We start from the raw sequence: 144,179 nt of genomic DNA, 5'->3' as shown, positions 1-144,179 counted from the left end.
GTTAGGTGCAGGAGACATAGAAGGAGTAGAAGAAGATACAGGCACACAAGGTGAAGAAGAGGGAATAGATATAGAAGGGGAAGGTTCAAGTTGAAGAAAAACAGAAGTATCATCATTAGGAAAAGACAAAAAAGGTTTGGTAGGAAATGTAAAAGGGAATATCGTTTCATGAAAGACAACATCTCGGTTAACAAAAAAATTTAGTTTCAAGACTGAACAATAAGTATCCTTTTTGCATAAGAGAATAACCCATGAACACAGACGGAATAGCCTTAGGAGAAAATTTATCGTGGTAGCTAGGAGTAGTAGCATAAGTGAGACAACCAAAGACCTTCAGTCGAGAAAAATCAGGAGACTTATGATACAAAAGTTCAAAAGGACATTTCCAGTTCAAGATAGGAGTGGGGAGACGATTAATCAAAAAACAAGCAGTTAAAACACATTCGCCCCAAAATTTACTAGGCATGTGGGACTGAAACTTTAATGACCGAGCCACTTCAAGTAGATGTCTGTGTTTCCATTCAGCAACTCCATTTTGCTGAGGAGTGTGAACACACGAACTCTGATGGACAATTCTAGAAATATTAAAAAAACTCAGTACATTCATTCTTAAAGAACTCATACCCATTATCACTACGAACAATTTTAATCATAGTAGAGAACTGATTTTTAACCAAAACAAAAAATTGTTTGAGTAATATAAGAGCATCACTTTTATATCGCAACAAATACACCCAAGTCATTCATGTGTAATCATCAACAATTGTTAAAAAAAAACTTATGACCACTGTGAGTAGAAACCCGATAGGGTCCCCACAAATCTATGTGAATAAGGGAAAAAGTAACATCAACACGAGATTTATGAATGGGAAATGGAAGCCTAGTTTGTTTAGCCATTGGACAAATAGAACATTTATGAATACTTTCAACATCAGACATTGTACAAGAAAAATTAGGAACCTTATTAAGTCTTGAAACTGACGCATGACCAAGTCTATTGTGCCAAAGAATAGATGAGCCTGTAGAAGTAACAGCAACAACAGAAAAAGGTGAAACCACAGAAGTCTGTTGAGACGGATCCAGGATGTAAAGACCACCTCGTGCTTTACCAATCCCCCTCATCTTTCCACTGGAGAGATCCTGTATGAGATAAAAATGAGGATAAAAGGAAACCATACAATGAAGATCAGTGGTAAGTCGGGAAACAGAAAGTAAATTATAACGAAAATTTGAAACACAAAGAACACTCGTCAATGAAAGGTTAGGCAAAACTGTACAAGTTCCAATATGAGTGACTGAGACCGAAGAACCGTTTGGAAGTCGAACACTTGGGGATCCTAATGCACATGCAACAGGAGATTCCAAGAAATGAAGATCCGACAATATATGGTCCGTAGCCCCAGTATCTATGATCCATTTATTACCAATATCCACCATACCTGCTATACTGGTAGCAGCTTCAATCGCAGCAGGTTCTTTGTTCAACAAATGCATAATCTGATCATATTGTTCCTGTGTAAATACTGGTGATTGTGAACGAGACCCACGGGAATCCACTGCTTCACTACGACAAGCAGAATCAGGAACAGCAACATTATTTACCACAGAAGCAGAGCTATTGGTCGCCTTCTTTTTTGTAAACTTAAAATCTATAGGATAACCAATTAATTTGTAACAAGTCTCTCTTTTATGTCCTTTAACCTTGCAATGATCACAAATGCCAGTAAATCATTTTTTCTGTACCATCTGAACTGAAGAGAAAGAAACCAAATCATCCCCAATATTACTAGAACTATGCTTTCTCTGCGACTCCTCTTGCATAATCATCGAATACGCATGATTAACAGACGGTAACGGACTCATCAATAAAATCTGACTACGCACAGCACTATATGATTCATTTAGTTCCATAAGAAACTGAAATAAATGTTGTTGTGCAACATGAGTACTGTTCTGCCTAGATTGAACACATCCACAAGAAGACATAGGTACAAGGGCTTCATACTCATCCCAAAGTAACCGCAAATTGGTAAAATAGGCAGATATGGAAACTGTACCTTGAGAATATGTAGTAATCTCACGATGCAAGAAATAGATTCTTGAACCATCAATTTTGTGAAACTGCTCACTAAGATCATTCCATACTGCCGCTGCACTGGACGCAAAAACAATCCCCGCAGAAAGCTCTTTACTAATGGTATTTAAAAATCAAGAGAGAATAATTGCATTACATCGCTCCCACTGATGACCCATTTCCTCCGGTACCATATCTTTAGAGCAGGTACCATCCACAAACCCTAATTTGTTCTTCGCCAGCAACGCAATTCTCATCGTCCGACTCCATACATTGTAATTCTCAACACCAAGCAACTGATGGGCTACTAACAAAGTGCCCGGAGTATCTGAAGGATGGAGGTAACATGGATGATTGAAGTCAATAATAGAATCAGAAAGATTCATCACCTCTATTGCTGAAAGAACAAAAAACCAAGAGACCACCAAACAAAACTGTCGTCGTAGATACAAAAAAATGAAACAAAAAAAATGCCCTTGATTGCCAGCCCAACTTTATTGAATCAACCAAATTTCGGCTACAAACACCAGCTCAATTAACTATTTTATGAGACTCAAAGAAAACTATTATGCAAAAGAAAAAACACTGTTTATACCAGCAAAACGAAGAAGAAAAACCAACCTGAACAGCAAGAATCACCGACTAGCAAAAAATATCAGGAAAAAACAACCTGGCTTTGATACCATGTTGAAATGATCACCATCATTCATTCATCAATACTGATAGTATGTTTACATTTATAGACTTGTGTTTAACAAACTAACTAACTTGCATATACCTAATTCTACTAACTACTAACTGTCTTAACTTCTTAACAGAATTGGTGTTGAACACCGAAAATCTTAGACTGTGTTACCAATTTGATACAAAACCCCCAACCTAAGTTCAAACTCAAACAAATGAGACGGACTCAGATTGCAATGATTGCACCTTGAGGAATTAGTTTGTAACAAACCCTTAGAAAAATCCAAATGAAATAATTAGTAATTATATAAGGAAACCAAATAAATAAAATGAGAAAGAAATTGGATATGAAAAGTAAAGGATCCTTGTAGAATTTGGTCTAAATAGTGTTGCTTGGAACACAAGTGAGGTATAGCCTTCCCTACAATTATGGCTTCAAATATTTTAAGCTTCTTGAGCATAAATCTAAGTTTGATGAGGTGAATTTATAGAATTGGGATTTAATTCTCAAGAACCTACTTTAAGTTAAATAATGAAAGAAACTTCATGGGGTATGCAGTTTGAAGTGTTTCTTGATGTTCAAGCAAGGTTGGTTTATCCCTCAAACAAGTAAGCCTCGAAAAATTTGGAACTTCAAGGACAAAACTATGTTTTTTAGAGCTATAAAATTCTAAAATAAAATATCAATAATAAGATGCAAGTTGGAGAAGAAAACTTGAAAGAAAAGTTGCTTGGGGGTTTAAGCTTTCTAAGGAACCAAGGTAGTGTCAATTTTTCCTTTATTTTTAAGGTCCCTTAAGCCCGGAGAATTCAACAAAAATTTTAGTATATAATGATAAAATTTTCAGATTTGGTGAAAGGAAAATAAAAGCTAGAATTAAGAAAACAAAGAAGATGGAAATCCTTAGATGAATTTTGTTGGCTAGGTTTCTTGGATTCCAAGCTAGAGTTTGCCAATTCTTGAAGACAGAACTTTGATAATTTTGTAAAATAAGATACAATTAAAATTATAAGCTAAATAAATTCCATAATTTATTAAATCAAGAAGATGGAATTAAATGGAATGAACGAACTGAACAGGATGAGGTTGATAGATTGTTACACAAGGGATGTGACCACTTGAAGAAACCAAATAGGATGAGGTTGATGGATTGTTGCACAAAGGATGTGACCACTTGAACCCTTTTGTAACACCCTACACCCAACCTGAACAAAGGACGTGTGGGCCCACACGGGCAGACCACATAGGCGTGTGAGCCTATTTTCACTGAATTGATTGCTAAGGTTGCACGGGTCGCCCAAGTCAACTGTGAACCTACTGTAGGGTCGGTAAGCATCACTTAGACCCCTAATCGTACGAACTGACGGTTTGATTTATATATGTGTTGAGCATGATGATAGTATGCTTGTATATTAAACTGGTTATATGTACTGATGTCCTGAGATAGCATGTCATGACTCGTATGTTGCATTGCATGGGGTTGGGTTGATTATATTTGGAGGAATTGTACTGAAAGGCTCTTAAGCCTAACATACTGGCAACTCAACTACAAATTACTATTTTGTGCCGCTTCCGGTACTACTTGGAGTGTAGGGATGGGTGGGTTGATTTGATCCCCACATGGAGTGTAAGGTTGGACGAAGATGGTGTGTAGAGGCTGGTTGGGTAGGACTTTGCTACCGAATACTGCATAACTGCTGCTGATACTGTGATGGGCTAAGGCCCTACTATATATTTGATACTGTACTGAGATGGGGTAAGTCCCAAACTATTACTGATACTGGAAAAGGGCTTGGCCCAGGACTGATTAAATTGTGCACTGTGATTTGCTATTGTTTATTTTCTGTGGGATTACACACTGAGTTTTCGTAAACTCACCCTTTTTTTTAATGTGCACAGGTAATCCCCAAATCTAGACGGATCGGTGCAGCGGAGGACCCAGCGGTGACCACAATTTTGGGCTTTCATGGTTTTTAACCCATATTTACGATAATTTGTTTTATATCTATTATGTTTATACTGGCTAAGTTTTTGGGTTGTAATTAGACTTTCGGACTTTGGTTTTGGGTTTTAATTATTTTTACCTTATGGATTACAACTATTAGTAGTAGGGAACCTCGGTTTTTCAAAAGAAACAAATGTTTTTTTTCCTAAACGCACGATTGTTTAATCTGTTTTAAAAGCTTCTGCAAGCGAATCACGTTTTGAAACTATCGGTTAAATGAGCAACACAATTTTGGAACTAATAAAATATTAAGATAAGGAATTCAATGGAAATGGTTTTAACGCAATGACACGGTTTTCAAACACCCTATCATGTGACATCACTAGATCCGGCCATAACATCTGGGCCGGGTTTGGGGTGTTACATATCATGTTGGTCAAATTTTGGGCAATTTAGGTAGTGTTTGGTATGATGGAAAGTAGTCACTTTTCTGAGAATTTAATTAGTTGGAAAGTGATTCCAACATTTGGTATGTCAAATTTTATATACTTTTCTTGGAATTTAACTTTTCTTCGAGAGTTATTTCCCCATGAATATGGCAATATGGTTCCCATGATAAAATGTGGGAAACTTACGTTACCATGTAGATCGGAAAGTTTAAAAAATATCAAGATAAAATTAATCTTATTTTATATTAGTTTAGGGTATTAGTCTATTAACAAATGTAATAAAAAAAGTTATTGCCTCCCTCCTTCCTACTACTTGATTTGCTCTACTACTTTAACCTATTCTTTGAAAGTAAGCTTTTTTCCTGATTTTATTCTTTATATTCATATTTAATCATCCATATATTATATCTGTAGTGGCCTAAATTCGTCCGGCCCAGACAAAACAAAAACCAAAAAATAATATTAATATCAAAGTCCATTTACAAAAAAAAAACATATTGGCCCAATTACAAGCCCAAACCTAAATTATCCTAACCCAAACCTGCTAAACCCAATAACCAGTAGCCTAAAGGCTCAAAACCTAAAAATTTTCAGAAACCCTAGCTCCCTCTCGTGCCGCAGCCTCACCACATCGGCAGGTGTGCTGTTTGACACCCCCTCTGCCACCACCACCTGCAAAACAACAGAGAAACAGAAGTAGAAGCAGAAGCTGAGAAGTAGAAAAAAGAAAACAAAAAGAAAAAATAATATACCTTGTAATATATCTGGCTATAAAAGCCGAAATCATCTTGTAATACAACGATCAAGAAAAATTGAATACAAAAAAGCCCAAAGTTTAACAAGAGGTAGTTCTTGCTCGCTTGTCTTTTAAATTTCAACATATAAAAAAAAGGGAAAAGCTACGTTTTTTACCTGTTTTACCACGCCTCTATCGTGAAAGCCCCCTTTTCCGGCTTGAGATGGCTCCGAATCTCTTGGGATTCGTCAAAAGCCCCATCGAAAGAGGGAGAAACCGAAAGGTTTCTTTGCCTTTGGTCAGATTTTGGTCGAGTTTTTGGGGATTCAAACCCTAGATTCACGTTTTACGCGTTTAAAAGATCAAAAAGGCCTTTTTTGGGGAATTTTTGGCCACCAGAGGCGGCGGTCGCTGTCGCCGATGACTGGTGGTCGCGGCGAACCGGCGACGCCCCACGGCCGAACAAGGAAAAGGGATTGAGAGAGAAGAGAGAGTTTTTTTTTTTAAAAAAGGATTACAAATGATTTTTTAAGATTTTTTTAGTTATATATGCCCCCAAAACGATGTCGTTTTGGGCTTGGCTTCAGATGCCCAAAACGGCGTCGTTTCAAAGGCAACCCGAATAATCCGACCCGACCCCCTTAGGATCCACATGTTTTTGCATGGAAGGACTAATTTCTATTTTGGTCCTTCCGCTTTTTTGCTCCTTTTTTAATTCCGTCCTATTCCTTCTTATTTTTTTAATTTTTACCCCATAATTTCTATTTATCTGCAAATCAGTCCCTTGACCCACTATTGACCTACCAAGGAAATGACACGTATGCTGGGTTGGGGAAAATAACACCCTGGGTCCCTGTACTTTTTATTTTGTTTTGATTTAATCCTTTGTTTACTTTTTTTTGTTTTTTTTTAATTTATGCTTAGAATTTCGTTTAGCTTTCAATTTAGTTCTTTGCCTACTTATTTTTTTATTTTTTATTTTTTTATTTTATTATTTCCAGCACTTTTATTTTATGATTATTTATATTTTCCCTCTCTAAATTATGCAATTTTATTAACATCCTTGAGTAGTTATTTTTATTTTATTTTATTTTGTCATTAGATATGATTATTATTACTATTATTATCATGTTATAGTCATTTACTATTTTACCCTCATTACCTTTACTATAATCATTTTATCCTTTTATTATTATTTAATTATAATGTTTTTTCGTTTGTACCTATGTAGCTATTTTGTTCTTTTGCCATTATTTTATTGTATATTATGCTTACATACACTTGTTTATTGGTACCAAACTCAAACAAATTAATTGCACATCACATTAAATGTTATATTCGCTTTTACCCGACACATAGGAAATAATTAGAACCAAGACGATGTTCTTTAATTAGGGGATTCGAGAAATCGTGCCCTAACTTACGGGGTACGGCTTTCTCCTTGAAATGAAATAATCGAACATCCTTTTAAAATTCAATACACATAGGACTTAGGTAATAATTAAATGGCAATTATTCTTATTTTTGAGGATTCTAGACATTGTGCCTTAACTTACGGGGCATGATTCTCTTCTTGATTAACTCGAAATATGAAGGTCTTTTCCATAAAATTTAATTTAGTTAGCAATACTTTAATCAAATAACATCATGCAAAAAAAGGGGATCGCACTTTAAATTTCCTTTGATTTCTCAATTCTCGACACTAAGATATCAAGTAATCAATTAGGTACCAATTTTGGGCGTTATGAGGGTGTTAATCCTTCCTTATGCGTAACCGACTCCCGAACCTACTTTCTGGATTTTGTAGACCAAAAACCATCATTTTAGTAAATCTAACCTTATATTAAAATGATCAAATTACGAGATGATCCGATCACACCTAATAAAGAGGATTGGTGGCGACTCCATCTTCATTTAAAAAAAAAATAAAAGTCGAGTTCCAAAAAGGTTTCGACAATATCATTTACATATTATATTTATTTCTATTGTTTTCTCTCTTTTCTTTTTGGTATATTAATTAAAAATTCAATTTTATTATAGTGTTATGAATCTTTACGAGCAAAAGAAAAAAATTTAAAGTTTAGGCTTAATTCAAGACTGATTTGATAATTTTTTTTGCATGATTTACCTTGAATTATGGTTTGTTGCATGTGATTGAAAATTCTACTGGAATGATTTTCAAGAATGAGCAAACGATCAGCCCATTTAGAAGTAAAATAGATAAGACAAAAGATCAATCAAATTTCAAAACAGATATGTATTATATTAAAGTGAATTATGTTTTTTTAATACCTAAAAAAATTATGTTACATTAAGGCTTTAAAAATAATGTAAAAATTATCAATTAAATTTTAATATTAAATATTTAATCCAAATAAATTTTATGATAAAAATTAAATACATAAATATTTTATTTTGTTTAATAAGAGTAAATTCGTAAATTATCATTACATAATTAAGAAAGTAGATAGTGAACCACATGTGATAATGTAAGTTTCCTAAAATTTTAGTCAATAACTTTCCTAACAATCAAATTATAACATCACCTTAAATTTCTAGAGAAAATAATTAAAGCCAACAAGTGCAGTGTCGTGCTAAAGATGGAATGTTGTGTTGTAACTTGTAAGGTAAGTCCAAAAAGGCCAATTCGACCATGACTCTATCACTGTTTATGTAACTAGTCAAAGGATTTCTTCTAAGGGAAGAAACTCTTTTACAATGTACAAAATAAAATAACTTCCCACAAGTAAATTTCCTAAAATTAATTTAACTTTCTTAATTAAAACAGATTTTCTAACTTGAAATTCCCACACTAAACTTATTCAAAAAATTATACTTGCAGATACTTTACTAAATTGGTCATGACTCGAATTTCCAAACTGCGTTTCAATGTGCATTTTAAAACTTATTGAAATATATACAAATAATCAACCAAGAGGATCCCATTCAAAGTAGGCCTCAAATTTTGCCTACAAAAATCACCTTTAAAATGGTGAAACATCAAAAACCATGAACCCAAGTAAAAAGTCTATTAAGAATTCTTTTTTTTTTCTTAGGCTTCATATGGCCCTGGCCTTTTTGTTGCTTGTGTTCTTTTCTTTTTCTTTTTTTTTTTTGGCAATTGAGGTATTGTTTTTATGAATGAATAGGGGTGTAAAAACCGGTTAATTCATTAAATTGAAATAAGTCGAATTAATTTAACCAAATTAAGTCATTTTTCAATTTATTTGGTCAAGTTAAAGGTGATTATGGGTCGGGTTGAGTTGAGTCATAACAAAATTCCAAGCCCGCTTTATAGGCATAGGCCTGACCCGGTCTAAAAAGTAGGCCTAAAATTTTGTCCAACTCCAGCCGAAATAAAAAAGCTAAAACCCGAGCGTGGTCTAGTCTGCCCGTATTGGTTTTTATATTATTTTTTATATAAAAATAAATTTAAAAAATATAATACATCAAAATACTAAAAACATTAAAATAAATGTTTCCCAACAAATTGAAAATATTTTTTTTAAAATAATCTTTATACTTAGATAACTCTAAGATAAGTACAACTTAACAAGCTAATGCCTTTAAAATAGTAGCAAAATTAACAATAAAACAATAATTATACAATAGCCAAATAACAACAACGAAATAGTAGCATTATTAGTGAAGTTACAGCAAAACAACAGCAGTTTCTTTTTGCAAAGTTTGACCAAATTTAACCTAGACCAAAAAAAAACTTACCCGAGACCCAACTTGTTTTCTAAACGAGTTTTATTTTTTTGCCCAAGTCTATATTTTCGAACCTAAATTTTTATTCAAACCTTCTCTTTTTTTAGACGGACTTTGAATGGCACAATCCATGATAAGTGTAGGTCAAACACACCATTTTTTGTGATTTCATCAATCGGTGTTGGGTTTTGAGTTTTCAAACAGTATAAACTGATCTTAAATAAATAAAACTTAAATGCCTAAAGCTCATATCCATACGATGGCAACGAAAACCCAAACAAATTTCCAGCCCAAAATTTACAATTTAATTTAATTAATTTAATTTAATTTAAATAAAAAAAGTCAATGCACAATCTCTCCTTTGAATTTACATCAGATCCAGGTGCTTTCAATTTCTTTTGAAACTGAAGGAATAATTAACGCAAATCATGTTGGGTTGAATTAGATGTTTCTTTTTAAAGAGATAATCATCATTTTTAATTAAATTGAAATTTATAATGAGAATATAAGATTGGAGTTTGTAATTTGATTCGATGTTTAGAATCATATTCTCAACCATCTCTGGGCGTTCCGCTCCCACCACCTTTGCACCAAGTCTAATATCCAAAGGATCAACTTAATAAAATCCACGCCAGATGCATTCACAACCATGTCAAAACCATTAGCACAACAAAGGAGCTATAATCCATATCTCAATATCCAAACAAAATAGAGCTGAGTACTATCCTTAAGACTACGAAAATCGATACCCAAATCCTTTGTTGCCATTCAACAATGCACTCAACTGATTGGCTGCTATTGAGTCTATTCCTGAAACAACAAATAAAATAAATAAATAATGAGACCATTTACCATATTAACCAAACATGGCACATGAACACATATTAGAAACATCAATACATTCATATACGTGAAACTTATTTCAAGATAAAACACATAAAATCATCTGTATATTGATCACACATGAAACTAACTTATCATGAATTAGAGAAACTCAATCTTCATAACAGTCTCAAATGAAAATTTGTCTATGAAGTCTTAAGAATCTGAGCTACTTCGCACTGAACTACAATCCCAGAAAAAATTTAATAAAATTTTCTCAACACTCAAACCATTTTTAGCTCAATCATCAAACTTAGAAATGGTCTAGCTGACCTTTTATTTTCAAGCTTTGTTATAAGTCAAATTTGAGCTCAAGGGTGCTTTGTATCTTTTAAGCTAGTTAATAGATAGATCATTTATAACTTTTTAGCAGTTTCCCTTTTTGTTTTTATTTTAATATATGGGGCAGAACTTACCCAAACCCCATTCCAGACTTGACACTTCAATTAACCGAAGTGGCCATTCTTAACATAATGCGTGTACCCAAACCCCATTCTACCTAACACTTAAATTAAGCCGGGCTGCCATTTTTAAAAATATGCATGCACACATACACAGGATGCAATACAGAAAAAGAAACTATATGACAGTGATTTTTACAAAATAAGGATACAGGCATCATGGAGATACATCAACAAAAAGTATATTCTCACCATCATGGAGATACAAAACTATTCGACTTTTGACTGATCAATTTTGTCTTAAACTATTTTGTATTTTAGCGATCAAATTCTATATAGTATATATATAAACTCCCTCACTCAAAAGTTCGGAAATTCTTTTCTTTTTTCATTTAATCACTCACAAGTTCAAACTAAAAGGAGCTTAAAATTTGATATACTTCATTAAAATCAATCAATAACAACTTTTATATCAAAGTAGTAGCAAATATATAGTCATTTAAACTAACTTCAACTAAGAAAATAATAAAGGATCGTTTAAAACAAGCATATATAAAAGAGTTCAAAGCTGGATATGCTTGACCATAAAAATTCAAGCAGCGACAATTTTAAGGAGATAAGAACTATTAAAAAATAAAGACATCTAAATTAATTTTAACCAAGTAATTAATAAAGGGTCCATTAAAACAAATAAAATACATAAAAATAGATTTGTTACCATAAGTCATTAAGTTAAATTTATTATCTTGAAAAAATCTTCGCGAGTATCTGTTGTAGCATTCAAGTTTCGGTTTAAGCTTTAAAACAGAATGCATATAAGGATGCATGTACCAAACCTTCCAATAAGCCAAAACAATTTAAAATATCTACACAAAAAGCTCATATGAGCACAAATAAAATTCAGAATCCTCATGGTAAATATCAACGTACCTGTTCCATGGGTGCAGGTTCTTCATTCTTGTCTTCATCCATATTATCTGGTTCAAGATTAGACTCATTTTGAATATCAGAAACCTTTTTTTCATCTCCGCCTTTAGCGGCATTGGTATCATCACCAGGAATCTTCAAATCTGCAGGAAGTTGACCTGTCTGCAATGCCTGCTCAAGCAAAGAGACATCCAGAATGTGAAGTTAGAATTAAGAAAGAAATCTAAACGACAACTGTCATTAAAAGCCACTCCTGAAATTAAGCAACCACCTTTTCAAGTCTTGCAACCTCTTCCAAAGTCTGAGAATTCACAATAGCCGCCTGCATACCAAATAAATCTAAACCATATCAGAAATTAGCCATAGTGATGCGCTACAAAAGATGCAGAAGTCATTTAAAACATGACAAGAATTACCAATGACCATTTATGTAGTTAAAGCCACAAAAAGATCACAAATATGCAGGCTTTAGACAAATTAAAAATTAGTGCACAAGTAAAATAATTTAGCAACATGGACCAGACATCAGTCCCATTTATTGACAAACACTGCTTTTACATTTTAAACCTTACTGCCAAATGTAACTAATGTCAGAAGGTTGCTCAAGCATTCTCAAAAGTACCACTCATTTAGACGCTTCGTATCATATATGTACGATTTCCTTCCCATTAATAATGCTGGTTAGATGAGGGCGGATTAAAGTGTGGGTGCCACTAGCCACAATCTTAAAATATATGTAAAATATGTAAGCTTTCACATAGACTGTCAGAGGGATGTGTCTAAGTATGCTCTTTCGCAATAACTCAACAAGCATCTTCTTGCTCAATATTTTTGCAGGATGTGCTTTTTGCGTTGGACAATATAACAGTATTTTGGAAACTAAAAGAGTATGAAAAAAATACATTAATTGACATGTTCACACTTCACAGAGTCCATCAAACAGAGGTGATTTTTGCATATTCATGCATCAGATCAGTAGACACCATTGCCAACCTCAACTGCAAGACTGAATCTGAAACTAATACAATCTACTAGAAATAGAAAAGAAAGTAAAGAGCACCTAAGACATTGTGTCAACAACTTTGTGAATTAATTTGGCAACTTTGTAAAACCCCTCCAAATCTTTGCGAATACAAATCAAACTCAATCATGTAATAAAATTTCTTAAATCAAGGCATAAAGCAATTATGCCTTAAGCAATAACTATGAAGAAAGGAAAACTACAGACTTATGTTACGGAAGTCAATATTACATTGGAACTTAAAAGTTGCCATGAATTGCTTTGAAATACAGAAGATTTCCTGATCCTGTGTTCTTTTCATTTCTTTTTTTGCTCAAATACCTGATCCTATGTTTGGTTAGAAGGAAAGGAAAAGGGAAGAGGGGGGTAGTGGAACCTCTCCCATGTTTGTAGATCAATCTGATAAAAAGGAAGGGAATTGAAAGGGGGGTGACACATCTTAAACCATAATATCTTTGAAACCCTTCTGATAAGAGAAGTATTTGTCACTAAAAATTTTAAATCATAGACAGATTTATCCCATGTCAAATTACATTTTGGCCTATCAAGGATATCATGGAAAAATAAATGATAATCCTTACATTTCAACCCATTACCCAGACTAGGTCAACATATAAGCCTCTCTACCCTTTCACACTTTGTTCTGGAGCAATAAACAAGGGGTACCTTACTCACTGCTTTCTACTCTTGTTAAATCCTTTCATTTTCTGCTTGTAGCTCCCAGACTCAAGATTAAGACATCTAATTTGTAGAACATACTATTATTTTTGGTCCTACAAGGAAAACTTCCCATACTTGGTTTCATAGCATAGGCTTACCTGGTAAAACCTAATCTATTTCCAGCATATTTCTCTAACATGATTTCAAGTTAATCATTTTCGAATTCATATTAATTTGATATACTGACCCCCTTCTTTATAAAGTAATAATGTAAAATGGGATCCAAATGTATGGTTAAGTCATTTACCATTCATTTCTATGGCATAACTAGGGGTATTTTGTCCTTAGAACCATTGATCTGACTTTACAGTACTTTAGTCTCAACTCCTTGGGAAGATAAGAAGATGGTCAATAGAACAGGTCATACTTGGGAGATACAAGAATACAAAGATACTGAGTTTGCTATATTTCTCATCAAACCAAACAAAGGAAGAAGACCTGCAATGAGGTTTCCAGTCATCAGTGATTTTCCAAGATCTCTTAATCCAAATGCACTCCTAATAACTTTGGTAGTTTATATCGTAAAAATGCAATTCCTATTTCCCAACTAAGCCTGTTATAGGCTTCAAACTGCCTAACAGGTTTTCCAAGAGATTCAGGGACATTTTAGAACTATTCAGTTTTAACGTTTTATGAATTATGACCGTGATTGACAGCAAACTGCCTAACAGGTTCTTTTGTGAGGTTCAAGGACATTTTAGTTCTACTTCATTAGATTTATAAGCTTTATTGTAATCACCAAGCCTAACAAGACTCCCTTTCATATTTGTAAACAGTTCCTGAAGCCACCACTCAGGATGGCAATGGATAGTAAAAAACCTAACTGTTTTAGTGGATTCGGATATTGCAGATTCAATTAAGCTTACTATTCACGGAAGATTCGGATATTAACTCTGCAATATTAATTTTCTGGATCTGATTTATTTTTGTTTGGATAGTGTTGGATATTCAAATCTATTTTGCTTATACGGATAACAGATTTGGACATCCAATATCCATTTAAATACAAAATTCTTATTTAATTTCTATTTTTATTTTTCTTAAATATTTTTAATGAATTTGAATATTTAACATATATGTATATTCCATCGATATTGCTCTTTAAAACGAATACAGAATCAGATAGTAATTTACAAAAAGGGAGCATATAATAAACGGATTAGGATAGGGTAGATTAAGCACACTTAGACTTCGGATATATTTAAAAAAGTTGCAGATACCCAATCCATTACCATCCTAATCCTAAACTCTTTTGAGATGCATCAAACATCAACCTTAAGCACTAAAACTGTTTAAGTAGATGTATTAGTAATCATAATTCTCATTTTATGACTCATGTCATCAAGATTGGAATCCAACATAATCTATTACTGAAGAAATTAAAAAGGAGGTTTCCCCTAAATACCATTATTAGTTACCAATTTTTGGCACCAAAAGGATACTTGAAACATGTATTGATTTGGTTCAGAAATCGAAATGGACATGTAACTTGCTACCAACCTAGAATGCGGTGCATGAAGGTAATGGCCATTGGCCTACTAAATCTTTTCCCCTGTTTAAGTTGAACTTTATTTAGTTAAGAGTGATTCAAAATAATAAGACAATTAAATTATTTAAATTTTAAAATTCATAGTGAGCAAATATCAAACCTAATGTGTATTTCTAAAATGAGAGCCTTTTTACCTTTTAGACCAAACCTCAAATGAGAGTCTAAATACTTTGTTACTTGGACTCAAGAGCATGTCGGATATGGGTATGTGTCTGACACGGGTATGGTAAGATCCATTTAAGTTTCTCCACATGGAGGATCCTTGCAGGACGTACCTCCATATCCAGGGTTAGGATATGAGTGTCAAACACAAATACCTCAAGAAAAATGAAGATTTGGAGCAACAAAGTATAAATATGCATCATAATATATAACAAAGTATGGTAAGATCTGTGTTTTTTCCATGTGGAGGATCCCTGCGGTCTTACCTCCATACCCAAGCATCAGATATGAGTGCCAAACACAAATACCTCAAGAAAAATGAAGATTCGGAGCAACAAAATCTAGATATGCATCATAACATATACCGAAGTTGGTTGAGATTCTTGTTAGCCAAAGTTCAATTATTATGCTCTTTTGAAGTTTCTAGCACATATGTAAATCCAAGCATACTTTTCAGTGAGCAACTGAGGTAGTTAGAAGGCAGGTTCTTCCATTTTACCCTTAATTACTATCATTTCTTTTATTTCATCCTGTCCCTGATAAAGTTCTCTCAAGTCCCTCTAAGATGCACAAGCCAAACACACTAATAAAAATAACCATTATGAAAACTAAAACATTATCAACTTTATTATACTAGATTCAAACTAGTATTATGAGGAAAAGGCAATACCTTGATAGCTAGAATTTGCTCAGGTGTCGGGGCAACCACTTTTGGCATCTGTTCTTCCTCCGCAACTTCTGAAACATTTGGTACCTCTTTTGGTGCAACTGTCTTTTTAGATTCTTTCTTTATTTCCTCTTCTGCTTCTTTAGATGCAAAGAGATTTTCAGCTTCTAGTCTCTCCTGTGACCCATGAAGCATAATTATGAGAAAAATAATTGATATAATAGTAATACTTGCATGAGAAATAGAAACTACGAAAATCAGAACATTTAGCCCCCCACCCCTACACCCACCCTTCTTCCCCACCGACCCAAAGATGAAGAGGAAAGAAAATGCTTAAGTAACATCAAATAAATACTTCAATCCTATAGTAGAGTGTTTATTTGAGAAATAAGTTAAAGATGAGCAATACTAGACCATTAGACTAAAAGAGAGATTTGTCATTTTGAACAAAAATCCAAATTCGGGATGTATTTTCCTAGTAATAAGAGCACCAATGATGAAGACTAGGCCAGAAAAGAAGAAGAAGGACTAAGATACCATTCTAACATCTAATAGTGTTCCATCGATTATCTAATTCTCAATCAGTCACCACATAACAGCATTACGTGAACCTACACGTGCTGCTGCAAAATATATATTCAAACCAAACCATGAAGTAATTAAACAATGTCAAAAAGGAAGTTCAGATTTACAAAGCTAAAGGCTCAGTCAGGCAAATACTATCAGGAGAATAAATACAGGTATGCCGCCAGAAGTTTCTCAATTAAACACAGCAATTTCACATAGGCAACAGCAAATGCATAACATAACAGATTAAAACCGTATAAAAGGACAAAATAATAGTTTAGCATATCCAATCACCTTAGCTTTGACTTTCTTGAAATCCAGAACACGAAGTGATTTGAGTTTGTGAATCACATATAACCTATAATTAGGTTTTTTTGTAATATTGTTATCCAACAGGCTAAGGAATTGCAGCTTAGGGAGTGATGAAAGAGGGTCAATCTCCACTAAGTTCACCAGCCGGTTATTTGTGAGAACCAAAGTATGTAAATTTGGCAAGAACTCTGCAAGAAAGGGAAATGTGAACAGCATAAGAGCCTTCCTACCAAGAGACAACATCAAAAGGCAAAGGGCACATGCTAAAGTACAAGGGAAATTGAAGTGTTGATTCAAAGCTTACCCCCAATATTGGGATTGATACGAGTAACTCGGTTGTTGTTTATAAGTAAAGTACCCAAGCGTTTAAGATAAGGGAAGTTGTCCAGCTTCACAATCTCATTGTCAGATAAATCTATGGTATCGAATTGGTCCTATCAATTCAGCAAATGTAACAAAAAAAAAAAAGGAACCCACCAGTAAATTAAAGCTACGAATGCACTAAAAATTGGCACAAACAAATTAATACACACCTCGGTAGCACCCAAGTTTTCGATTACAGCAATTTTGTTACCTGAAAGGGGAGAAAGGAAAGAAAGGGAATTTTGAGAACATTATTATGAGGGTTAGGGTTAGAGCGGAAGAAGGGAGAAGCAGCACCTCGAAGATCCAATTCTCGCTCTTTGAGGGCATTGAAGAAGTGAGGACACTTCCAAATCAAGTCGGCCGTGAGCTTCACCATGCCTACCTACTTCCTTCTTTTCTATGTTTTTGCTCTACTAAAACCCTAAACCACCGCCGCTTTCTTTGTTCAATGAGGCGTTGCGTTGCGTAAATGTGGGAGCGGCGAGTCGGAGTCGGCCACTTTGCGCCTTTTCTCTACTCCTTAAAATTCTTTCCTTTTGGTTCCGTTTTCATTTCACCCGCTCTTAAACAGCTGTTAAAACGACAACATTTTGTAGCCACTAAGAGGGCTTCGCTATCTTTTTCCTTTTTTCTTTTTCTTTTTTAACAGAAAACACCGTAAAAAGCCATTACATTAAAATATTCTATATCTGCCAATCTGAGTTTTTTTTTTTTTTTCCGAAATCGGGACTTCAATAAAAACATGTTGTAATTTTAACAATATGATTAGCAATTTTATTAGGGTTTCTAAGAATATGTCGGAAACGTAATCTCAAATCACGACTCAAGAAATGATGAATCAATCGCAACTCCGACATCCTACTATTTACCACAAGGCCAGTTAAAATAGTTTTCACTACTATGTTGTTTTTAGTCCTTCTAAAATGGCTCTTACCTCAACCTTGAACACTAGTTCCTTTCCAATTTGCATAGTAAAACTACAAATCCATTTAGCACAATGGTCCAGGAAAACCCCTCCAATTGAAGCAGACACATTAGAGAATGAGACTGTTCCATCAATATTTAGTTTAATCCACCTTCTTCTGGTATCATACAACGTTCACCTCCCATTCTTTAGACACGATAAACCTGACTTCAAATTCTCAAAGCTTGTAGCCCAAGACACATGTTCTAACAACACCATCAATATTGTTATGGTTGTTATTGAAAATAAAATTGTTGCGACTTTTCCTTATAAGCGACACATGATAGCAAACAGGGTTGGCCATCCTCATTATCCTCAATTCTCCCCTAATTTGTAAAGTTCCAAACTAATCAATCCTTTAAATTGGTAATTCTCTTTGGTTAAAAAGCATTTTTAACAGTAAAACTAATATTAAATAATTTACATTATAAATCACTTATGGCAATCCTTTTTGTCTCCTTTATTACAAATAGAAATAATACAATAATTTACATTATAAATCACTTAATTTAGCATTAATTTTTATTTAAGTCACAAATTTATACGTTTATTAAATTATATCACTAAACATTAATTATTAACAAATTAGGTCATTTATATTTAATGTTGTTTGAACTGGATCAATTGATTGGACCGGTTAGACCAGGAACCAATCGAAGCACCAATCCGATTATAGAAGTTAGATCAGTTGAACCATAAACTAATACGAACTTGTTGAATCGAACTAAAAAAATCAATTTAACTAATTTTTCACTGGTTTTAATTGTTTTTTATACATTTTCTATTAAATTATTTAATCAAGTATGACAAATCAATCAAACCGTTCAAACTGAAAATCAATGGTCTAAATAATTTGATTACTAATCTGATTCTAAAACCTTAAGTAATTCTAATGGAAAAGTTTACTCGGAATGCATAAGTGACTTAGTATAACATTCGATTATGTTTAAAATATTATCGCATGCATATTAAGGTAACTTTTACTCAATAAAATTAGCATAAGTTATATAATCTATTAATAATGGAAGTTCAATTATATAAATTGATCAAAATAAATATTTGTGACTTATATAAGAATTAATGATTAAGTTTAGTGACTCGAAAATGTAAATTACTTTAAATAATTTGTTTCATCGTTAAAAGCACTTTTTAATAAAATAGATTCGTTCAAATCATTTAAACTTGAAGATCCGTTTGAAATATAAGGTCTTAAAAGTTAGAAAGATTGACTTAAGCAAAAAAAAAGGCTCAGATACAATGTGACTCAAACTTGAGCTTTAACATCTTCAAGTCCAACCTTTTTTTACTTTTGTAATATCTTATTGTATTTTATTTTATATATTATGTAATTTATGTTAAACAAATTTAATTATATAACATAACAATACTGTAATACTATAATGTAGACATTAAAAATATATTAAGTTGCCTCTATTTAAATTTTCAATAAAAGAAAAATATTAAATTATTTAACATTAAATTAAAATTAATATAGTTTTAAAAATAATATTGAGGGTATACAACGAGCTTGGGTTAGCTATTTGTAAATATGGGTAAGTTTAATAAAATTTTAGGTCGAGATCTTAGGTTGTGCTATGTCAAGTTTGGATAAATATAAAATGTTTAAGTATCATACATAAGCCTAGTTCAAATTCGATCCAACTTGGCTCATAAACACTTCTATTTGGAACCAAACCAATAAAATTGTATATTTGTTGCTTTTCGCTTTTGCAAAAGTTAGCTTGAAAGTAAATAAGATAAATCAACATTTAGTTCAATACTTGACAATTTTTCTAAACGTTCCTAAACTATTTTCTAGTTCACATAAGTCCTTGAAATTGATTTTCATTAAATAAAAGTCCAAAAATCTAACTAGTTTATTTAAGTAATAATTCACAATAGTTGTAACGCCCTAAAATTTGAGTTTTTGATTTATTAAATTTTGCAAAGTGAAGTGATCTTTTTCAATGCATGGTTAAGTGTTGCTTGTGTGTGTGAGGTTCTGGGTTTGAATCTCTCTCTTTAAAATTGTTGCTATTTTTCCCTTATCTCTATCCCAGTACATCTGATTTAAATTTAATTCACGCACAAGTGTTGACAAGAATGAGTTTGCTAGTTCAGGTAAGGCTTTAGCTTACCCTTTGGTCCTTTGTTTGAATCCCTGCGTGAGCAAAACGAAACTATTTTTGAAATTTCCTACTTGTGCCATCCATATGTAGAATCGGGGTTGAATTTGAACTCTAAATCTAATAAGTGATTAGTAGTGGGGATAGGTGGATTTTATTTTTGAATTATCCTGAAGGAAATCCCAAAAAAAATCTCCCTCACTTTTCCCATTCAGTATTTCACGTTTCCTCTCCCTTCTTCCACGTTCAATTTCTTTGTTTCTTTTATTTTCTTTCTTTTCTTCTTTTTCCTCTAGTTTTTTTTCATCTTTCATCTTTTTATTTCTTTGTATTGCATTGGAAGTTCTATTGTTTTAATTTTTGGTTTGCCCTATTGTTTGCTTTCGTGTTATTTCATCGAATGCTATTGAATCTCTGTTTTTCTCCCGATAAGTGTGGTTGTTTGTTTATTTTGGAAAGATTATTTTTGGGTATATGTTATTTGAGTAATTTTTGGGAACTAGTAATTGTGTTTTAATGATTCAGTTGTGCGGGAATCTGTTAGGTGGTAATTGTAAAGCATTTAACCTACCTCCAGCGACCTAGGCACCGTTTAGGTTGTTGTTTCCTCAGGGGTAAGCGAACAATCTGTTGTTTAGGATTGAATTTCGTTATTAGGATGGTGTTGTTGGTGTTTGCGATCGAGTTAGGGACTCAGATTTTGGATTGTTGTTGTTGGTTCTCACGACTTTATTGCCAATTTTGGGTACTGGAATACTCGTTTTTGAACCTACATTAGAAAACATCCGGGTGTGTGACTCGATCTCGTAAAAATAGCAAACGATAGAAAGCTGAAAACCTCACTGTCGACATCACACGGTCATGTGGCAAACTGTGTGAGCCACACAACCGTGTGCTAGGTTGTGTGCCAGACCGTATGGGCCACACGGGCATATAGACCCATTTTTTGGAAATTGTCACCTAAGGTCGTTTTGATCTGTGATTCATATTGAAACTCTCTGTAAGGTCTATACTGATTAAATAAGTATTGAAAACATGATATTTGTTAATATGCTTCTATATGTGATATGATTAATGCATGTGAATTGTATATGTATGGTCTGTGTTCTGACAATTCTGAAACAATGATTACATACGAATAGCACGCATGACATCTGTTTATTGAATATCTATTAGTATGTACATGTACATTGGGTTGGTATATGATATGATGGAGTAAGTGTTGGCAGTTTAATTATCTGCCTTATCTGGTGGTTTAAAACCACATATATCTGTTTTGGTGGCTCAACCATGTATTGTAACATCCCAAAAATTAGGGGTTAGTTGAATCGGGTTTATAAACAGAGAGAGAGTGGTCATGCCCTAAAATTTGATATTATCTATTCGTCTTTAGGAAATAAATTAGGTATTGGGTTGTTAGTTAAGTGTTAGTGAAACGTTCCTTGAAACTCAAGTTCAAATCCCTTCTATCTCGCTATTTTTATTATTTTGCAAATTTTGCCTCAAACCTTAGTATGTGACATGCCTTGTTTTTAAAATAAATATTACAAAATTATTTCAAAAATAAGGAAACAACTTAATGGTTACTTGATAAATGGGGACGCATGAAAATTAAATTGAGGTCCCAAGTTCGAATTTTTCTCATGCAAAATAATTAATTTTTACAAAATCTCATGTTTTTAATGTGTGTGTCGTCCATGCCCTTGTAACCCTAGGTATAAATGTTAATTTTATACAAAATAATAAAAAAAAATTCTATTTTTACTCACCCTAACCGTTCCTCCCCTTTCCTCTCTTCCTTGATCTTCAATTTTTTTTTCCTTTCTCCATTGTTGTCATTGCCCATAATACCTAGTTTTATCATCTTTTTCTTTTCTTTTTGCCACAAGATTTTCATCACCATATTACTGCCATTTTTCTCTAATTAAATTATCCCCAAATCTAAAATCTTGAGTCTCCAAGATCGATGCCTATCGTTGCCAATAAGTGCCATTGCCACCCCTTTCAGTTAGCTTGTGTAAGTTCTTGGTTTCTTTCAATTTCTTGATTAATCTTGTCAATTAAAAACCTAAATTTCTTGATCTATAATTTTGGGGGAATTTTAAATATTTTAAAGGTATTTTTCCAGCTTTTAAATGGATCTCAAAATTATTCTTAAATTAGCCTCAAATTTGGCCACCATGGGTGTTTGTGCACGCGCCTAGGTGCAAGAAAGGGGCCTGTTTTGTTTCTAAATTCTTACCCATCTATTTCTAGCATCAATTTGAGTTCTTTAACCCTCCTAATAAGCCTTTAATCACATGTAAATTAGCGAAAAACATTCTTGATCAATTGGCCATTCGAATCTTACAAATCAGGAAGCGTAACTGCGATTACATGTAAACTAGTTTGTTGTTTCGACATAGTTGTTGGGTAAAGGTTATGGATTGATTAAATGAAGGATTTTAATCAATATTTGCTATTGACTTTCCAGTATGTAAATTTTTTAGGTGCTGACCCAAAAGCCTCAAATCAACCGTAAAGTCGAAAGACATTCGCGCATAAGATTCGCATCAAAACAGTGTAAGAAATCTAACTAGTTTGGATTCGTAAAATAGTTGTAATTGTGACGATTGGTTTGAAACCATAAGTGGGTTTTTATGGGGCTGTTTAAGAGGTGGATTAATTGAATTTATACTAATTTTTAATTTAGGTTCGTTTAAAGGTTTATTAAGGAAATCGAAAGGTTCGCTAGTGTGCTTCGAAAAAGCATAAAATAAGGGGTGGATCCTAAACTCAAAAACTTAATTAAAAATGTTAATTTTTGTGATATATTTGATTATTTAGATTTCTGATTGGATTGAATTAATAGCCAAATAATTATTTTTGTAAGTGGTCGAGCCAAGTACATTTCGAGCCCTAAAAGATTGATGTGTTAGCAAAGTTGCTAGTTTGACAGTATGATTATATGATTGTCATTGTGATGCATGATTGTGTTATTTGGTATGAGATTGGCTGTATATATAGCATGATTTGCTGAAATATGAGTTTATGCATGATATAATTGCATGGAAAATTTGCTATGTTATATTGAAAAGATTGCTATACATGCACATTAGAAATTCGTAAAAGTATGTGAAATTATGTAATGTTGAATGATACCATCTTAATGGTAATTTGAAAGTTAAAACATTTATTCCATTCATGGAAAGTATTCGGTTATTGAAGGCATGTTGAACATGTCAATTAAATGTGAAAAGTATTAAATTATGGCTATTTATAAGATTGTATGACATATTGCATGTGCATTGGGATGAGATATTTTGTGGTTGACGGAAGAGTTCCGTGGAGTACCGGTGGCATATTAAGTTCGTATTTATTCATAGTCAGTGCACTACATTTGGAGTACCGAGGGGGTTGGTGATTATATCGCATTATTTGTTATTAGGCAATTTTACTACATTATTGTTATTCGATGATTTTACCACATCGAGCTTTGCTCGCATTCGTTAAAGTTTGGTAGACAGATTCTGGGGAACTCGTGGTGTGTAGCGAATGGTTTGGGTATGAACCTTTTTGCATGGCATTATGCTCACGACATACTTGAATGTTATTTATTTATGCTATATATTGTATTATATTGTATTGAATTGAATTGTATCAAAATTAATGATTGTTACTCGAATGAATGATAACCCATGCTTACACATCGTTTAACATCAATTTGATAGTGGCTATGTAATGGTATGAAACTCCAATAATGGTTTTGTGTTCTTCTGTTAATGCTAACATGTTTCACTGTATTTGATATTTATGCCCGTTTAAATAACTGTTCAACTCACACTGAGCTTTCATAAGCTCACCCCCATAGTGCTTAACTTTTCAGGTAAACCTCGAAACTAGGATCGGACTTGGCATATAGAGAACCACCTTGGACCTCAGACTATTTTTAATAAGTATTAATCAGTCTCTATTGGTTTGGTTTGTAAAATTGTTATTATTTTTGGTCTGTGGCTTGGTAACTTTTCATTTGAGGATTTTTACATGCATGGATTACTCAAGCATAATAACCAGGAAATGCATTATATTGGGCTTAAGTAAAATTTTTCATTGTTCCCTAATTTTCGCTACATTGCAAAGGAACCGTTTTTGAAAAAACAAATTGATAAGGCAAATAGGTTTCCAAAATGACTTGAAAACTGGTTTTTTTTCTGTTGCATTAGTTTAACATAGAGTTTGTACAAAGAAGAGAGAGAAACAAACGATTTTTTCTAAAACAACACTGTCAACAATAAAATGAATCTTAAGTACAGTTGACCTAATAAATAAATGTTTTAAACTAACACAAAAGTACAACTACGATTTTTCTCTAAAATGAGTTTATTTAAGGTCTTCAAAAGTAACGTAAGTTAGCTTAGTCATTTCAGTGGCTAATGTAGCCTTCTCAATCTAGCTATAACATCTAGGTCGGGTTTGGGAGGTTACACGTATATTTGCTTCTGGTGGTTTACCGCATATAAATATTTGGCAGCTTCACTGTACTACTTCTAAAAGGTGACATGTGCTCACTTATTAGTGTGTGGGCTTGGATGGGTACTTGATACCCTAATTGGTGTGTATGGATGAACAGAGATGGTGTGTAGCGAATGGGGGTAGGTTCTGATTATGCTTCTGAATATGTATTTGCATTTGTTATTGAAATTGTATTTGATTTTGTATCTGAGCATAAATCTGAAATTCTATTTGTTAATTTATATGCGTCTGATTTGTTGTTTGAGATGTGTTATACACTAAGTCGTAAGCTCACTAACTGTTTGTTTTTTCTCTTAGGTAATCAACAAACTTAAGACGGATTGGTGTAGTGAGAGCTCGGTTAAAATTTGTTGTTTTTAAATTTTGTTCAATTTAAATGTTATTTTTGTTGGATTGTTTTTGGACTTTTGGGGACTGTTTCCTATTTTGGATTTTATTTTTCGTTTTAAAATTATTTAACATTTTAGATTATTTTAAATCAAATTGCAATATGTTGAATTCCAAAATCAAACTATGATTTTTCAAAACTGTGTTTTACTAAGATTTTCGCTGCAAAAAAAAAACAATCTTATAAGCGTATCTTTGCAATTAAAATGAATCAACCAAATAAAGTGACTTTCTCTAAAAGAAATAGAATTGTTTATTTTCCAAGTTTTGTGTTATGTTACGCTTTTGAGTTTTAAATTTCTGGTTTTAAAACAGTCGTACATAATTCCTCAGAATTTGGCCATAATGTCTAGGTCGGGTATGGGGTATTACTACAGCTTTATACTCGAACCATAACCTCTTACTTGCCTCTAATATGCCCTATCATTCGACAAGATCAGCAACAAAAATTATTTGGTTTCATTTGTTCCACAAGTTCCAACATGTCACTCCAAATAACATGCCCTAGTCCTCATCCTCTGAAAAATATGTAAGCTATGAAATGTTCTTCAGTACCCATTGATTTGTGTCTATTTCCAAGAACTCCCCTATTTTAGATCAGACTATAAGATTAATCCAAAGTCTTATGGCCATCGGGCACCATCGCAAGACATGATCAATGGATTCAACTTTATTTAAAATAAAATTGGCAACATCTATCATTAATCATTCTTCTCTTAAATCTCTAAACGTTAGTAAAAAGTTTACCTCCGCAAACAAACCAAAGGAAGTCTTCACTCTCTAAACAACCTGAACTTTCCATATCCTTAACCAAATATAATCTCATTCCGTATCCACTTATTGTTCAAAAGACTTGCAAGTCGATTGGACAAAAAATCGGCGTTTCTCATCTCATATCCATCCTGGCATTTCTTTTTTGTCCACCCCAAAGCAGGTATTTAAGCCTCAATTATTTAGAATATACAATTAAGCAGCACTCTAGCGAAGCTAATCCTAATTCCAACTCCCTTCATACGTGACCATAAAAACAACATAATAAAGCAATCATGGATACAATTAGCACAACAACATTAAGCAATTAATAGATACTAGCACCCAAGCTAGTTATCTCTCTAAAAATATACTTTTTTACCATCCTAAAGTATCCAAATTAAGCCATGCCAGATAGAATCTCAAATCTTGCTCAAACCACTCCAAAGACAAGAATAAGATGGTTTTGCAAATATGGAAGCACATCACCTTTCTATTTATATTTGGTTTTAAGAAATTGAATCCATAAATGATCGCCATTAAGATTTAACAAACCTATCTTCATGATAAAAGATTTATTAAAACTTACCAAATTTATAAAACCAAAACCACCAATACCAATAGGCTTACAATATCATTCCAATTCACAAGAGGCGTAGCTCTTTTATCATTCATATGGCCCTAAATAAAATTTCGTATTATTCATTCCATTTACATACAAACACTTACAGAGACCACCACTATCTATACGGTGTGGTTAGGGCTTGCTACAAGAATCGACTTTGATAGTGTTATTTGACCAACAGAAGATAAATAGTGTACCTTTTAACCAGTAAGATTATCTTTTATAATGTTAATCAAATAGGCATATGTCACTTTGGTATCCTAACGATGAAAGAGATGAATGCCCAAGTATGTTCCTTGATCATCCACATAAGCCACAACCAACCATCTACTAATCTAAGTTTGCAACTATATGAGAAAAAATTATGTTCTCTCGCAATTCATCTTGTGACTTAAGAACTGGAAAAAGTCCACTAATACATACCTTATTGATAATTCCCATTTGTTCCAAAGTTACATAAGCAAACATGATTAGATCATCTATGAAAAACAAATGAGAAATAATACATCCACTACAAATAAGTTTAAAAGGGCTTCAATGACCCTCAAGAACTACACAGTTAATGGCCTGCACAAGATACTCCATAAAAAGCATAAAAATGCAACGCAATAAAGAGTTACCTTAAAAAATTCCTTTTTCGGACAAAAAATACTAGCAAGCTTCCCATTAAAAGAAACCCGATACGTGCACGAATGAGGTGAAATGTATTAAATTCCATTCACCGAAGTTGCCAATTTTCAAAATTGAAAAACAGTCGAATTTCAATGAATTTTTGGATGGGATCCAAGCATTTATGGGTTGAGATGTCTTCATAGCTTTCAAATATCTATCTTTTAGCTTCTAAATGCACTTTGAATCACTCAATTTTGGGTTTAGGAGCTCAAGTTATGACTATTTTAGTGAAGACTGCATTAGTCAAATTTCTGGATGGGATTATTATGGAAATTACAAGTTTCAAGCTTTTAATTCAAGTTTAACTCATATTGGGTTCGAGTTTAAATCATATTTTCGATTTTTAGGTTTAATTTTTATTATATATAAGCCCAATATTATAACACCTCTCACCCGACTCGATGGTCGAGTCTAAGCTATAGGATGCCACATTCATTGTTGGAGAAACTACAGTTAATTATACAATAAAATAATCAGTCAAACATACAATTATGTGATGAACACATTTACATTATGTTAAGAAATCAAATACGAGCTTCAATTGAGCTTACAAAAGCTATTTTGTTGACTCAACCATGAAATATGATCAAATTGTAAAGTTTTAAAATTTCAAAGTCAACGTTGTGATGTCACTTCCTCCACATCATGATGTCACCAAACAGTTTGTCATACCATGACCTCAAACTACTCAACGTCGTGACGCGACTCACTATCGACCGACATTGTGGTGAGAAAGATTGCTCGTCGGGACGAGGACTCTATTTTTAGTAAAATTTGAGCCATTTGGTACCTATTTTCAAGCTTCCACACAATCTAATTAATTTGTGCATAAATGACCAACTTCACATGCACCAAAACACTACAAACACATACCATTCAAGTGCAAATAACCACAATAAACTTCATATCACTTATTCAACCATTAAACACATCATTCCAATACCATGGCTTACATATTAAGCAATTTTCCAAATACCAACTTTGTCTATGTCAAATCACATTCAAATATGTTATTTCAATTTCCACATACATAACTCAAACACATTTACCAAAACATAACATTTCAATTAGGCATTTACATTGCCAAAATCATGCATTAGGTAAGTTTCAAACTATGTTCAACATTCAAAGTTAACATATACAAAACATCTATATACATGTCACAATTTTGGACTTAAAACAATCGAAAAACTACCGATTTGAAAATAGGATAGTGTGAGCTTCAAAGAGATCTGCTTAACACGTTCTGTAAAGTGACAATCTATAAGGAAAGGGAAAAACAACGGGTAAACATATTGAATGCTTAGTAAGTTCATATGAAATTTACTTAACTTACCTTATCAATTCATCATGCTAAACATTTAACATGTTAAAAAATCAAATATGACATCTTTAGCATATCTTGAAATAGCTATTGCATAACACCATATATAACCAATAAGTTAGTAAATTTTCATAACAAGAACTTGTAACAAGGATCATATACAACAACTCAATTTAGAAGTATATACAATTTAATTCATATTCAAACCATTTTAATATTTCCATTTCCATTAGGTTAAAGTTTCGCTCGAGGGGACTATAGTAAATTAAACTCGGATACACGGGACTATTTTGCTCATACAAGCTGACAAAGATCAGGGTTGCTCTCACAAGCTGATATTTTTTATGAATTTGCTCACACAATACATTGTCTCAAGGTTATTAGTCCAAAATAAACCAATAATGAATATAATTTGAGGATCTGCAACAAATGCTAGATCTCATATAATCATGTAAATCCCTGATTGATTCCTTATTTAACCCTAATGGCACATCATACGTATCATAATCTTTTACTAAGATCACACGGGCATCATTGTCATAATCATATCATTTCAAATCTTGTATTAGTATGCAAATTTCATACAAATCCTGTAAACATTTAAAATTCATATTGGTACCTTGTACTGTAACACCCCTTACCCGTATTCAACTCCGGAATAGGGTATGAGGCATTACTAGAACACTTACACATGTAAATGTATTAAACTGAGTTATAAAATTTCATTCAAAATTCACTTTTCCATTTTCAAGTCAATATTCAATTCAATTCCACACATATATTCATTATTCAATTACACTTAATCGTTACATGATCTCATGTATTTTCACTTAGTCAATTTCCCGTTGAACACTCAGAATATACACGGATACGTAGAGAATAAGCACATAAGTGCCACACTTATATGTAGCCGAAGCTACCACTGAAATGTAGCCGAAACTACCACTGATCAATAACACTGGAAATGTCCACGGGCCCGCCACACAAGTCGTCAGTGTCCAAACACATGCTAGATCACCCAAAGACCGGACTCATCAGTAACATCGATCTCTAGTGACATGTCACTTGTATCCACTTCTATTCCTAAGTTTAACCGGGAATTTACACTTAACACTTTATTTTCAACACTTTATCACTTGAATAATTCATAAACAATTTTCCGTCCACATTCAACATTGATTCACATATCAAATAAAATTCACAATTTATAAAAGTATATTACTATTATTTACACATAACTTACTTTGATGCAACAATATAAAAATTTAGCAATTTAGTCTTGAATCTTTTCTTTTCTCCTGTCAATGTCGATTCTACTTCTTTCTTGATCGATAATAACACATTTGACTTATTTAGTACTCACATTAATCAAAATAGTCCTTGACTCAAACTTTGGCAAATTTACAATTTTGCCCCTAAACTTTTGCATATTTACACTTTTGCCCCAAAGCTCGTAAATTAAACTTCATCCCTTATTCTTATGTATTATGACATGCTGAACATTTTTCCCTTCTATGGCAACATCAAATTCCCACTCTAACACTTACTTATAAACATTTAGTATTTTTATCGATTATGTCGTTTTACTCGTTTTTACTCAAAATCGCTTAGCAAAAGTTGCTTAACATAATTTCTAGCTTCATATTCTACCATAAAACATCAAAATAAACACATTTCACATATAGGTATTTTTCCAAATATAAACCCTAGATTAAATTATTGCTAGAATAAGTAAAATCAAGTTACCGGGACTCTAAAAACGTAAAGAACATTTAAAACGGGGCTTAGAATCACTTACTATGGAGCTTGGAAGCTTGAAAACCCTAAAAATGGCTTCCCCCCTTGTTGATTTCGTCCAAATGAAGAAGATGAGCACAATTTGCCATCTTTTTCCCTTTTAATTCATTTTAATTACTAGATTACCAAATTGCCCCTAACTTAAAATTTTCCTATTTCACTTATCTCATGCTCATTTTTGTCTACCAACTTAACCAATGGTCTAATTACCATATAAGGACCTCCAATTTAAAGTTTCATAACAATTAAACACCTCTAACATGTAGAACTCAACTTTTGCACTTTTTACAATTTAGTCCTTTTGACTAAATTGAGTGCCCAAACGTCGAAATTTTCGAACGAAATTTTCACAAAATCATTCCGTGAAATCGTAGACCATAAAAATATAAGAAAAATAAATTTTTCCTTGTCGGATTTGTGATCCCGAATCTACTGTTCCGACTAGGCCCAAAATCGGGCTGTTACATGTACCCTTTAGTAATAGCCAATATTTTTATGTTTTTACAATTTAGTCCATAATAAGTCGAATATGCCAATTTCACTTAAATATAAACACACAATTGAAATAAATATGATTCAAAAAAATAATTTAGTAAGTTTTGTATGAACTTACCTGGAAAAACATCAAATGAACAAGTCTTTAAGGACAAATCGATAATTATTTACTTTTCCCGATTATTTTCGCTTGATTCAATTCGCAATCTAAACAATAATTCAATTCAATTTATCAATAACAAACATTTTATATTACTCCATGGTATGCATGAAACTATTTAATTTTATTTTTTCAAATGTCCTTTAATTTTTGGATTTTATTCAATTTAGTCCCTAAAATCGAAATAATAATATCTTTCAAATTTGAGCTTCAATTTCAAAATTGATCTCAATCACACCCTTTTAGGACACTCTAAAATCTATTATTATAGAAATTTCACATCAATTTTTCAATTTACACACTTTAGTCCTTTTTACAAAACTAACAATTAAACTTTACAATCTAGTCCTTTTCATATATATGCTTAAAATCTATCAATTTAACATCAATTTATTCATGAAATCAACAATGATATCTTTCAAAAACTTTAACAGCTTTTACAAATTAGTACATAGACTAGATAAATCAAACTCTCATGACCTCAAAAATATAAAAAAGTACAAAAAAGGGACCTAATTGGACATACCTAATAGTTGCTGAAAGTTTGAAGCTTTTGAAACCCTATTTTTCTTTTATTTTCGGTGAAGATTAAGATGGGGAGAGAATGGTTTGTTTTTCTTTTAGTTTTTTTCTTATATATCTTTAATTAACTTGATTAATCATAATTAATTAATTAAACCTTAAGTTTAACTAGCTAAAGTTAGTGGGTTTTAAATTTATCCACCACCATTCAAAGCAATTAAAATGGTCTATTTACCCTTTTGATCCTTTAGTTATTTAAAATTTATAGCAATAAGACTTTTACAGCTTTAATCCTTGTACCCTAATTAACTATCAATTTGGCAAAATTACTAGACTAAACTTTAATATATTTCTATACTAGTCTCGTAAATATTAAATATTAATATTTACAGAAATGGGGTTTTGAAATTTTCGCTTCGCACCACTAAAAATTGAGTTGTTACAAATATTGTATTTATTAGGTTTTATTATTTTATTATTAATTTATTCTAAATTTTGAATTTTTTCATTTTTATTTTTTATAATTTTGTTGAGAGAGACTAATTTGCTCATTTTTGAGAACTGATAGAGACCGAAGGAGTATTTACACCAATCTGTTATTCAAATTATTCGAATTGTAAAATTCAACTCAACTCGAACTCAAAACTCAAATTATTTATTCGAGTTAACTCAAAAAAATAGAATAACTTGATTCAATTAACTCAAAATACAATTTTTTTTTTGAATCAATTCAAATTTTGCTCACCCTAGATGTACTCACCTAGGAAGAAAAGGCTTAAGGCTATTCACAATGGTCTTGGTTAGAATCTTGTACAGGACGTGCACAAGCTAATTGGGCGAAATTGCTTTACCATTTTTGCGTTTGCCACCTTCGGAATAAGGATTAAGGTAGTAGAGTTGAACTTTACGATATCCAAATCTCTACTCATAATTTGCCGAACAAAAGTACGCACCAAATAGCCAACAATACTCAAATTCTTTTGATAGAATAAAACAGGTAAACCTTCTAGGCCCGATACCTTTAGCAATGGCATCTCAAACACCACTTGACAAATTTCATCATCAAACACAATGTTTATTAAATACATCATCTCCCCTTGATGAACCTTAGAGAACCGCTCTTTAATATTATATCTATGATATAAGTTATTATCCTTGGTGAACAAGTCTGAGTAATCCGCAGCCACAAACTCTTTCAATCTCCTAGGATCATCACGCCATTCCCTATTATCCAATTTAAGCCGTCAAACCTAATTCAACTGTTTATGATGGACAACACATAGATGATAAAATCTTGTGATTCTATCACCATCAACAAGCCGCTTAGTCCTTAACTTCTGCTTCTATAAGCTCTCCTCCTGAGTGAGGACTTCATCAAGTTTCATTTTCAAATCCTTCTCCAACTCAACAAGATATTGAGAAGGTACGGAATCCAGCGCCTTCAACAAAGTAGTCAGTGCTCTCCTGAATATTCACATTCTTCCTCCAAGTTTATTTCAAGAATTCTTGAAAAATAGGATGCATCTGCCATGCAACTACAAATCTAAACAATTGACTGCCACATGGAACTTCTTCGAAACACAATTTCAAAAGGAGTGGTCGATGATTTAAGCCCACCCTTGCTAGATGTTGAACCATAGTACTCGAATAGGCTAACAACCAATCGACATTACAAATGTAGCGATCTGACCTTCGGAACAAAATACAATTTTTTTAATCTATTAAAAATAACACAAAAGCTCGTAGTTTTCACAAATTGGCTTAAAATGAGTAGGGGCAGGGGAACAATATAATTGCCACTTATCACTTGTAGTAATGCACAGATTGATTCATAATATATTAGAATTTATATGTAATCATTAATGTGATATAATTAATTTTACTATTACTATAACTAGATTATGACACACCCGCGATATAGGTAAAACATTTATGTAACAAATTTATACAAAAATTGATATAAAATTCAAATGTAGATCTGATTGAAATGGTAAACTTGAGATAGTTGAGACTTTAATGTCTTGGGTTTAATATTATGATTCCCATTTGTATGCTCTCAAAATAATACTTGTTATTTTATAAAATGAAGGGGCATCTGGTAATTTCTTAATTGAGTTGGGACTAGATTGATGGGTGACATCTACTCAATCAACTCCTTGATTTATAATATAGGGTAAATTACACCATTAGTCACTAAATTATGGGAAAATTTTCGTTTTGGTCACATAACTAACAAAAATTACAATTTGATCACTGAACTATTAAAAAGTTTTCACTTAAGTCACTAAATTATTTAAAACTTTGTATTTATGTCACTAGGCCGTTAAGTTTTTTTTTTAAAGTTTCGCCGGCAAGCTCCAAGCGACGATTTGACGATTAGTACTGTGGATCAATACTCATCAATAAGTAGAAGAACATATTTTAGATCTAAGTCGATTTGATGATCAATGTTGGAGGTCAGTGAAAAAAAACTATTTGAATTTTGGTTCGTAGATTCGTAACGTACAAATTTGTTTCATGAAAATAAACTAAATTGTAGAAGAGAAGGGGAAATAGAGCTTTTGATCGGTGTAGATAATGCAAATAGAGAATGCCATAAAACATCGATTTTAACAATCAAGTGACTTAAATGAAAATTCTTGAATAATTTAGTGACCAAATTGTAACTTTTTTTTAGCTAAGTGACCAAAATGAAAACTTACACATAATTTAATGACTAATGGTGTAGTTTATCTTATAATATAGATAATTGTTGTTATCATAAATGATTATACATTAATACGTGCTAAACAAATTATAAATTAATTTATTGTAGTTAATTATTAAAATAAATTATTTGATGAAATTCTTTTATCTAATTTTATCTTTAAATCACAGTAAAAATTAATATTTAGTTAGAGTATAGGAAAAGCAAATATATTTTCAAAAGTTAGATCGTAAAATAAAAGTGTAACGATAAATTTTAATATTTATCTATAGGAGGTTGATTAATTTATTTTTTGAAAAGAAGATAAATTTTAAGAGTTTTAAACTTTTAATACATATTTTACTAATTTTTTTATTTTGCACGATGCATGAGTTTTAGTGTGTTTTATAGAATAGTTATTAATTTATGGATGAAACAATATTTGAAAGATATAAATAATTTAAAAATATATTTAAGTTTTATACTTTAATTACGAATATAGGAAAAGATAATATATTTGTAATATTATGAATATGGTTTATACTTTAATTATAAGGAAGAAAATTTGAAAGATAAAACTGTTATAATAAGTATATATATATAGTTAATGATTTAGAAAATTAAAATATATATTATATAGGTAAGTTTGGAAATAAAGTTAAAAATATTTTTTTATTTTTTATTTTAGGATTAAAGTTTTAAATAATTTTAAATTTTAAAATAATATATATCTAATACTTTTAAATTTTATAAATAAAATTTTAAATATTTATTTTTATTTTAGAAATAATATATATAATAATTTTAATTTTCTTAATATTTAAATGTGTTAATTTTAAATAATTTTTAGAATTAAGGTTTTATTTTTAATTTTAAAAATATATCTAATATTTTTAATAATAAAGGTTTAAGTAATTTAGTTTGGAACAAAATAAAGTTTTAAATAATTTAAAAGTATAAATTTTACTTATGAAAATATAAAAAAATGGTTCAATACAATTTTTGTGATATGGATAGTGTTGGAAAATATTTAAAATTATTACATAATATTTAAAAAATAAAAAACTCAATTTTGAAGAAAAGAAATAATTTATTATTAAAATTATTTTTATAGTAAACACAAGTTACACGCTATTACCGATGGGATCTTAGCAATACATATATAAATTGTAAAGAGAGAAACACACTAGTATGCAATAGAATAAAATGAAAATTTACATTATAATCCAACATGAAATTTTAAAGCATTTATATAAGTATATTGACACATCATATAATATATATAGTACTAACTCATAACATGAAAAAATTTGGAATATATCAAATTGGTAATGAAACACCAAAATCTATTTGAAGATGATTAGATCATCCATCTTTTCCCAAATATAAATTTAAAGAATAGCTTAAAATTAGAAGAATAAATAACAAATTCCACTTCTAGAAACCATCAAATGTGCAACATGATGAAAAAGGTCTCGTTTCGTTTGGGAGTTGTAGTCTATGTTTTTACATTTATTGTTTAGTCCATTAAAAGTTCAAGATTTCACCAAGGAGTTCAAAGAAGTAGCCATGCCTTGTGTAGTGCCAGAGACAGATCTTTTGTGGTGGAATCATGAAGTAACGGGACACCGATTAAAAAAAATTACAACTAATCAATGAAGATGCAAAATCATCTTTTTTACTTTACTTATGGGTTTTTAATATGAGTACGAGTGAGTGATGATTGTGTTTTTAATTAATTTGAGACTTTTCAGTTAAATTTATTAAAGTTATATCGCAAAATCAAAGTATAAAGTAGATGGATAAATTTAATGTTTCTTTTTAAAAGAGAATATTTTATAGAATTTTAAATCCTCAAACCACAATATATACTTTTATCCTACTTTTAAGAATTTTCAGTTTTATTTTTATTTTAAGATTTATCTTCGGATTTAAATATTTTTATATAATAATAAAAGTGGGGTTGGAGTAAAACGATAAGATTTCGTGTCAAATAAGTGATTGATACTGATAAGGATTTTAACCACTACTCAACAATAGAATTTAAATATGTTTTTAAACTCAGTTTTATAATTTATGTTTGATGTTATTAGACGTAAAACTTGTATATGATAAACGTATAAAAAGAGTTATTAAAAAAAAGTTAATTTTATCTATGGATTGCAGCTACAAAACCTTTTTCTTCTTTTAATGTACACGCCTAATCCGACTTATTTTTTTATTAAGGCAACTAATCCGACTTAAAATTTTGAATTTTCTGTTCATTTTTATATTAAAAACTTCAATTTTTTACTACGCCGGATCCTTTTAACCTAGAGGTGTCCATCCGGGCCGGGTTCAACTAAATATTTAGGTCCATTTGCTAGGCCGGCTCGGCCCAGCTCAAAAAATGAGCCTAAAATTTTACCCAAGCCTGACCCGGATAAAAATGCTAAAACTCATACTTGACCCGGCCCACCCATATTACTTTTTATATTAATTTTTATATAATTTTAAAATATATAATATATCAAAAATACTAAAAAATCAAAATAAATATTTCTCAACAAATTGAAAATAAATTTTTAAAAAAAATATGTATACTTAAATAACACTAAGATAGATGCAACTTAACAAGCAAATGTCTTTAAAATAATAACAAAATTAACAATAAAATAAGTTTTATACAATAACTAAACAATAACAACAAAATAGTAGCAATATAATAGTAAAATGGTAGCAAATTAGGGAGAAAACAACAAGAAAATAATATTTAAAAAAATAAATTTTTTTGTCCTTTAGTGAATTCGGGCCGAGCCAGGGCCAAAAATGCCTTACTCGAGGCCCGACCTATTTTTTAAACGAGCCTTATTTTTTGTCTAAGCCCATTTTTTGAGCCTATATTTTTACCCAAACCCTCCCACATTTCGGGCGAGCCTTCGGGCCGGGCTGGGTCGGGTGGCCCGACTCATGATCAAGTCTATTTTAACCTATATCTATTTGGAAAAATTACTTAAAAACACATCTACAATTCCTTTCGATTTCATATTCAGCAAATTGATTTTTCTAAAAATTTATGCAATTTAATTCTTGTCAGTTTCGAAAGTGAAAATTAAATATAGTTAAACACACTGTTAATTTTTTTCATCAATTATACAAATTTTGATTGGTATAATAACATATTTAGTTTGATGTTTGTATATTCTATGTAAATGTTGCAGGTTAAATTTGTTGAATCAAGACTAACTTGGTCTAATGCGTAAATATAACAGGCTAAATTTGTTAAATCAAGACCAAAATGACAGAATTTGTAAACCTTGAGGGCTAAGTTTGTTATTTTATCAATAAAAATATGTAGAATTTACAAAAATTTTAATATTGCGATTAATTGTGCTTAGTTACTCACTTTTGAAATTAACATGGATTACATTGCTATGACTTTTTTAAAAGAGACCAATTTGCTCAATATCAAAATTGAAAGAGACCAAAGAAGTCATTTTGTCGAAAGTTATTGTAACCTTAACACCGAGTCAAATAAGATTCATTATGGTTTATAAGTTTTCGTCTTATTTACTAGGTTAAAACATGCTATTATTCTTGTATTTCTATAAAGTTTAAGATTTAATCTTATACTTTATTTTCATTTTAAAACCCTAATTCAATCATTATCATTGTTAGTAGTTTCTATCAATTTTATCAATTCAATATATTTATTCCTATTATTCATATACGAATGCAGTTTAATCAACATATCAAGTTAACAAATTTTACAAGAAAATACTAACAATGATAATGATTGGATTGATATTTTATTCAATAAAATATATTTATCAAACAAATTAGTTGAATTAATACCGAGCCATTGGATAAGTTTGAAGGTCTCGTTCTGCGTTAAAAAGATAAGTTATAAAATTAGCTTTAATATCAAAATCGGAACATGATCCATTTTTTTAAAATATATATATTATATAAATTATACCACATGAAAATAAAATCTATTTTCTCAAAAAAACTATAATATTATATCAATTAAATAAAAATAGATAAAACTGTAAATAAAAAAATATATTTATTTTAATTATATATGTCCTTTTTCAGACGATACTTAAAATTATTGATATCGTTGTTCAATACACGTACTATTGTGCATAATTAAAAGGATTTGAACAACTTCAGTGGTAGGAATACTGGTATCTCAATTATAATAGTACCACTTGTTTGGGTTGGTTATTCTTTCACGTAAAAAACACGTGATGACGAGGATAATTATCCAAAAAATGGTGACGTGGCGGATGAAACTCATCTAAGAACTTAGGATGGTACCAAGTAAAAACTATCCACTGTCCCACTCCATTCCACTGCTCCGCTCGCCGATTGTCAACTTCCACCACTAGATCACAAGAATAATAATGGGTTTTCCATCAATTTTAAGTCGGATTGCCATCTCCAGGAACCTGCTTTCCTCTAAACCCACCAATCCTTCCATCTTATTGTCCTCTCGTTGGTTTTCGAATCTCGTTGCTAACAACACCGACAAGGCGGAGAGCAGCCTACCATCAACTTTGGCTGCTTATCATGTCAGCTCTGGTGGGTATATGCGAGGGACCATCTTCTGGGAACCCGATACCCCCCTCACTATTGAAGAATTTCATATGCCTCGTCCTAAAGCTGGAGAAGTTCTTATTAAAACCAAGGGTATTTTTCTTTTTTTCTTTTTTTTTTCTTGAGAAAGGAAACACCAAGATTTGAAATGGGTCAACTCCATTGGGTTCTTTTGTTACAGCCTGCGGAGTATGCCACTCTGATCTTCATGTTATAAAAGGCGAAATACCATTTTCTAGTCCTTGTGTTATCGGGCACGAGGTAACTGGGGAAATCGTTGAACATGGGCCACTTACCGATCGCAAAATCATCGAAAGGTTTTAGTTACATTCTTTACTTCTACTTTGTACAGAATGAAATCACTTCTTTTTCATTCATTCATTCATGTTCTTTGCACATTTTCATTAAGTTATGCCTGTCACAATTGTTTTTGGTGGAGATAGAGATTGGCGGCCGCATGGACTTTATAATTTTCATTTTGGTTGTTCTCAGATTTCCAATTGGATCTCAAGTGGTGGGAGCTTTTATCATGCCTTGTGGTAACTGTTTCTTCTGTTCTAAGGTACCCTGCTTTGAGATGCTATACTTGCATTTCAATTCAATTATCACGACAACTACAATCTTTTTATCATTTCGTTTTTGGGAGATAGGGCCATGATGATTTATGTGAAGACTTCTTTGCCTATAATCGGGCGAAGGGGACCCTTTATGATGGGGAAACACGGCTTTTCCTCCGCAACAGTGGTACTTTTATTATTAATTTTCCTATATTATGATGACCCTGCTACATTTTCTCTCTATGAAAGCATGGTTATCCGGAATTTTGTCTATGTGCTTGTTGATTCTTGAATGCCTTTTAACTGCAGCGGGTCAACCATCTTACGCATCAGTTTGCTCTTTTGCTGTAACTTTATCTGCATACTATTGACATCATTGTTGAATAACTGAAGTTATGCTATTTGTGTAGGAAAACCGGTATACATGTATAGCATGGGAGGCCTTGCTGAATACTGTGTCATTCCAGCACATGGTTTAGCTATTTTGCCAAAATCATTGCCATACACTGAGTCTGCAATTTTAGGATGTGCTGTATTTACTGCTTATGGTGCCATGAGACATGCGGCTGAGGTCTGCCCTGGGGATTCCATTGCTGTGATTGGAGTCGGAGGTGTTGGTTCAAGGTACTTGTATATTAAGCTGATTTTGAAACAAGATAATTGGTTTGACTAGTCATTTTGAAAAAGTCAGTGTGTTTGTCTTCAATGTACAAGGTGTAAAAGGCACCTAGGAGTCCTAAGAAAGCATATATGATAGCATAATTGTTAGAGGATAAAGATAGATGCACACTATGCACATGGATTTCAGGCTAACTTATATATTAAGTTGTACAGGAATAAAATGGTTGTTAAAGCTATTTCCAGTTCGCAAGAAGCTCAGCACAAAACAACGAGAGATTTTTAATTATGTTAAAAAATGTATTTTTAATCCGTATTGGTTGATATCAGATAAAAATTATTATAGCTTGATTGGCAACTAAGTCCCGGAAACGTTAAAGATTAAAGGTGACTACTAAAAGCAGCCTCCACATATTAAGATCTATGAATGATGTTATACTAATGTAGACGGCCAAAACAGAAAAGATTTTGTGCAAAAGCTAAATGGTTTTAGGTTTTATGATGGGTAACAGTTTAAGGCATGAGAATCTTGAGCTGGGATTAGGATATTGTGGTTCTGTTGCTGAAATTTGAAGAAAACAGGAAAAAGGTGGATTCGGAAAGTCATGATCAGTAGCATGAAATAGCTTTGAATATGACTCTAATCTAATTAGAGTTTCTAGTCTTGGAATCGCAAAGTATCTGTCATGTCAAATGTCTTACACCTAACAAAACCATTACTCAGTAAAAACCGTATGCCATATAATTTTCAAAATTGATAAGGCCAAAATATTTTAGTTTTTCATATCTTCACCTTTGTGTTATATGCATTGTTTGTGCTGGGTTTCGAAATGGATTTAATTTATTTGTTTGTTTCAGGGTTCCTTATTGATTTTTAGGGTTGTGCCAATGAATCTACCCTGTGAATTCTGCTGAAGTTGAACATCCCCTCTTGGTATGATGTTAGAATAACTAATGAGAACCATGAACTAGGCCTTTTCTCACCATGCTCAGTTCTCTATCATGTTGTGCCACTGTTTCCTGTTTATGACAATATCCTCAGTGAGCTCAGTGAAAACATGGTCTTTTCCTTTATAGTTTCCAGGAATGACTTCTGCTGTCTTCGTTTCTCATTAAACCACATGTTCTCATGAAGACATTTCCAAATTTTGTAATTGCTTGTCTAAACGACCTTAAACGTGTTTCCTTGTTTGTCCTCAATCTCTGCAACCCAAACAATAGTGGGTAAAGGTTACTGTCCAAAATCTGGACTGAATCTTAGTCATTTGTTTTTAATTCTATACTGGTAAATTTTTTATATCAAGGAATTGTATATTGGCCAAAAAGAAAAACTGACGTAGTAATGACAAGATTTTTGCTTCAGTTGTTTGCAGATAGCAAGAGCATTTGGCGCCTCTCTAGTTATTGCTGTGGATATTCAGAATGATAAACTGCAGAAAGCTAAGACTTTGGGTGCCACTCATACAGTAAATGCAATAGAAGAAGATGCCATTGAACGGATTAAAGTATGTACACGGTCCCTGGTTCTTGATTTCTGTTGTTTAGAAAGTTCTGAATTCAGTTATACGGGCAATAGGGCACTCTAAATGCACATGAACAAAACTAAGATTTTTAGCTAAATTTCCACTTTAGGACTACTAACTTTACCTAAATGAACTTTTCATGCTATGAAATTAATTCAGGCTACTTTCTCAATGCATGTTTGAAATTAATTCGATCTCTTTAGCTCTTCATTATTGTTGTTGTTATTTTATATTATAAATATTTTTACTTAAAGGCATTTATTGCTTGTTTTGATAAGGAAATTACTGGAGGACCAGGTGTTGACATTGCTGTGGAAGCCTTGGGGAAACCTCAAACATTTTTGCAGTGTTTACAAAGCGTAAGGGATGGTGGAAAAGCAGTGATGATTGGACTTTCAAAAGCTGGAGCTATAGGTGAAGTGGACATCAATCGACTTGTTCGTAGAAAGGTAAAACATATTTTTCTTGTCAATATACAAATAAATTTCATTTACAGCCCTCTGATCATCTCCCATTTCCCTAGACTACTACTTCATTATAGTTACTAGCTCCATATTCCAATACTTAGTTATTTCCATTGACTTGATATGGGCAATCTATATAATCTATAAAGCACATTGAAGGTGGACACAACCATCCTTCGAATCCAACGTGTTAGATTTTCTCTCCAGAATCTTGGTAGATCTTCTACCTTATCTTCCTAAAATATTATCTATATACCAGAGCTATGGCTGAGGTTTAGGGAGAAAAGAAAAGCAAATCAGTGGAATTAATGCTGGAAAACAAGTAAGATAGTAGTTGGAACTCCCGAAACGCAGGGTTATAAGAGCCTATAGTTCTGAAGTATAGTAATTCAAAGAAAATAAGGTGGCTGTAAATCTATTTTACAACTTATTTATGCTGGTTTACGAATAAAGATTTAATCCAAGCCCTAGATTAAAACTCCAGAAATAACTTATAGTCCTAGCCATCAATTCCTTTGCCCAATAATCAATAAATAAAACTGAAATAAAATAATATAAATAATTAATGGCTTTTTCTTCAGCTATGAGCTGATCTCAAGTATTCCTCAAAACCGTAATCAAACATAATCATCTGATGCCTGATACTCTGCATAGCTCTTCTGGTGCCATAAACTGTTGAGTAAAACCATACCATTCTTAGTTCTGTGATCCTGACTTTGGAGCCGAAAAATTCTTTTGAACTGCAACTACCAACCACTCTTTCAAACACTTATAAGTCATCATACTTGAGTTGATCTAAAACTATATCCTTAAAGTTGCACACCCTGATCAAAACATCACGAATCCCCAATAAGAAGACGAATCATAGCTAAGGGACTGCTTAAAAGTCCTAATCAAAGGCCGATTTCACAGCTAAATCAATACGCATTACTAGAACTAGAAGACCAAAGGATAACTAGAAGTGGTAATATCTAATTGAACTGGAAGCCTGCTCAAACTTTCCTAACCTTGTCTAACTTAGGTGGCGTTCGGTATGATGGAAAGTGATCACTTTCTAGAGAATTTAGTCAATAGGAATGTGATTCGAGTTTTGGTATGTTAATTTTTTTTTATTTTCTTTGAAATATAACGTTTGGTATGTTGAGATTTGGATTATTGAAATTTTAGCAAATTATGATTGATATTGTTAAATTATTATTTGAGACTATTTGCTTTTCTATCACATATTAACATTTTGTTTGAACAGTACAGTGTTGTAAAACTGGGTTAGAGTCAGAGAGAATAGGGCATTTGTTCACTGTAACTTTTTTCCCTTTATGTTGTTAACAGTTAACTAATGATGACTTTGTAGAGCACTATGTAAATCTTATATCTTCACACAATGCATTGAAAAATCTAATCAGTAACATTGCATTTGATTTAGTAAAGGGTTGTCCAAGTTTGAACCTGGACTTGAGTCCAATAAGAACGCAAGTTATTTATGTTAACAAACCCTTTTCGACTTAACCGTGATGTTTGGTAATGGGATGGCGCAGATAAGAGTGATAGGTTCGTATGGAGCGAGGGCAAGGCAGGATCTACCAAAGTTGGTAAAACTAGCAGAAACAGGAATCTTCAATCTAAACAATGCTGTTTCTCGAAAATACAAATTTGAAGAGGGAAATAAAGCATTTCAGGATCTTAACCAGGGAAGAATTGTCAGCCGAGGTGTAATTGAGATAATGTAAGTTGCTTTTCCTTTTCTCAACAATAATACAACTTTGACACATGCAATTCAGCAAAATCAAAGTAATATTGGGACATTATGGAGTTGTGGTTGTCACATTTCCCATTATGTTTGTTGTAATGTTTTCCTCTGTAATTGTCTGGTAGTATGTATTTTACTGTCACCATGATCCGAGGAATGTTCAATCAAGTATTAGAATTGGGGTTACATGTCAGTATTCTTTCTTCTTCTTTTTTTAAAACGTTATGGGTCTTATGTTTGAGGTTAATTCTGGATTAAACTTCAAAAAATTACAAGTATCACACGCATTCTTTTTCCCTTTGTCATTATCTTTTCTTCTCTTTTTAAAAAATAAACTATATTAAAATAAAAGTAATTTTTTTAGGTTTAATTTATTTTATTAATTTTATAGAAATGTTTTAATTTTCCCTTTCTTCTTTGTTTTCATTTTTCATTTTTAACTTTTATCATTTTTTCATAAATAAATACAAAAATAAATAATATTTTAAATCGATATTTTAATAAAACTAGTTTAGTAAATAAAATAAAAAAGATCATTTATATTTTAATTTTCTTTCTTTCTTTCTTCTCTTCCCATTCTCTCTTTAGAATATAAAGAAAAGAAACAGAACATATTGGGTCATAAAATACTCGTTACAAGTATTAGATATATTTGATTTTCCTTCTTAAGAATCTTGCCATTTCTCCCTTTTCTCTTGTTTATAAATAAATACAGAGAAAATGAGTGGTACTTTATATTAATTTAATTATAAAAGAAGGATATAGTTACGTAATCATTGTAAATAATGTTTTATATTTTATGAACAATTAATTTAGTTATAATAAAGAGAGCAAAAAGGAAAATGATTTATTAAAATTGTCTATAAATATTAATTTAAATGATTGTTTTGTATTTCATAAAAGAAAATTATTATTTTGGTATCAATTTATAAAAAAAGAACAAAGGAAAAAGAAAATAATTTATAATTAAATACAAAATACAAAATACAAAATATTATTCAATAAGCAAAAAAAGAAAAAGAAAAAGGGGATCAATAAATAAACCAAAATAGATGTTTAGGGTGTGAAAGGACTTGATTGGAATGATGGGAGGATTGAATTTAAAGTTGATAGAAAAGCATGTGTGTTGTGAAAAAGAAAGGTACGAGTGGATAAATTGTCCAAATATGGTTTCTGTGGGTTCCGTTTGGTATCATCATTGCCATTCAACTCATAAAATTAACATTTTTCATTTTATTTGTTGCGAGATAAAAAGAAGAGACTTCAAGCGTTATAATTCATAAGCATGTACAACAAGTCTACCTCCTGGTTATATTTGACGCTATAAAGTTTTAATTAAACCACTTGAGTAGCCCCTATTGAAGCCTTATTGTGAGAGGTATCATCTGAGTATTGCCCATGCCGAGTAGAATCGTACTTCTCCCCGTCACCCCATAGAGCGTACGCTTCTTCCCCGTGCACCGCGTCGTCTCCGATCATTAACTGTTCCTCCGTCATACGCAACGGGACGATCAAGTTTATAGCTACACAAATGATTGATGTGACGACCAAGTTCCACCCGATTATGAAAGCTCCGCCTGCTAATTGTTTCAGGATTTGGATCCCACCAGAACCGCCGTAGACGCCTCCCTTTGAGTTTACCACAGGTAAGAACATCGCACAGAGTTGAGGTTCGGCGAAGAGACCGGTCAGAACACCGCCAAGAATCCCGGCTATTGCATGGGTATGAAACACTCCTAGTGTGTCATCAATATGTTGGAGCAATGACCATCTCTTGTGTACGATCATCATGGTGAACCATGGAACGCTACCTGACAGAATTCCAAAGACTATGGCAGCCCACCCTTGCACCAGACCTACATAATCATGGAATTAGTCAATATCTGTCCGACGTGGCATGCAAGTTGAAGGGTGGTTAATACCTGCACCAGGAGTGATGCTAACAAGACCTGTAATCATGCCTTGGACGGCACCAATGACTGAGGGTTTCTTGAAGAAAATAACATCAAGCCAAGTCCAAACAAGTAGACTAGTGGCTGCACAAATGTTGGTATTTAGAACTGCCATGGATGAGTCAACATTGGCTGAATATGGATCTCCACCATTGAAACCTGCCCACCCCATCCACAACAATCCTGCCCCTGCCAACATCAGTAGAACATTGTTGGGAGGAAACCTCTCTCTGTCCTTCTTTGATCTTGGCCCCACCTGCATTGAACTAATTAATAGATGAGAAAGGCACACATCATGCATGAAATTAAGATTAGGAGCTAACCCAATAGGCGGCAGTGAAACCAGCGATCCCTGAAGAAAGGTGAATAACATAACCACCAGAATAGTCCATGACTCCCCAGTGAAACAAGAAACCTCCGCCCCACAAGCTGAATGCACCCACTGTGTAACAAAAAGTGAGCCAAAGAGGTACAAAAGCCATCCAGGCTTTAAAACTCATCCTTCCCAGCACTGATCCAGCGAGTATAACTAGCGTGATCCCCGCAAACACGCACTGAAACCAAACCATAGATGCCATAGGATAAAATGGAGTCACCATAGCTGTCTCCACCCGTCCGTCATCGTAGAACTGGGTCGTCGCGGGAAGAAGTGCTTGGTTTACTAGATACTTTTGGCCCAAGGCAGGCCCTGCTTTGCCCCAAAATGGCAAAAGCTTATGCCCAAAGGACATCTTGTACCCCCAAATCACCCAGCATAGAACTACGGCAGCAAAAGCATAGAGGGCCATGAAAGCTGAATTCACTGCCCATTTTTTCTTGACAATGCTACCATAGAGGATGACCAAGCCTGGCACACTTTGGAGGCCGACTAGCGTGGCGGATATCATCTGCCATGCGTTATCTCCTTTGTTTAGCCAAACTGGGACTGCTGGTGTGCCTCCTTGGTAGGCCACTGGCACTGGGTTGGGAGGAAGAGCGGCCATGCTTGTTAGCCCAAAAAAAAAAAGTGCAGGCTAGTTCAACGTTCCAAGTTCCAACAATAGCTTGGATTGTAGTATATAATAAGCTGATCGAAGGAAAAGGATGTTATCATTATTATACTATAGTATGAAGTATTAAGAAAGGCCTTTTTTGGATTAAATACAGTGTCATTATAGGAAGGCATGAGCAGGTTGCTTATGGTGATTATATATTGAAGATTAATCTAAGAGAACGGCAGTTTTGTCTTATTACATCCACCAATCTCTTTTATCTTTTACGGCTAAATTCTTATTTTCAAAAATAACTTGGGTTTTTTTTTTTTTTGTCATGAAATTGGAAACAGACTTGAAAAAAGAGGGAACATGGAAGAAAATTGGAAGCCATTGAATTCAGAAGAAATTAGGGATTTGGTGGAAATGAAGAAAGCGGGCTTTGAGTCAACAGATGAAAAGGAAAGCCAATAAATTGGTTCTATAAAAACCCAGATAATAAAATCATGTTTTTTTCTTTTTACCAAAAATAAACTAAAATTAATTCTAAAAATTAATAAGATAAAATGATGTTTATTGTAAAAATCCAAGTATTTCCCATAAAAATCGGTTTGATCCTCTTATTTTGATTTTTCAGACCGAGAGATCCATGAATCGGGATCCTAATGCATATAGATACAAATGGTCCAACGGGGAGCAAGAATTTTCAGGAGCATTTGGAACATTTCGTTTCTGAGCAGAAGAGCCGTTTTCAAGTAGTGTTGGATCGATTACGTATTAATCCATATTCGATTGATTGGTCTGAGGTTATTGACAAAAAAGATTTGTCGAAGTTACTTCGTTTCTTTTTGTCCAAGTTACTTCTCTTTTTGTCCAAGTTGCTTCTCTTTTTGTCTAACTCAGTTCCTTTTTTCTTTGTGAGTTTCGAGAATATCCCTATTTATAGCTCTGAGATCCACATCTATGAATTGAAAGGTCCGAATGATCAACTTTGCAATCAGTTGTTAGAATAAATAGGTTTTCAAATCATTCATTTGAAAATTTGAAACCTTTCTTATTGGATGATCATAATACTTCTCAAAAACTGAAATTCTTGATCAATGGAGAAACAATATCACCATTTTTGGTCAATAAAATACCAAATGATTGACTCATTCCATACTAGAAATAATCCCAGGAAATCTTTTGATAACATGGATTCCTATTTCTCAATGAAATCCCACGATCAAGACAATTGTTTAAATCCCGTGAAACCATTTCATAAAAGTTCATTGATATATTCTTTTTATAAAGCAAATCGACTTCGATTCTTGAATAATCCACATCACTTCTGCTTTTATTGTAACAAAAGATTCCCTTTTTATGTGGAAAAGGCCCGTATCAATAATTATAAATTTACGTATGAATAATTCCTCAATATCTTATTCATTCACAACAAAATATTTTCTTTGTGCGGTGGTAAAAAAAACATACTTTTTTGGGGAGAGATACTATTTCACCTTCACCAATCAAGTCGCAGGTATCTAACATATTCATATCTAATGATTTTCCACAAAGTGGTGACGAAAGGTATAACTTGTACAAATCTTTCCAATTTGCAATTCGATCCGATCCATTAGTTCGTAGAGCTATTTACTCGATTCCAGACATTTCTAGAACACCTCTAACAGAGGGACAAATAGTCAAATTTTGAAAGAACTTATTTTCAACCTCTTTCAAATATGAATCCATCTGATTCAAAAGAGAAGAACTTGGATCGGTATCTCAATTTCAATTCAAACATGGGTTTGATTCACACTCTATGTTCTAAGAAATATTTACCATTTGAAAAGCAGAAAAAACGGAGTCTTTGTTTAAAGAAATGCATTGAGAAAAGGTGGATGATAGAACCTTTCAACGAGATAGTGCTTTTTCAACTCTCTCAAAACGGAATCTATTCCAAACATATATGCCATAGTTCCTTACTTCGACAGGGTACAAATATCTAAATTTGATATTTTTAGATGCTTTTTCAGACCTATTGCGATACTAAGTAGTAGTAAAAAATTTGTATCCATTTTTCATGATATTATGCATGGATCAGATATATCATGGCAAATTCTTCAGAAAAAATTATGTCTTCCACAATAGAATCTGATAAGTGAGATTTCGAGTAAGTGTTTACATAATTTTCTTCTGTCCGAAGAAATGATTCGTCGAAATAATGAGTCACCATTGATATTGACACATCTGAGATCGCCAAATCTTCAGGAGTTTCTCTATTCAATCCTTTTCCTTCTTTTTGTTGCTGGATATCTCGTTCGTACGCATCTTCTCTTTGTTTCTTGAGCCTATAGTAAGTTACAAACAGAGTTCGAAAAGGTCAAATCTTTGATGATTTCATTATACATGATTGAATTGCGAAAACTTCTAGATAGGTATCCTACATCTGAACTAAATTCTTTCTGGTTAAAGAATCTCTTTCTAGTTGCTCTAGAACAATTAGGAGATTTTCTAGAAGAAATATGGGGTTCTGCTTTTGGCGGCAACATGCTATGGGGTGGTGGTCTTGCTTATGGGGTCAAATCAATACGATCTAAGAAGAAATATTTGAATATCAATCTCATCGATCTCATAAGTATCATACCAAATCCCATCAATCGAATCATTTTTTCGAGAAATACGAGACATTTAAGTTATACAAGTAAAGAGATCTATTCATTGATAAGAAAAAGAAAAAATGTGAGCGGTGATTGGATTGATGAGAAAATAAAATCCTGGGTCACGAACAGTGATTCGATTGATGATAAAGAAAGAAAATTGATATGGTTAAGTAGGGCGAAAAGGGTTTTCCACGAGACGGGAAATGAAAACTATTAGCCCCACACGAAATTTGTGAATAAGTGATTGTCTAATAATGAGCAAGGAATATCCACGTTTCTGCTAAACAGGATGTATTGAACTCATAATTCATTAGATATTTTTTATGAATCAAATGATTGAACAATAAGGACCAACTTACTTACGATACTCAGTTGACATTCATAAAAAATATCTAATGAATTATGAGTTCAATACATCCTGTTTAGCAAAAATGTAGATATTCCTTGCTCATTATCAGACAATCACTTATTCAAAAATTTCGTGTGGGGCTAATAGTTTTCATTTCCCGTATCGTGGAAAACCCTTTTCGCCCACTTAGCCCTATCTCCCTCTAGAGGTATTTTAGTGATAGGTTCTATAGGAACCGGACAATCCTATTTGTTTAAATACCTAGCGACAAACTCCTATGTTCCTTTTATTATAGTATTTCTGAACAAGTTCCTGCATAACAAGCTTAAGGGTTTTCTTATTGATGATATCGATATTGATGATAGTGACGATATTGATGCTAGTGACATTATTGATGATAGTGACGCTATTGATCGTGACCTTGATACGGAGCTGGAGCTTTTAACTATGATGAATGCGTTAACTATGGAAATGAGGTCGGAGATAGACCGATTTAATATCACCCTTCAATTCGAACTAGCAAAAGCAATATCTCCTTGCATAATATGGATTCCAAACATTCATGATTTGGATGTGAATGAGGCGAATTACTTATCCCTCATTCTATTAGTGAACTATCTCTCCAAGGATTGTGAAAAATGTTCCACTAGAAATATTCTTGTTATTGCTTCAACTCATATTCCCCAAAAAGTGGATACCACTCTAATAACCCCGAATAAATTAAATAAATGTATTAAGATATGAATGCTTCTTATTCCACAACAACAAAAGCACTTTTTCACTCTTTCATATACTAGGAGATTTCACTTGGAAAAGAAAATGTTCCATACTAATGGATTCGGGTCCATAACCGTGGGTTCTAATGCACAAGATCTTGTAGCACTTACCAATGAGGCTCTATCGATTAGTATTGCACAGAAGAAATCAATTATAGACACTAATACAATTAGATTTGCTCTTCATAGACTCTTCACCAATGAGGTAATTTCTTATAAGCCCTTAAGCCCTCAAGTGTTCCCTTTCTACTAGAAAGAAAATTAAAATCAATTCTAAGAAAAATGAAAAAAAATATTTAGAAAGGAAAGGTAAAATAAATGATCAAAATAAAAAATGTTTAAAGTTGAGTGATTCAAATAAAAATAATTTTACAATTTATAATTTTTTTCAAAAATTTGAGGCCAAAAATGAAAGCGTGAATATTACTATTAAAATAATGTTTTACTTTTAAATATAAAAAATATATATATTTTATTAGAGTAGAACATAATGTAAAAAGTAGTAGGAACAGATGACAAAGAGAGGAAGTTGTTCCAAGTAGTATTGTGGATGTCTTTATCCCGAAAAAAGGAGCGGCATGAAGCAGTGGGATTTGCCAAAAATGAAAGCGTGAATATTACCATTAAAATAATGTTTTACTTTTAAATATAAAAAATATATATATTTTATTAGAGTAGAACATAATGTAAAAAGTAGTACGAACAGATGGCAAAGAGAGGAAGTTGTTCCAAGTAGTATTGTGGATGTCTTTATCCCAAAAAAGGAGCGGCATGAAGCAGTGGGATTTGATGACGCAGGAGGGGTGTGAACATGGCACCTTTTAACAGCCCTTCATCTTACCGGGGAAAGGCTAAACCCTAAACCCACATAGGGGTAGAGGAATGCCAAGGAAAGTTGCAATTGTCTCAACCGCACTCCCATTTCTTAATTATTGAAGAACGTGCTTGGAATATTGCCAAACACTGGTGGTCGACTAACAAAATTAACACTAGGAAGGTAGGGCAGCAGAGAGGGATTGTTTTGGCCTGGGCCAGGAATGAGCAAGTTGGACATTCTCATTTGTACTGAAAAACACTAAACTATCACATAACAAACTTTGAATACTTTTCTTGGAGAAAAATAGACATAAAATGAAAACAAATAACATTATGTTTATCCGCGAATCTACCAAAATGTCGGTAACATCTTTGAAAAAAGATTTTTTGTTAAGTAAATCTTTTGAATTTGAATACTCTTTCAAGTGATGAGAATTTCTCTAAATCCCTATCAAAAGTATACAGCGACCTTTAGAAGAACAACAAATGATGCTCTAAACACAAATATACTAACATAGACAAATAGTAACGAGAAAAACATTAGTAAGATGGCTACCATCATCTGATTCCAACTCCCGCATAGCTTTTGTATTAGCAATACATACCAAAACAACACCAATGTGCCTTCATATGATATAATAGTTAATCTTGCCGCATATAACATCTACCATGCTTACAATTTCAATGGTTTCAAACCTAGGGATGCTCGAATCCTGTTGGCTTCAGCAATCTCTGGATCAGGGTGGTCCGTTCCATCATCCTTCTTTTCTTTCTTTTCTTTCTTTCCCTTCTTCTTTGACTCTTCTGGAGCATTACCATCCTCTGCTTCATGCCTTCTCGGACTCATACTACTGCGACCATGTCTCTTCCGCTCCCTACTCCTACTCCTTGAACGGCTCCTTCGTCTGCCACGCTCCCTGTCTCGCCTATCACGCTCCCTACCTTCCCTCTCTCTATCTCGCTCCCTCTCATACCCATACTCCTTTTCCTCTCTCAGGCGATACCGATCTCTATCCCTATCCCTATCCCTATCTCTGTCCCTCTCTCTGTCACGGCCACGTCCCCTTTCTCTATCATAGTCTCTATCTCTGTCATAATCCCGATCCCTGTGAAAAGGGAAAGAAACAATTGTAGACTGCTTAAGACTCAACATTAGTAGACACAACTTCATGATGAATCAATATCATGCATTATACATGCTTCAATTCTTTTCAATTTCAAATTGATGTTTGCAAAGACAAATCGATAACAAACACGTCAGAAAAGAATTGTAGAACCCATTATAACTTGAACATTCGATGCAAGTTCTACAAGGCTTCACCAAAGATTACAATCAGAAGTGACTAGCCATCCAAGATTTCGAAGTGCCATGCAAGTCAACAAATAACCTTTAAAAAATGTTTTAGTGTCTCTTAATGCTAGCTTACAAAAAAGTAATATTATTTCTCAAAAATATCATTCACAAACCAAAACGTTACCTTGTAAATGCAAGCCAAATTGGAAGTACATTTAGAAGGTTAAAAGAGAAAATCATCAGCCTAAATAAGAAGCTAATGCTGAATTGTATGATCCATCATACTTCTCGCTGCACACTGTCAGTGCAGAGAAACCTGGCAGGACCACAGGAAAGTTTGTATAGGAAGCTTTTCAGCCCATCTATGGCTTTAAATGCCGAGAGGGAAACACAACATTGGAGCAATTGTGCCTATGCAAATAGGGATTGTACTCAACTAACAGCTTCCATTCATGAAAATAAATAAGTACTTGTTGTTACTCGTCAAATGGTTAAAGGAAGCAGGGAGATTGTCAGCCGTCACAAAGCTAACCAAGCTGCAAAATGGTGACCAGAAAAAGCAACTCTAAAAATGAAACGATCCCATCCAAATTAGCCCCAAGGTAGGTGCATCTTAATGTTCATATGTGGAATAAATGCTAGGGCTCCCATTATGTTTTATCAGCCCTAAGCTAGGTGCATGGTAGATGCGTGTTCATAATCACGAGAAAACACTAGGACTCTCATATTCTTTTATTGTTTTATCCTCAAAAGTTCTGGAAAAAATATATATATACACACACACCAAAAATGACTATTATCTGGCCTCACATGAGATGCTTTCAAGAGAATGTACAATTTCTCCCCCTACCGTCAACCCAATACACAACACTCCTAGTTAATTCTCTCCGTATAGAATTATTTAGACAGGTTCTACACAACCTCCAATTTTACACAAAATAGAACTGCAGTTTATTTAAAGCATAAAACAATCAGCAGCACCAAAGAGGTTTCAAGCCATTCCATCTGATGACATCCTAAAGCTGGCTCCCAATGAACAGTGCAACTGTGCAGGAATTTCATAAAGAATGAACAAAGAAAAAGCAACCAATCAAACATACCTGTGTCTATGACTGTCACGTCTCCAATCCCTTTCTCTCTCTCTAGCAGGGCTTCTCGCTCGGTAATAATCCTGCTAAAAAGGTTGCATTAGAAAGGAGAAACCAGAATACCTAGCAAGGAATATAGAACTACACAAACCTTTTCATGAGCTACCTCCTCTTCTAAACCATCTTGCTCCATCTCATCCTTCTCTTCTTCTTCCTCAAAATCATCTTCCAGCACACTTTTTCTTGCATCCAGTACACCAAGCGATTCAAGAGTCCATCTGTCAAAAGATAGATAATGAACTTAATCTTCAACGAGGTGATATATAATGAAAACAAACATATTTGCGTTAACATATATGATTCCTACAGTATAAGAGAATCAAATATGATAACATTAATCAAACAACCAAAGTAAATAATAAACAAGTCTTACCTTTTCTTAATACGTGGTAGAGCAATATCACAGGAGTAATCTCTAGTGAGAAGTTCATCAATAACCTCATCAACATGAGTCAACATGAAATCTGATACATTAAAGATCACCCAAGATGACACCAATTAATAAATCCATCCAATGTTAAAACCAATACATACAACAATAGAAACAGAGTGAAATCAAAAAGGAGAAATTAGGGGGGAAAGAAATGAAAAAAAATAGAAGAACTTACTTCCATCAGGTGATTTTCGCCTTACTTTCCGATAATCGTTGTACAAAGGCTCTAAATAACGATAAATATCGGAATCGATCCCCGTAAGACGCAGATAAAAAGCTCCCAGAACTCGTACATACCTGAAATTAATTTCCCCATAATAGTTAATCATAGTTATTTTCATTTTAATGGTGGAATTGAAACAAGCAAATAAAAAAAAACTAACTTGTAATCGTCGTTTTTGATGAATTCGACGACAATATCCTTTTCGGGTTGGATTTGAAGCATTTTCATGACGAGGCACATGAAAGGAGTGGGCTTCCGATTTCCGCCGTAAGTTCCGCCGATGTGGTCGAGCTCCATTGCCTTGTCAACTAGTGTCTCCGCCGTCAGACCGAAACACTGCTCCTTCCAGTACGTATTCTGGTATATCTTCGAGCGCACGATCTTTTCGACCAGATTCTGAGGGTTGGTTCCCCTAATGCTCTTTGCCGCCGGGTCCGTACGGTTGGCCATGGTCGCTTTGGAAAAAGCGGATCCTTTAGATTGGACTAAAACCTAGCTCAGACAGAAAATAAGGAAAACGAAGAGTAGGATATGGGCGGTGATATAAAAAGTAGTGGGGCGAGACCCAAACCCGCTAGAGATAGAGGCGGTAAACGTCTGCTTTACTTTCAATCTCACTATTGGGCTTTCATTTAGGCCATGTTTGGTTGGAGTCTTGGATGAACAGTTAAGCTATAGTTTGTTTCACCATTTTCTTCATTCAGCGAATGGTTATTTCTAGGGGTGTGCATAATTCGGGTAAAACTGAAAAAATTCGGTTAACTGACCGAATTCGGTTAATCGGTCGGTTAACCGAATTTTTTCGGTCGGGGGTCGGTTAATTTTTTTATAATTTTTCGGTTAACGGTTAATTCGGTTCGAAACCGGTCGGTTAATCGAAAAAATTAATAAATAAAATTATCCAACCCAACCCAAACTCAATTACCCAACCCAATAAAACTAAAACTAAAGTTTACCCAATTACCCAATCCAATAAAACTAAAACTAAAAGACAACCCAATTTACTAAAGTCTAAAACCCAATTTACTTTAATAATTTATAAAATTTTTAAATTTTAAAATAAAAATAAAAAAATTCGGTAATTCGGTATTTTTCGTAATTCGTTAATTCGGTAATTCGTTAATTCGGTAATTCGGTAATTTTAACCAAAATAAAAATACATAATTTTGTTAATTCGGTTAACCGACCTTATTAACCGAAAAAATTTCGGTTCGGTTAAATTTTTTTAAAAAAAAAATCGGTTCGGTTAACGGTTAAAATTTTTGGAAAGTCGGTTAATTCGGTTATAGTAATTTCGGGTCGGTTAACCGAATGAACACCCATAGTTATTTCTCTTTTATTTGTCTGATTTACTGAATCATCATTTGGCGAAGGGGGGTAAGAATAGCCCATTCAACGACAAATGTAATAGCAAAATTTTCCCCCCAAACAATTTTACCCTGTATTTCTTCACCCATTGACTGTCAATTCAATCGTTGTTGTAAAAGTGGTGCCTCCCTCGATTCTGTCATTAAGAACCGTAGATTCATCTCCGACTCGTTCCCCACCTCCGCAAAGCTGCCTCCTTTCCTTTGTGAGAACCTCTGTAAGTTCCCCTTTTTTCTTCCCTTTTTGTTTTATAATTTCAATTATGTTTGTATTATTGGTTCCGTTTTTCCTCTTTCCTTTCGAATTTTTTTTTCAATTATCATTGTTATAAGAATTACCTAGAAGAATATTGAGAAATCCCGTTCAGTAATTATTTTTCCATAATTTTCTTGAATTTTGAAGAAAAATAGAAATTTTTTAGTTGCAAAGACTGCAGTTTGGGGATAGGGTTAGAAATTGTAGATTTTGGTATTGGGACCTTTTTCATTAACCAACTGGTTAAACCCAAATGATAGAACTGGTATTTTTGTGATGGATATGATGCGTATGATGTGATATTTTTTTTCTTGTATGTGTATGTACTTCTGTCTTGTATCTCTTTTTAAAAAGGCATTAATGTTCATTTTCCCCTCTGAATAGATTTGTTACTTCTATATATTACCGGCATCTTTATCCCTCTTGTTACGTTTTTAATTTGCATGTAGTTTAAATTGGATATAATAAGTTGCATTCTGTGTTATTTAGGGAACACTTCCCATTGCTTATCCTAAAATTTTGGGTAAAACTTATACTAATTAATTTTATTATTTCAGGAAATATCAGTGAAAGGGCTTGAACTACTAAACAATTACATTGGTGCTTCTGAGCAAGCTGTAAGAGAGTCTAATCAAGCATTTTCTCTTTTGCCATCTTTTATAGATGTGTTCCCCATTGATTTTTGTTTCTTGATATGCCAGTAATATTTATTATAATTCAAACCTAGTATGTAGAAAATAACAGATATAAACAATAATTTCTAGTGAGCCGTGTAAATGCATAATGTGTAAGTATTATTAGAAATTACCTTGCCTAAAATGAAATTTAGTAGCAAGTTTGTGTTACATGCATTTTAAGTATTGTATTGAAGGGTATAGGACTGACGTAATATATTACTGTCAATGTAAACTTTGCAAATTTGTAGATTTATTAACTTATTCTAGTGTCCATGCTGAGGCATGCATATCTTATTGACTATTAAGTTCAGCTCATCATATGTTATGGAAATATATTAATGTGTTTCTACTGTTGAAATATAATTCATGGTTCATGCTCAATATCATTTCAGGTTCAAGATATTTTCTAACTTTTTTGATGAATTTGATTCCATTACCCTTAAAAGATGACATGACAACACTGGAGTAACTGATCGAGTTGTCAACAAAGTTAGATTTTTTTTTTGCTGCATTTTATTATTTTGCCTTAACTTTTGATGTCTTTCTCACTGTTATTTTGCTTTCAAACAATTCCTAACTAAATAAGATGGTTTTGAAGTTTTGACTGGTGTATTTGTGTTTGTTGCAACAATGTTAGTTCTCATGGAATCCTATTGTATTATTTTGATAGTATCTATCCTTAATCTTCGGTTAATCTCCACAATGTTGAGTTTGTTTTGTTATTATATTCACGTGATCAATTTTGACATGAGATGCATACCCAAATAAGATAGCTTTTCAAGTAGCACAAAATTTTTAAAAGATAATATGTTTCTTGATTTCAAGGTTTTCCATAAATATATGAATTTTTTATTTCATGGTTTTCCTTATAAGTTGCATGGCTTTAATAAAAATTGACTTAAATTCTTCTCATAAGTAGTAGACCAGATTTGCTTGATGCTGCATTGCTGATACCAGGTAGGCTTGATCGCCTCCTTTTCTGTGATTTTCCATCTCCGCGTGAAAGGTTGGATATTTTGACCTTTCTTTCAAGAAAGGTTAGTGATATTGTTTTTATGCATCAGTTTTTTACGCTCTCTTTTATTTTTTGTTTCATCATAGAAACCGAAGGTATAAAACTCTTCTTCAAGTCTTGCTTCCTAGAATTACATGATTTTAACCGCATGTATCAGCTTTGTTACAAGGATTAAGTGGTCAGTGTTGGATTTTGATGTACTTCTGTCACTAATTTACTCAAAATTTTAAAAATTTTCGTATATTTGGAGGAACAACTTGTATACTCGTGTCCAAATATGTGTAGAACATAAATGAATAGTCCAAGCAACATAGTATAGTGTAATGTGATTTGCTATAAATATCGAACTAGAAACTACCTTGATCGAATGTTTTAGTGTTACTTTCCTTTGTAATACTTTGTTTTTGCACATGTAATGTAGTTTCCATTGCCCAGTGATGTCGATTTGGACACCATAGCATATATGACAGAAGGATTTAGCAGAGCTGATCTCCAAGCTCTTCTCTAAGATGCACGGCTCGCTGCGATTCATGAACATTTGAGCAGTGAGAATAACAATGAGCCTGGCAAAATTTTGGTCATAACTAATACTGTTTTGAAGTCTATTGCTTCCAAGGCAAGACCTTCAGTTTCAGAAGCCGAAATCAAAGACTGTATGGCATGTACAGTCAGTTTATGGATTCAAAGTGACCTGCCCATAGGTATTTGTCCCTTGCATGCTAAATTCCCTTATATTTGCAGCTTCTCACATTAGTCACTCGCTTAACTGAATAAAATTGAAAATTTTAGTGCTGTTGAGGGATGCAAAAGGCAAGTGGGCAACTCAGGTTCGAGATATTTTCTCTAAAGCAGCTGCTTTTGCACCTTGCCTCCTTTTTTTTTTTATGAATGTGATTCCATGGAACTAAGGGAAACAAGGTGGGAAATTCGGTTTATATATATACATATATTACATGGTAGAGATTAAGCATCGTGAAAATCTAATCAGCTAACCAATAAACAAAATCATGAATTATTGCAGACTTCTAATTGGTGGGAAGAGGACATTGAATTGGAGGTATCTTCGGCGTAGTTGAATAGTCGAATGACAGCTAAACACAATGATACATATTGTGCATAAATGGTGAAACTCGATGATGCACAAAACAAATTTTCCTTATAGATTTCTTTTAAACTTTTTCGTTCACATTTCCCTGTAACCAAACCCTTTCTTTACACGAATCAGAATAAGTAACATAGAATTTGTTTTTTTGCGTTTCTTGATATCTCTTTGATTCAGACAGTAATGAGGAAGAAAAGTAAAATTCAAGGTTGTTCGTATCGCTTGTCGATAAACCGCAATCTATTGTAATGTTAAATTTGAATTTTTTTAATGAAACAACATTTTATGTCACAAACTTGACCTCCTATTCTAGCAGACATAGTGCAAGTGGTTGTGGTTTGAATTTAAATATCATAATGAATCATGCAAATGCACTACTCTAACCATGTGTTTGTTATTTGTCAACTATAATGGAGATAACTTGAGAAGCAATGGATTTAAATAATAGTTTATTATTTTAAAATGTAGTAAATAAAATATTTAAAATATTTTAATATAAAAATAATTATATTAAGAATGTTATTAAATTATATATTATTTTTATTAAATTATATTTAATAATAATCTTATTAAAATTCAATAATAAGAATCATCTACCTAAAATTTTTTTGCCAAAGGTATTCTGGTCATTTTAGCTTTTTTCCTTATACTATTACAAATCTATTCCATTTAACTAAACACAATAATACTATTACAGTTCTATTCCATTACATTCAACCAAACAATTGAATCACTGATTACAACTCTATCCCATCACAGTTTTATTCCATTACATTCAACCAAACAATTGAATCACTGATTACAACTCTATCCCATCACAGTTTTATTCCATTACAGTCCTATTCCATTACAATTCTATTCCATTCCAATGAACCAAACGTACCATTAATTCTACTTTACAATCTCGGCTTTTCTATTTCATTTTTTAGCCTTTTCAGTTGTTTTAATATAATAATATAAAAATGTCAAAATAGTTAGACATAAAATAAAAATAAATTTAAATTTGAAATCACAAGATGGTAAAACTCTTGTAAAAGTTAAATCTCATGCATTACACGTAATTTTATATGTTTATTTTTAAAATTTTTCAATAGCTTCTTAATTGATTGGTTTTCTTTATCTTCATTTCTCAAATAGCTATGAGACCTACTATTTGTAGAGCCGAGATTTCTAGTAAATCGAATCAATCCGATAATATGCAATTACTGTTTATAAAAATTTTTATTTAATTTAATTATATATATTAATGTGGACATATAAATTAAGAATAAATAAATCAATTTTCACGTTATAGTTTATATTACCAATATATTGATATTATATTTATATATATAATGTTAATCTCACACATTTAATTTTTGTCAATTATAAAAAGAATTTTAACATTATTAATTATTATCATTTTAAAATAAATCATATTTATATATTATTTATTTATTTATTTAAAACTTAGGGTTTTATTATTTTTAATTTATCCAATGATTTTATAGATTCATAATTTTATTAATTAATAATATAATATGTTATTTTTAAGTAAAAATTTAAAGATAGGACTGAATTAATTAATTTCAAATTAATATACTATCATATTAATTAATATTTCTTTTATTATTATCATATAATAAGCTAACAAATTATTATTCTAATGTCAATTTAGTAATATAATTAACAATAAAGGATATTTTGTCAGTTCAAAAAAAATTTCAAACTCGTGTTTATATATATATGATAGATAAGACCTCTTCAAAATAAGTAAAAAACTTCCCGTCTTTATGCCACAAACAAGTCACGTGAGTTGCTAAAAATTACAAATTGCAATTATGAAGATGTATCGCGATTTGTGAGAATTGTATTGGTGGCCGAGAATGAAAAAAGGAGATCATTGAATGTGGCTAAATACCTATCATGTTAGAGAATCAAAGCCAAGCATTAGGTTCTATCTGGTTTACTTCAAGCCATTTCAATTCCAAAGTGGAAATGAGAGCGAGCAACGATGGACTTTGTTTCAGGGTTGCCTACCTCACTAAAGAAAAAGAATGTCATTTGGGTTGTTGTTGATCGATTGACAAAGTCGGCTCATTTTCTATCTGTGAGGACTGACTGAACACTTTAGAAGCTGGCTGAGGTTTACATTCATGAGATATTTCAATTGCATGGTGTCTTAGTATCCATCATATTAGATAGAGATCCTTGTTTCACAATGAGATTTTAGAAGCAACTACAGGAATCACTGGGTATGAGGTTACATTTCAGAACAGCCTTTCATCCACAATCGAATGTCCGATCTGAACATGTTATACAAGTTCCGAAAGATATATTATGAGCTTGTAAAATTGAGTTTGAAGGTAGTTGGGAGCATTACCTACCATTATCCGAGTTTGTATATAACAATAGCTTCTAGTTGAGCATCCAAATAGCTCCATATGAAGCTTTATATAGTCAAAGATGTCGAACGCCATTGTGTTGGACCGAATTAAGCGAGAAAAGTTAGTTGAGCCAGATTTGATTCAAGAAGTTGAAGATAAGGTTTAGATAACTCGAGACAAATTGAAAGCGGCGTTAGACCGACAAAAATCGTATACGAATTTGAAATGAAAGGATATTGAGTATTTAGTTGAGGATAATGTGTTTTTTAAAGTGTCACTGTGAAAAATGAATTACATTTTGGTCACAAAGGAAAGTTGAGTCCAAGGTATATCAGACCGTATCAAATTGTTGAATGAGTTGGTCCTGTAGCTTATTGCTTGGAATTACCACCAGAGCAAGAGAATATTTATAACATGTTTCTATGTTTTAGAGTTATCGATTAGACCCATCATTGTAACAACCCGTTTTTCAGTGGTATCAAAAACGGTGGTTTCGGGGCCACAAATCTGATGAATGAGTCTGTAAATATTATTATTTAATATTTACGAGTCAAATATAGTATAAAAATAAAATTTAATTTGATAATTTATGTTTGAATGAATAGTTAAGGTCAAGTGGTTGTCCCTTAAAATTAAGTGGTTTTGGAAAATGAGATTTTAGGACCTCATTTTTGTAAACCAAACCCGTAAATATATTTATTAAATATTTAAGGAGTTACTATATAGGTATATTGAAGTTTGGCTTGAAAATTTAGTGATTTGATTTTTAATTAAAGAAAAAGAACTAAATCGTAAAAGATGTAAAAGTTAATCGCTATTGGTTTATGAGGGCTAAATGGGTTCAAATTAATTTTTGGATGGTTTTAAATGACAATTTAGCCAAAATTATATCATAGTAGAGGTTTGGTGTAGAAATAAATTGATTATATATTGATTTTATATTAAAATGTTAAAATAATAAGTTAATAACAAAAAGAACAACCTGACATTTGGAAGTCATCTTTTTCTTCTCTTCTTCCCAACCGAAACAAAAACATTAAGGAAAGCCATTGTTGAGTTAAGGTTCGGCCAAGCTTCAATTTATGCATGTAAGTCCGTTTGAATTCTGCTTCTTATAATTTTTATGTTTTTGAGATCGTTGTAGCTTAACCTAGCTAGCTCAAGGGTCAATTTGTAAAATTTTTTAAAATTTTAGGGACTTATCATGAATGTTTTAAGTGTGATTGTGAATTTAATTGATAAAGTATTAAGCTAGGTTGATAGTTAAGCTTACTTTGTTAAGTGATTTTTAGTAATTTTAATGTTTAGGGATTAAATTGTTTAAATAATAAAATTCATTGAAAATAGTGTGAAATGATGAGAAATATGGGCTGTAATGAACCCCTAGGAAAATCGGCTAATATGATTTTTCATTAATTGTGGTTAATTTGTGAGTTTCGGGCTTAGGGACTAAACTGCAAAAAGGTAAAATATTGGGGGTAATTTTGTAAATGATGTTGGAAGGACTTAATTGTATAAAACTATTTATTTGAGTTCTGGAATTGTATTAATTGAATGAAATTACTATCTAGTTCAAGAAACGAACCAATCAGATTTAAATCGAGAAAAAGTTAAAGGTTTGGACTAGTCGTTAGTTTTGTTTTTGCAACCGTTTTAGTCGAGGTAAGTTCGTAATTTAATTAAAGCAATTTATTTATTTCTAAAAGTAAATTGATACTTATTTATGCATATCTATAAATTGGTGATTGGATTCATTGATTTGAGAAAAAGGAAAAACCATGATTGAGAGATATCATGGCATTATAATCGCAAAGGAACGGATAATAGTTGAAAGATACTATGGCATTAAACCGGAATGGGTAAGACCCTAGTTGAAAGACAATATGGCACTATATCGGAAAATGATCAATACCATAGTTGAAAGATATCATGGCATCCCCGAAATAATGGAAAGGTTGAAAAGGATAGTAATGGAATGACTATTATATCAATGTTCTAAGGTTTGGTATTTGAATTAGAATTTATGAGTATTATATTAATGGATTGAAGCTTATTATGAGATTAATAGATGGTTAAATTGAGTTTTAAATACATATGCTTGTAATGTTTTATGCCATAATAAAGTCATTTGTTTCATTTGGTTCAACGGGTATTAATGAATTAAAATGTGAGTTAAATTATATGAAATGTAATGTGATCATGAATGTTGAAATGGAAGATGATGGTTTAATGCTTTGAATGGAATGTATAATGCAATATGGTAAATATGAATTTGAAGTTGACCAGATGAAATAGGTTCTTGTATATTATGAATATATGTGTACGATATGATAAATGATTTAATTGTTAGGATTAATAAATATGAATTTAACTATGTTACGCGATGTCATACATTTGAACCTAACACTTGTCACAACACCTAATTTTTTAGTTGATGGACTTGAATAAATGAATTGATATTTAGATGATTAAATAAATTTTTTAGTATAACGAGGTCTCAAACTTTAGATATTTCTAAAAAACATCAACATTCGTACAAAAAACCACAATTTGGGATTTGAAAGATTCCTTCTTTTAATTGTCAAGTATTTATGCCATGTCTTATTTTTAAGTCATGCCATGAATGTGTAGTGCTACTCTGGATATTTTACTGGATGTATGGTGAAATTTTTTTAAAAATTGTAAATAATAAATACTACTTTCAAATGTGGTGGGTCAGGTGGGATGTTAAGAAATTCAAAATTTAAAAGTTTTAAATTGACGTGAATCAAGTCTAGCATGTGTTACGTTGTGTAACTTTAATAGTTCATATTCTTTCTAAATTTATTATAACTGTATTCTTCCTAAATTTATATTGATCTAGTTTTAAAATATTTTAATTATTAGCCCTTTTGTAGTATTTAATTTTAAGTACATTTATTCCACATATGTTATTTGTATTTATCAATATAGCTATTGGAAGAGTTAAAAGGAAATTATTTGGTTTTAGACTTCACAAACAAGTGTTCTAAAGGGTATAATAAAATATTTTAAAAAAATTTGTTTTTGAATAATTTCTTTATAGGCTCTGATCATATCTGTTTTTTAACACAATGCCTAGAACTACCCATAAATAGAAGGATAATATGCTTCAACTCACTCGAATCTACGTCCTCCTACAGTGACATTAATATTCAAACTAATCAAGTTAAAACTCAATTAACACTAAAAAATATTTTAAAAATAGAGATACATGTCAATTTTTAAAATAAAAAATATATTATCAATATACTAAATACTCATCTAAAATTAAATTAATAATTTAAATTTTAGAAGGAATAATAAATAAAAAAGTCTTAAAATTTAAACCGCAGCTTAAATAAACCAAATATAAAGAAGCCAAGTATTTTTATTCTCGACATTCAAAAAAAAACTTATTGTCGGACTGTGGACTCACGTTTACGTATCAAATCAGGTTACCGTCAACATTTAACGGCTTCAATTGAAGATCAATATTTTGTCGGCACCCAAATTAACATCCATCAATTATCTATATTTATATTTATATCTACAACTATATTCTACATTAAGTTTTTAATTGATTCAATTGGATAAATCATTATTTAACAAAGTAAATCATATTATTAAGAGATAACATTTAGCGGTTTAATATATTATCATTAAATAATAGCACGACACTTGTTTTCATTTATACGAAGGGTGGTTAAAACTCTTATTAAACATTCGTTAAACACAGTGTTTAAACCATATGATCCCATCCCTATTTTTAATATTGTATAAAAAATAATAACATGATACCTCATCATTAAATTAAACAGAAAATATGGGGATCTAAAAAGTAAATACTAATAATCTTATTTAAACATTATTTGTAATTATAATAAATAAATATTAATAACTTCCAGATTTAAGATCTTGTATTTAGGATGGTGAGTTTAGATTTTAGGGTTTTAGTATTTATTTATAATGAATTATTATTTAAATTTGTTGGAATAAAATATTAGTATTTATTTGTAACTCTTCCACTACCTTTTATTTTATTTAATAATGAAATATTATATTATTATTTATTGATGGTATCGTAAACTTATGCACGTGCACGCATACGATTGTGATGATAATAATGGTGCTTTTATTTTTTATATTTTATGTAAAATCAATAAAAAACTATACACAATGTGATTTAAACTAAAACCTTATTATTTAAAAAAAAACTTAGAACCTCATATATATTTTAGATATTTAAATTTACCATTTCCACTAAAATTTCATTTTGCTTTATAAACATATGTTCCACATTAAATTTTTACACACATCATATGTGTGTCATAATATAGTTAATATATAAAGCTTTTGATTGAATTCCAACTTAATTAAAAAATTCAATTTTTGATAAAACAACAAATATTATTTCAAGAGTATTTATGCCTTTTAATAATTTATATAAATCATTAAAAATATTTTAAAATAGAATACTAATGTTTAAACCTGAAAAATCAATTGAATATTCTATTTTCTATCAAAATACGCATGTTAAATATAATCATTGGGGTTATTAACCAACAATGAGTAAACGTTGAAGAAAATGATTAAATCAATAAATAAATCTTAACCGATACTCCAATGAGTATTTATTATTTTAATTTTAAAATAAATATAATTATTTCCATAATTTTTTTTCTTTCACCGTGTGACATATTTAATTTATATTGGGGTTAATACAGATTTTATCTCTTAAAGTTGTCCATTTGTATTTAGTTGGTATCTAATTTTTTATACTTAGTTGGTACTTGAACTTGTATTTCGTTAATCAAGTTGGGGTCTCCATAACAATACTGGTAGTTTGTGGTGGCGTGTTACTGATAGTCAATCCGCCGATGACATGTGACAACCTCTTAATATGTCATGCGTCAAACATAAATAAAAATTAATAAAAAATAAAAACTTTTTATATCAAGAATAAACTTAAATAGATGGTTGTCCAAATCCATCTTAAACGTGCTTTTAGTTCTTTTATATATTTATAAATTTTTAATTTTCATAAATTTATAAATTTTAAATATTTTAAAAATATTACAAGCATTATATATTTTTATAAATTTATATTTAATATATTTTAAAAATAATAATAATCTAAAAGCTGATATTTTATAAAAATTAAAAATATATAAAATTACTAAAAGCATACGCGGAATTAACCTAGACAAATGGTTATCTAAATATAGAATTCATTCTCGATGTGAAAAAAATATACATTTTTTATTAATTTATATATTTTAAAGTTTCTTTAAAAAATTTTTTATATTTGCCACGTAGCCTACTGAGAGGCTATCCTGTGCAATTGCTAGATTGACTATCCGTGTAAAAGTACCAACTAAGTACAAATAGACAAGTTTAGATGGCAAAAATATATTAATCCTTTATATTTCTATATTGATGGCCTTTAAATTAAAAAAAAAAAATAGTGACTACAACAATCAAATCCAATTCTATTTTTTTGTTTAGTGTATAATTAATTTAAAATTTTCATGATGTAAAAATAAATTATATTTAAAATAATAAAATAACTTAAAATTTCTATATAAAATAATTTTAAAAATATCACATAAGAGTCATTATTATATTTTATTTACTTGAAAAATTATTTTTTAGAAGTATTTGTGAAAATTTTAAACATTATCAAATAATGTACAAAATCCAAAAACAAGGTATATTTTTAAAAATAAGTCTAAAAAGAAAATTATATGAAAAACAAAAGATTAGACCAACCTTAAAAAAAAAGTTGGACCGAATTATTGTTGAAAGATTAAAAATTCAAAAACTTGACCAAATTGAATTAAACTCACTGATAGGTAAAATTTATGTTCAAGTTTAACATTAAATGTATGTATGAATTTTATTCAGATTTATTTTAATTTAATTTTAAAATATTCCAATTATTAATCCACTATTCTTTATAATATTTAATTTTAATTACATACATATATTATTTGTATTCAAAATCTTAAAATTTAAACCCTTTTAAAGAAGTCAAATATTTTATTTGTGGGATTGTTTTCACATTTTCGTGTCAAACCCGGTTGCCGTCAACGTTTAACGGGTTGAATTGAAGGCCCATATTTGTCGCCACCCTAATTAACATCCATTATATCAGCTCTGAGTCCTAACCAAATTACTTTAACATCTCTTCGCATCTTAAATAAATTAGATTATTTGAGTGTATTTTAATTTTTTATTTTAAAAATTAATAAAAGTATACAGAATATGAGCCCGTGTTAGTTGGGTTAACAAAACCTTAAATTTGTCACTAAATTAAATTTTTATTTTAATATTTTTATACATTTTAATTTTATTATACACACTTTGTTACCTCAATTAATTGTATATACTAATAATATTGTTGATTGAGATAGTGACACAAATTAACTCGACATCAACTTAGGATTGATGACACCATGATAAATAATTGGGGTTTTTTACTTATATATTATAATTTTTTTAAAAAAAAACTGAAATGGTATGCTAAAAAGATTATGTACCAAAATGGTACATTTAAAGAAGTGGAGGGTGGTGCATAAGTGGCACCACCCTAAAATTCTAACACCCTAAAATTCTAACACATTTCAATTAAAAAAATAATATTTTAATAGTGGTGCCAAAGTGATAGGCGACATCATTTTGTTCAGCCAAATTGATAGGCGACAACACTTGTTGTATTTCACTCGTATTTTCTTTAAGTGCCGCCTATCAAGTTACATTCATCAGTTTTTATTTTTATTTTTTATTTTCAATCAAATTTGTCAGAATTCTAGGGTAGTGCCGCCTATGCACCACCCTCCACCTGTTTGAATGTACCATTTTGATACATAATTTTTTAAACATGCCATTTTTGTAAATTTTTTATTTTATAATATATAGGTAAAAAACCCTAAATAATTGTATTCATTTAATAATATTAATTTGATGTATTTATGTGTTTAAAATTTGTTTTACTTACAATTTAATCTAATTTTTTATTTTAATATTGTATATATTTTATATGTTATTATTAATTAGTTTCAAATCATACATTTCATTATTTATTGTATGTTATTTTTAAACACAAATCTATGTTCTAAATATGTGGTTTTCACATGTATACGCGTGTGATAAAATTTCTAATACTATTATAATGTGTTGGATTGAATTAGTGTCACCCATCAATTAGATTTGAACTTAATTATGAAATTACTAAAAAATCATTATTTTTAGAGCAATAAATATTATTTTGAGAGGATTTATGGTTTTTTTTAATATTTTGATAATCTAGTTAAATACATGGGCATTAATGAGTTTTGAACTCAATGTATCATAAAATTTAGGTTAAAATATGTTGTAAGTCCTTGTACTCTTTGTAAATTTAGAATTTAGGGTGGGTTTGGATGGGCGATTGGGTGTGGTGCGGTGCGTTTAGCTTACTTTTTGTCTCACACTACAGTATCGCTACAGTATCTAATCTCACCGCCACCGCTGTTTTTACACTAACCGCAGGTAAACGCACTGCCCATCCAAACTCACCCTTAGTCTCTCCACTTTTTAGATTTCAAAATTAAGGTCAAACTGTTAACCTTACTAAAATTATTTTATTAAATTCAAATTCATTATAACGTCATTTTTTTAGTTATATAGTTGTTAAGTGAGTATCTTTTTATTATTTTAAAACGTCACACCAATGATTTAATAGTGTGATAAATTGGATTTGAAAATGAATTTTGAAATCAAAAACTAGAGAGACTAAATTCTTTAAAATAAATTTAATCTAAAATTTATCATCTTAACCCTCTTCTATTTTTTAGTTTCCATCATATTTATGTTTATGTTTGGGATTCGTAATTACCCTTTTTAACAATAATGACAAACCTTCTATTGTTAATATAATTTATCATCTTAATTATAGTATTTGAATTAGAGCTATATCTTAGAGCCATAATTTAATATAATATTAATTGCTTTAACTTCAGAAAGCGACATGCAGTCCAGTAAAGGTCGACTTGTAGATCTAGGTGTAGCGCCTAACACCTCGGCGTTATGGAAGATCTCACTTCATCCTCAACTCCATTCCCATTCCCATTCCCATTCCCATTCCCATTCCCATTCCCAATACCAAGAAAATGAAACAATAAAAAAAGCATATCTCACTTATGATTGAAGCAGCTGTGATTGGATTCAAGCTCTTTTGCCCATGTATTCCAGCCCATCACACTCTGTCTTTCTCGTATGTCATCCTATTATATTCATTTCCTGTTAAAGTTATTTTTTATCTGTACTACAAATTTTGATATTATCAAATCTTTCCCTCTCTCATCCACGTGCTCTCTCACTCTCCATCTCTCAATATATACGCATATATATGAATGTCTTCTCTCCCACTAAAAGAACGATCAGATGTACTTCTTGTTACCACTTTTAAACAACCCAAACAAAAGGAAAGAGTAGCTTTTTTATAGTTCCAATCAAATCTAACGTATACTTTCTCTCTGTGCACTTGTTATCGTTCTACTAGTAGTAGTAGTAGTAGTTATTGAGGTAAAATGGAGAAATATGAGGTGGTCAAAGATTTGGGAGCCGGCAATTTTGGGGTTGCTCGACTTCTCAGACACAAGGATACCAAGGAGCTTGTTGCTATGAAATATATTGAGAGAGGTCACAAGGTTTGTTTCTTTAATGTCTATTATCTCTCTCACTTGTTCTTGCATTTTTTGGGTATTATTAAGCTTGAATTGACTTCATCACTTCAAATCACGTTCTTCTTTCTGTCTCTTCCTTTTGAATGCCAAACCAGTTGATTGAAAGCTTAGCTTAGCTGTGTTTGTTTGCAGATAGATGAGAATGTGGCAAGAGAGATTATCAATCACAGATCTCTTAGACACCCTAATATAATCCGGTTCAAGGAGGCAAGTATCGTCTCTTGCTTCATTTCCCTTTTAAAAAATTTGGGATGCTTCTATTTTTGATGGGATATGAATGCTGTAGGTGGTTTTGACACCTACCCATTTAGCAATTGTGATGGAGTATGCTGCTGGTGGTGAGCTCTTTGATCGGATTTGCAGTGCTGGTAGATTCAGTGAAGATGAGGTCCTTTTTCTGTTTCTATTTTTATTCTTTTCATTCCCACTTTTTTTTTTTTTGGAAACAAAATTTATTTTAGTGCTTACTTGTTGTATTTCTTCAGGCTAGATATTTTTTTCAGCAGTTGATCTCTGGTGTCAATTACTGTCACTCCATGGTAATTTAAACTCAAAAAAATGAAACCTTGATGTTTCTTAGTGTATGCCAAATGCAAGAACTAAATCTACTTATTGTTTCCATGTTCCTATTCTTGTTTGCAGCAAATATGCCATAGAGATTTGAAATTAGAAAATACCCTTTTAGATGGAAGTCCTGCACCTCGTTTGAAAATCTGCGATTTCGGTTACTCTAAGGTTTGGGAATAATTATATATATTCCATCTTAAATGTCAGTTGCTTTATGATTTTCCAATCATTAAGTTGTTTTTTTTAACACTTGGTGTAGTCATCTCTGTTGCATTCAAGACCCAAATCAACAGTTGGAACTCCAGCATATATAGCACCGGAAGTTCTGGCGCGGCGAGAGTATGATGGAAAGGTATTATTTCTACTGTATAAAAAATAAAAGAAGAAGAAGAAGAAATATCTGTGTGAAATAAAAATATCTAGCTGAGCATTCTATTGATCTGGTGTGCTATTTTTGCCTTTGAAGCCTAACATGTGACCACAAATATCTAATCCAAAGATTTTGAAATGCATGATAGTATCTATTCTTCCACTTCTTGGATTTTCTCATTTTTTATTCTATTTATTACTTTAAAAATATAAGAGATGTGATGAAATGCATTTTGTAGTTGTCCTTGTTTATGAAAGTTTGTAATATCTTATACATGTTGGAAGGGATCAGGTTAATTCTCACATGCTTGTTATAGTCAAGTACCTTTTTCATTCTCTTCTTAATTTGACATCCATCTCTTAATATGTTAATAGAGAGAAATTTTGAGCATTAGCCAGACAATTATTATATCATGCTTTTCTGCAATTTAAAGTTCTTCTTAGTGGCTGCGTTTTATTAGGGGATGATATATTAGACACTTGTAGTAGCCAAAGCTAAAATTAGCAGACCTTGTTTGAAAACTGATTCAGCCCATAAATGGTGATTGTAAACTGTGTGAAGTTCAAATTACTAATTAGTAACTGGCCTTTGTATGTGAAGTAACTGTCCTTTCGGATCTGCACTTTATTGTATGTTCTACACAAGGTGGGATTGTTGGGTTGGTTGTTACTAGGGGTAATGAGTTTTGGCATATGGATATACAGATCTGTGTGTTTGTGTTCGTCAGCAATGAGATACAGCTTAATTGGTATATGAAGAGTTTCCACAAGAAATGCTTAAAGCAATATTGCTTCCATTTTTGTTATGGACTCACCAAGTATATGACTGACATAACATTAAATGTTCTAATACTTTATACAGTAAGGAAAATTGATTATTCATAATAGTTCACACTTCAACCCCGGCCCTTCTTACATTTCCTGCTAATTTGATGTATATATTCTATAATTCTAAAACTAATAAAGTCTAATTAGTAGCATATAAAAGTATTGTTGACCTTAAGTTATGTCTTTTCTTGTATAGTTGGCAGATGTATGGTCCTGTGGAGTTACCCTTTATGTTATGTTGGTGGGAGCTTACCCTTTTGAAGACCAAGCTGACCCTAGGAATTTTCGGAAAACAATTCAGGTAATTTCAAGTTTTCCATCTTCTTCGTGTCTCTTTGTTAATAAAGATATTGCCACTCCTTACAATACGTTTTTTCCTTGTTAAATCTTTTGGGCAGAGAATAATGGCCGTTCAGTACAAAATTCCAGACTACGTTCATATATCTCAAGATTGCAAGAACCTACTCTCTCGGATATTTGTTGCCAATCCTTCCAGGGTATGCATCATTTTAAGTTAATTCGTCAAACATGCACCATGTCAATGCTTTTGAAATATGCAAATGGTTTTGTCTAAAACCATACGAGCACTAGCTGACAACATAGGTAAGTTAGGAGCCCTCTAGTTTCTAGCCCTTGGTGAATGAAAACTTTTATGTCCAATGGGATAAGAAAAAGGGAAAAGAAACCTACTGCATTAGATTGGAATAACTAGCAGATTGGAGGAAGAGTGGATTGTAAAGTTATATGTTGATATTATCATCTGAATGTCAAACTTCAAAAACATTTTCCTATTAGCATATTCTAATCTATTTCTTTCTTTTAACCTTGTTTCATTGTCTGCCATGTTAAGCATAGTGACGTATCTCCGCAGTTTCTTCTACCTTGTTATAATTATTAGCACAGCAACTTCAACCTGATGTCAGCAAGAGACCTCTATCATACATGACATATATATATATATATTGTGTGTGTTTATATTCACTCATGTCCTGATTATCGCTGATGATATAAATGAGTAGCAGAAAGCTCAAAAATGTTTCTAAGTATTCTTGGTTAAAGTGCACGTGAAAATTTATGTTCTTTGTTTCAAGATAGTCCATAAAAATGGAGCTAGGCATTGTTGAACAATCCCGTTGACACCTATTATATGAGAAAACTAGACAAGTACCTTTTAATTTTCTCATCCAAATTATTATTGATTTCAACCAAATTAGTTCAATTTCTGCAGTAATTATATAAAGAACTCTAAAGAAAGTTGCCTCTTTCGTTCCTGAATGGTATCAAATCTTCTGTCCAAAACCAGTCTGTCATAATCTATAGAATTACATAAATTTAACAACCAAATTTCAATGGATCGTTGCTGCAGAATATCAGAGTGGATTTAGGCCTCTACTATATTTTTGGACTCTGATTCTTCATCCCATGGATATCAAGTCATTATAAGAAAAAACTTTTTAACTGTAGATAGAATGAATACAATTGGCTTTAGAATGTAGAGAAGCTAATTGATATGCAACTGATCTTCCAGTAGCATAAAAAATGATTTTGGCTTTATTATATTGTTTTTAACCTCTGTTGTCTTTCTCAGTATTAAAGGTATTTGTGATGCCTGATTGTATGTTTAATGTACCTGATATTTGGAGGTTCGTTTATTGAATTCCAGATGTTTAACTCTGCCATTTCCTTTTTTCTTTTCTCCAGAGGATCACACTTAAGGAAATAAAAAACCATCCTTGGTTTCTGAAGAACTTGCCCAGAGAGCTAACAGACACAGCACAAGCTGCTTATTACCGGAGCGATAACCCTACATTTTCTCTTCAAAGTATAGATGAGATAATGAAAATTGTGGAAGAGGCAAGAATTCCACCTCCAGCATCAGTGCCTGTCAAGGGCTTTGGTTGGGGCCAAGACGATGATGAGGAGGAAGACATCGATGGGGAAGTGAAAGAAGACGACGAAGAAGATGAATACGATAAGCGGGTGAAGGAAGTCCATGCAAGTGGAGAATATCAAATCCATTAAGCAAATGTAATCTTCATCCAACTGTTGTGTAATAAAAGTCCTGGCTTTATGGCTTTAAGATTGTTCTATAGCCAATAACTTTTGTTTCATTGCTAAAATATTGATGTTCTAGACTATAACATCTCAAACTTGAGCACTAAACTATGCATGTAACTTTACAGGATTAAGTTGACTATGGATTGCAGGTGAATGAGGAATGAAATCGTAGTGTTATTTGAATATTCGGGTAGTAAAAATGGAAGTTGTAGTTTTGTAGTATTGTACCTGTTTTGTATGTATTGGACTATGCATTGTGGGAATCGGTGGTACCAACGGTTGAAATCCCTTTCCGTTTCTAGGTTTCGTCAAATCTAGAGATGGCAAGGGGCCTGTGGTTTTTTTCTCTGAATTCGTTTTTTATACATATTGTCGCTTCTCAACTAGATTTCACGATGGTCAACAGTGATTTTCTGGGTTTGGTTGTGGCATGGTCTCCTACCGAAGGCGTTCATGGTCGTGACTAGGGGTGTTCATTCGGCTAACCGACCAGCTAACCGACCCGAAATAGCATTAACCGAATTAACCGACCTTTCAAAATTTTTAACCGTTAACCGAACCGAAATTTTTTCGGTTAATTCGGTCGGTTAACCGAATTAACCGAAAATTATATGTTTTTATTTTTGGTTAAAATTAACCAATTACCGAATTAACGAATTACCGAATTAACGAATTAACCTAATTGAATCATATATAATTAAATTATTTTAGACTTTTATACTTTAGTTTTAGTTTTAGTTTTAGAATTTTATTTTTATTTATTAAATTATTTGTAATTTTTATGATTGGGTTGGGTTGGGTTGGGTAATTGGGTTGGATTGAATACTTGGATTTGGATTGGGTTTAGGTGAATAGTGGGCCTATTTATATATTATAATTTTATTTATTAATATTTTCGGTTAACCGAAAAAATTCGGTTAACCGACCGGTTTCGAACCGAATTAACCGTTAACTGAAAAATCAAAAAATAATTAACCGACCCCCGACCAAAAAAATTCGGTTAACCGACCGATTAACCGAATTCGGTCGGTTAACCGAATTTTTTTAGTTTTACCCGAATTTTGCACAACCCTAGTCGTGACATTTGCGTTCATGTGGAAGGAACAGTTATTCATTTGCTATTGCAAAGGACTGCTCCCATCAATCTAATGTTAGATTTGTTGAGGTGACTCGTAGTTACTGTTCAGTCGATAGCCTTCGCGATTGTAACATTTAGTCACTTATATCACACCTACTATTAATGTTAGTTTTAGCGACAACTTTTATTTTCTATTTTGTGGCTTTATGTTGTAGCGTTTGAACCTTACTACTTGATTTTAACTTCTTATATTAACTTCTTATATGGTTGACTTTATGTATTTGTACTAATTTCTTTGCTTTATTTACAACATTACGATTTTTGGTAACTTTTAATATGACTTTTTTTTAACTTTAATATGAAATATAAATGTCACAAAAACAATATTTTTTTGTTAATAAAAAAAAAAGCTCAAAAGTTTTCTATTTCGAATAGAGATATTAAGTTTCCCATTGAAACTTAATTAATGTTTTTATTCTATGCATTCAGTTCGTGTAGTCTGAGCCCACATTCAAAGCAAGTTTGAATTCGAGAATAGTGGAGAAGATTGTTTGATGACCTCGATTATCTCGCTAAAAGCAATGGTAATAATTCAGTATAGGGTTTATTACTATAAATACCACAAGACTCGATTTTAAAAAAAAACTTCCACTGTGCTACAAACATTTTTTTCTAAACTAAATTTTCCAATAGGTACATGGTGTAGTAGCACTTTCGGTGCTAGAGGTTCCTTGAAGTAGTTCTAGGGCAGATCAATTGACCCCATCTTGTGGAGATCTCACATCTTTTTTTTTTAACGTTTGTCTCCTTTCTTCAAATGCTTCCTCATTCCTTTGGCGGTTTTGTTCTTGCAATTGGCCCATCATATCATCTCTACGCCAAGGATTACGCTATCTTTCATGAGATGACTACGACGTCTCATCTTCTTGTTTGTGAAGACTTTGCTGTTGAGCGTTTCTAGTTGCCCTTAATTTTTTGATATATATTTTTTTCATTCGCTCATTCTTGCAGTCCATCTAACGTTGGCGCTCTTGTTGTTCTTGGTAGAGAGCCTTTGTTGCACTTGATAGTTTCTTCGTTGTGATGATAGGTTCTCTTCTAAAACTCCCATCCCGTCCTATATTTCGTGAACTGTAGAGAGTGTGAGTAGGGGTTCTGGGATTTGGTCTCCTTAATGGGCACTGGCATGACCCTACGAATGCTGATCGTAGTATCTTGGAGGGAAATATTAATGCCACCACTAAGGGTATCCAAAGTCTTGAGTAAAGCTAATAAGTAGTCTGGTACTAGTTTGAGGTTGGTCTTGGGTCACATTCTGCATTGGTCGTTGTTGTCTTTGGCTTTCATCATCTGGAACATTTGGAATCTGTGTAGTTGGATGTGCCATAGACGTCTATGCTCACCGCACTAATTGTTGATACTGAAGATCAACAAGAAGGGTTTGGTAGAGGTGTCACACTCGGTTTCGCTTTAAACTCAAAAATTTGGAATAATTTGGGGGTCAAATTGAAAGAAATCGTAAGCTGGTAGTCTCTACTAAAAATAGAAGAAGTTGGAAATAAAATTGGGCATGGTTGAAATCCAAATCTGGTTCGGTTGGATTAAAACCAATTGGTTTTAAGTGGGAGAAAAAAATGATTATCAATGGATAGTCTCTATAGGGTTGATAACCGAACAGGAAGGGCTATAAATAGCCAGGAAATGACTTCCCAGGGAAAGAATTCTTCACATTTCTGTTTCATTTTCTTCTTTTTTTTCAGCTTCTTTCTTGGTTGCTCTAAAGAAGAGATAGTTATGGGAAGCTCTGCATGGGGGAGATGATCGTAAGGGTTGAGTCGAAAAGATAAAGAATCTATTGAACTGGTAAGGTATTAAGACCTTCGGTGTTTGTAAGTTTAGGAAATAAAGTTAAGGATTTCAAGAACCATTTTAGGGGTTCTGCATGTTTCTGGAAAACTGAGTTTAAACTGAGAGTACTGAGTTTAACTCATGATTTTGGGTTGTCATGCTTAGTTTCCTGGAGAATGAAAATTCTTGCGTTCAGAAAAGCTAAGCGGAAGAGGAGGTAAAGAAGTGTCAGGTGAGTTTCTATACTTCAACCTTAGAATGCTGTATGACAGGCATGATTTGGAATAATGTATGAATTATGTTGACTTCGTATGCCAAGCAGGATAAGATTGCTTGATATATGGTATCTTCCAGGTAGTTTAGTATGCATGAAGTATTTAGCATATCATGTTTTAAAAGGATAACATACTCTATGCTGGTAGGCAAGTGAAATGCATATATTGCATGATTAATGATGGGAAAATAATTGATGGGATAGATGAAGTTAGGATGAGAAAAAAGGCAATTTTATTAGATATTGCCATATGGTATTGTTGTCTGCAAACTGTGATGTGCGAAGCTCCAGACCTTGCGGAGGGGACACTGCGATGTTCGAGCATCAAGGTTAGGATGATGAATGGAGGAATGGGTGAAGGAATAAGGACATTAGAATTTCGTTAAGATTTCACCATCCAAGATTATTGGGAGTATGCCTTGATGTGCAAAGCTCTAGGCCTTGCGGAAAGGACACTTCGGTGTTCGAGCATCAATGTGAAATAAGAATCAGGTCTTTCGAGATGACACTGTGACGATGATATTTAGGTTCCATAGAGTATCACCATGACGGTGGTCAGCAGGCTTTATGGGGAGACACGGTGACGGTGTAAAGTCCTTCGAGGTGACACCTCCAAGAGGTTTAAGGTGTAAGACCATAGCTTAGCTACAATGACCAATGAAGTCTGCCAAGACATTAAACGTGGGGTTGTATGGTGTAAGGCCGTAGCTTGATTATGAAAACCAATATAGTTCATTGGGACAATAAACAAGGGGTAGTCTGCTGGGACATTAAATACGGGATAGTCTGCCAGGACATTAAACATGGGTTAAATCGCGAAGGATCGTAGCTTGGCTATGGAAGAGTATGGTAGTCTGCCTAGATAGTCAAAATGGAAATCGTGAAAGCCGATAAGGCGTATGGGTGGTAACCCAAAAAGAATAAGTCTTGGTAAATGACACTCCAATAGTGTTTAAGGTTTAGGCAAACGAAAGAGGATTTATTCGAGGATTGTAGATAAGGATCCGCTATTTAGAACCACCAAAGGTTTCTAAAAGAAACCATGTATGCTAGAATTTGGCCATAAGTATGCCAATTAGTCTATAAAGAAAAACAGGGGTTAGTTAAAGCCTTATTAACAGAGAGAGTTGCAAAAATGGATACATCGAGTGACAAGTATGTCTGTCAAGCCTATTCCTTTTAAAGAAGGAAACTATTGAGGAAGTATTGGCCAAATAGCTAGTTCCATGGATAACTAGCATGTAGGCAAAATCATGATATGGTCACTTAGATGACAGCCTGCTGAATATAATAGCCAAAACGATTGATAGTAGACGAACATGTTACGTTCAAGTGAAAGGTAACATGAACAAAGTGAGTTAACTAGATATGATGTGGGTCCTCATTATACAACCTAACGGATGAAATGTCAGCAAGTCCTTCAGGACTACAGCAAGAAAAAATAGTCTGTCAAGGGTTAACTAGATATGGAATGATAGGCCAATGTGGACATAACCAGAAGGGCCATTAAGAGGGTAGACCAAATGACTACTTTGTAAGTATATGGTGGGAACAAGAATCCACAATGGGATAGGGATGAAAGAAAGAACCTAAGTAGATGAAGGGCGGAATCTGCAAAAATGTGAGGAGTCGTCCGAGTAACCAATAAATTAATTAAAATAGGGTAATAAGATGATTCAGGGAAATATCATTTAATAATATATTCATCAATAAATAAGTTTGGAGATAAATCAGGAACCGTCGGGTTAGACTGAGAGGAATTTCTCCGAATGGTAGGGAGTTCATTTATATTTAGTTTTTTTTATTTAAACCCCTGTAAGGTAGGGCTTATTTTTGTGTAATGTAGAACTCACTAAGTTCATCCGAACTTACAAGGGATTGACCTGTGGTTGTAGGACTTGCATGCTAAGGAACTCGAGGAGGGACTAAGCCAGATTGAGTTAATTCATGAATTTGACATCGGTACAGTGTCATGCACATAGAAAGGAGGTACTATAAGAGGCTTCACCTCGGGATCCTGACCGTTATCAGACGTGTGAACGTCTGGACTGAAAATATTGCAGCAAAAAGTATAAAATTAATCAGTGGTGTCCGTAAGTATATGTGTCAAATTGTAACATAGTTAAGAATGTTATAACGAAACAGTTCGAGAAGCATTTCGAGGATCGTACCTAAGGGAGGTTGAATTAAACCTAAATTAACTCTCTACATTAATGGGGCTAAATAATACTAACTTAAAATTATATTACAAAAGCCAAATTAAAATGGATTAATTAAACTAACATAAAATTATCAAAAACTAAAAATCAGCCAATTAACAACCGAAATAAATCCAATAAAACAAGCAAAGAATTAACTCACTTCAGTGCTCCTAATTAACTTCAGAACTCAGTTTATATCGAGTTAGCTATTAATTAAGCAGGTATTACCTCTCGGCCTTTAACTAATTAACTATTCAACCAACACACGCTTTGTAATATCCTGAAAATTTCTAGAGTAAGATATTATCCTTGATATAGTAAAATAAGGAAATAAAGTGACAAAAAGGGAAATTTTGAGTTATGTCAACATTTGGAAATATATTCTGATATATTAATTCAAGAAAGGACTAAATTGTAAGAGTGAGAAAAGTTTTGTTGTTCAAGAGTAAATACTCAAAATTTGAGGGTTAAAATATAAATATGAAAAAAATAAAGGACCAATAGTGCAAATATTTTAAGGGTAGAATGATCTAGAAATTAAAGAAAATGGATGAATTAAGACCAAATTGAATTGGTAAAGAATTATGAGGGATCAAATAGTAATTTTACCAAATTAAGTGATGACTCAAGGATGAAATTTTAAAAGATCATAAGGGCAAAATGGTCAATTAGAAGATAGAATTCTAGAAGATAATGATGATGTTGGAGATATTTTAGATTAATTAAATAAATATTAGTTTATTAATATTTTAATTTGATTTTTAAATGATATTTTATTATTTTATTATTATTATTTTATTTAGTATTTATAAGAAAAGGACAATGAAGAATCATCATCAACCCTTCATGCATTCCAACGTATGAGGAGAAAAGAAAGAAATAAACTTTCTGTTCTTTACAATTTGGTCCTTTCACCAAAAATTCACCATTTTCACTTAGAAATCAAAAGAATTTCCATAGCCACCAAGAGAGAAAATTGATAAGGAGACTATGGGGAGCTAGAATATCAAGTTAGATTCAAGAAATAGAAGCTGGAGGAGAGAGAAAATCAAGTTAAAGATTGAAATAAATAGGGCAAGGTAAGAACATCAAGATTTCAATATATTTTTGATTTTGATATTATTGAAAAAGTATGAAATTGATGTTAATGTAGAGTTTTATTATATAAGGTTATATGTTATTGATATGTTAGTGAAGGGAAATAAGAGGAAGTGATGAGAAATTGTAGAGAAATGAAAGGAGGGTGTTATAAATTTGATTATCAACATCTTACACTAAAACAGTTTTGAACAGCAGTAGTAGATTAACTTTGAAAAATCACCATAAATTGTGGAAATCGAATTAGAGGATGAAAAAAAATGGAATTAAATCTTATTGAGTCTAGTTTCTCATAGAAGAAATGATGTAAGTAATGGAATTGTAAATCACGAGATATAATAAATTTTGTGAGACAAGGTCAGAATGAATTTGGGTTCCTCTATTCTGACTTTGGAAAATCATTAAAAATTGTATAAAAATAATTGTGGGTTAAATTTTATATGTTTAAAATTATTAGTGAGTCTATTTTCAATAGAAATAATCGGGAGCATCATATGAATCCCTTAAGAGGAGATAATTAATTTTTAGTGAAGAGGGGTTGAAATTGTCAGACAGCAGAACAAGGATGACTTTAAAGAATAAACTGTACTTATTGGATAAACCATAAATTCTAAAAATTTTATGGTAAGAAGATATGTGAGTCCAGTTTCATATAAATTTATAGGATCTTAATTCAGAGTTTCGTAGCTCAAGATATAAATAATTTAGTGATTATGACTCAAGTGGACACTTTGAATGAACATATAAATAAATAGTGAAATTATAGATAATGTTACATATAAACATGTTATATACATTAAGGATGTGGAATGGAGAGGAGGAGGAGGAAAATATGTGATTATTCAACTAGCATGAGATTTCATTAAAAATGACTAATTTGCATGTTTTAGGTTTAGGGACTAAATTGAATAAAAGTAAAATTTTAAGGGTAATTTTGTAAAAATGTCAAAAAGTGACCAAATTGCATGAAATGAATTATTTTGTCATTTAAATTAATAAATTGAATGAAATATTAATTTAGATCAAGATTGGGTGGAAATTCGAGGAAAAATGGAAAATTACCGAAATGTCCCTAAATTTTGGTATTTCTGCAATTTAGCCTGGTAAGTTCGTATGAACTATATTCTGTATAATTTTAATTAAAGTGAATGTTATTTGGTGATGAAAAATATATAAATATATGTTTTATTGTTGGAATTGAATTATTATTGGAAATATATTATCGAATTTAATACTCAGTTTGGATTGAACGCGAGATTGAGTACAATCATTCTGAGCCAAAGGATGAATTGAAGGATAAGATCATAATTGGGTTATGGCATTATGAACGTAAGACCATGGTTGGACCATGGCAGTGTTTATATGTAAGACCATAGTTGGGCTATGGCATTCTGTTGATAAGACCATAACTGGGTCATGGCACTAAGAATATAAAGGATGAATTGACGGAAAATTACCCAAGTAAACCGATGTTCAGCATTTGTTGCGAACTTTCGTGTTTACTATCTGTTTAGATCTTATGAGCTTTTGTTCAGTCTTCGAGCTTCTGAAAATGATGTACTCATATCCGTAAGTCGTTCTTCGAAAGGTAAAATATCGGGAGTTATCTTGAATAATATATATATATGTATATGAAGAAATGGTAAGAGAATGATATGTATTATGATATGTAGTTATATCAATATCTTGATATGTTGATATATGGAAATTATGTAAGTGGAGACAAGTAATAAACTCAAGTGTAACATGTTGAGATAGTACGGTTATCGATGTTGAAATTATATGAAATATGTTTAAGTACACTAACAAGTGTTGTTGTTTGATGCTTAGGAAAATGCCAAGCTATTGGTTGAATGGTAATATGTATAATTATAAGATGCATTGACATGATTATCGGAAGCTCGATTGGGTTAGAAGCTTGTCGGAGATATATCACACTATCCATTGGTTCTATTGGTAATTTTGGATGATTTGATTTTGGTTATAATGACATGTATAAGTTAAATTGGCCAACGTTGGCTCATTAATGTTTTGATTTTTATTGGTTTCAAATATGAATGCTAGATGAAATGAAATGTCTGATAATTAATTTGTAAACTCCGGTAATGCTCCGTAACCCTGTTTTGGCAACGAATTTGGGTTAGGGGCGTTACACGCTTACCTCTTGGCCCCACTTTCTTGACTGAGATAAATTATGATTTACTCGGTAAACTTATCTCTCAATCTGGTTTATCTTAAATTGCTTTCTAAGGGAGTCACTTCTTAGGGTTTAATCACACATAATTTAAATTAACTAACCTGGATTTAAACCCTTATTCATCCATTAATTAGTCATACATCCATTCGTTAATCTCCCCAAGGAAATTAGCTACTCATGGATCTAAATGCAATAATACCTAAACTCATATTTAACATACAAAATAGTAAATTAAATAAAAGTAGGGAATAGAAAAATAAGTTTGCTTTGATATTGATTTGTGCTCGGAAGTGAAATCTCCTTTAACAATTGCGAAGGTCACTTTGATTGCAACTAGAATTAATAAAGAAAATAACGAAAAAACTATTAAATTAAAACCTTGGATCAAAATCGAATCCAAGTGAAACAAGAAAAAAAATATTTAAACAAGAATAAAAACTAAAGTAAAACCCTAAAATAACGAAGTAGCTCACTTGGCCAACCCCCATTTAAAATGAGACTTAACATGTCTATTTATAGAGTTTATGATAAGACTTAATTAGGGTTACTAAACAAGCCAAAAATCTAATTAAGTTACATTGTGTGGACAAAAATACCTTAGCTTAGTTTCCTAATTGTCGCCCACTGTCGCAACACCACAGGATTGATGTCGCTACATTGCCTTCATTTTCTGGGTACTTTGGCTTCGAAGTTTGGTTTTGCGACACCACTCCCCGGTGTCGCGACGTTGCAGCCATCCTTTGCCTTCAAAGCCTGAAAATAGTGTCTTACACATTAGATAGCATTGTTAGATCATCCCTAGGCTCGTAGTGGCCCATTAGGTCATAACATAACACCAAATTACGTAAGAAAATGATTTTTCGCATTATTTAAACATAAAGTAATAAAAACAAAAATTGAAATCAAAACATATAAAAATACAAGAAAATAAGCTCGTTAAGTGCCAGAAAGACCTTAATTTGCCACAATGAATTGTGGTAGATCAAATTTCCTCACACTTAAGTCATTTCTTGTCCTCAAATAATAAAATAAAAACATACACACACGAGAAAAGAAAATCAAATAATGCTTGAGCATGCCTTATACAAAGACTAGTTCGGAGCTATGTACATAGAACAATGTGAATAAATAGATAATTCTAACACGATATACAATTGACTCTCGACCTTCATTGTCAAACACATTAGTTTATAAAATTATAAAGTAAACAAAATTCAAAATGTTAAGTACATTGGTCCATCGAAACAAGAACACAAATATACATTTATACTCAAAGAATATAGTAATTAGAAATGTCAAAATTCAGCCAATTTTCATCCATGAATAGTATCACTTAGGTCACATAGGTTTTTTCGGCTTGTAACATTTTGCGACTTAGGTTGGTTCAGAATTAAAGAAAACGCACAACAAAATGGTTTAAGCAGAAAAATAGTTTGGCATATTATATTGACCATAATACTTCCTCGATTAAACCCTTTAGCTCATTACCTTACATCCCCTTCTTTCACCTGCCTTTTTTTCTTCGATTCCTAAAGTATAGTAAAGTTTTAGTGAGTACAATTGTCCTATAGAGACTTATGTGCAAAAATGAGTATTTTCTTTTATTTTCTTTTTCATTCACTTTACTTTTCTATTTTCTCAAGAACTTCTTGCTTGGCTATTTTTGCCCTATCAAACTTTTTTCTTTTGATGATTTTTTGAAAATTTCTATTTACACACAAGTTTGCAAGACTCTTATACTCACCATACTATAATATCCCATAGGTTAACTCTTATCTTTTTTATCTTGGAAACCACTGTGTTGTATCTACCTAACCCTCAATATAAATGGCCTAACATCTATGTTCGTGCAGGGACCAAGAAAATCAGATTAAGAGATTACATTTTAAGTTTTAGGGCTTCCATTGTGGTTCATCGAGAAATAGGGAATTAGGTGAAAAAATTAGGGTACTAGGGATTTTAATTTAGGTAAGCTTTTTAGCTCTGAAATGTCCACCAAACAACGTAATAGGTCATCCCTAATTGTCTCAATTCATGGATTACAATCAATTAAATATTAACACACTAACAACTCAATATTCAAACAAACACATATGCTTTTAATGTACCTATGTGTCATTTGGTATATTTAACACACTATCTCCTATTCACAATGTAACCAAATGAACTAAATAGTGTGACATTAAACAACCTAAAATCAATTGTTATCGAATTAAATTTACCATTTAAACACAAAATCCTATTTACATGCTCCTAACCAATCACTTGTATTGTTACAAGCTCGCGTAAAAACATACACACCAAAACAAAAATTAACGAAAAACAACTAATAAAACATAAAATTTTTGAAAAATTTCTATGTTACCCCTTACTTTATTTAGCACATTGTCCCTAATGTACGTCCCATAGATAAGAGAAGAGGCTACCTGGTTTAAGCTTCTCGAATGTGGTCAGGTGGTTCTCTTTGTGCTGGTTTAGCTCCAAATGTAGTGCCTCATATCGTATGGGGTTTCTACACAGAAATTAAATAATAGAAAACTATTGCAAAAATATGTAAATAAAGTCTAAGCAAAAATAAAATCATCCAAATTAAAAATTACAAGTCCCAATTAGGAATAAAAAAAACAGTTCAAAAGTTTTTTTTAACTAAAATGCCTGAAATAAAAAAAAAAGAAAATCAAGTTGTTTCTTAATCGGACTTGGATTTTGACTCTTCAGTGTCCCTGTCATCATTGTTTTCTTGTTTTCCTTTTCCAAATATCCTTCCTCTTTGGTGTGGGAATCTTGCAATTGGTTACTTTCGAGGGTTGGAAATATGGGCATCCTCATATTGTGCCGTCTCGCATAATCCTTGAATAATGGTCCTGTATCGTGTATCCATTGCTTCATCCATTCAATATCAAGGGTATGATTAGCGCACTTATTTTGTCGATGTTTTAACGTCATTTTCTTTTCCAGAAGAGGTAATTCTTCTTTTTGGGTCACTTGTGTCCGCTTTTCCTCATTGCATTACTTTTCATGGGATGCGGTAAGTTACTTGTAGATTGAATTTCCAATTGAATTTGTAGTTGGGCGCAGCCACCATTTAAACAGACCATGGGAACCTTTGCCTTCTTACACAATGTGGTTGTAAGATGTGGGAAGAGGAGTCCCACTTTTCTTTACGAATGCAACAAATTATGCTTCGGTATATCCACATTCCAACATATATCTTTTCTTTCTACAAAACAATGTGTAACATTGTAGCTAGAAAAATGGTTATGTTAGAACTATTTGTAGTGGGGTATATGAGGGAACAAACAAATTATACCCAAATCTTAGCTAAAGAAATCATGAAGAATATTGGAAAATTGGTATCTAAGTCTTTTTTCCATTCGTCCTTTCTCTGGGTTAAATAATCTATTACATCCTCTAAGCTAATGTTTAGAGAAAAAATTAATTCGGTTCTTTGTATAAAATCATACATTTAAAATGAAACCCCATAAAACCAACGAATTTCTGGACCCGATATTATAATCTCCTTCCCTTTAATGGTAACATATGACCATGGTTCACCTAATGGTGTTTTGGTCTCATACTCCTTGAGTGACGCAAAAAATTCTTGAACTATCGGGATGTAAGCCAATTCGAATTGGTGCTTCCTGAAATTTTCCCACTTATGGGCATGCACTATTTTCCACACCCCACCTCCACTATCCATTAGGAATATGAATCCCCTTTCTTGAATAACAATTGTTTTTTGGAAAAAAAATCAAGGTGTGCACTAAACTCACAATTTTTCAAATTCAAGAAGTTATCAGCAACTGACAATTTGTCGCATGACATTCCTTGAACATGTTTGGCAACCATGTTAAAGATTTTAAAACAAACTTGAATATGTTAAAGTCTAGAAACGATAAACTCTTTAAATCATTGTCGGGGAATTGGAAAAACATCCATTGATGTATGCACTTACGCAACAGTCGCAATAATGAAGAAGAAGAAACGCTTGAGAAGAGTTAAAAGTTGTGTGTGGAAGATGGAGAAAAATAGGGAAATATATTTTGGTGAGCTTTTGGGTTGGTAAGTGTTTAGTGGTACCTTAATGGTGTATTTAAGGGGTTTGATCAGTAAGTTCTTTTCTTGTTAGGGTTGTTTCTTGCAAATTGGACGAACCATCTTCTAGCAAGGACAAAGGCAAAGCCAAAATCATTTAAGGTCTCCATTTCTGGTAAGTGACTGGTAACTGTCAATTTATGGGTTTTCAAAGGTATTTTGATTATGATCGCTAACGGGTTGCTTTTCTAAAGGAAACCTTGTTTTGAAAACCAAAAATTAAGATTTTTGAAAAGCTCTATTTTAAGATACAAACTTTATTTTCAAAATTACGATTTTGAAAAAATGATTTTAAAGCATAGTTTTATGCGAGCTTCTATACGACGAGCTTTTGATAATAAGAATGTTTTGCAAGAATGATTTTAAATTGTGTTTTTGAAAGGAACTTAACGTGCGAGCTTTTTATAAGCAAATGTTTTAGCTCTACTTTATGCAAGCTCTTTGTTTAGCTTTGCCTTAGTGCGAGTTTTCTATTCTGTGTGCTCTTTAGTGAGCCTTTTGATTGATATACCAATAGTGTGAGTACTCACCCATGTTAAGCCTCACTTTACGTGCTCTTTTAGAGCATGGGCCTTTATGAGATTATGATATGTCGACATTTTGCGTGCTCTTTGTGAGCTAGGTTAGATATAACTTATTCAATGAGACATTTATTTTGTTTGATAAATCAGTTGTGTGACCTAAAACTGACTCTATTCATGAATTCTATTATGTCCGAGCTGGTCTTGTGACTCTGTTATAAACTTATATTCAGTTTTGTTTTTGAAAAGCAATATAGCCTCGTAGGGTTTTAATACGAGTCCCTTTTAAAAGTAAGTATTTAAAAGAAAGGATTTCTAAGCAATTTTTTTTAAAAAAAACTGGTTTCATAAAAATAAGGTTTACTGATGCGAACTGGGTCTCGCATCCTCACCTGCGAACCCAGCACGTGAAATGTTTTCAAAAATAAAGTTTTCTACTGTTTTAAAATGTTGTTTTTAAGGCATAGTCTTATGAATTCTAATTATTCACTGAGTTCTCCTCGAACTCACCCACTCATCTCTTACTTCTTAGGCAAGTAGATCGCGGATAACATAGGCGAGGTCGATGATCCGGCGAGGCACTTGACTTATATAGGTGAACCATAAAGATGGGAAATGGGCTTTTGTTAGTATAAAAGTACAACATACTATGTTACTAAGTTATATTAGTAGACAAACCTAGACATGTCTTTAGTCTAATCAGAAATGAGCAAACCGATTGAAAGACTAATATGTCGTCTATCAAGTCCAATTGGGGAGTTACATTATTTTGGGCATCGCAACAGATGACTCCCTGAAGATAGAGACATAGATGTGACTGACTGGATTGATAATACTTCACAAATGACCTAAGTAGAATAGATCCTAAATCCGTTTATAGACTTATTCACTTGTGACGTTTATAGTGTAGCAGACCTAAATCCTGAGTGGATGGCGGATTATGTATGCGTGACTCATACACTTTGATATAAGTAAAAACCTGAGTTCAAATAGATAAGGAACCGAAAGCTGCTGCATTGGGTGTACGACTTCTGTAGTATGTAGCGTCATTCACAACAGTAGAATTCATAACCCAAAACATGGGTAAATGACATCTTCTCATTGACATTACATGGTTGATGAAAAGTAAACGTGGCTACGGATTATCGGTCTTTGTGATGGATGACTTGATCATTATTTGATAGTGATTGACTTTTCATGAAGGAAGATGTAATGGTTATCATGAGATGAAATAGGATCATATTGGAAGAACGTATATTATCCCAAAGAGATAAAAGATATCCTATAAGGGTAACACATTTATGACAAGGTCATTAGACGAGCACTAAGTAGTTTCTTTCGTAATGGTATGTCGTTGAGGAGAGCTCAGTTACGATACTATAGTGGAATGACTTCATGACTAAATGAGTTTATAATTAATAGGCGAAAAGATGGAGCTTAATTATAAATCATTTGAGCCTCAACTACATATGTCCAATCGGTCCCTCTGCTAACTCGTTGAAACCATAAATGAATTGCGTGTTTGAATAGAAATGAATAGAATGAATGAAGAAAAGAAATTAGAAACATTTAGGAATGATTATAGTTTTCTCCAAAATGGAGAAATGAAATCATTTGGAAATGAATGTAGGTTTCCAAAAAATGGAAATGGAAATGGAAATGGAAATGGAAATGGAAATGAAAATGGAAATGGAAACTTGCAATATTATATAGGATTACTTAAAAAATGGTGGAAGAATGAGTTTATATTTTTGGACTGTTTTGAAATCTGAAAATGAAAATAAATCATTCGGTCATAGTGAACATGTTGAGTTGTGACATATTGAATGAATTTTCTTGAAATTTTATCGGCGGTAAAATCGTCAAAATTTTACTTGGTAAAATTGTAAAAAAATTTACTAGGGTAAAATTGAGATGAAAAAATTATTTAATATGTAAATATTAAATTTATTTTAGAAAATAGAAAAAATGAATCGGGTTGGATCACATTACAAAGTACTAGGTCAAAAAGGCATAAGAAGTACTCGTAATTGGACCCAATGTGAGAGAAGCCCAAAACCCATCATATAACATGAAAGGGGTGGCAACCTTAGTAGAAATACAATGGTGAGTCATTCACCCCTCTCCTACTCTAAGTAGGATGTTGTTTTTTTATTTAAAATAAACCTCTACAACTTTACAAGGGTTCTACCTTCTTTTCCTATAAATAGATAACACCAATAAAGCTATTAACACAACTTTTGCGAGATTGTTATTCTTCCGAAAAATAGAGAGATTGTATTCTCAACTTATAAACATAGTTTATAGAATAATAATTTTTCCAGTTTCTTTTTAAGAAGAGAGAATTTTCATTTTCATCCTTAAAAGAAATTTTTTTCTGGTTCTGTGTTTTGGTTCAATTGGTTCAGGCTCACACTTGAAGCAGTTCGTGGTACGAGAATAGCATAGAAGATCATTTGGTTGAAAGCCAAAAAACATCAAGAGTCCACTTATCAGAAAACACATGTGCGTATTCGGTTAAGATTTATTACTATAAATATCACAAATCAGGTAGATTTTCAAAATTTAAATTTTTCGCTGTACAAGAATACCATTTTTAAACTGGGTTTTTTTTCCAACATTTACCATTGAGCATATTTGCTTAGCAAACAGTTTGTTTTTCCTCTGTGCCCAGGTAAAGTAGATGCTGGTAGTTCGAGCAATTGATTCAGCATCCAGCAATTGATCCCTAAATCAGCAAAGTTCGTAAAAATTCTATTTTGTTCTAAGTTTTACATGTACCTAGGTTGAGTCATTTTGATATAGTATGATATTTATGAATTTTTAGATGTTAGATTTGGTATTATGAAGGTAATATATGTTTGATTCATAAAACTTAGATTGTCACAAATTTTGGCTAATGTATAAAGCATGTAATAGCAACTTGAGTGAATGGTGATGTATGAATATATACATGTATTCTTATGTCATGTGACTTATATTATTTAATGAAGTTTACTGAGGTGATTTGAAGAAATTGATAAATGGAAGGGATGTTTATATGTATGAGGGTATTATGATTTAATATTGAACCTATTGGGAATGTATGTTTAGTTGAAAAATTGAGTGTTGGTATATGCTTTGGTTGATCGTGCGTGTTGAGGTTCATTTAGAACTTGTAGAAACAGTATGTGACGTTACGATGTCGAGCAAGTATTGTCGCGACGAGAATAGGACTCCAGGCCACGACGCGACGAGCCCAAGTCAACTTGATATTTTAAATTCTTTACAATTTGGTCCTATCTCGATCTCAGGTTAGCATTGGAGCTTTCGTAAGCTCGTATAAGACCCGATAATAATTATATATCATATCATATGCTTAAATTACCTGCATTTTCATGTTAAAGGGTTTTAATCGAGTATATTTTAATCGTAGTTGCTTCAGCAGCGAATGTAGCACTTTGTAACTCGGACTCGACGATCAAGTCAGGTATAAGGTATTACATAGGCTTCTTTACACTTTTGTGCGGTGATTCTTCTTCTTCTTCTTCTTCAAGTTTTGACTTCTTTTCAGCAAGCCTCTAATATTCTTCTTGGATGTTGTCTTCAACACTTGGGATCGTCGGAGGGTTTTGTCGCACCAAACCTTCCCATTTGGTGGCTAAGGCCACTTTGTGGCCAGCAGATCTCCTCTACTGTCGCTTCTTGACTAGCTTTCATGATGGCTGGTAGTGTCCTTTTTGGGGTTTGGTTGTGCCATGGTCTCAGACTGAAGGCGTTCATGCTAAAGGAGCGATTATGCCTCTACCACTGCAAACTATTGATGGCCACTCCTCCCATCAATCTAATGTTAGAGTTACTGATGTGACTCTTAGCTGTAGTTTTGTTGATACCCTTCGCTATTGCATCTTTAGTCACTTATATCACACCTACTATTAATGTTTGTTTTAGCTACGTCTTTCATTTTCTATTTTGTGACTTTATGTTTTAATGCTTGAACTTTAGTACTTGATATTAACGTTCCATACAGTTGATTTTTATGTTTTTGTACTATTTTTTTTGCTCTATTCACATTAGGACATTTGATGACTTTTAATATTACTTTTTCTATCTTTTAATATGAAATATAAATGTCTGAAAATAATGTTTTCTATGATGCTAACTTTTATTCCTTTTGTTTCATTTAATTCGAAATATAAGCATCACAAAAGGTAATATTACACGTGGTGTTCTTGTAACTAACTATATAGTTACTTTAGATCCAAAATAAAAGTAACCGTTTTGCGATGTTTTTGGTTCATTTTTCATGATATTTTTAAACGTTTATAAAAGTAAGGAATATAACACTTTTCCTAATGTTTTTGCTTCTTCTTTAAAATTGTCAGAAATAAGTTCATTTTTGTGACATTTTCAAAATGTCATGAAAAGATTACAGTAACATGTGTTGTAATTCTTTCCAATTCCTTTGGATAATACACTTAATGTAACATATATAAAACATAATAATAATAATAATAATAATGATTGTTGAGGGTTGAACTTTCAATAAATTCAGTATTATTTTCGATTAAGATTTTGTTTCTTATTTTTATCAAGAGTTTTGACGAGAATAGAGGAAAGCATGAGAACTAAAGAGCCCTATCAATTGAGGATGACATGCTTACTTCCTATTGGTTTTGTTTATATGTTGTAAGAATAAAGAAAAATAATGATATTAAAAATGTGTAAACCATAAAGATTTATGTTAGTAATGAAATTTATTTGGGAAACTATAAAATAACATAATAATAAACAATGAATTCGTATAAAAGGTACAGATAATGAATGTCCCTGAAGGAAACTCCAATAAGTACAACTTCGACGAATACGTATAATCAGATCTTACATTTTTAAATACACCCATAACTTATTTATTTCACTCCTTAAACCTAAAATCCTATTTATTGAGTATCCCACTATTCTATATGTGTATATATACTTTAGCCACAAACTATGTTATCTTGTTTAGCCACGTGAAAGAGAAGGGATACTTTGTTGGTATCTAAAGAAATTTGTGGGATCAACCAAAGTCTTCACATGAATCAATCTGTTGAAGTTTTTGTCGAAATATGGAAGACCCCATTTGCTGGCTTGTTTATAGCTCGTGTATGGCCCGATGTTATTAGTTCCAAGGTCCAGGTCCCTGTAGTTCATGTAAGCTCGTCTGGGGGATTTCGAAACATAGGGTTCCATGTACCTATAAAGCCTTCTCATGAAATTTATATACCTCTGAGATTCGGAAGCGTCTTCTTCGCTCCATCCCACTACATAATGAATGTTGAATAAATTCCCTGCCCTGTGAGAGTAAGGCGTCTCCGTCTCCGGAATATCATCCATGTTGCCACCGTAAGGGCTGAAGAGGATCTCCAATGATTCGGTTTCGTCTTCGTAAAACCTTTGCCAAAGGCCTTCTAATGCAGTTTCAGGAATCGTCTGTGTAACGTAATCCGATTTCCCTTTAAAGATGCCTGCAGAACCTGTCCTGTTGAGCAAAATTTCTAAGGGTGCATCTTCTGGGATATCACTCGGAAAGTACATGATGCTTTGGATCCAGCTCATTTCTATGCAGTCTTCTTTTACTAATCCAAGCTCTGGAAAGCTTTCTTGCATCAAATCAATTAGTTCATCAGCTCTACCAAGGTACAAGGAAACGAAGGAAGCTTGTATTGTTCTTTTCCCTTCTTGTTGGCTTGAATTCACCGCTCTCAAGAAGAGTCTGATATACAAATCTTCATGGATCTTGGGTGCAATAGATTGCCATTTGTGAACAAGCATTGTTCCGTTCTCTTCCAGTGTTCTATTCACCGTAAATACAGTCAGAGTTGATGGAACGGGAACTAACTTTACTTTCCATGCAACGACGACTCCGAAGCTGGCTGCGCCACCGCCTCGAATGGCCCAAAACATATCTTCCCCCATGGAGTTTTTATCAAGAAGCTTGCCATTAACATCAACCAATTGTGCATCGATTATTTGATCGGCAGCAAGGCCATATTTGCGCATCAACATGCCATAACCTCCGCCGCTAAAATGACCACCAACACCCACAGTGGGGCAAACACCAGCTGGGAAAGCAAGCGTTGAGCTTTTCTCTGCAATTCTGTAATATAATTCACCTATCGTGGCACCGGCTTGAATCCATGCGGTCTTATTTTCCGCATCAACATCAATGGATCGTAAGTTAATCAAATCAATGATAACGAAGGGAACTTGAGAAACGTAAGAAAGGCCTTCGTAATCATGACCACCGCTCCGTATTCTAATCTGCAAACCGTGAGTTCTGGAGCAATTAATGGTCGCTTGGATATGGGAAACATGGGATGCCGTAACGATGACTAGAGGTTTGAGGGTATTGGGCGTAGAAAACCGAGCATTCCGAAGGGAAAACTCTAATACAGATGAGAATGAAGAGTTGGTTTGAGTATAAATGACAGTGGAGATGGAGTTGGCGTTGCCAAAATGCCGGTTAAGGCATTGGAGGAAGCTGTGGTGTTGTTGTTGGTGAGTGAGACCCAAAGCTGCCCATGAAAAAGAGAAGAGAAGAGAAAGGAAGAGAAGAGGGATTGGGAGATTAGACTTCATTTTGTGCTTTTGCATGAGGGATTATGAATGAATGAATGAATTGGCAAAGGCAAACTAAGCCTGGGTTTTTATAGCACTAAGGCGAAGTTGATATGTCGGTTTGCGTGTGAATTACGGCTTCGACTATTCTGATGTAGGAATTGTTTGATTGTATAAATTTCAAAATGCTTGTTATCCTTTTGAAAATAAAAAATATTGCGTGTTTATACGTAAAAATACAAGTTCGTCATGAAATTAATTTTTTATTATTAGATGAACAATTAAAATGAATTTAATAAGGTTAAAGATTTTTTTTTTTTGATTAGCGTACTTTTAAGTGCGTTACGATATACTATAATATCTAATATTATTGTCATCATTATTTTTATACTAACTACAAATAAACTTACCGTCCATTCAAAGAGATATTGAATTTCTATAGAGTTAACATTTATTCTTTAAGAATGTTATTTTCTATTTAATAATATTATATTTTAAAAGTCTTTTATGCTTTTGTAAAAATAATGTCATTTCTTAAATAACAAATATTAATTATGTTTAAATTCATCTTATTTAATTTTTTAATAGTGTAAACATTAAATTCATCAAAGAGGGTGTGTACATGATGATACTTGGCTACAACCAAGAAAAGGTGAAAAGTCTTCGTCATCATGTTTGACAAACAAAAGTTGGTATTGCTTCTCATTTTTTGTGTTTTAAACGGGGTAAAAGATTTAGGTTGCGACTTTTAAAATCCATATAATAGTTATTTTAATTTTTAGTATTTATATATATATATATATATATATATATTTAATTTAGTCTTAATTTCAAAAAATTAACCTTTAATATTTACATATTATGTAATTTATTTTTTAATATTACTTTTGTGATTTTTCACCTAAAAATTAAAATTAAAATAAATTTATTAACTAAATTTAATTCAAAATATACCAAAAATAGAAAACCAAAATATCCAAGATAACCATTTTCGTATTTTATTATTCTTTTAGAAGTAACCCTCAATGTCACAAATAAAAGTAAAACTGCAAAACGAAATATCAAATTACACAATGTGTAAATGTTGATGGTTATTTTTTTTGGAATTAAGATTAAATTGACACGATGTATAAATTTTAAGGGCTAAAGTTGTTATTATGCCAATTTTAAAAGCTGCCAAGTTATTTTTCTATTACTAATTTAACCACCGGTGACCAAAAAATAAAAATTCAACTAGTTGGGCCACCAAAAAAGAAAAAGTTGAATAGATGAGTGCCGATTTTGTAACTTTTCATAATTAGATGACTAAAAAGAAATTTACTAATAATTGGATGACTACCAACATATAAATAACTCTCAAAGATTAATTATGTAATTTGGATTAAAAACTTAAAAATATATCTCATATTTTATTCAATATTAAAATATATAGCTTTAAAAACTTGGGAATTAAATTTTGGGTAAACTACAAATGGTCATCCAACTATATCCACGTTTTTGTTTTAGTCACCTAACTCTAAAAGTTTTTAATTTAGGTATTAACATTTGAATTCATTTTCGTTTTGATCACCCGCCGTTAAATTGATAACGAAAAATCTTTTTTATATATATATATTTTAAGAAATTAGTGTTAGAAATTAACTAAACATTAAAAATAGAATATATAAATTTTAAAAATATAATGTATAATAAAATTATATAAATAATTTAATATTTGTAAAAGTAAATAAAATTTCACGCTAAATAGCATAATATTTTTGAACCACTAACTAGCATAATTTTAGTTTTTAATTAATTTGGTAAATGATTTGACACTAAATTAGATGACCATTGATACATATTGTTTATTGTGGATTTAAAATTAAAAACAAATAATAAAAATAAATAGAACACACAATAATCTCTTAATCAATTTATAAAATTAAAAAATCATTATCAATGTAACAAAAGGAAATTCAATTAATTCTTTTATATTTTTCTTTTGAAAATTAAATGTTCATAAATTTTTTTGGCTTAAGGGTGTAAAAAGCCCTTAAAATTTTTTTTAAAAAGCAATTAAGCCCCTACTTTTTTTTTTCACTCAATTGAGTAGTTGAACTTTCAAAATGCATAAAAAAGACACTAAAACTTTTTCAAAAAAGGCAATTAAACCGGTGTTTTTTTTTTGCATTCAATTTGGTACTTAAACTGCCAAAATGCATCAAAAAGACTATTTGACCGTTAACTTTAACAGCTAACTATTAAAGTTAACTGCCCCTAACTTTTTTCAGTTAAAGCCACCACTTGTCGCAACCACGGCGTGACATGATAAAAAAACTGATAAAAAATAAAATCAATAAAAATTATAAAAATTATTTAACTTTTATAAAAATAAAAATATTTAAATTTTATTAAAATTAGAGAATTTTATAAAAATCGTAAAAAAATAAAATAAAGAAAAATATAGAAAAAAATTATAAAATTTTATAAAGTCATAAGAAATTTATAAAAATGTAAAGAAATATAAAATTTGTAAAAAATATAAAAATTATCGCACCAAAAAAATATTTTATAATTTTTCTATAACTTTTATTGATTTTTATTTTTATCATTTTTCGCCACATGTCACGTTGTGTTGCAACATGTGATGGCTTTAACTAAAAAAATTGGGGGTTGTTAAATTTAACTGTCAACGATTAAGTTAAAGGGTCTTTTTGATGTATTTTATAATTTTTATGATTTTTATAAAATTTTATAATTTTTATGATTTTTTAAAATTTTTTATAATTTTTTAATAAATTTTAATAAAAATTTTTATTAAAAATTAATAAAATTCAATAAAAAATTTTTATAATTTTTATTTTTTATAATTTTTTTGTCATATCTCATGCCGTGGTTGTGAAATGGGATGGCTTGAGCTGAAAAAGATTAAAATGCAGTTATCTTTAATGGTTAACTATTAAAGTTAATGGTGAAAGAGTCTTTAATGGTGAAAGAGTCTTTTTGATATATTTTGACAGTTCAAGTACAAAATTGAATGGAAAAAAAAAGAGTAGGGGCTTGTAACCTTCCCAACCTAGCCTAGACGTTAGACCCGAATTTGAGAGATTACATTGGCCACTAAAATAGTCCAGTAAACTATCAAAATTTATTAAATAGTCATTTTAAAACGTTTGTTTATCTAGAAGAAAACTTAGTCTATTTTCAGAAAATTCACAAGTTAACAAAATCGATTAAGTAAAATTTTTTCCTTGTAACGGTGAATACTTTTGAAAACTTAGTTAATTTTCAATTTATTTATTTTTCCAAAATTTATTTATAATTTAGCAGTGCAAAAATGATATTCAACTTGGGTTTAATTAAGAAAATTCTGAATTATTTTATGCATAATTAACTCTAAATCCATGCATCAATATCCTAAATTCCAATTAAATACCATGCATGCTAAATAAACCCAAAATCGAAGTCCCATGCCACAATTCAAACAAAGCGATACAATTCCAAATTAATAAAAACTTCAAATAGAAAATTTAAATTACTTTCTAATAATAAGATCAAAACGATTTCGAGCCCTCCCAAAGTCGCGTCCACGTTCTAACCTAATGGGTTATTTGTAAATATGGAGAATAAGGAGGGGGTGAGCTTAACAAGTTCACAATGCATTGTTAGATAACAACTAGCAGTTAGCTGATTTTTCAAGTCAGTTAGTTTGTTAGTAGTTAGCTGAAGTTAGTTGGTTGTTAGCTGGGTAGTTATTACTCTGTTATGATAGTTACTACTCAATGCTGTATAAAAGGGTGCTAATGACTTGTCCTAATTAAGATAAAGAAAATGATTTGTTTCTTTATGAGTTTCTGTCATTTGCTGTTATGGTATCAAAGGTGAATCCTTTTGCTTTCGTGTCGCAAAAGGTTGCTACCTTGATTGATGATAACAACTTTTTAGCATGGAAGCAACATGTTCTGCTCGTGGTCAAGACTCATCATCTTCAGCGTTATCTTGATGGTATAGTGGTTGTTCCCTCTTCAACAGTTGCTGATGATGACGGATCGTTAGTTGAAATTCCTATATTTGTGCAGTATGAGCAGCAGGATGCTGCAATTTCTGCGTGGCTCTTATCCATAGTAAGTCCCTCATTGCACAATAGATTAATTGGTGATTCTTCTTTTGCATCTATGTTATGGTCTACGTTGAATAGGATTTTTGGGAGTCAGCCGATAACAAAGGCCAAGAGGCATTGTTCCTTACTCCATAACTATCGTAAGAATGATATGAGTATATCTGATTACTTGGCTGGTATAAAGCATTTCTGTGATTGTCTAGCTGGATGTGGCCAAAAGGTTTTTCAAGAAGAGCAACAATTTGCTATTCTAAATGGACTTCCACCAGAGTATGATCATGTGGTCTCCATCATTACCACAAGTCAGACACCATTTGATTTGCAAGGTATCGCCACTGCCTTGTTGGATGCAAAGGCTTGTTAGAATGCTCACCTTGCAGGTCCAAACCCGACGGGGTTGGGGCCACCCGCATGACGTGGACGGCTTGAAATATCCGAACCGGTCGGGCCCAAATGGGCCTGCGGATATTTTAGCCCAATACAAATTTATTTTTTCTCAGCAGACAATATGCTTATATACAGAAACTTATCTTATTGATTTGATTCCAATAAATTTGTTTAAATTTTTGATTTAGTGACAGATTTTAGGGATATTTTTTCCAAAATTCCAACACTCTCTATGCCTATAAAAGGCCATGATTCTGAAGGGTTTTTGTACACTTTCACACTCTCTTAGAAATTCTCTTGCCGAAATTTTGTTATTCTCAAAAATCTCTTTTTCCATCCTTCGTGTTTTATAAATATTTCGGTGATAGAAAAAGGCATTGTTCGTTCGATTGGTCGTGGTAGAGGTGCTACTACTTTGATCACTACTGTTATTGTATCTTGGGAGACTTTCGACCAACGTTACTCCAAGTACCATAGGATCGGCCAAATCTGTCTTAAGGAAACCATGTTTCACGGGCCTAAACGTTTCGTAAAATCTCAATTCTCCTTTATTTCAATTGTTTATTATGGTTTTATTTAATTTTCATATTTGATAAATTAACTATAAATAATTCTATTCATATTTTATTTTATATGTGTTTATTTGTAATTAATTATTTTTCTTCGCTAATGTGTTTTATCTAACAAACCTTATTAATAATAAATTAAATAGAGATAAACCCTATTTCGTAGTATTTGACACTCCATTAATATTTCATCTTTGGACAAAATATTAACTTGTAAGTGATATATTGTAGTAATCAAAATCGACAATAAGAACATGTGAACCAAGAAATCTTCATTTGGATCGATTTATTACTCACATGTAAAAGCTAATAATTCATCATTTTTATTACCACAAGAACACATATGTTTTTTAAATATTAATCTTCTTTTACGCCGATCAATATTAACCTAGCTTAAGTCATATACACGCAATCTTTTAGATTTTAAAATAAAATAATATTACAATAAAAATTACTTTAATAATTTATTACTTCAATTAAGTTATTCTAAAAAATATATAAAAATATCAACATTCAATCCTCGGTACAGCAAGCTATACTAGCTTAGGCATAATGATAAAAAGTATATAAGCTTTGGCACTATCCAACGTGCCTTTAAAAACTTGATCCTTTTATATGGTATACTTGCACTAAAAAAATGCAATATAAGTAACTCAAACTTGGCATTATGGGAACATGAAATTCGATAAAAAAAAAATTGAAAGTCAAATTCTGTACTTAGACACATTTGACTCAGGTATTCAATTCAATAATACCAAATTAGCCATAAAACTTATAAACCAAACATTTCAAAAATTAAAATAAAGTAATTTATTTTAATGATTCGATAAGACGTGATTCTTATATTTGTTATATATAAAAAAACTAAATATTGAAGAATACGATATGTCGAAAAGTTTAAGATGATAATAAAATGCTACTGACTTGACTTTCGTCTCCAATGTTTGGTTGGAGGAATTCAAAACGTGCAAGTTAATTTAATTTATGATTTCCTTCCTATTGTTTTATTATATTATTGGTTGAAATTTTGCATCTGAAGCACACGAAAATAGTAGTAATAATAAAATATATTCCTTTTCAAGAGATGTACAGAAGGAATACAAATCATGCTCTATCCATCACAGGTTAACAAAGCTTGAAATTATATTATTCGACTTTTATTAATATATTTATTTCATTTGCAATTCTTTAAAGCTATGTATAATTAAATCATATAATCTCATTATACATTTCGATCATATTTGTCTTTTCTGACACAATGTTTAAAATTACTCATACTCCCTCCCCAACCCATAAATAGGAAGATAATATGTTTCAGCACCCTCAAACCCACATCCTCCTACATTAATAATAATACCCATGCCAATCGAACTAAGATTAAATCAATAAACTACATAAATATTAAACATACGTTGTTATAAAATAGATATATTCAAAATTTTTGACCATCAAGAATCAACTAGGTAGAAATTTCTTGTACCAATATGAATTCAAGAACATTGTATCCTCGAAAATGGTTAATTCTCACTCAAGCAAGTTCAAGAAAACAATTCCAATCCATATAGCATGTTACTTAAAAAGAGCGCATCATGAGATAAGTTTATTTTTATTTGAATTTATTATTATTTTGTTTTATATTTAAAGTTATATGTGAGTTTTATTTTATTTGATTCAATTACTATTATACTTGTCAAAATTATTATCAGGCACCAACTTTAAATCATGGCAAGAGAATTTTATGATTCTTGCAAGAGTCATGGATCTCGATCTTGCATTAAAGACTAATTCTCCTCCACTACTTACAAATCAATAACATTAATGGCCATTTCGTAACAAATTAAAATTCAATGACCAAAATGTAAGTGACTATTTTTTAGTTTACCCTATATATTTTTTTGAGAGTCTATCTTTTACTAAAGTTGTGTTACAATTAACCAATTAAAAATTAAGATTGTAAGTCTTAGACCTTGCTCATTATGCTTTCTAGTTTGGAGTTTCTTTCATGCAATATTAGGGGTGGGGGATAGAAGTAGCGAATTATTCTGTGAGTAAAGCCTCACATATGTAGGAAATTCTGAACTATGTAAATACTTTTTGATATCCATCTTTGTCTTTATAACTAGTAGTAAGTTTGTTTAATTGAAATTAAATGAATATAACTTTTAATAACTTTCCCAATAGTCACTGTAGTGGCCCATTTTCGCCCGGGGCCCAATAATACCACAACCAAAATTAATAAACAGTCCATTTACATTAAACCAGAACAACCCAAATCAATTCAGCCCATTACCCAAAATTAACCCTAAACCCAACAGGCCCAGAATTTTAAAAACCTAATAGTCCACAAACTAAAAAAAATTCAGTAGCAAACCCTAGCCTCCCTAACTCTCTTCAGCCGCCAGCCTCCTCGCATGCCTTCCGCGCCTCTGCCGCTCCTCCTGCTACCAGCCACCGCCGCCGTTGGCCTATCACAACCTCTGCCATGCCTCTGACACCTGCAGAGAGCAATAAACACGCAACAACAAACAAAAACAATAGAAATTAACAGTTGTAATGGGGTATAAAAAGGCCAAAGATCATCACTGTAGGTTCTTCCCTTTTTTTTTTACAGACATGAAATAATAAAGAACAAAAACAAAATAGATCAGACTTGAGATGATTTTTTTTTTACATTCTTGTTCGAATCCCTTTTTTATTTTCTTTTTTTTTGCATAACAAATAATAAAAAAGGGAGAGGGAAAGCTTACTTGGGCGTATCACGGTCTCGGTGTCGGAGACCTCTTCTCCGTCGCCGGAACAGAGTATAAAGGGACGAGGGGAGACCCTTTTTTATTATTTTCTTTCCATTTTTCGAGAGTGAGGATGTTAGGCCCTCAAAACGTGAGAAGCCGGGTTAAAAGGCCCTGTGTTGCACAAATCCGGCCACAATCCGCGGTGGAGCCATGGTGGAGATGCGAGGGACTGACGGCGGCACTAAAGCTGGGTTGAAACCCTAGCAGAGAAAGAAAGTGATTTTAAGTTTTTAAAAAGAAAAGAAAACAAACAGCAAAAAAATAACCAAAATTTGTAGATTTTATGGTGATTGTAAAACGGCGCCGTTTGAGGGAAGGGGATCTGCGCATTCTTGCCCTAATGGGTAATTTTCGTATTTGGTCCCTTCATCTTGTGCTGAAGTGCAATCTGACCTTTTTATGTTTTTTTATTTGGGCTGCGAATTTTGTGTCTGATTCAATCGGGTCCTTTGACCATGTGTGCCCCTTTGCACTGAAACGCCGCGCACAAGGGGCTTGGGATATTTGTTCCTTCACTCCCTGATATTTTTAGCACGTTTCAAGTCAGTCCCTCATTCCATCTTTTAATTTTTAATTATCCCCTTTATTTTATTTCTGGTTTCAATCATGCCCATGATCTTTTAACCCCATTTTTTATACATATATTTTAAACTGTTTCTTTTATTATTTAGGATTTTCCTTTATATGTTATTTTGTTTTAAACTATTTTAGATTGATTAGTATTTACCTCAGTTTTTTTATATATGTTATTTATTCTAAATACATGTGTATGCACTATCCATTTTGGATTTATATGTACTATGTAATTTAAATTGTTTCCTATGCTATTTATTTTGAAATTCTTTATATTGTTTATTTCAAAACTGTTTTATTTTTGCTTATTTTGAGTTTCTATACATTAAGTATTTTATATATTATTTTATCTTATATTAGAGTGCATTATATACACTAATTATTTTAAAATTATTTTGTACCTTTTCAACTTTGCTATTTATATTTTAAGATTTTTCTTATTTTACGTTTTTATATGTACATACATATTATTTATTTTAAATTTTTTTACACATAGTATTTCTAAAATTGTTTTGTGTGTAATTGATTTTTTTAATTTTCTTTTATCATTCAAAACCCATTTATTATCTTTTTAAAACTATCCTACATTTTATTTGTTCTAATTTGTTTTATGTTACTCATTTTGAAATTGTTATATATGCTACTTAATTTATTCGTCTTTAATTATTAATACTAGTATTCAAATAAAGTATGTTGAGTGGGTATTGTCATTATGTATGCCATAATTAGTTTACTCGCATTTTCATACTATTGTTATACATTTGTGTACTTTCATCCATGTATCATTATTCCATGATTATTATTATGTTGTCATTTCACGTCATTGTATTGTAAATTAAACTCCGACATAGTTATCCAACTCAGGTTGCTTTATTTTATTCCAAACAAAATAAATGCTTACCTTCGAATATCTTACCCGTTATTATTCAAAATGGAATTTTGCTAAATAAGGTAATATTTTGTATTTTGGTAATTCGAGGAATCGTACCCTAACTTATGGAGTTTCGATTTTCTCGTTAAACCTAAAACGCAAAGTACCCTTTTTAAGCTTCAAAATCAAAGAAATTTCGTTACAAGGCAACATTTCGCGCTTTGGGTGATTCGAGAAATCGTACCCTAACTTACGGGGTTTTGGTTTTTCTCATTAAACTTAAATGGTGAAATGTTCCTTTTAATTTTAAAATATGAAATTTCAATAACAATTAAAGCAAAGTTTATTCTCTAAAGTTTCAAATATCGCGTCCCAACTTACGGGGCGTAACATTTTGTTACTTTGGAATAAGCGGGTCTTTAACTCATTTTCGAATTTACTCAAATGATTTTTAAATGAACATCAACAAAAATGGATCGTATTTTAATTTGCTCTTTCAAATTTTTAAATTTCGGCATTTAGGCATTTATTAATCAACTAGGTACCAATTTTGGGCGTTACGAGGGTGCTGATCCTTCCTCGTGCGTAACCGACTCCCGAACCCGTTTTTCTAAATTTCGTGGATCAAGATCGTTGTTTTAAATAAAAATCAAATCGTTTATTAAAAACAACCACTTTTCGAGGTGACCTGATCACACCTCATCAAAAAAGATTGGTGGCGACTCCAATTTTCGTTTTATTTTTAAAATCCAAGTCGACCCCGTTTTTATATCAAAAAAATGGTGTCAACAGTCACATTCTAAAAAATCATATTCTATTGGAAATGTAACATGGAAGAACACCAAAATGCTCCCTCCCCTTCATTAAGTTATTCAACCTCCCTTTTACTGATTGTAGGGGTGAGTGTTTGATCGAATCCATTTGAATTGAGTGAAAAAATTCGAGTTAATCGAGCTGGCGAGTCCTATTTTATCATCCTAACTCGATTTTTTAGTTTTTGTTGAGAGAGAGGCTAATTTGCTCATTTTCAGACTTGACAGGGATCAAAAGGGTATTTATACCAATCTATTATTCAAATTATTTGAGCTATTCGAATCGTACAATTCAACTTAATTAGAACTTGAAACTCAAATTACATATTTGATTTGACTCGAATAATTCGAATAACTCGAATAACTCGATTCGATTAACTCGAAATTCAATTTTTTTCAATTTTTTCGAATTGAATCAAGTTTTTCTCATATCTAAATGATTGGATCAAAGCCAACATAATCTCAAAACCTTTAACTCTAGTGCACACTATGAAACTTCGTCTTTGGGTGGGTTCTTCACCGTGTTGGAAAAGTGCTTCCTATAAGTAATAAAGAATAAGGTTCTTTTGAAATAAAAAATTCTTTTGAAAAGTAATTTTTAACCCAAACACAAAAGCTAAAATTTTTAATTTTTGTTTAGAAAAAATCATTTTTGGATTCAAATGATATTTTTAACCCTTATTTATAATCCAATGTATCTTATGTAATATTTATATTGATATATAATTATTCTATTTCAAATATATAAGATTATATATTTGAATTTGTATTAATTTTTTCATATTTAAAATATAGTTTATATATTCAAATTAAATTTTACAAACAATTCAAATTAATTGCTTAAAATTTAAAATTATATTTCATATATCAAAATATTAATAATATTATTTTCTTATATTTTTATTGAAATATCATACTATTAATGAACTTTAACCTCATTTAAATGCATATTTTTACTTTACAACATTATAACTAAAATGGAGTTTATATTTCTCAAAAGTAAATTTTGGCAATAATATTAAATACTCAACCTTATCTATTTTGTTTGAGGAATTTAGATTGCAAGAAACGATAAAATCTTTGGCAGAGGCTCAAACCTAGACATCATTACTCTAGCCACTAAATTATATGCTCTATCACCCTTTTGTCCATGTAAAGTACACCCCTTCCCTATCTGATTTCTTGAAAGTCAATATTGATGGATCTGTTATTAGCAATTTAGGTAGTGCAGGTTTTGACGTCGTCATTGGCAGCCATAGTGGAAAATGGATTGTTGGATTGTATATGGTAGCTGAACTTTGGGCCCTCTGGAACGAACAACTACTAGCAAAATGACAGAATATTTATAAGGCTAAATTACACTAAAAAGCACTTAATTTTGAGGTAGCTGACAAAACAGTAACTCAAGTTTTAATTCAGTAACTCAACTTTCGAAAAATAACAAAACAGGCACCATTAACCATTTCTCGTTACAAATGTAATGAAATTACCATTTTCTTTTAGATAGTTAACAGAGTTACCATTTTCCATCCCCTTATCACTGCTTCCCATCCTTCTCCTTTTTCCCCACCATCCCTCCTTCTACTCTGATTCTTTCCCTCTCCCCCACCATCCAACTAATTTACAGCCATAGAAAATGCATACACAAAATGACTGATTAGAGGAAACTTGGAAATGTGCAAAGAAAGAAGTGGAAGAGTTTGGTCTAACATACCATATATTTGGAGTGGAGTTGGTACCACTAGCGTTTCTGGTTTGCTAAAACCTCAGGGTTGAAGCTTGGCTGATACCTTTCATCCCTTGAATTGTCACCCCATCGCCAAGCCTTCTACATTTGAGTTTTCAACCTCTGGAAACTATTGGTACGTTTGTGTCCCACAGTTGCGAATTCACTTTGAGTGCGCCTATACCCCAATAGCAGCAGCCTTGGAGAATCGGTGCTTCTAGAGTGCACATGATTCTGAACTCTCCTGTCCACTTTTACAGCCTTCTCCTCAAAACCATGGTCTAATTTCCAAATTATTGATTGTGATTGGTCTTCATGTCCTTCAGCTTCTTCCTTCGTTTCCATTATCTAAACACTTCCTTTTATCTCATCTTACATTGTTAATTAAATTGTCAACCATGCCAACTAAAAGATTCAAACTTTTTCATTTATTCTGCAGAATCTACAAGATACCATCCTCTTCAAGTGAAGCTTATCACAGAATACACAAAGATATGAAAACAGTTCCTTTTATATGCTCTTAATCCTCAAATTCTCTCACTACCCCCAAACCACGAAAGCTTTCACAATATAAGCTTCAAAAATCCAATAAAAATTGCCACTTTATATCCAAAGTATACAGTTTGAATACTAATACCTTAACTGTAAATGTAATGACTCCTACATTACTAACACCCTGTAATACAAATTTTAAAAAAAGGAACCCATGAGGGAAAAAAAAGATAAGAAAAGACAACCAATCAGTTAAAAATTCCCAACATATTTAAATTCTTCGGAAAGAGAATCAAAGCAGTAACTCTTTTGTAATGGAAAAAAACGCTGCTGTAATAAAAGGAATTGAAACCCAAGTAATGCAAATGATACAAGAAATAAATAAGCAATAACATCAAGTGTAAATGGAAGAGAAACAAGAGAGATGCTTCCTTACTTGCTTTTATTATTACTAAAATTTTAGTTGTCTGATTAGCGAGGTTTTAGTTCCTTCAAGCGAGAGAGAGGGGAAGGGAAATGCCAAAAATAGAGAGGGTAAGAATCAGAGTAGAGGAAGTGGGTTAGCAAAGGGACGGTGTGGGAGAGGGAAAGAATCAGAGTAAGAGGAGTGATGGTAGGGAAGAGGGGGAGAGGGAGAGAGAATCAGAGTAGGGGGAGGAATGGTGGAGAAGAGGGAGAGGGATGGGAGAGCAGTAATAGGGGATGGAAAATGGCAGCTCCGTTAAGTATCGAATGGAAAATGGTAGTTCCGTTTCGTTTGTAACGGAAAATGGTTAGTGGTGACTGTTTTGTTATTTTTTAAAAGTTGAGTGACTAATTTGAAACTTGAGTGGCTATTTTGTCAACTACCCTAAAGTTAAGTGACTATTGGTGTAATTTACCCTATTTATGATTTGATCATAAATATTATGCTTCAACTATGAACAATGTCACGACAAATAATGCCTTGTATAGTCTCTTGCTTAATCAGATTATCCCTGACTGTAGTAGTATGTTGAATGGTTTTCATCAAAACAAAACATGTTGAAAGTAATGCATAACATTCTGCTATGAATTAGTTAAGGATATGCGGTTGGAATAATTCTTTTCAAAATTTAAATTTGATTTTTTTGTTTTTCATTTTTTGCTATTTTTTTGTTACAATTTGTTGTATAAATATAGCTTTGGTCATTCAATAAAATGCGTGTTCAGTGAAAAATATATAGAATTCTCTTCTTTGCCGAGTGTTTCTTTTTACCAATAGTTTAGATTTAGAGCTTTTTGTTATCTTGAGTGAAAAATGGAAGAGACAAGTTTTAAAATGGCACTATCAGTCTTCAATGGAGAAAATTGTAAAACTTGGGTTGTTAGGATGTCTATTCATTTGCAAGCTCTTGACATCTAGGAAGTAGTAGAGGATGATTATGAAATATCTTTACCTCCGGTATGTAACACTCGACACTTGGTCCAGTCACCGAACCCGAGCTATAAGATGCTATGACAGTTGACGACAATTATCACCTATGAATTTAGCTTAAATTTTCAATCAAACAACAAAACATTCATTAATACAAGTATAATATGATTTACAACTAAAACCGAGTCTTAGTCGAGCTTACAAAACTCTTAATTCAACTCGAAATCAATTTAGGACTAATTTGAAACTTTTAAAAATAGATAGATAAAAAGGCAAAAAAAGGATCACACGGTCGTGTGGTCAGGCCGTGTGATAGGCTGAGGCTGTGTGGGGTTGAAACACGCAACTGCATAGTCCAACCGTGTGTAAGAACTAAATCGTGTAATGAAAAGTCACATGGCCATATCGCCAGGCCGTCTAACAAACAGTGGCTGTGTGCACCAAACATCACCCAAATCATACTGTATCTCCCCAAAATTTTTATTTTTGTTCTTGCGAAGGTGTGACACAACTGTGTATTTGCTTCAGTGGTTAAGTGTTTTGGGTGTGTGAGAGGTCCCAAGTTCAAGCAAGGACTTGGACAAATTTTGATATTTTTATGAATAAGCCCTATCTTTGGTCAGTAGGCTTTTAAGTAAAAGTTGACAAATAATTAACAGAATGGGCTTGTTGGTCTGGTGGATAAGTGGAGTGTTGGTGTGAAGGAGGTCTTGTGTTCAATTCTCTATAATGGCATGGAGACCGTATTTTTGCTCCAATTTCGGCTAAGAAGTTGTGTTGGGGCAAAATTTTGAGTAGTTGTGTTTTAGTGGGTTAATAGGGAGTGATTTTAGGAGATAATGGGGAAGAGGTTATCAGAAAATAATTTGATTAACTTTTTGCTGTAGAAAAAAAGTAGAGTTTCGGTTTTCTCTCCAATTACCCAAACTTTTTCTGACGTTTTCTTCTTCTTTTTTCCCTCATCTGCAGATTCTTTCCCCTAGTTGCTATAATACCCCTAACCCGTGTCCGTCGCCTGACTAGGGTTACGAGGCATTACCAAACAATACACAGTTTAGATTGGACATTCTTTACAATTCAAACGCCTAGTAATGTATTCTATTCTCCTTTATAAAATTTTATGAAATAAATTAATAAACCAACCTCTTATTCATACAAGTCAAAATCATCTATTTGAATCATATATCTAACCACACAAATCATACTTTATCGAACATTCTCTTATACTGAATTATAATTCAATATCTAACCATTTCAATTACGTTTGCTAATTCAAAACTTTCAATCCAAGCAATCAAATATCAAAACCGATTTGTACATGATTCATAATTATAAAAATTCAATTACCAAATCATAGTATTTTAAACATTATAACCTTTTGTACATTTTACTAAATCAAACTTAACCATTTTCAATTCAAATGGCAACTCATAAAATATCTAATTTGCAAGCTAAATAACATATCTAACATGTTATATCCAATCACACACATGAACCACATACCTAATTTGAATGCTAATTATCATGCCTATAATTCATATACACAACCAATTAATATTTTCAATAATCAATCCTCCAATTTAACTTCCATATCAATTAGATCATATACATTCTTTGTCATTCAAAACCGAGCCTAAATAGTCAATTACCATAGCCAAACATATAACTACTTATATATATAACACATTTTATAACCATACATTGAATCAACGATTTCACCTTTTAAAACGAACTACAAGCAAACATTAAATAGGCATATGTATTCATATCTCAAATGTCCAACAACTTAAATAAACAACCTTTTGGTTATCAAATTTAACATAATAAATCATAACATTTCCATCACTCGATCTATAAGCTAAACATATTATCTCATATCTTAACATCAAAACAATATGTCATTTATAGCTATTCAAATGACCCTTTTACCAAACCATATTATACCACTTTCATGTTACCAAAATGAGTTAATTAATAAGCCAAATATATATACCCTACTTACCACTCCTCATTACTAAATCAGATAACCAACATCACAACATATTTACCATAAATCATACCTCTCAATTAAGCTTATAACATGACCAAATATAGTTACTAACATTTGTATCATGAACAAGCCATTTTCGCATGGCTATATATTTATACAAATTTCAAAACCAAATATATCAAAACTAGCCTATACATGCCACATAACCAAATCTTAAAGTATTTATTTACCGAAACAAATACTGGATAGTGTGATGAGATCTCCCACGACTTTAAACCCAAGCAAGTCTCCGAAACTCTATAACATAGGAAAAACACACAGAGTAAGCTTTGAAAGCTTAGTAAGCTCAAATCTTAATAAACTTAATATAACATATAAATTTATTACAATGCCATAAGCATACAATGCTATCTCAAAAGTCAAAACACAAATTATCTCAAGTTTATATCATGATATCATACCAAATCATCACCATTTAATAATATACTTACTTACTCACTAACTTTAACTTTTACAAGCTTATTCATTTCGATTCTCATATAACATTCAAGTCTCATTTTCATGTAACCAATTAAGCACATTATGAGAAATAATATATTTAATCACATATCTTTTTCATATGATTTACATATCATCACTTATATCCAAATTCATCTTTCATTCATATAATATCGACAATTCACATATGTCACTTTATAAATCATATCTTATTCATTTGGTCATGCTCCATATGTACATACTCATAATCCATTTGCATACACATTACATAACATTCTTTTCACATATATACTTACTTTTCAATACCAAATATTGTATCCATTTCAACGTACCTGAATCAGAATGTCATTCATTTATTCACTTATTTTTTGGAACGCCCGTTAAACCGTTTGGAATTAATAACGATACTCAGATAGTCAGAAATCTCGTACAATGCCAACGTCCCAGACGTGGTCTTACATGTAATCATATATCAATTCCACTGTCCCAGACAGGGTCTTATACGAATCAAATACGATGCCAATGTCCCTGACATGGTCTTACACGTAAACACAAGTCGATGCCAACGTCCCAGATGTGGTCTTACACGTAAACACAAGTCGATGCCAATGTCCCAGACGTGGTCTTACACGTAAACACAAGTTGATGCCAACGTCCCAGACGTGGTCTTACACGAAATCATATCTCAGAATCCTATGTCATGACATATGTATCCTATACCATTCCTAGGGTTCGTACGGGACTTTTCGGACGTCTTCATGTTATCTAAACTTTCTCGTATTCATATATTCTGCTTCTTAAACAATTCAATATCAAATTTCATAATTTAATAACACTTCCACTCCAATTATCTACTAATCATACATTAATTTATTCCATAATGTCACATTCCATAAACCTCCATTCAATTAAATTAACTTATACCTCCATAAACTTCCATTCATTTAATGAACAATTACATTAGGGATATATATATTAAGGCACCAAGTAGCAACTAGATTAATTAAAACAATTTATAAAGTTTGAGTTTGGGGACTACGAACTTACCTCGTTCGCAGTAACGACAAATTAAATCTACTAATCCGATACTTTGATTTTTCCTCGATCTAGATCCGAATTCCGCTTTTTTTTTCCAATCTAATAAATATCAAAATTAACTTACTTATTCAAAATTTTATTCAATTTCATCTAAGAACACATAATTTGGGTATTTTGAATTTTAGCCCCAAACATTTCACATTTTCACAATTTAGTCCCTGATCAAAATAACACAAAATACACAAAATCTCATCAAACCCATGTTAGGCCGAATTTACCTTAAATCCCTAGCAGCCCATTAATTTCATTTACTTCACATTTTGACTTCTCAATTTACAAATTTCTCAATTTAGTCCTTAATACACATTTTTATCAAAAATCACTTAATTAAATATAATAATCTATCAACAAAAATTTATATTTCATCATCAAACCACAAAAAAATTAAGCTATCATCAATGGAAAATCTCAAATTCTTCATTAAATCTGAAAATTAAGGCATGGGTCTACTAGTATTTGAAGCAACGATCTCTAAAACGTAAAAATTATTGAAAACCGAGCAAAAACCACTCACCAATTAATCTTCAAAGCTTGGACGAATGTAGCATCGTCCATGGCTATTTTTTTCAAGCATTTTCGATGGTGGATGAATTAATGAAGATGATATTTTGGCTTTATTATAATTATTATGACATTTATAAACCATTTACCAATTTAACCTTAAAAATAATTCAAAATTTCATTTATGCCAAACCATTAACATCCACTAACATAGAAATGGCCACATAAGGACTTTAAATTTAAGGTTCTATAGCTATTTAATACCTTTAGCTAATAGAACATAAATTTTACACTTTACGCGATTTAGTCCTTTTTACCGAATTAAGCCTTTAAACGGTAAAATTTCTTAATGAAATTTTTAGACAATAATTCTATCATACTGTAAACCATAATAAAATATTAAAATAAATATTTTGACTTTAGATTGTGGTCCCAAAACTACTGTTCCAACTGGGGTCTAAATCGGACTGTTACAACTCTCCCCCCTTAGGGATTTTCGTCTCCGAAAATCTTACTATAAAGTAGATTAAGGATTTGCTTCCATACCATATATTTTAAATTCACACATAGCTTCAGATTCTAATTTCTTTAATCTCACAATTGAAATTCTGATTTGACTTTTGTTATACATTATCTCTAGCTGAAAATGATTATAATTGTATTAAATTATTTTCATTTTCTACTCACTTCCTCTGACGATATTAATCCCGTGAATCATTTTCTCACAAAGCTAGATCCTGAAATAATGGATTTTGGTAACTGCTTATAACAACAACAATCTTCCTTAGTTGTTTTGAAACTCTAAAACACAGTGACAAATAAATATTTCGAGAATTTGAATTGCGTTTCCCGATTTCAATGCAATCTCATACTCACAGATTACTGTAATCTCTCTCAGAATTATCATATGAGTTTCTGATCTCAATCCAAAACAATGATACCTGACATCATAGACAGACTTACCAACACAAAAATAGATAACTCAACTGTTTTATCAAAAGAGAAAATCTATACGTATAGAGAGATTTCCTTAGATAGTTAACTATATATCAAATAACTCTATCTCTTTCAATGATAAAGATAATCTTGATACAGAATTCATCAACACTCTATTACTAAAATCAACAAAGTTAGAAATATCATATTTCACACTCATCATTGATATCATATCTCGGACTGTTTTGCATCTTGTTAATCCCATAAGAACCAACAAACTACCATTAAGAGTTTCTTGTAGCAGTTGTTGTATAATCGTAGAGCTTTTCAATATACACACTCTACCTTGAAATAACAAAAAATCATTGATACCACATCTAAGGCTCTAAATAAAAAATTAGTTTATGCTGAACCACTTTTAAACTTATAATTCACTGACATATTTCTGAATTTCACAATTTCACTAAATAAACATTTATTTAACATCTAATTCAGCTAACAACTATTCATTACCTGATAATATCAATCACGTATTTATAGCCCAATCAAAACATCCAAAACTATAATTGTTTCCCTCGAATAAGAATCACTTATAGACTTAATAGTTTTTCGACTATTCCAGCTAACCTTGCTGTGCCAAGTTTGAATCTTTCTCCGACATTAAACATTTTAAATTCTTGTAATCATCAAATATATTACATAACTCTTTTTGTGCAACTTTAACTATATAGAATCACAAGATATCTCTGCATATTCCTGTATTAGAACACATTTCGAACCATTCAATAACGTACAGCTGAAAATCATAATCTTATTATGACATTTATTAACCATTTACCAATTTAACGTTAAAAATAATTCAAAATTTCATTTATGCCAAACCATTAACATCCACTAACATAGAAATGGCCACATAAGGACTTTAAATTTAAGGTTCTATAGCTATTTAATACCTTTAGCTAATAGAACATAAATTTTACACTTTACGCAATTTAGTCCTTTTAACCGAATTAAGCCTTTAAACGGTAAAATTTCTTAGTGAAATTTTCAGACAATAATTATATCATACTGTAAACCATAATAAAATATTAAAATAAATATTTTGACTTTAGATTGTGGTCCCGAAACCACTGTTCCAACTGGGGTCTAAACCGGACTGTTACAGTTGCTGCTTTAATTTCCATTATTTTTCCCCTTCCGTTTCTTTCTTTATTTTCCAATTGATTTGGTTGTTCATCGTTGGTTGCGTGTGTTTGGTAAGTAACGATTTTGTCTATTGTTAATCGTTCTTGGTTAATCTCTAAAAGGGGGATTCCATTTTGGTGTTTAGGAGTTAATCAAGGGGCTGGTGGTTTTGAATCGACGCTGTGATTGTGCGAAGTCGTGGTTACTCAAGAGAGGAAAGGGTTTTGTTAGGTTTTTAGTCAATTTCCTTCCAAAATTGGTTGATTAAAAATGAATTAAGTGATTAATCTAGATATTTGTTGGTCGATTTTTATGTTTTGGAGGCTTAGGAGTGCTTATGCATCAGAAACGATACCAGGTGTGTACCCGAAATGAAGAAAATGGGATTTGGTGAAAAGCCGAAATTGCTTACTGTCGCTAAATAAGAGAAATAAGAGCAATAAGAGAAAATGATGCGAAAAATTATAGAGAAAGGAAATAATGGTGTTATAAACTTGGAAATCAACATTCTGCACTAAAATAGTTTTGGACAACAGCAGTAGTCTAACTTTGAAAAATCATAAAAAATAGTGGAAATTTAGTTAGATGTTGAATAAAATATGAAATTAAATTTAATTAAGCCTAGTATTTCATGGAAGAAACAGTGTAAGCAATGAAATTGTAATTTATGAGATATAATAAATTTTGTGAGACAAGGTCAAAATGGGTTCGAGTTCCCCTGTTCTGAATTTGGAAGAATCATAAAAAATTATAAAAAAATAATTAGGGGCTGAAATTTATATGTTTAAATCATAAATGAGTCTATTTTCAAGAGAAACAAACAGAAACATCATCCGAATTTCGTACTAAGAGATAAATAAATTTTAGTAAGGAAAGATTGAATCTGTCAAACAGCAGAATCATGATAGATTTGAAGATTTTACTGTACTTATTTGATAAACTATAAAATCTGAAAATTTTATGGTAGAAAGGTATTTGAGTCTAGTTTCAAAAAAATCAAGCGGATCTTAATTTGGAATTTTTTAGCTCAATATATAAATAATTTAGGGACAATGACTCAAGTAGACAGCTTTGAATGAACATATAAGTAAATAGTGAAAACGTATATGAATATTTAGTTAGCATGGGTTACATTAAAAATGGATCATATAGCCAAGGAATTTGGGCCGAGTGGGCCACACGGGAACGTAGGAGCATATGGGCCCATTTTTTCCGAAATGTTTCTAAGGTTGCACGAGTCGCCCAAGTCAACTGTGAACTTACTGTAAGGTCGGTAAGCTACTTACACTCCTAAATGTGTGAAATTAACTGAATGATATCTATACTGAACATGTTAATATCTGAACCGAATATATGTACAGAAATTGCATAATAGCATATCATCCATTGTATGTTGCATTGCATTGGGTTGGGGGTTGTTATTCGGAGGAAGTGTACTGAAAGGCTTTAAGCCTAATTTACTGGTAGCTCAGCTGCAAACTACTGTTTTGTGCTGCATTCGGTACTACTTGTAGTGTAGGGATGGGTGAGTTGATTATATCCCCACATGGACTGTAGGGTTGGATGGAGATGGTGTGTAAAGGCTGGATGGGTAGGATTTTGCTACTGCATAACTGTTACTACTATTGATACTGTGATGGGCTAAGGCCCTACTACATTTTTGACACTGTACTTAGATGGGCTAAGTCCTAAACTGTCACTGATACTAAAAAGGGCTTAGTCCCAAGGCTGTTCAACTGTGCACTGTGAATACTAATTGTTTGTTTGTTTCTACGGGATTACACACTGAGTGTACGTAAACTCACCCTTTTTGTTTAATGTGCACAGGTAACCCAGACTTAGACGGATCGGTGCGATGGAGGACTCAGCGGTGACCACAGAAATTTTTAGACTTCATGGTTTTCAATTTACGTTTTATGATTTAATTATTATTGATTATTTGGGTTGTAATTTAAGGACCCTCTAGGACTTTGGTTTTAAATTTTGGATTTTTATTTATTTAGTTTAATTTATGGATTTATACCTTCTGGTAGTAGGAAATTCGATTTTCAAAAAGTTAAAGTAGTTTCTAAATGTGTGATCACTTAGATTATTTTATTAAAGCTTCTGCAACGAGGGATGTTTCAAAAAAAATGTTTTAAATGAATAAAACGGCTTCCTAAGTTCTAACAAAGGTTTACTAAAGATAATAACATGAAATGTTTTCAACGTAACAACGATGTTTCAAAAATACTATCGTGTGACATTGCCAGATACATCCATAACGTCTAGGCTGGGTTTGGGGTGTTACACATACAGACTACACGACCGTGCCTTATGCTCGTGTATGGCACACGATCGTGTGTTAGACCATGTATACCTAAAAGATACCTTACAAGGCAAGTTAGAACTCAAACACTCAAATACTCTATAACCATGCAACATACCATTCCTCAACCTGTTAAAATATACCAAAAATATGCCAAATTGCAACTTAAATCAATCATTCTAAGTTCCAAACAAATATGCCACAATTGACACCTCAATTCAACAATTCATATTCTCTCATTCATCATATTTATGCCTCAATATTCATATTTAACATTCACACATGTTCATAATTTCAAATGTAAAAATTTTATCAACAAAGTTCATCCCTTCTAAGTGTCAAAATTCATCAAAAAAAATGCACCATATTGACCAAAACATATATGCAACTCATGTTGCCAACCAAAATAAGATCATCACTTTCAAACATTACACTTATATCCACATCAAAATGAACCAAATCATAAGTTTCAATCTCATTCACATATGCATATCCATTAGCTTGAGTAAATCATTTTTCGAATTGGCTATTCACTTGCCAGTTACATATCTCATAATAATACCAAATCATCCAACATCATTAACATTATTAATTAATTGAATTATTTTCTATAATTAGCTGTATTTTTTTATAAATATTTTATGTTATAGATTAATTATTATTAAATTGGTATAAGATTAGAAGTGCTAATATATTATTATTTTATCTAATAATTTGAGTTAAACTCCTTCCTACCTTCACTTTAAATTTCCACCATCTTTTTTCTTCCCATACATTCTCAACACCACCAATTTTTTTTCCTTCCACCATTAAGGACCACCGGACCCAACTGCACCCACCATCAGCCGTGCGTCTCAACTGGCAGCAACAGCATCCAGCACACCTAGCAGCAGTCACGCGCCTCTGCTTCTCTCGTACCACCTGCGCATGCCCTTGCTCTATGCACCAGTCTTCCACCTTGTTGCGCGCGCCTTTGCTTCCCTTGCACCAAGTCGCTGTCACAATTTGTTGCACCTTGTTGCATCCTTCAAGCCACCATACTACCATTTTCCACCAACACCTAAGGTAGCATCGCACCTCCCAATCCAATACTCTAACCACCCTCCAATCAACCTTAACCCACCACCAATTGGTTCACCCTATCTTTATTTTCTTAAGTTCTTATCTAGTTAATTACAAAGGTGGTAAAAAATTTCTTCCCAAATTTTAATTTAATAAATTATTAATATTTTATTCTAATTAAATTTTGGGAAATTATTATTTGATTGCATCTCATGTAGCATTCAAGTTGAATCATTCCTCATAAAAAAACTCGATCCTCGGTCCAAGTGAAAGAATCACAAAACAAATTCCATTTCGAAGAAGCCAAGGCAAGATACGAGACCATCTTTAAAAATCAACAAATGCTTCCAGAGAAAGGTTTTACTTTGAATGAAAGTAATTATACTAATTTCATGACGAGCATTCAAAAAGTTACTAAAGCTTTAAAGTGGGAAATGTTTGGTGAGAAAAGACCAAGTGCGAATGAGGAGTTAGTTTGGGAATTTTATGCAAATTTGACCTCAAGTGCTTTAACAGAAGTTTCTGTCTGAGGATTTAAGGCACATCTAATCACAAGTTCCATTAATGAATTTTATGATTTACCTAATTTCGAAGACTATGAATATTCTTCCTTAATGGAAAATATTGAGGCAGAAAAATTGCAAGAAATTCTACAAGAACTCACAGTTCTTGATTTTAAATGGACTGTGTCAAAACAAATGACTCATAATTGTCGCAGAGAATATTTGACCCCATCAGTGAAGGTATGATTTTATTTTGTCATATTCAGTCTTATGCCTATCTCACATGAGACTATGATTTCAATAGAACGAATGATTTTGCTATACTTGGTTATAACAACAAAGACCATTAATGTGGGTAAGATCATTGTTAAAGAAATTTGAAAATGTGTCGTTAGATGTTTTGGTCCAACTTATTTTCCCTTTACAATAACAATTTTATGTTGGAAAGCTAATGTTCGTGCAAACGTAAAGAAGACAGGATATAGCCAAGGCATAATCATAGATTGGGACCTTGCCCGAATAGCAAGAAATTCTATTCTTCAAACGCAAGCTGAGCCGATCGATGACACCGAAGAAGATGAAATTCCCATAGAATCAAAACTAGTGCAACCAATTGAAATTCCTGACTTGACAGAGCCAACTGAACCAAATTTTGAACCTGACATGGTGACCCCAACGTTTAGAACTTATTCGCCTAGCCCAAATATTTGAGATGAGCTGCCAAAACTAATGGATTTAATGCAACATATGCAGTGGCAGCAACAAGCTTATCGGACATACTAAAAAATATGGGATGACTCAATTAGAGAGGCTTTTAAGAAAATCTTTCACAACCCATTTGTTTTTGTGCCTAAATTTCTAGACTTTATATTCAATCCATGGACTCCAATGTCAAGGAAGGAATGAGGCAATTCAAACAAAAACAAGGACGATGAAGCAAAAGATAGGCCAGATTCTAAGGGGTCTGTAAATAAATAAAAAAAGAGGGGGATCATGTCTTTACTTTATTTACTTTAATTTTTTAGGATATTTAAATATTTTAGACTTAGATTCTTTTAGGATATTTGTATTTCTCGTATAATAAAACAAGATGTTGAAATCATTAATAAAATTGAACAATTTGCAAAATAAGAAGTGTAGCAATAGATATGTACATGTCTAGGATTGGATCTGCCTAGGAAAAGCTTGGTATTTAAGTAGCCAAACTTGACTTATCTCCTTTTCCTGGGATCCTACCTAATGTATAGTATCTATTCACTTCTATATTTTCATTCATTCTATATATTGTTTTTAAGAATGGGGGCATTTTTTATCTTAAGTAGGGGGACCAAGAATTGAAATTGTTTTTTTTCGAACACATTTTCCTATTCGTTATGATTAAGTTATATTTTGCTCAAAAATTTTAATTTACGTTAATTATGCTAAATTTTAGTATAAATAAATTTTTGCTATATCGACAATTGCTATGTTAGTTAAATTATAACATAAATGTGACTCTTAATAAAGTTTGTAAATGTAACCATAAATTTTTTAATTCCCTAGAAAAGCTAAGCATGCATGAAAGTTTAAGTCTCTAGAACCGACTTAGTAATTTCTTGAGGCGAAATCTTAAGAAGCATTGAATTTTGAAAATGATTTAGCCAAACTTTTGTTTGGACTATTTAAGCCTTTCAAGCCAACCTTAACGAATATTTATCCCTTGAAACCTAACTCTGAGACTATATGATCTAATTTTATTCGAAGCTTGCAATAATAAGTCATCCCTTCTCTCATACTCATCTCTAAATTGCCCCAAACACTAGACTCAGTCTATCCAAAATGTTCATTGAAAATAAGTTTTGGGGAGTTGAGAAAAAGTATATATGCCCATTCACTTAAAAAAAAGTACAAGGAGCATGTGTACTCAAGTGCAAAATTAGTTGGTGAATTTAGAGTTATTTATTCTGAAGGTTTGATGTAAGCTGAGTCTAGGGTTGTTAGCTTAAAATTATCTATCTTTTACCTACCGTTAGCCAAGACCTATTAATTCAGGTTTCTGTGCTGACTACATTAGTGGAGAGAAATTATTAAACTCAACTTATGAAGGTATAATTAAACTTAGGGATTGCAGTTTAGTCTTAAATGAGGAAATAAAATTTAATTGGTAAGAATTTAGGATATCTTTATTGAGAAAGCATTTAGTCTATTCATGCTATTATGATAATAATTGAGAATAATTCGAACAATGTGTATGCTTGAGTTGCATAGTTTCAAAAGTCTTGCTTTTGAGCACAATTACACTTAACTCATAATTGTGGGAATAAGTGATTTTTGAAGAAAATTTTTAAAGATAATTTTATTAAATTTCTTTTGCAATTTGTGCATTACTCAGGACAAGCAATAAATTAAGTTTGGGGGTGTGAAAACACAAAAATATTTAGACTTTTTCAACACCTTTTGAGCACTAATTCATGTAGTTTCAAAGTAATTTCTGTCAAATCTTATAATTTTATTATAAAATAATTAATTTGAGCTTAATTTATGAGACATTTTGAATTTTAGTTATTTTTATAGTAATTTGGGTTAATTTTGGCAGTTTTGCACAAAAGGTGAGAAGTAACCTTTAGAAATTGGACCGTTGAAGCACTTTTCAAATCATTTGACCCTATGTGATCTAAGAACTAGTAAATTTGGTTCCCTTATCAATACATAATAAACTCTGGTTAGGGAAACTTAAAATTACACATATCACATTACAATTAGCTGACAGATTGTCAGTACACTCGAAAGGGTTACTTGAAGATGTGTTGGTTAAGGTGCGTGGTTTTATTATCCTGGTCAATTTTGTGATTTTAGATTTTGAGGCAGATCGTGAGATACCTACTCTATTAGGTAGACCATTTCTAGCCATATCCAAGTTCGCCACTGATCTAGAAAATAATGAACTAATCATGAGAATCAATGGTGAGAATAAAATATTCAAATGCGATCATCAACAGAATGAAGAAGGTAGGGAAAAATTAGGGAAAGCATGTTATGAAATATTTGTAAAAAAAACCTTAAGTACCTTGAGCCAAGAAAGGTATCTTCTGTGATTAATAGAGGTCAAAAGAGAAAATTCAAAGAATGGGACAAGTGGAACAAGGTGGAATGGGATGACAGATGCTGGACCAATATGAATAGAAAATCAAATAAAGACGCATCCATTTATAAACTGATGGAGCTGACGGACGAATTCGACAACAATACCTAAAAATTTTTAAACTATTTTAAAATTTTGTAAATTACTATATTCTAATAGACTTATAGGAATTTTAGGAATTACTGTGATTTAAACTATGTAGAAATAGGTTCTGTATGTACCGGACACCTTGAAAATCGAGAGGAGGGGCCAAAATAGGGTTGGTGTTGCAGCATAGAACCTCCGTGTCGCAACATTGACCATAGGTTTGAGGAATTAAACAATTCAGCTCAGTGTCACAAGATGGAACCTTCGTGTCACGACAAACTAGTTAGTAGCCTAAAATTTAAAAATTTCAAGGTGTGTCTCGACATCGAACCCAGATGTCGTGACATCAGCAACCTGCCAGAGGTGTCCCGACATCGCTGCAATTTTCTGCAGGGTTGACCTGGCCTATCACGCAACCTGTCGATCTAAACTCTCACTTTACCTAATTTTTAACCTAAAAACACCAATCTTTTTGAAGATGAAACACTCTTAAACTATCTCTAAAAATTTTCTAACTCTAAAACCCCCTAAACTTTTCAAAATTTTCAAACTTCTCTTCTTTTTCATTTTCCTTTTGTGCAAAATCTTTTTACTTTTTCCTTCCTTTTCTTTTACTCTATTTGGTGTAGGGACAAAAGCATCACATCAACGAGGAACTTGCAACAAATTTTCGCAAGGAATCATGAGCTTTCAAACAAGGTTAAGGGTTCTTATTAGATTTTTACTGTTTCATTGTATTGTTTCTTGTTGACTTTGAAATATATTGCTTGATTTTGGTAGTTTATTCTAGTTAAATATCCTTGAAAATGACTCCTAGGAAGTTTAGAAGAACTAGTGAACAAGAGCCATCGATGGTCGCAAACCCCTCAAAATTTCCAAACCCAAATGTCAAAAATTATTTCTAGAATTACAAGGAAAGACATTCATTCATGAAAGGGGTTTCAAACCATTGATAATCTTCTGTAAGAAATTTGGATACTAGTTCGATACCATAGATTGGAGCGTTTTTCCTAACTCCCAAGGAAAATGTTGTTATCCCCGTGGTCTAAAAGTTCTATGCATCCTTTAGGGATTAAGAATCTAGGAGAACGTTTGATAATGAAATTTAGGGAAACATAATAGTGAGGGGCAAGAAGGTCTATATCACCCCTCGTGAAATTTGCAAAATTTACAATGCTCTATACTGTGAAATTGATTTTATTGAAAACACTGATTTAACAAATTTTAATGACATAGATATGGATAAAATTGTAAATTATCTAATCAAAGGGAAGGGTGATGGAATCACCAACCGGATACCAAACTACCAACCAATTTTAATCAAGCAATAATGTTTCCTATAGCTAAGGTATGGATGTAATTTTTGTGCACTAGAATTACACCTGCTATGAACGTTTCTAACGTAAATACTTTTCGAGCTATTTTGTTATATGGAATTTTACAAAATAAACCGATATGCATCGGGGAATGGATCTATCATAGCATGAAACATTGTATCAATGACTAGAAGGTCAGGGTTTTCTTCCCTCACCTGGTGCTGGCATTATGCAAAAAGCTTGGGGTTCTGATGGAAGCAAATAAGCAATTTATGAGGCTAACGAAGAGCTTAATAGGTGACTTTATGTATACCCAGTACGTTGAACTTATCGAAAACAAATCAAGGATTGGAACCGGCAAAAAAAAGTAAAAAATTAATGTCCCGACATCTCTAAAAAGGAAAGAAATATTAAAATCTCAGAAATGAATTGTAGGAAGTGAAATCTCAGACACTGAATGGATGATAAAGTGGACATAAGAAATGGGGTCAGTTGGACAGGATTTTGCACGGCAAAATGGTATGAGAATACCAAATTTAGCACCAAACAAATATGACCCCATGCGATCCCATTATGGATTCGAGAATTAGGGGAGTGAAGAAGAGGAGAAAGAGGAAGTTGCAGAACGAGACTCTCAAGAGGAGGAAGATGACAACTACAAGGTGAAATTTCACCAGCAACAATCTACACAAAGATGACTTTTCATACGTAGCACAACCTGGCATGCACATTCATTGGGCGAAGGCTCCTCTCGAGGCCAGGTCTTAGGTTGAGGAAAAAAACCTATGGAGGGGGAAATCACTCCATTTTGATGATTGAAAAATGTTTTTTTTTAAATTTTTTGGATTGAAAAACATTTAATTAGAAAAAGTACTCGAGTAATGAAAAAAAAGCATTGTGAGTAAAATATGTTGAAAAAGTCAAAAGTGATTCAAAATCGAAGTCACAAAATTAGAAAACTCAATCATTAGTGCACAAAAACTCATGAGCTGACCACAGTTACTTTATCATGTTGTGACTTCTTACATGGAGAAATAAGAAAGGTGAGAGAAGAAGAAATAAAGTGGTGATCAGGAAAGGGTTATTAAGGGGGAAAATAGGGGACAATGTGATGTGCCAAACTACTTTTGTGCTTGAAGCTGTCTTGGTGCTCTTTGTTCTTAAATTTCATACCAACCTTAAGCCTTAGAACGTTACAAGTCGAAAAGTCCTATGTGACTTAGGTAAATTTATTCGTGAATGGACATTGTATTGAGTAATTGGAATAATGACTGTTTGTATTTTGCTAGAATAGTCAAATTGCCTGTATGGATTTATAGATAGATTAATATATTTGAGGACCTTATTGTTTATATATTTTGTAGTATATTGAACTTAGATGTCTAAGATTGAGAATAGTAAGTTATTTACATATCATGCCAGAATTATGTGTATGTATGATTATTCCTAGTTATGATTCCAAAGCTTGTCTTTGTATTATACTTGCTCAATAGTTGTGTTTTTTTTTGTTTTTGTGTTTTCTTGCTTGAGGGCAAGCAATAACTTAAGTGTGAGGGAGTTTTATCTGTCGTAATTCATTATAACAGATTAAACAATTTTTTGTACTTAAAGGAGCTTGTAGAAAAGCAATTTCATTATATTTTACTTAGTTTTTTACTATTAGTTAGTAATTAATAAAAAGTGTGATTTGAGCTATTTATATGACCTTAGGGGCCAAAAGAGGCTTAAAGGAAGGCTAATGTACTCGGTGAGTGTGCAGGACATCATTTGGAGACATGAGAACATGAGACTAGTTGCAATGTTGTAACATGGAGGATCAACATTGCAACATAGTTAGTAGAGTACCAAAAGAGCAAAGTTTCTTTTAGTGTCCCGACATAATCAGAGGGTGTCACGACACATCCTTGAAATTGAGCCTCAACTCTTAAATTGCCACCAAGGTCAAGAAAAATAGGCCAGAGGATGTTACAACACCACATTGACGTGGGGAATTAATGATCTAAGGGCGTTTTGGTCTCCACAACAAACTTTAACACAAAAACATCAGTCAAATTTGGTCAGCGGACGACATCCAACCCTAAATATATTGGTCATAATTGTTGAAAATACCCTCAACATTTTAGGACTTTTTGGGTTTGAGGCATTGACCTTTTTTTTTGGATTGATGCCCTAAACGTTACGATTTCTCTAAAAAATCATCTCAATTTTAATAGTAAACCTGAGTTGACCATCAGTTAAGTCTCGATCAACAAAGCAACCTATGTGGTATACAAGGATGAATATGACGCATCAAAAAAAGAATTAAATATAAGGGAAATGTGTCACATTAAGCTATTCAAGACTCACCATTTCCCCAATTTGTTTCAGAAAAGTACCCAATAACTGATTAAAACTAACATAAAAAATAGTCAAATTTTCCAACCCCCAAATTTGTTTCGGCAAACAAGATCAAAATCTATTGTTCATTAAAATAATCTCTTCAAGACCTATCATCTTCCATAGACTCGCCAGCACACAACCATGAAACTTATTATTAGCCAAAACAATAATAGAAACCGGTGAGTTACCAAAATTATCAGGTAGATTAAATCTAAATCGATTATGATTAATAAAAATAGCATCCAAATCTTTATCAAAAAGCTCTTTGGGTACAGTTTCTTCAAATTCATTAAACCTCAAATCCAAAAATTTAAGTAAATGAAGCATAACACTCACTTCAGGGAACTTACTAGTGAACCAATTGTTACTAAGATCCAACTCAAGCATAAGCTTAACCTTTACAAACTTATGTGGAACCGTACCAGGAAATCAGTTCGAGTTGATATGAAACAATACAAAACCAGTGAGCAACCCAAGCTCTTCCGGCAAGTATCCCGTGATATCTCCATGGTTTAAATCAATACTGGTGACAATTTTGTTTATTTTGTTATCAAGCGCTGAAGTACAGTAAACACCAGTATAGTCACACACACCGGGTCCAACCCAATCGGCGGTGAGATTAAACAGGTCAAGAAGAATCGATTTTTTCCAATCTTGTAAAGCTATATAAGTGTTTCTCAACCTCAAGTTTTCAAAAACCAGTGACGGGTCGATGATGATGTTCTTCCCTCTGTCACTGAACTCATATCTGTAATAAAGAAGGATTCGTTGCTTTATGTACTACACTTCCTTGTCGGTAAGTCTACCATGGCTAGAAACATAATGCTCATCGAATGAACATAAGGCTATAAAAACTGAAACTGAAAGAAACATGTGTTGTCACTGCCACATAATTCTTTGTATTTTCTTTTTTAGCATTTTTATTTGGGGATTTTCTTTGATTTTACTACAGTAGCTAGAGGGTAAGAGAGAAAGAGAGAAAAAGAAAAAAGATGGAAACAAAATGAAAAAAATTGTTAAATAATTTTTTATAGATGACATCATTTATGATATTATGCTTATGTGGCATGCGATATAGTCTTCTTCAATGACCGATCGTTTGACTGACGGTCAACTCATGTTTACTATTAAAATTGGGATGATTTCTGGAAAAATTATAACATTGAGGGTGTCAATACAAAAAAAAGGGTCAGAGGCTTAAACCCTAAAAAACCCTAAACGTTGAGGGTATTTTTGACCATTATGCCAATTTATAACTAGGTTTATTTGAACACTTAATTTTCATTTTTTTCTAGTTTAGGTTACAACTTTCATTTAGTTTTAAGTTTTAAGTTTCTTTAGTTTATTTTGTGTTTAGGTTATTTCTATTTGTAATTCAGACCTAGTTTCATTATTGTTCTTCAGAGAATCTAATTTGTAGATTCATCAACTCTTTGTGGACTGTTGCACTTATGATAATTACTATAAAATCAAGATTCTTCTTAAACCTTATTCTTGATTTATTATTCATGTTCATCTTTTCAATCAAGTTCATATTGTTTATGAGATTCATGAGGAACTAATCTTTTTACGGGGGATTAGCGGGTGGACGTGGGAGTGACTAGTTTTTATGTAGGGTTTCTTAGCGAACCAACTGGTTGGGATAGGAAGAACTCGAAACCCTAGGTCTGCCAACCCTAAGGAGTCATCTAGGTGGAAATGAACCCAAAATTGGTATTGTTTATCCGTGAATACCTTACCCCGATTCGATTTGGACTGTTAGGTGAAGAGATAAGTAGTTCTTGCTGACTCGTTAGTTTAGTGGAAGATCAAGAGATCCTACAAGGTTAACGACTAGTTGATTGAGTAGAAGTCGAAATAGGAATTAGTTACGACCACTAAAGTGAGTTAGTCTTCCATTCTTAGAATCTATTAAGTCAGCAAATTAGTTTTCTGTTTTTATTTTAATGCAATTTATTTATTTTTCATGTAATATAATTTTTCTTCACTTTATGTTTTATCATAATATAATTTAGTTGAAGTACTAATTAGATCTATTAACGTCGAAGCTAGAATTAATTTAGTATTTGCCTCCATTGGGTACGATCATTGGAGTACTTTCATACTTTGTTGTACAAACTATATTACAATTTAACCTGTATACTTGCAGAAATTGACTAACACTTATATTTGGTTGCATGAATTACACTCTAGACATTAGTACGTCCGGAGGTATTCACTTAAGGAAGAGTACACCCCATATTATTGGTTGAGCACGAAGAGCCTATCAAGTGTCTGAAGAAGCTATATGAGACTTAATTGTCTTTAAGGCCACGCCATACGCGAGTCACTGTCAAATTATGGTACACTTGGCTTGCTTGGGTATTGTTAAAGTTGGTTCTCGTGATAAGATTAGTTGAGAATCAGTTAAATTGATTTGACTCTCCCATGACTGGTCAAACAGTAACAAAGATCTTCACTGGATTTTTTTTCTTTCCTCCAGATATTTTTTATGGGAAATCAAGAGATTTGGGTAATGTATGCATCGTCACTTGTCAAAGTTCACAGTATGCAGATAGGGAGTTTATATCTAGTAGAGAGAAGTTATTCCAGATGACTTTACTCTTTACTTTGTGTTCTAGTTTTTCTTTCTAACCTAAATGTTCTTTTCTTCTTCGTTGAGATAGAGCTAAGACCTCTTTTAATCAATGGATGATTCAACCTTCTGGTAAGTCTTATAGCCTTGTATGTTATGATTGTTCTTGAAGAAGGATATTAAAAGGTGTAAGAAAAGTAGGGTGTGAGTGAAAGACCCTGCATAGGGGTTGCACGTAGTTGAAATGTTAGTAAACTATCTATAAATAGGGATTCTAATGGAAACTCCATGATCTTATAAGCAGTTGCTGCCACTGGATTGGGAATGACAATTGAAAGAAAAACTCCAGGTCAAAGTAAAGGTAGGTCTTTGGTGAGTTTCTAGACCTGACTTCTACACAATATATTATGATGATTCCTTGTATAGTCGATGTTCATATAGATGCGCATATTTTCTTGAGAAGTAGTTGTATCTATGTATGGTTGTGTGTGTTCTCTATGAATCATTTGTATATATGTACTGAAGTGTATGATACACTGCATGAATATGACAATGTGTGGAAAGCATGAATGAGAAATTATGTGTTAGGAAGTATGATTCTGTTAAGATTATAAATGAAATCTATGTAGATGCGTCCATTATGTTATTTGAGTGATGCGATTAGGGGGTTCACGTGGAGTGTCGGGAAAGTATGTAATATAATGTCGGACCCCTCGGTGGTGCTTTGATGACATTCACCGGGATAGTAAACATGAAGGCCAGTATGGTGAAATATGGTCCACTAAGACAATAAACACAAGGTTCGTTAGGATAGTAAAAACGAGAAAAGGCCATTGTGGCAGATATGTGAAAAGACAATGGCCGTGGCACATTCTGGGAATGGGGGATGAGCTGCATTTGTCTATTAGGGTTTCTGTGTGTCCTAGAGATGATGATGGGCAAACCTTAGGTAATGTTGAGTTTAAGCAAAACCGTATCATCAAACATGACAGTTTATGTGGTGTCATGGTGGCAAACCGAACCACCCCTTTGTAGCGAGTCACCTATAAAGCCTTTGTGGCGATTTACTTGGGAAGGTTTTGTAGTGAGTTACCTATAAAGCCTTTCTAGTGATTTACTTGGAAAAATTTTGTGGCGATTTATTTGGTAAGCCTTTGTGGTAGGTTATCTGTAAATTCTTTGTGGTAGGTTACCTGTAAAGACTATGTGGCGTAATCTCTGGAAAGCCTATTAGGAGAATTCTGTAATGCCTAAGTGGTGAGATGTTAGTCCGCCTCCGTGGTGAGATCTAGGTATACCTTTAAGGAATTTTTTTGAAGGTGTCCTCAGCAAAGTACTCGACTGATGAATCCGCCATTGTAATTCAATAGGTCAGAAAGAGAGCTTAGCATATAAGTAATTATGGGTGGTGTAAATGTCCACCAAATCTGGAGGTTTTCCCATTTTATATTTGAAGTTATTTTAAATTCTTTTGGGTGATCTAAAATATTACCTTCATCAAACCAAATTCGTTGTCTAGGTCAACGTGAAGTTACAACATGACTAGTATTCCGACAACCGCTAGAGCCAATATATGAATCTACCGAGTAGTTTCCGTAGGGATATCATTTTGATAAATGTATCCAATTTCTATCTTCAAACGATTATGAATTAGGATCCGTTATATGGTGGAAAGTTTGTAGTCCGCCAATTTAGTGGAACGTGTACAAAGCGATTGAGCTAGAGGTTGGGGTATAGTTATCTACCAACAATCAGAAAGGTATCCTCCAAAATCGAAAGGAAGTCTAGAATTCTTAAGTCAAAGAATTCAACACCATCATTTAAAGGTAAAACTAGTTTAGACTCATTAAGTTCCATTGAACTTATTGATGTTTATTTATAGTGCAGGTTCTTGAGCTGAACTAGTTTGCCAGAAGGGACTAAGCCAAGAATGCACCAAGGTGGTTGATCATAGTACGATGTTATGCATACAGAGGGACGTTTTTGGGAATATGATTTCAAATGGGGAATAGTGTTATACACCACGAATATGTCTATTTTATCAAAGGTTTAAGTTGTAATGCTTTATATTGCTTTTAAGAGTCTATTATAAATGATAAACGTTTCATTCAAATCTTTTAACTTAGTAAAGATTTTTAAATAAATAAGAAGAAAATCCAGTATGGTTTTTGCTAGCTGAAAAATTTTGTTAAGTATGTTAGTATTGTGATATCCTATATTCAGATTCGATAAATCGTGTCGGGTATAAGATGTTACACGTGTAAACTTACCAATTAGAAGGACTTAAAGTTCAAAACTCAAACCCTTATTTTTTTTCTTGATCCGGTGAGGAAGGCGATAGGAAAAAAAATGTGGCTTTTCATTCTTTTAGTTTTTACTTTATATACTTTAATTAAATTATTAATTAAATAAAATTAGCTTAATAAATCTTAATTATTATTCTTAATTAAGCTAAACAATATTGATGGTTGTACAATATCTTCCACCATTGGTTGGCATAACAGTAATTGGTCTAAGTAATTAATTGGTCCTCTAATTGCTTAAAAATCTTGTAACGCCCCAAAATTTCTAATTTCGTTATTGTGAAAATATGACACAAATATCTGTCAGTTTTAGTGGTTATGTGTTCTGGGAGTGTTTGGGAGGTCCCAAGTTGAAGCCTTCGCTTGGGCAAATTTCGGGTATTTTGAATGAATTAGGCCTTACTCTTGTTTAGTAGGCTTTTATTTGATTGTTGGGTAAATTACGTTAGAATGGGTCTACTGGTCTGGTGGTTAAATTATGTGTTATTATGGTGGAGGTCTTGTGTTCAAATCCCTATGTAGGTAAGGGTATTATTTTTTGCTCAGATTTCGGGATAGAGTTGTGTAATAGTGGGATTCTGAGTAGTGGATATGTAGTGGGAATTAGGGGAGAAGATTAATGGATTTTGGGGGTTATCGGGATTTTATTTTATTTTATTCCCATAACTGAATTTGGACTCTCCTTTCCAAAAAAATATTCTGTCGTATTTTCTTCTCCCTCTCTTCTTGTCGAAATTATATGAGTTTTTCCATCTTTCTTTTATTTTTCTTCTTCTTGATTTTTCCCTAATCCATTTATTTTCATTCATTTTCTCACGCGGTTAGTGCTCGCTTAGTTTCAATAAGTGTTTCTCTTTGTTTCTGTCATGGATCTCTTAACGATTGAAGTGATAATGTTTTTTCTCTGCGATTTGGGCGTAGGGGGAGGCTCGGACTGGTGAATTCAGTGTTCTCCTCTTAACAATAGTTAAACAGAGGGTTATCGTTGGTGGTAAGTTGGGTTTCTGTTCGTTCTTGGTTGTCAATTTGCTTGTAAATCCGTTAAATTGATGTTGAATATCTTGATTATAGGCTTTGGAGTGCTTGGGGACTATTTTAGCATCAAACAAAACCAAGTGTGTACCCGAAACACAAAAAAAAAATGGATTCGGTGAAAAGCCAAAATTGCTTGCTATTTGGACAATAGTAGTAGGCTAACTTTGAAAATCGCCATAAATTATGGAAATCGAATTAGAGGATGAAAAAAATATGAAATTATAATTTATTGAGTCTAGTTTCTTATAGAAGAAACGGTGTAGGTGATGGAATTGTAAATCGTGAGGTATAATAAACTTTGTGAGACAAGTTCAGATTGAATTCGGGTTCCCCTGTTCTGACTTTGAAAAATCATAAAAAATTGGAGAAAAATAATTAGGGGTTAAAATTGACGTGTTTAAATTATTAATGAGCCTATTTTCAACAGAAATAAATGGAAACATCATCAAAATTTTGTACTAAGAGATAATAAATTTTTAGCAAAGAAGGGACGAAGTTGTCAGACAGCAGAACAGGGGTAAGTTTGAAGATTTTACTGTACTTATTGGCTGAACCAAAAATTTTGAAAATTTTATGGTAGAAAGGTATTTGAGTCTAGTTTCAAAGACATCAAGCAGATCTTAATTCGGAACTCTGGAGCTCCGGATATAAATAATTTAGTAACAGTGACTCAAGTAGATAGCTTTGAAGGAACATATAAGTAAATAGTGAAAACATATATGAATAATTAACTAGCACGGATTACATTAAAAATGGATCACGTGGCCAAGGCCAATTTGGGCTGAGTGGACCACATGGGCGTGTGAGCCTATTTTTCTGAAAGTTCTGTAAGGTTGCACGGGTCGCCCAAGTCGACTGTGGACCTACTGTAGGGTCGGTAAGCTTTACTTAGACCCCTATATGTGTGATCTGTCTGTCTGATTTCTAAACCGAGCATGACTTATGATATCTTAATGTATGTACTATTAATTGCATAATGGCATGACATATTTTGTATGTTGCATTGCATCGGGGTGGGTTAATGATATTTAGAGGAAGTGTTTGTTATCTGGCAGCTCAGCTGCAACCTTCTGATTATGTGCCACATTTCGGTATAGCATGGTGTGTAGGGATGGGTGGGTTGATTTAATCCCCACATGGTGTGTAGGGTTAGACGGAGATGGTGTGTAGAGGCTGGTGGGTAGAGTTCTGATTTATTGTATCTGCATTCTGTATCTGATATAGGCCAAGGCCCTAATGTATTTCTGAGACTGTATCTGAATGGGCTACAGCCCAAACTGATTCTGTGATGGGCATAGGCCCCAGATTGTATCTAATTGAATTTTGTTGATTATTTCTATGCATGTTTTATGGGGATTACACACTGAGCTTGCGAAAACTCACCTTTTCTCTGTTTAATCTGTACAGGTAATCCCCAGACTTGACGGGTCAGTGTAGCGGAGGACTCGACGGTGGCCATACGTAAATTTTAGACAGTTTTCCGTTAATGTCTAGAATTTATAACTTATTTGGGGTTTTTGATGTTTCTTCTGGACTATGGATTGGTTGGCTTTAAATTTGAGACTTTATACTGCTTTTTATGGATTTTTTTAAAAAACTGCAACTCCACAAAACACGGTTTTTTTTTCTAAAAACTAAGGTTTTTCGTAAATAGAAACGATTTTCCCTAAATTAATTGGTTACAAAAGCTTCCGCTAAGAGACAAGTTTTAAAGCAAATCAATTAGTTTTTTTTCGAATTAAATAAAAGCTAACTTACTGTAACAGTTTTTAAACTTGACAATCTTGTCTTCTAATCCCTTTCCATGTGACATCGCAAGATTCAACCGTAACGTTTAGGCCAGGTTTGGGTGTTACAAATCTAAAGCGGTTAACTTTTACCACTTTTACAATTTAATTACTAATTCGACAAATTTAATTATTCAAAATTCAACTCACCTATACAATAATTCCGTAAATATTTAATAAAAATATTTTCGAGCTTAATTTATAGAAATGAGGTCCCGATACCTTATTTTCCAACACCACTGACTTTACGATCGTTACTCTTGTACCTTAATTAAACTATCTATTCAATTAAATATTTACGAACTCGATCATTGGAATCAGAATTTTAAAATTGCATTTTCGACACCACTGACTTTTGGGTTGTTACACTTTAACGTAGAGATGGTATGATGGGCTAGTTGTAAGAACAAAATCACCAAAGGAATGAGGATGCATTTGAATAAAGGATGCAAGCATTAAGAAAATAGTTGCAAGATTTCCACAAAATGGGGTCAAGTGATTTGTCCTAGAACTACTTTAAGGAACCTCCAACATTGAAAGTGCTACTGTACCATGCAATAGTTAGAAAAATCAGTTTAGAAAAATTTGTTTGTAGTAAAATGGAAGTTTATTTATTTTAAACTGAGTCTTATGACATTCATAGTAATAAACCCTAGATCGAATTATTATTTGTGCTTTGAGTGAGGTGGTCAAGGTCATTTCTTGGTTTTCTACCAAATGATCTTCTTTTTATCCTCGAATTAGATCATCTCATGGTTCCTATTTATAGGAAAAAGTAACAATAATTTTCATGAACAAAACATAATTAAATAATATTATTTTAATTGAAAAATTATAGTTTCCTTGGTAGGAAACCCTACGGGCATCAAAAACCCATGTTGGGACTAAGGTTTGCCACCTCTCATGTATTGGGGTGGGCTCTCATGCCCATGTTATGTATTAAGTACAATTGCATGTATTATTCGGGTTTTTAACAACACATATAATTTAACCTACCAAATAACTATCTTTTCAGTTCCCAAAATATTAATTAATTAATTAATTCACCCAATTAAATTATTTTCTCAACCTAATTCTGATTCCATTAAAGCCATGTCAACTTTATCGTATTTGAATTTATAAGAAAATATATTTCATTGCCATGTCTAATAAAATTATGATGGCTAATTAATTTAATTTCAACTTCAAATTTTAATTTCAAGAAATTAATTTATTTTCTAATTCATCTATTGTACTTAGCGAGAAAATGCATTTACTATTGATAGTGATACTTGCGATATTTTTCCTTAATCGTTATATTTATTTATTCCATATTATCATTCCTACATGCAATCTATTTTGGGGTATGTCAAGCTAGCGGAGGGACCAATTTGACATGTATAATTAGGTTTATAAGGTTCCAACTCCTTGTCTATTAAGTAGAACACTATTTAATCATGGAGTCTTTCCACTAAAGTACCATGATTGACCTCTCCCTTATTATATTCCAAAATGAAAGTAACTTTAATAAGTGTTTCTCCAATAACCTTGCCATAAGTGTGTTACCTTCATAAGATATCATTCATCTTTTTGGGTTAAATTCATTCACCAAATATGATTCTATTTTATCTCATGGCAACCATTACATCTTCCTCCATGAAAAAACTCAATTACTAAAAATAGTAATTAAATCATTTGTCCTGGATAAATGACTCGTGGCCACATTACCATTTATTGGGTTATGAATTCCATAATTTTAAATGAAGCTATATCATGAAGAATTTGTATACTCAAAGTACTAGCTTCTGGTTCTTTAGTTCCTTGAACTCATGTTTTTAATACATTAAAGTATACGAGTCACGAATATATGGTCAGTCACTGACTCAAGATTAGCTGAGTCATTGTATAAATGTCACAAGTGAATTAATCCATAAACGGATCTAAGAATAATTTGACTTAGCTCCGTCCAATGTATTGTCAACCTAGACAATCATGTTTATATCTCTATCTTTTAGGAGTCAACCGTTTTGATACCCAAGACAAGGTATCTCTCTTATTGGATTTGATAGATGGCATCTAATCTTTTAATCGATTTTCTCAATTTTGATTCATCTAACCTTTTAGATTACTTACTAATAAAAGTTGACTTTTGGCATTGTGTTCCAACCATATAATGCAACTTAGTATTAGTTAAATATTAAGTAATCAATGAACAAATATTTGCTTACAGTTTTCTCTGCATGCAAAAATCATTGAGGACAAATACAAACGGCATTAATGTGAATAATGGACTTTTATTAAACCAATCTGTTCAAAAAATTACAAGTACAAATGAACAAATAAACTACATTTAGGGATCTAGATTCTTACAATCTCTCACTTGCCCTAGTGAAGTACATTAGTCATATTTCATATTCCCAAACCTTCTTGGTAAACAAATCTGTAAAGTCATTCTCATATGAGATTTTGAATACATTCATTATTCCATCATCCATCACCACTCAAATAATGTGATATTTTCGATCAATATGTTTTGTCCATTTATGATTTCTTATTTCCTAAGTTTTAGCTATTATTGCATTGTTATCATAATATAGTGAAATAACACTCTCCATACTAGGAATAACTTTGAGATTCATAAGGAGCTTTTGAAGCTATATTGCTTCTTTTGTTGCCTCTAATGTGGCCACATATTCGACCTTCATAGTGGAGTCACCAGTACAACCCTACTTGACATGTCTTCACACTATAGACTTGTTGTCTAAGACAAAGACACTGCCTAATGTTGATTTCCTAAAATATTGACATGTTTGAAAGTTAGAATATTTATATCCAAGTATATAATATCCCATTCTCTATAAAAATCTAAGTATATGTTTAACTACTTGTCAATGTCTTGGACCTAGATTTGTCTGATATCGACTTACTATTCCTACTGCATAACAAATACAGACATGTGAATAACACTACATACAAGGGACTTCCTATTGAGGAACCTTTCTCAAAAGCTCTCGCTCTTTTTCTTTCACAGTCTTGGCACAGTCCTCTAAAGAAAATTGAAAGCCTAAAATAGAAGGTTTTGATCCCTTCTTTGAGTCAACCATCGCAAAAGGTTCCAATAAACTGTCTATGTATGAATTTTGTGATAAATCTATCACTTTATTTTTTTCAATCCCTAAGGATTTGAACTCCTAGAACATATTTAGCTTCACCCAAATCCTTGAAGCTAAATTGTTGGGTTAACCTCATTTTAACCGATGAGAATGTCCTTGCATCATTTTTAATGAGTAGTGTGTCATCAACATATAGAACTAGAAAAACCATCTTTCCATCAACTATCTATCTATAAATGCATGGTTCATCAATGTTTTACTCAAACCTAAAAGTTAAGATTGCTTGATCAAATTTGATTCCATGAACGGGAGTCTGCTTGAGCCCATATATGGACCTTAGTAATTTTCAAACTTTATGCCCATTTCCTTTAGTTACATATCCAGTGGGTTGCACCATATAGATGTTGGAAAAGATAAGTTTAGAAAATATTATTTTTAGGCTACTTGTCAGTGCTCATCCAATGACCTTGTCATAAGTGTATTACCCTAATAGGACATCCTTAATCTCGTTGGGATAAATTTGTTTTTCCAATATGACCCTATTTTATTTTATAGTATTCATTACGTCGTCCTTCATAAAAAGTAAATCATTACCAAAATAGTAATTAAGTAATTTATCATAAAGACAAACAACTCGTGACCAAGTTTACTTTTTACCTATCATGTAATACCAATGAGACAATATTATTTACCTATTTCTTAGGTTATGAATTCCACTATTATGAATGATGCTACAGACTACAGAAGTCATATACCCAATGCACTAGCTTTTGGTTCCTTATCTATTTGAACTTACTCTTTTACTAACATCAAAGTATACGAGTCACACATACATAACCCACCATCCACTCAGGATTAACGTATGCCACACTATGAATGTCACAAGTGAATAAATCCATACATAAATTTAGGATCTATTCTACTTGGGTCCTATCTAATATACTGTCAGTCTAGTTAGTCACATCTATATCTCTATCTTTTGGGAGTCATCCGCTCTGATGCTTAAGACAAGGTATCTCCCCAATTGAACTTGATAGAAGACATTATTCTTCCAATTGGTTTGTTTATTTTCAATTAGAATAAGGACATGTTTAGGTTCATCTACTAATACAAGTTGTCTTTTTCAATTACAATCCGATCATGTAAGACTACTTAGTATTTGTTAAACGTTAGATAACCAATAAGCCAGTATTTGATTTCATTTTTCTTTGCATGCAAAAATCATTGAGAACAATGTATAAAGGGTAGTAATGTAATTTATGGATAATTTTGTTATTCCAATCTATTCGAAAATATAAAAGCATAGAAAATGAATATACTACACTTAGGGCGCCAGATCCAACACCATCTTGGTTGGGGCACGATGACCCGACCCTAGCCTTACTCCTTGCACATGTGGTTGAGCGTAATGCCTAATCGCTCCCCGAACATCTTGTGCTTGTTGGGGCCGCGGTGGCCTCGACTCCTACACAGTTGCCTCACGCAACTACTTGGCTAGTTGTGATGCCCCAACTTTCTTGTGGGGTGTCGCACGCCATGCAGTGCTTAGTGTGTCTTACCTTAATTCGTTTTGGGTTATCAATCCACTGTGCTTTTCTAGGTTTTAATGAAAATTTTAAGGATACATAAAATACCAAGTCATTTACGGCTCACATAATTTTTTTATTTTAAAAATATAAAATTAAAACATATATGGAGATAATAGTCCACGATCTAATTACAAACCCAAAAAATTTGAAATGCCTAAATACAATCGATCTAATTCTAAGAACCACATATATAACAATCCAAAATATGCATACAATTTAAAAATGTCACTTTTATCTTATTTAATTAAACAATGAGAGAGAAAGAAAATTCGGTAGTCGTTTTATACTATAAATATAACACAATCTAGCTTTGATATCAATTGTTGGAAAAATCAGTATAGAAAGTGTTTGTCGCACAATAAAAGTTTAATTTTTTTAAAAAAATTGAGGTTTTTGATTATTATAGTAATAAACCCTAGACCGATTTAGTACATGTGCTTTAAGCGAGACAGTCTAGGCCGTTTCTTGGCTTTCTGGCAAACGATCTTTTTTGCTATCCTCGAACCCCGACTGGCTTAGAGTGTGGGTTCTAACTTCATGAACTGGTTGCAAAAAATGAAAACTTTAATTATTTTTCAAGAGGAAAATTAATTATCTCTATGAGAAACCAAAACTTTGAGCTTTTAAGAAAATAGAATTTATTCACTAAATAAATTACCATTATTTTCTAATAGAGTAACTGCACTAAAAATATAAATAAATGGGATAATTTTGGCTCAACCCATAATTCCTATTTATAAAAAAAAAGGCACAAGAATTTTATTTGAACAATAGGTAATTAAATAATAAAATTTTAATAGAAAAAAAATACAATTCCCTTATAGGGAATACTAAGGGCAATAACAACCAGTACTCAAACTAAGGTTTGTGACCCTTACTTGTTGGATAGGCCTATTGGGCATGTCTTTAGCATTGAGTACAATTATAGGTGTTATCTTAAACTTTAACCAACTCATATAATTTAATCAACCCAACAACCTCTTTTTCTATTTCCCAACATATTAATTAGTTAATTAATTAATTTTCACAACGCAATTCTAATTTCGTTAAAGTTATGAAAATTTTACCGTATTAGAATCTATGATGAAACATATTTAATTGCCCCATTCCATAAAACTAAGATGACTAATTAATTTAATTTCCATTTTAAATTCTAATTATTTAATTTTAATCAAATAAATAACAACTAAAAATAATTTAATTTTTAAGTCATATTTTTGTACATAGCGAGAAAACGCATCCACTGTGAGTAGTGATACATGCGATCTATTTCTCTTAATTTTTGTTTTCATTCTTTCTAAAAATTGATCTACATGTAATCATTTTGGTTATGTCAAGCTAGTGGAGAGACCGACTAGAAATTTATAAATAAGGCTCAAATAATTTGTAATTAAGTTTTGAATCTTCATCTATTAATTACAACATTATTTAATCATGGAAACATCACACTAAAGTACCATAATTGAACTCACCCTTATTATATACCATTACAAAAACAACTTCATAGATGCCTGTCCAATGACCTTATCATAAGTGTGCTACCCTTATAAGATATTCTTTATCTCTTTAAGCTAACTTTATTTACTCAATATGATTCTATTCTATTTCATGGTAATTATTACATCTTCCTTCATAAAAGATCAAGTTTATCACTCTGATTAGTGGTAATAATCATGTTTGGTAGAAAGGATTGTCTATAGGTTGATATGTCGACCACCAAGGGGTGTCGAATCAGTTCTGAGTTGTTGGCCATGTATAAGGTTATTGTGAGGGTCGTTTGAGTTATAAATAACGACGTGGCTAGTGATGTTTAGGGTAAGGGGTTTTTGCTTTTGTTTTTGTTTTATTCTTTTACCCCTGTAAGAGTTCTTGGTCAAAGAAGAATGAGTGAATAGTCTGATAAGCAAGAAAGGGTTGTAGAGCGTAACGGAAGACTTCGCGGGGGAGGGCAGTAACCATCTTCCTTAAGACCTTCTGTTAGTCTCCTTTGTGTCCTTATATACTATTAGTTTATGGTTTACCATAGCTTAAGGTTATGAGTGCAGGTAAAACCATCTTCTCTAAGACGTGGTAAGTTGTTGCATGTAATCATCTACATGTGTATATAAGTGATACGAAACAGACATGACTTCCTTGGCGCATAAGCTCGGTATCTAGAAAAGTAAGATGAGCTATTGGTAGGGCATGTTAGTTGTTAACCAGATTGACAAATAAGATGAGTCACTGGTAGGCCATGTTAGTTGCTAACCAAAATGGTGAATATGCTAGGTATCTAGTAGGACATGTTATTTGTTAACCAGCCTGGCGATTTGGGTTTTGCCATTGGTAGGACATGTTATTTGTTAACCATGGCAAAACGCCCTAACCTTGCAGGGGAACACATGTGTGTTCAAAATAAAAAGGACAAAGGTACTATTTCTGATGCTTATATATATGGAATCTGAGGCTAGCATAAGGAAGGGTGTGAAAAAGAGTAAGAAAATGTGAACACTGGGCTTGTTGCATGTAGTACATGTATATTTAAAGTGAGGAATAAGATCGTCAAAAAGGAATGTTTGAATATATAGTTTCATTGCATGACAAGCATTAAGTCTTAATCCTATCATTATGTTTTGGATGAAGTGCATTTGTGAGTAGGATATGTGCTTGGCATATGGTAATCACCAAGGGGTTGTTATGCTCAATAGCCATATAGTACCTGTCAACAAATATGTCTGGGATGGTAGTGGTAAGAGTTGGTAGTATTGTGTCTGTCCAGTTGAAATATCTGTCGTTGTTAAAGGAATTGTTATTTGGGAATGTAATGGCAAACTATGTTCGCTAGACGATAGTGTCCGCTAGGAGATACTATCCGCCAAGGATAGTTATTCGCCATTGTTGTATGTAAGAGGGTATAATCCCAATTATCTCAGCGTGAATCCTGTTGACTTATTGTTGTTTATATATGTATATATATACATTCAGTTAATCCTATTCATGGAAATTTATTGGAAAAGGTTGAGCATTTATAATTTTAGAGTTCACTAAGTTCTTTTGAACTTACTCCCTTCTTTCTCTTTTTCCAGGTGATACCATAGTGTAAGGGATTGTAGAAGGGACTTAGCCAGAAAAGCGACCTCTGTTGTGAGCCCGCCTATGTTTGTTTTGTAACATGCATATGTATATTACGGGGTGGCATGATGTATCACATTTGTATTTTGAAACGATGAATATATTATATGAAGTGTGTGGGCACTCTAAATAACCTATTTGGTGAATAGTTTTAAATTACCTTGTTTTTTCAATCTATTTTATTATAGCGAATTGCCAAATGCTTTCCTACGTTTTTCTAAGAATATAAAAAATAATAAAAACAAGTTTAAGCAAGTTTTTAGTTGTAACGCCTCAGTATGCCAGTCGGGGGTTGGGGTGTTGCATTGACAAATAGTAATTAAATAATTCATCATAAACAAATGACTCTTTACCACAATACTTTTGCATCTTTCATGTAATGCCAGTGAGAGGATACCATTAACCCTTTATTGGACAATGAATTCTACTATTACAAATGAACCTATGTCATGCAAAAGTCGTATACCCAATGTCCTAGCTTTCAGTTCTTTAGTTACTTGAACTCAGGCTTTTAATATATTGAAGTATACAAGTTACGCTAGTCAGTCACTTACTCAAGATTAAGGTAAGTCACACTATGAAGGTATGATCTGTCGTAATTGGATACATAAAATTAGGCTCTCTATTATACTTAATGAACTTGTTCTTAAGTAATTTGAATGTCTTTTTCGTGTTTTTACTTAGTTTTAGTTTTTCATTTTAATAAGTGAATTAACACATTTTATGTTACTTTTGAGACTTGAATTGGCCAAATGCACCATCGGGACCCTAATGGTTGATTGAGTGTTGTAAGGAGTCAACGATGACTCGAGCATAAACGACAACATCACTTAGAAGGGGGTATCGTGATATTGAAGCATGGAAGTCATCATACCCCTAATAATACTGAAACAAGAAGAATTGAGGCCATCAATAGTGGTATCACAATACCAACCATGGGTATCGTGATACTCAACTTCCCAAGGACTCCCATTTTAATATTATCATGGGTATCGCGATACCAGACCATGGGCATTGCGGTACCTTTGTCATAAGGAGAAAAAAATTGACTGCAGGGGTAATCTTTGTCAAACTTCAACACCAATGAAAAACACACACTGAGGGGTATTTTTGGCACAATTTTTTGATGTAATCAGATCAAAAAGCCTTCTTTTGGCTGAAAGAAAAGAGACTTTTAGGATATTCATCTTTTTTATCTTTTTAGCTTAGGGTTTAGTTGTTTTTCTCATCTTTTTAGGATTCAAGCTCTTTCTTTTTTGGTTTAAGTTAAGTTAGTTAGTTAGTTAGTTAGTTAAGTCTACTAAGCGAGATGTTAATTACCTTTTAATAGTTCAACTTTCCTTGTAGTTACACTTTATTCCTTTAATTTAATCTTATTTAGCTTTGTTTCATTTCACCTATTAAAAATTGTTTCTTTAATGTTTTTATTCATCTATTTTTCTCCCATTGTTGCTTTATTCAAGCTTTTGAAAGAAAACTTAGGTTTTTATTGCTTGTTTTGTGATTAAGTTAATGCAATTAGTGATTGATTATCTGTGGTTAATGTGTTTAGTAGCTAAATCTTAAGTGGTTGGTTGAGGGAAATATGAGTAAGTTGATTTTTAGGTTTAGGGACTAAATAAAATAGACTTCAAAACTTAGGATTGATGCCCCTAGGGAAAATTAAGATAAGTGAAACCGAGAGGATATCTTATCGGGCACCAATTTGATAGTCTCGAATTAGTTTGGTGAGGTCGAGACATAAACTAGAGTAATTTGTCTCAATTAGTAAAAGACCAATAGGTAAAATTGAGCCAATTTAGGAGTAATGACAATTTAAATCCCTAATTCCAAGATTAACCAACCACATAGAAATCAACCAACCGTAGTTTGTTATCGTATTTGTTAGTTTCATATTTTACATGATTTACAATTTAGTCCTTGTCCGTTGCTAGGTAATTAATTAGTGTATTTAACTTCATTTATGGCCTATTGAACTATAGTGCTTAGTGATTAATCAGGTAGACTCTTTTAATTGCATGTTCGTAGTTTAGAAGTCGCTTAATTGCCAACTCTTTTGGGTTTGATCCTTAGAATGCTCTAGTGTTCCATTGACACTACAAATATTACAACTGACATTGTATGCTTGCAGTTAAAACCGCACTTTTAAATCATTTTATAAAATTGTTTTTTTTTTTTTTGCGCATGCACGCAAGCAGTCAAGATCACAAGTGAATTAATCCATAAATTAATCTAGGATTAATTTGAATTAGGTCCTATTTGATTTATAGTCAATCTAGACAATCACATTTATGTCTCTATCTTCTAGGAGTCAATCACTCTGATACTCAAGACAATATATCTGTAACAACCCATTTTTTAGTGGTGTTGGAAACAGTGGTTTTGAGACCACAATTCCGATGAGAGAATCCATAGATATATTTAATTAATATTTATGAATTAAATATAGTATAATATTGAATTGTGATTTAATAGATTTTATTAATTGGTTAGTTATTCAAGGTACAAGTGGAGTGTACTGAAGGTCTAGTAGTTTTGGAAAATGAGATATCAGGACATTGTTTCTATAAACTGAGCCTGTGAATATTTTTATTAAATATTTAAGAAGTTGTTATATAATTGAATTAAAGTTTGGTCCAAAAGTTTTAGTGATTGAATAGTTAATTAAGGAAAAAAAGACAAAAGCGTAAAAAATGTAAAACTAGATCGCTATTGAATTTTATTAATTGAAATAATTGTTCAAGGCAGGATGATTTAAGAGGCAAATATACCCTTTCTAAAGTGAGTGAATGGTTAATACACGATTTTACTTATTTTATATGTTAAATTTATATTAAATAAAAATTAAAATAATAATAAAGGTTAAAATAATAACATTAAAATAAAGGAAACATAAAAAGATCACAATTATCATTCTTCTTCTTCTTCTTCCTCATAACCGAAAAATTCATTGGAGAAACTTGGAGCATCCGGCCTTCATCTTCCTTTTGCATGTAGGCTTAATCAAGGTTTGTTTTTCATAATTTTTACGTTTTTGAGATTGTTGTAATTAGATTCAACTAACTTGTATCTTTGTTTTAAAAAATATTAAAGATTTAAAAAAAATTTGATGTTAATTGAAGCTTTTAATGTTTATGGTCGATTTTAAAGCTTAGAAATTAAATAGGATTAATTTGTTAAGTAAATTTTGTTAAATTTGCATATAGGGACTAAAATGAAAAGTTGATAAAATCTTCATGAAATTTCTGAAAATTTAGTTTTAGAGGGCTATAGAAGGACATAATTGAAATCGGAATGAAAAAAAGTTCAATTGTGAAAGTTATAATAGTTTTGGTTTTAGGGACTAAATTGAATAAAATGCAAAATTTTAGGGATTCAAATAATAAAATTAAACTAATATATACTTATAATAGAATGATATAAGATGTTTGGAATTGATAAATTGAATTGAATTATTGAATAGATCCGAAATTGGACCAAATTGATGAAAATTAGGGAAATGACAAAAATTGTTTATTAGTCCTTAGAAAGTTTTTGTTTGCTGTCTTGACCATGTAAGTTCATACGGTATGTTTGTGTTAAATTTTTATGCATTTAGAATTATAATTGTAATTATATTTGATTGAAATTTTAATTTTTACGATTCGGTACAAAAAGGTGAGTGGGAGGCCTAAATTGAGTACAATGAATTGCAAATTGAAATAATTATGGAATTGACCCTAAATTGAACTGAAATAGAATATGTTTTGTGATGATGTGATGATGTGATGATGTGATAAAATGAGCTGAATTGATTTGATCTAGACTAGGGGTGAGCATTCGATCGAATCGAATAAAAAATTTTCGAGTTAATCGAGTTTTCGAATCTCATTTTATCATCCTAACTTTATTTGAAGTTTTCTCGAATCGAGTCGAGTGAGATGAAATTCGAATCGAATCGAATCGAATATATTTGTTCGAGTTAAATTTTTAAAAAATAATTTTGGGTCCTTATAACCGTTGTCACCCATCGTAATAAAATTTGTCTACCTTAATCAAATTTTTTATTAACTTTCATCACCTCATAATTTATTTATTAATTTTTATATCTTGATTAGTTTATTTGCTTGCTTAGTTGTTTCAATTATCTTGATTCTTGTCACTATGTATTTTGGTATTAAAAATATATTAAATGTAAAAATATGATTTTTAATAAAAGTTATTTCAAAAATAAAATGTGAAATTGATACCAATATAAAATTTTTACGAATATTTTATGGCATAATTAATAATTCAATTTTAATATAAATATTCAATATGACTAAACAATTCAATAATATAAATAATATAAAATGTGAAATTTAATTTAATAATATAAATAGTAAATATAAATAAAATTATTACTATTTATGTTTAGTGATTTTTGGATAATTTTGATTTTTATTTGAGAGTAAAGAGTGAGAAGTAAAAGTTTAGGGGAAAATAAAAGTTTTGGGGAAT

The 144,179-nt window shown here is 32.2% G+C and overlaps 7 protein-coding genes, 2 long non-coding RNA genes and 1 pseudogene across 11 annotated transcripts in view; 3 read left to right on the top strand and 7 right to left on the bottom strand.

Annotated features, from left to right (window-relative positions):
- Positions 1–7,066, bottom strand: part of LOC128033890 (uncharacterized) — a 7,603-nt gene extending 537 nt beyond the window's left edge. The window contains exons 1-9 of the mRNA XM_052622385.1: positions 7,052–7,066; positions 5,752–5,825; positions 2,670–2,695; positions 2,232–2,471; positions 1,744–2,150; positions 1,246–1,626; positions 961–1,140; positions 332–562; positions 1–228 (exon numbers count right to left, since the gene is read on the bottom strand). The exon at positions 1–228 is cut by the window's left edge and continues 537 nt beyond it. Coding sequence (XP_052478345.1) covers positions 1–228; positions 332–562; positions 961–1,140; positions 1,246–1,626; positions 1,744–2,150; positions 2,232–2,471; positions 2,670–2,695; positions 5,752–5,825; positions 7,052–7,066 — 1,782 coding nt within the window. The remainder of the gene's footprint in view (positions 229–331; positions 563–960; positions 1,141–1,245; positions 1,627–1,743; positions 2,151–2,231; positions 2,472–2,669; positions 2,696–5,751; positions 5,826–7,051) is intronic.
- Positions 7,067–10,216: 3,150 nt separating this feature from the next.
- Positions 10,217–17,729, bottom strand: LOC105777506 (U2 small nuclear ribonucleoprotein A'). Its single transcript, XM_012600819.2, has 8 exons — positions 17,469–17,729; positions 17,342–17,382; positions 17,113–17,242; positions 16,791–16,996; positions 15,933–16,106; positions 12,082–12,132; positions 11,814–11,981; positions 10,217–10,410 (listed from the first exon to the last, which is right to left on the bottom strand). The coding sequence occupies exons 1-8, from the start codon at positions 17,548–17,550 to the stop codon at positions 10,405–10,407; spliced, it is 858 nt and encodes a 285-aa protein (XP_012456273.1). The 5' UTR covers positions 17,551–17,729; the 3' UTR covers positions 10,217–10,404.
- A 20,770-nt stretch (positions 17,730–38,499) lies between these two features.
- LOC105777143 (uncharacterized) lies at positions 38,500–43,877 on the top strand. Its single transcript, XM_012600228.2, has 8 exons — positions 38,500–38,868; positions 38,957–39,092; positions 39,268–39,337; positions 39,426–39,519; positions 39,743–39,956; positions 41,314–41,455; positions 41,752–41,922; positions 43,473–43,877. The coding sequence occupies exons 1-8, from the start codon at positions 38,583–38,585 to the stop codon at positions 43,662–43,664; spliced, it is 1,305 nt and encodes a 434-aa protein (XP_012455682.1). The 5' UTR covers positions 38,500–38,582; the 3' UTR covers positions 43,665–43,877.
- A 1,020-nt stretch (positions 43,878–44,897) lies between these two features.
- On the bottom strand, positions 44,898–46,729 carry LOC105778488 (ammonium transporter 3 member 1). Its single transcript, XM_012602205.2, has 3 exons — positions 45,960–46,729; positions 45,607–45,892; positions 44,898–45,540 (listed from the first exon to the last, which is right to left on the bottom strand). The coding sequence occupies exons 1-3, from the start codon at positions 46,617–46,619 to the stop codon at positions 45,020–45,022; spliced, it is 1,467 nt and encodes a 488-aa protein (XP_012457659.1). The 5' UTR covers positions 46,620–46,729; the 3' UTR covers positions 44,898–45,019.
- Positions 46,730–51,680: 4,951 nt separating this feature from the next.
- Positions 51,681–54,834, bottom strand: LOC105777045 (pre-mRNA-splicing factor 38). Of its 2 annotated transcripts, none has more exons than XM_052622680.1 (6): positions 54,449–54,834; positions 54,241–54,362; positions 54,006–54,096; positions 53,724–53,850; positions 53,585–53,658; positions 51,681–52,296 (listed from the first exon to the last, which is right to left on the bottom strand). In XM_052622680.1, exons 1-6 carry the CDS (start codon positions 54,736–54,738, stop codon positions 51,864–51,866), a joined length of 1,137 nt encoding a protein of 378 aa, XP_052478640.1. In that variant the 5' UTR covers positions 54,739–54,834; the 3' UTR covers positions 51,681–51,863. The 2 variants fall into 2 exon arrangements, with proteins under 2 accessions (XP_052478640.1, XP_012455549.1); XM_012600095.2 differs by having other exon boundaries at positions 53,585–53,655; positions 54,449–54,831.
- Positions 54,835–56,877: 2,043 nt separating this feature from the next.
- Positions 56,878–58,936, top strand: LOC105777046 (uncharacterized). Its single transcript, XR_001128168.2, has 3 exons — positions 56,878–58,304; positions 58,393–58,521; positions 58,625–58,936. It is a non-coding gene; the product is annotated as an uncharacterized LOC105777046 (long non-coding RNA).
- A 10,220-nt stretch (positions 58,937–69,156) lies between these two features.
- On the top strand, positions 69,157–73,804 carry LOC105777738 (serine/threonine-protein kinase SRK2A). 2 transcript variants are annotated; one of them, XM_052622951.1, is made up of 10 exons: positions 69,157–69,325; positions 69,614–69,761; positions 69,930–70,004; positions 70,084–70,185; positions 70,283–70,336; positions 70,440–70,532; positions 70,624–70,716; positions 71,758–71,862; positions 71,960–72,058; positions 73,263–73,804. In XM_052622951.1, the coding sequence occupies exons 2-10, from the start codon at positions 69,642–69,644 to the stop codon at positions 73,581–73,583; spliced, it is 1,062 nt and encodes a 353-aa protein (XP_052478911.1). In that variant the 5' UTR covers positions 69,157–69,325; positions 69,614–69,641; the 3' UTR covers positions 73,584–73,804. The 2 variants fall into 2 exon arrangements, with proteins under 2 accessions (XP_052478911.1, XP_052478912.1); XM_052622952.1 differs by having other exon boundaries at positions 69,158–69,325; positions 69,617–69,761.
- A 17,883-nt stretch (positions 73,805–91,687) lies between these two features.
- Positions 91,688–93,551, bottom strand: LOC105778713 (tetrahydroberberine oxidase). Its single transcript, XM_012602468.2, has one exon. The coding sequence runs from the start codon at positions 93,544–93,546 to the stop codon at positions 91,915–91,917; it is 1,632 nt and encodes a 543-aa protein (XP_012457922.1). The 5' UTR covers positions 93,547–93,551; the 3' UTR covers positions 91,688–91,914.
- Positions 93,552–100,668: 7,117 nt separating this feature from the next.
- Positions 100,669–101,756, bottom strand: LOC105775799 (uncharacterized). Its single transcript, XR_001127722.2, has 2 exons — positions 101,310–101,756; positions 100,669–101,057 (listed from the first exon to the last, which is right to left on the bottom strand). It is a non-coding gene; the product is annotated as an uncharacterized LOC105775799 (long non-coding RNA).
- A 22,374-nt stretch (positions 101,757–124,130) lies between these two features.
- LOC105775305 (leucine-rich repeat extensin-like protein 4) lies at positions 124,131–125,081 on the bottom strand (annotated as a pseudogene).
- Between the last annotated feature and the right edge of the window lie 19,098 nt (positions 125,082–144,179).

The sequence above is a fragment of the Gossypium raimondii genome, chromosome 10 (assembly GCF_025698545.1).
Source record: "Gossypium raimondii isolate GPD5lz chromosome 10, ASM2569854v1, whole genome shotgun sequence".
Lineage (NCBI taxonomy): Eukaryota > Viridiplantae > Streptophyta > Magnoliopsida > Malvales > Malvaceae > Gossypium > Gossypium raimondii.
Note: the sequence above shows the minus strand (reverse complement) of the source record. Positions and strands in the feature narration are given on the sequence as shown.

Bases quoted from the DNA above. Each gene is read 5' to 3' on its own strand.
- LOC105777506 (XM_012600819.2), bottom strand. From the start codon at position 17,550: ATGGTGAAGCTCACGGCCGACTTGATTTGGAAGTGTCCTCACTTCTTC. The intron at 17,243-17,341 runs GTGTGTATTAAT...CTGAATTGATAG, and splicing joins AAAACTTGGGTGCTACCGAG to GACCAATTCGATACCATAGA. The intron at 16,997-17,112 runs GTAAGCTTTGAA...CCTTTCTTGCAG, and splicing joins TATCAATCCCAATATTGGGG to AGTTCTTGCCAAATTTACAT.
- LOC105777143 (XM_012600228.2), top strand. From the start codon at position 38,583: ATGGGTTTTCCATCAATTTTAAGTCGGATTGCCATCTCCAGGAACCTG. The intron at 38,869-38,956 runs GTATTTTTCTTT...CTTTTGTTACAG, and splicing joins AGTTCTTATTAAAACCAAGG to CCTGCGGAGTATGCCACTCT. The intron at 39,957-41,313 runs GTACTTGTATAT...TTTTTGCTTCAG, and splicing joins GTCGGAGGTGTTGGTTCAAG to TTGTTTGCAGATAGCAAGAG.
- LOC105778488 (XM_012602205.2), bottom strand. From the start codon at position 46,619: ATGGCCGCTCTTCCTCCCAACCCAGTGCCAGTGGCCTACCAAGGAGGC. The intron at 45,893-45,959 runs GTTAGCTCCTAA...AGTTCAATGCAG, and splicing joins GTTTCACTGCCGCCTATTGG to GTGGGGCCAAGATCAAAGAA. The intron at 45,541-45,606 runs GTATTAACCACC...ATGATTATGTAG, and splicing joins TAGCATCACTCCTGGTGCAG to GTCTGGTGCAAGGGTGGGCT.
- LOC105777045 (XM_052622680.1), bottom strand. From the start codon at position 54,738: ATGGCCAACCGTACGGACCCGGCGGCAAAGAGCATTAGGGGAACCAAC. The intron at 54,097-54,240 runs GTAAGTTCTTCT...TTAATGTATCAG, and splicing joins GCGAAAATCACCTGATGGAA to ATTTCATGTTGACTCATGTT. The intron at 53,659-53,723 runs GTTTGTGTAGTT...CAACCTTTTTAG, and splicing joins AGGAGGTAGCTCATGAAAAG to CAGGATTATTACCGAGCGAG.
- LOC105777738 (XM_052622951.1), top strand. From the start codon at position 69,642: ATGGAGAAATATGAGGTGGTCAAAGATTTGGGAGCCGGCAATTTTGGG. The intron at 70,717-71,757 runs GTATTATTTCTA...TTTCTTGTATAG, and splicing joins GGCGAGAGTATGATGGAAAG to TTGGCAGATGTATGGTCCTG. The intron at 72,059-73,262 runs GTATGCATCATT...TCTTTTCTCCAG, and splicing joins TTGTTGCCAATCCTTCCAGG to AGGATCACACTTAAGGAAAT.
- LOC105778713 (XM_012602468.2), bottom strand. From the start codon at position 93,546: ATGCAAAAGCACAAAATGAAGTCTAATCTCCCAATCCCTCTTCTCTTC.